The sequence below is a fragment of the Gracilinanus agilis genome, chromosome 2 (assembly GCF_016433145.1).
Source record: "Gracilinanus agilis isolate LMUSP501 chromosome 2, AgileGrace, whole genome shotgun sequence".
Lineage (NCBI taxonomy): Eukaryota > Metazoa > Chordata > Mammalia > Didelphimorphia > Didelphidae > Gracilinanus > Gracilinanus agilis.
This window is the reverse complement of record NC_058131.1, coordinates 446,361,776-446,473,677: the sequence shown is the minus strand read 5'-3', so window position 1 is coordinate 446,473,677 and position 111,902 is coordinate 446,361,776. Positions and strand designations below refer to the sequence as shown.

The 111,902-nt window shown below is 37.3% G+C and overlaps 2 protein-coding genes across 3 annotated transcripts; both read right to left on the bottom strand.

The window, feature by feature from the left end:
• Window positions 1-24,075: 24,075 nt before the first annotated feature.
• PSMA6 (proteasome 20S subunit alpha 6) lies at window positions 24,076-69,021 on the bottom strand. 2 transcript variants are annotated; one of them, XM_044664763.1, is made up of 7 exons: window positions 68,964-69,021; window positions 44,181-44,275; window positions 36,703-36,784; window positions 33,686-33,841; window positions 30,070-30,248; window positions 25,205-25,299; window positions 24,076-24,282 (listed from the first exon to the last, which is right to left on the bottom strand). In XM_044664763.1, the coding sequence occupies exons 1-7, from the start codon at window positions 69,019-69,021 to the stop codon at window positions 24,225-24,227; spliced, it is 723 nt and encodes a 240-aa protein (XP_044520698.1). In that variant the 3' UTR covers window positions 24,076-24,224. The 2 variants fall into 2 exon arrangements, with proteins under 2 accessions (XP_044520698.1, XP_044520697.1); XM_044664762.1 differs by lacking the exon at window positions 68,964-69,021 and adding an exon at window positions 63,661-63,811.
• On the bottom strand, window positions 68,978-87,043 carry LOC123237687 (protein only RNase P catalytic subunit). The gene is made up of 6 exons (XM_044664764.1): window positions 86,935-87,043; window positions 85,126-85,258; window positions 81,333-81,440; window positions 78,356-78,504; window positions 73,710-73,905; window positions 68,978-69,109 (listed from the first exon to the last, which is right to left on the bottom strand). The coding sequence occupies exons 1-6, from the start codon at window positions 86,967-86,969 to the stop codon at window positions 68,978-68,980; spliced, it is 753 nt and encodes a 250-aa protein (XP_044520699.1). The 5' UTR covers window positions 86,970-87,043.
• Between the last annotated feature and the right edge of the window lie 24,859 nt (window positions 87,044-111,902).

Here is a 111,902-nt window from a genome sequence, read left to right as displayed (position 1 = left end):
ATTGGGCAAAATAGTTTTTAATGATTGCCTTAATTTCCCCTTCATTAGAGGTGAGGTCTCCCTTTACATCTTTGATACTGTCAATTTGGTTTTCTTCTTTCCTTTTTTTGTATTAGATTGACCAGTACTTTGTCTATTTTATCTGTTTTTTCAAAGTACCAGCTTCTAGTCTTATTTATTAATTCAATAGTTCTTTTACTTTCGATTTTATTAATTTCTCCCTTGGTTTTTAGTATTTCTAATTTAGTTTTCATCTGGGGATTTTTAATTTGCTCACTTTCTAATTTTTTGAGTTGCATGCCCAATTCATTGATCTCTGCCCTCCTTAATTTGTTAATATATGCACTTAAGGATATAAATTTCCCCCTGAGTACTGCCTTGGCCGCATCCCACAGAGTTTGGTAGGATGTCTCATCATTGTCATTCTCTTCAATGAAATTGTTGATTGTTTCTCTGATTCCTTCTTTGACTAGCTGGTTTTGGAGAATCATATTATTTAATTTCCAATTACTTTTTGATTCCTGTCCAGGTGCCCTTACTAATTATTATTTTCATTGCATTATAATCTGAGAAGGTTACATTTATTATTTCTGCTCTTTTGCATTTGTTTGCAATGATTCTATGCCCTATAACATGGTCAATGTGCCATGTGCAGCTGAAAAGAAGGTGTATTCCTTTTTGTCCCTATTTATTTTTCTCCACATATCAATTAAATCTAATTTTTCCAGAACTGCATTCACCTCTCTTGTCTCTTTCTTATTTATTTTTTGGTTTGATTTATCTAGATCTGAAAGAGGAATATTTAGATCTCCCACTATTATGGTTTTACTATCTATTTCCTTCTTGAGCTCTGCCAGTTTCTCCTTTATGAATTTGGGTGCTATGCCACTTGGTGTATACATATTGAGCAGTGTTATTTCCTCATTGTTTATACTGCCTTTAATCAGGATGTAATGACCTTCCCTGTCTTTTTTAATCATATCTATTTTTACTTTGGCTTTGTCAGAAATCATAATAGCCACTCCTGCCTTCTTTTTCTCATTTGATGCCCAAAAGATTTTGCTCAAGCCCTGAACCATAAACTTGTGTATGTCCACCCGCCTCATATGTGTTTCTTATAGACAACATATGGTAGGATTTTGGTTTCTAACCCACTCTGCTATTTGCTTCCGCTTTATGAGCGAGTTCATCCCATTCACATTCAGAGTTATAATCATCAGTTGTGCATTTGCTGACATTTTCGTATCCTCCCCTATTCCTACCCCCTTTTTCTTATACTATTTCCTTTTAAACCAGTGGTTGCTATTAAGCCGCTATCCCTTATCCCCTCCCTTGATTAACTTCCCTTTCTACCCCCTCCCTTATTTTTCCCCTCTTTTTGTTTTTAAAGGCCTTATGAATTCCCTCCCCTTCTTCTCCCCTCCCTTTTTTTGACCTCCCCACACCCCTGCTCCCCTTGGTTTATCCCTTCTGACTTTCTCAGAAGGGTTAGATAAGAGTTTTATGTCCCAATGGATAGTATAGCTACTCTTCCCTCTCCGAGTTGATTACACTGAGAGTAAGGTTTGATTATTTGTCCCCTCTCCTTCCCATGCCCTCTTTGTGTGTAATAGAATATCCTATTTTTCTTATTCACTCAAGTTTCTCTTGGTGTCCCCTACTATTCACCCCCTCTTTCCCATCCCCCATGTCATCTTAGATTATTTAATGTTCCACTTTCTCCCTGTGAATTATTCTTCTGATTACTATAATAGTGAATACTATAATAGTGAATAGAGTTCACTACATAGAATTATACATAACATTTCTCTACATAGGAATACAGATAATTAGATCTTACTGAGGCCCTTAAAAAGGCAAATTTAAAAATTATGTTTTCTTTCTTTCCCCTCTGTTTCTTATTTACCTTTTCATGTTTCTCTCGATTTTTGTGGTTGGATATCAAACTTTCCATTTAGCCCTGGTCTTTTCTGTGCAAATACTTGGAATTCTTCAATTTTGTTGAATGCCCATACTTTCCCCTGGAAATATATAGTCAATTTTGATGGGTAGTTGATCCGTGGTTGCAGGCCCAGCTCTCTTGCCTTTCTGAATATTGTATTCCAAGCCTTGCGATCTTTTAGTGTGGAGGCTGCCAGATCCTGTGTGATCCTGACTGGTGCTCCTTGATATTTGAATTGTGTCTTTCTGGCTTCTTGTAAGATTTTTTCTTTTGCTTGGAAACTCTTGAATTTGGCAATTATATTTCTGGGCGTTTTCTTATCTGGATCGAGTGAAGAGGGTGTTCTATGGATCTTTTCAATGTCTATATTGCCCTCTTGTTGTAGGACTTCAGGGCAATTTTGCTGAATTATTTCTGTTAGTATGGAGTCCAGGTTTCTATTAATTTCTGGTTTTTCTGGAAGAGCAATTATTCTCAAATTGTCTCTTCTAGACCGGTTTTCTTGGTCTGTCACTCTCTCATTGAGATATTTCATGTTTCCTTCTATTTTTTCACTCTTTTGACTTTGTTTTATTTGTTCTTGTTGTCTTGAGAGATCATTAGCTTCTAATTGCTCAATTCTAGCCTTTAGGGATTGGTTTTCGGCTATAATCTTTCGGTTTTCAGCTATGATCTTTTGGTTTTCGGCTATAATCTTCTGGTTTGGGGCTATAATCTTCTGTTTTTCGGCCATAATCTTCTGTTTTTCGGCCATAATCTTCTGGTATTTCTTTTCAATCTGGTCATTTCTGGTGTTCAATTTGCTTATCAGTTCTTTTGGTTTCTGAGCCTCATTTTCCAATTGCAAGATTCTACCTTTTAAACAGTTATTTTCTTGCCAGATCTCTTCCATTTTCCTCAAAATCTCAGTTTTGAACTCTTCCATAGCTTGTGAGGAGTTTTCCTTATTTGAGGAGGGTCCGGATGCTTGTTTGTTCTCCTCCTCTGTTTGCTCAGTTGTCTGGATTTTCTCTGTGTAAAAGTTGTCGAGTGTTAAAGACTTCTTTTTCTTGTTGTTAATCTTTCTCTTCTGAACTTCCTGAGACTGGGTAGCCATCATTAGCCCAGCAGCTTCTCAGCTTTATCCTCGCACTCAGGGTCTGTCCGCGGTCTTTTGGCTCCTGAGGTCTGAGTTCTGGTTTTTTCCAAGGTAAAGCCCCCTGGTGGACCCCCTTGCTTGATCCTCTGCCAGAGGTTTCTTTACAAGTCTCAGGGCGCTGCTTCCACAGTTGTATACCTGTCTGCACTGGTTCCCCACTCAGGGTTTCAGAGCTTTAGCTTGTGGCTGTGTCTGCCTCCACCCACGGCCTTCACCGCACGTGCCTGCTCTCTGAGCCCGCGCTCTACTCCTGTGCTCAGAGTTTGTGTGCTTTCTTTAGCTTTTTGGGGTCCTAAATCTTGCTGCTCTCAGGAACAGGCCCCAGAGCTGCCAATGACTCGATGGGTGCTCCAAACCTGCTCTATTTCTTTTAAGCTGGCTTCGGCGCTATAGATGTTGTGTGTGGAGGGGGTGGGGGTGTGATGGTTGCTCAGCCCGCTATTTAGTGAGAGCTGTTTCACCCGTTTATAGCATGGAAGTGTCCCGATTCCACGTACCTTCCACGCTGTGCCCTGTTGTGGGGTTTCTCTGTTCGTCTGTACTTGTTTTTCTGTCCCCTTGAGGAGTCTTGTGTGTTTCGGTCAGGAGAGGTTAAGAGCTGCTTTTTACTCTGCTGCCATCTTAATCCGGAACCCAAAGATAGTGTTTTGTGGAAAGAAGAAGGTGACAGCGATGACTCAAATGATGTTTCCACTTTGGAAGATGAGGAAATAGAAGAGGAAGAGCATGATTAACTATTAGAAGGTAGTTTCTTACAAGTATCTATAAAAGTAATACATATTTAATAAAAGTGTTGGCATTAAAACTTCTTTAACTTGTTTTCAGGACCTTGAAAAAACTTTGAATATAAAGTGCCTGCATTATTCATGAGTTAAGAGAAAGTTGTAGTTTAAAAGGAGAAAATAAAATGGGTATTTTCTCTTTCTGATTTACCCTCCAAAAAACTTGGGATGGCACTATATTCAGGGTCATATTATGTTTGGGCTGATACGGTACAATTAATATCATATCGTTTGCCTTTTTGATGGGAGGAAGAGAATTTAGTATTAAATTTTTTCACCTGGGAGGTTTTATTTATTTATTTATTGGTTTGTTACATTAAAATTTCCAGGTAATTCCTTCCCTTCCATCACTCCCTGCACTAAAAAAGGCACCATTATGCAAATATATTAGAAAATATTACTTGCTTACTTCTGTTTATCAGTTCTTTCTCTGAAGGTAGACCATATAGAAGTCATTCTTCAAACAATATTCTTTTTTTTTTTAAACCCTTAACTTCTGTGTATTGGCTCCTTAGTGGAAGAGTGGTAAGGGTGGGCACAATGGGGGTGAAGTGACTTGCCCAGGATCACACAGCTGGGAAGTGTTTGAGGCTGGCTTTGAACCTAGGACCTCCTGTCTCTTGGCCTGGCTCTCAATCCATTGAGCTACCTAGCTGCCCCCAAACAATATTTCTTTTCCTACATGTAATGTTCTCTTGATTCTATTCATTTCATTCTTTATAATTTCACATAGGGTTTTCCAAGTTTTTAAAAATTAATTTATTTGTCATTTCTTATGGCATAGTAGTATTCCATCACAACTATATGCCACAACTTGTTTAGTCATTTCCCAATTAATGGGCATCCCTTCAATTCCCAGTTCTTTTCCACCACAAAGAGAACTGCTATAAATATTTTAGAATATATAAGTTCTTGTTTTTCCATGATTACCTTAGGAAATAAATCTAATAGTGGTATTGCTGGGTCAAAAGTTATACTGTTTTATAAATCTTTGGGCATAATTCCAGATAGCTTGCCAAAATTATTGACTCAGTTCACAAGAACTTATTTTTTAAAAATTAATGGTTTAGGAATTGATCTGTAAAAACAAACCTAGGAACTATATGAACACAATTACAAAATGTTTTCTCTCACAAATAAAATAATATCTAAACGATTGGGAAAACATTAATTGTTCATGGGTAGGAAGAGTCACTATAATAAAAATGACAATTCTACTTATTCACTAACATACCAATAAGTCTGCCCAAAATTTATTTTATGGAGCTAGAAAAAAAATTCATCTGGAAGAACAAAATGTGTCAAGGGAATCAATGAAAAAAAATGTAAAGGAAGGTGGCCTAGCAGTACCAGATATCAGAATATTACAAAGCAACAAAATAGAATGGTGGATCAGTGTAATATGTTAGGTACATAATATCTAGTAATAAATGACTATAGTAATTTCAAAGATTCAAGCTTTTAGGACAAGAACTCATTATTTGACAAAAACTGTTGGGAAAAATAAGAAAATAGTATGGCAGAGACTGGGGATAGTCCAACATCTCACACTGTATTATAAGAAATAAAATTAGGTTTGACTCAATATAAGAGTTATATAAGTGAGATTGTGGTTGCCATTTATAAAATATTAGCCCTTAGGTTAGAAAAGACTGTTAGCAGCTTTTATTTACAACAAGGTAGAGATATAGAAAGTGGGAAATATAGGAAGGAGATAGAGCCTTGTCTAGCCTACCAGCCTAAGTGCTGATCTGGTGAAGTCTGGCTCAGCCCCCAGCAAGGGCTCCCTCAAGTCCTGATCTCCATGTGGAAGTCCCGCTGGCATCTTCTGTAGAAATCCACCAATGCAAGTCTCTTCCTTCATCCCAAGTCACTCACCCAGCAAGCCTCTCCAGCGTAGAAAGCTCCAGTCAAGGAGGAGTCTAGGACAAAGTGACTGCATCCAAGAGGAATCTCACCAGAGCTCACCCTGAAGAGAGTGTCCCCTCAAAGCACCATCTGAGAGAGGGTCTCCTCAGTGAAGAACCAAGGAAGCCAAGAGTGAATCTTGTCCTTCAGTCTCACGTTTTATAATCCTTTTCCCCACATCACTTCCTGTCTCTCTCCCACTTCAAGGGAACCAATCACAAACTCCCAATTTGCCTAGCACTGCCCAACAGGGGTGGGGTAGGGCAGTGCTTGTAGCCTTTGGAGGTATAAACTTTTATCAAAAGGATTCACAAGTTCCTGACTGATTGAGTTAAAAGGGTGGAGCACTCCAAAGTATTAGATTAAGTTAATATAAAGAAATTCCCTTTCATAGAATACCAAGATTAAGTCAAAATAGGTTCATGATTTAGACATAAAGGGTGAATGAATAAAAAGTACCTATCAGATCTTTGGAAAAGGGAGAACTTATGATCAAACAAGAAAGAGCATTATAGGATACAAAACGGATCATTTTGACTATATTAAAGTTTTGTACAAACAAAATTAATGAAAGCAAGATTAGAAGGCAAACAGAAAGTTGGGGGAAGTTTTATAGCAAGTATCTCTGATAAAGGTCTCATCTCTCAAATATGTAGAAAATTGAGTCAAATTTATAAAAATATAAGTCATTCTCCAATTGATATATAGTCAAAAGGCATGAACAGATAGATTTTTTGGTGAAGAAATAAAAGCTATCTATAGTCATATGAAAAAATGTTCTAAATCACTCTTCATTGGAGAAATACAAATGAAAACAATTTTGAGGCACCACCTCATACCCATCAGATTAGCAAATATGACAGGAGATGTGGGAAAATTGGGACAAATAAAATATTGATGGAGTAGTGATCCAACTATTCTGAAGAACAATTTGGAATTATGCTCAAAGGGCTCTACAAATGTGTGTACCCTTAAATCTGAATCCCAAAGAGATCCAAACAGGAAATAGGACCTATTTGTATGAAAATATTTATCGCAGCTCTTTTGGGGATAGCAAACAATTGGAAACTGAGGGGTTGTTTATCAAGTGGGGAATGGCCGAACAAGTTCTGGTTTATGATTATGATGGAATACTATCTTGTTATAAGAATGATGAACAGAATAATTTCAGAAAATTATGGAAAGACATGAACTTATGCAGAGTAAAGTGAGCAAAACCAGAAGAACATTGTACGAAGTGATATAACTATATTTTTTTTAACAACTGTGAATGACCTAGTTAATCTCATCAGTGCAGAGAGCTAAGACAATGCCAGAGACTCATCATGAAAAATGCCCATCTGGTCTCAGGAAAAAAACTAATGGACTCTGAATGCAGACTGAAACTTATTATATTTCATTTTTTTAGCTCTCTTCCAAAAAATGACTAACCTGGAAAAATGTTTAAACATGATTACACATGTAAAATCTATTTCAGATTGCTTACTACCTCAGGAAAGGGTAGAAAGGAGTTTTGGAGGGGGGAAAGGATGGAGAGAATTTGAAACTCAAAATTTTTTTTAAAGAATGTTAAAAATTGTTTTATATATCATTGGCGAAAATTAAAAAAAAATTAAACCAAATGACAAAAAACAAATGAACCTAAAAATAAAAATAATAAATCAGTGCTTTTTTAAAAAGAGAAGGTAGAGAAAGGTATCATTTCTAATAATTGAAGATTCAGTTCATTCTATATTGGATACAGGAAACTCAACTCTACCTGTCTCCTAGAGATACCCATAATGTCTGATTGAACGGCATTTTTAGGAAACTGCTTTTTCGAAAACCCTCTAAAGGCTGAAGCCAAAGGGAGGAAAGATATCATGTCAGATAGGATTTCCCATTACACATCTTTGCATTTCTTTAAAACCAATAAGACTGCAAAGATTTGATATCTGGTGTGTTCCCTAACCCTTTGTTTATCGAATTGTGAAATAAGAGATGTTGCAATTCTTTCCACTAATGTAAACTAGTTCAACAGATTTAAAACAAAAGAATATAAATGGATTTTTCCTTAGAATAATAAGAAGTATATATTTAAAACCATGAGCAAACTTTTTTTGTAATGGGGATAAGTTAGAAGTCTTATAAGATCCGAAGTGAAACAAGGATGCCCGTTATCACCAATATTATGTAATATTATATTCAAAATGCTAGCAATAGCAATAAAAGAAAAAGAAGTTGAAAGAATCAGATAGGAAAAAAGGTAATAAAACTATCTCTTTTAACAGATTATATTATGATTATTTATACATATATAATCCTAAAGATTCAACTAAAAATTAGTAGAATCTATCAATAGTTTTAGCAAAGTAGTAGGATAAACTTACTTTATCATCAGCATTTCTTCTTATCATGAACAATGTCCCACAAGAAGATAAAGTAATTGATAACCCATTTAGACTAAGTGTATCTGCCCAAACAAATCCAGAAATTATATGAACACAATTATAAAACATTTTTATAAAAATAAAGTCAGATTTAAATAACTGGAGATATATTAATTGTTCGTGGGTAGGTAGAGACATCTTACCTACTATCTATCCTATTTAATCTACTTCTTCAATGCCATTCCAATTAAATTACTAAAAAATTATTTTATTGAACCAGAAAAAATTATAAAACTCATTTGGAAAAACAAAAGGTCAAGAATATCAAAGAAATTCATTCTAAAAATTTAAAGGATTTTGCACTCAGTACCTCCCATCTCCAGGTCTGTTTTTTGTGGAAAAAAATGCACAGAAAGGGTTTGGAATGTTGGAGAAAGAGAGGATTGACAATGAAGGCAGTTGCAAGGGGGAGGGGAGAGACTGGAGGGAGTGACAGTTGCTCTCTCTGGAACACTCTTTCCTGGGCCTCAGGACTGGAGGAGCTCTCTCTGCCTTTCAGGATAGAAACTGCCTCTCTTCCTGGGATTTTCCCAACTGTTTTCTCAACTTTGATTCCTATGGATTGTGCCATCAAACAAAAGTATTTGAAGGGGACTGCTTGAACTGTAATGCCTGTCTTTAGGGGCATTAACTCAAAGAGACAGGCTATACCTGCTCTGATGGTCAGAATCGTTTTTCCTCTTGCTGTCTACTGCTAAAGACTTTTTGAACTTAAGAAAGCTAGCATAGATATAGCATAGAATAGGAAGAAAGAAAACCTCCATAAGCCTGTGAGCCCTGGGCTCAGCTCAAATCTGAGAGAGACTTGAAAACCAATCTGTGCTTAAGTTTGAGGGCAATCCCTACTTCCCTCTATCCTGATCCCTTCCCTTTAGGACTTGCTATTAAACCAACTTTAGTTAAATAAACACAGTCAGATAATCTTTTGTAAGGGTGAAGGGGGCGGGAAGGGAGAAGCCATTGGCTCCCTAATCAGTTAGTTGTGGGTTACTCTGAGGGTTAGCTAATCAACACTCTTGAGTAACCACAGTAACACCATCCCAGAGTTTCCCTTTCTGATTTACCCTTGTAAGTAAGTTTTCTTACACTTTCTATCCACTAAGCCACCTGGCTGCCCTTCTGTGAACTTAAAAAAATAAACACTTTCATTACTATTTGAAAAAAAATGTAAAGGAAGTCTAGCAACACCAGATCTTGAATTATATTATATTATATTATAAAGCAGTAATGATAAAAACTAACCAGTACTGGCTAAGAAATAGAAAGGTAGATAAGTGGAACAGGACAGACATACAATAAACAGTTTCGTTTTGTTTTTAGCTTAAGTACCTATTTTATTTTTTAATTAATTTTTTCTGACACATGTAGAAACAATTTTTGACAATTGTTTTCTGACATTTTAGGACTCAGATTTTCTCCCTCTCTACCTTCCTCCCCATTTCAAAGTGGCAAAAAGTCTAATTTAGGTTATTCTAGTGCTTTCATGCAATAAATATATTGCTCATGCCATGACAGACGACGCATATCACATATATAGTAAAAAACAATTTGTGGGAAATAAAGTTGAAGTTGGCATACTTTGATCTGTAATCAGACTCCAACAGGTTCTTTTTGGGTCCCTTGTGGATATGTTGGTACCTTGCTTTGCTGATAGTAGTTAAGTCCTTTACAGTTGATCATTGTATATTTCTATTACTGAACACATTGTTCTCTTTGTGCTGCTTACTTCACTTTGCATTAATTCATATGCCTTTCCAAGTTTTTCTGAACTCGTCCAGTTCATCATTTTTTATGGTACAATAGTATTCATATACAATCATATACCATAAGTTCTCCATCTGATGGACAATCCCTCAGTTGCAACTACAAAAAGGGCTGCTAAAAATATTTTGATATAGGTGGATCCTTTCCCCTAATTTCTGATCTCTGTGGAATAAAGACCCTGTAGTGGTATTGCTGGGTCAAAGGGCATTCAGTTTTTTGTTTTGTTTTGTTTTTTAAACCCTTACCTTCTGTCTTGGAGCCAGTATTGGCTCCAAGTCAAAAGAGTGGTAAGGGCTAGGCAATGGTGGGCAAGTGACTTGCTCAGGGTCACACAGCTGGGAAGTGTCTGAGACGAAATTTGAACCTAGGACCTCCCATCTCTAAGCATGGCTCTCAATCCACTGAGCTACCCAGCTGCCCTCAAAGGGTATTCAGTTTTATAGCCTTTTGAGCATTGCTCTCCAGAATCAGTTCATACTTCCTCTAAAAGTATATTAACATCCTGTCCAACTTTTATCATTTTCCTTTTTGTTCACGTTAGTCAATCTGATAGCTGGGTAGTTACTGCTGCTCCAGAAACTCTTTGCCCATTATGATGGTAACTCCTCGAGCCATCACAAAAAAGTGTAAGGTCAGCTTCTTCCATAAGAATATCAGAAAGATCTTCTCTAGCCTTTTGTACTAGTTCTAATGTATCCTTACAAATGTGAAGGCTATCCCCTTCTAATGGAAGTTCTGGGATAAGAGTTGCTGGATTGATGGATTTACACTTATGGAAGGTTAAATTTTCATTTGTTAACAATGTAGCTTGGTACTGAGAGAGCCACTGAGAAGTAAAAGCCTGCAGATTTGCATTCCTCAGTGTGGTTTCAATTTGGTGCTGGGAATACAATCTGAGCTCCCCTCCCAGAACCAGCTTAGAACTCTTCCTAACCATCAGAGCTGCAGTAGCAATAATCTTCAAACAGGAAACCATTCCCTGGATAACTGGATCTAGAGTAGAACTGTAATATGCCACGGGTCATAAGCTGCTTCTTAAGTACTGTGTGAGCACTGCACAAGCTATTCCCTTATCCTCATGGATAAACAGATGAAAAGTCTTGTTGTGATCTGGAATGCCTAGTGCAGGAGAAGAAAGAATTGCTGCCTTTAGCTTCTCAATGGCATGCTTGTGTTCTTTTGTCAGCTTCAGTGGCTCTTTGATGTCTTTCCTGGTTAACTCTGTTAAAGGCTTTGGTATTAGAGAAAACCCAGGTATCCACTGTCTGCAGAAGCTAGTCATGCCAATTATTGCTCTTAACTGCTTCTTGGTCTTAGGTAAGCTGAGTTTTTTATATCCTCAATTCTCTTTTTTGATATACTTCTAGTTCCACCTTGCAATGTGAACCCTAAAAACTTGATTCTCTCTTTGACCCACTGAACTTTGTTTCTGGATATTCTATGTCCTCTTTTATACAGTTCTTCTACTAGATAAATGATATCTTTTTGACAGATATCTCCTGTTGGTGACATTAGCAGGATGTCATCTACATAATGCACCAATTTGCTTGCAGTGAAAGATATGGATTCAAGATCTTTTTGCAATATTTGACAGAAGATAGATGCAGAATTTTTGAATCTTTGGGGAAGACGACTCCATAATAATGTCTTGTTTTCCCAAGTGAATGCAAACAATCTTTGACTATCTTTGTGGATTGGAATACTAAAATATTCATTGGAAAGATCAATCACTGTGTACCACCTTGAGTTCGGTGTAATCCCTGCTATTATCTGTGATGGACTTGGAATAACTGCATGGATCTCTTCCACATATGCATTTATTGCTCTAAGATCTTGTACCATTCTCCACTGGATGTTACCATTAGCATCTAACTTTGACTTCTTGATTGGTAAGATAGGAGTATTAAATTCTGAAAAACCATGCACCAGTATGCCTTGATCTAATAGGTCTTGGATTATAGGTTTTATTCCAGCCACAGCCTCTTTGCTAAGTTTAAATTGAGGAATTCTAGGTGGTTGCATTCCTCCCTTCATCTTTATCTTCACTGGCTTAGCAGATAGGATCCTACCCACGTCTGATGAACTTCCGGCCCAGACTCCTACAGGTAGAGTATCTGGAATCTTGTATATGCTGTCTTGATCCGGAACTAAAATTGTGTGACCTTCTGCTATCCTATCTAAGCACAGGTTAGGATGATGTTTCAATGACCTTTTAGGCAGATGCAAATACAGTTCCCCATTTGGCTCACAATAAATTGTAGCTGCTAGTTTACATAGGATATCTCTACCTATGAGATTGTTTGGGCACAATGGTAACAATAAGAATTGATGGTCAAATTCTATTGGTCCCAACTTCATCATTTTTGGTTGAAACTTTGGTGCAGTTTGGGGTATGCCTGATGCTCCTTTCACTATGACTGAACCAAGCATCTCATACTCTCTAGGGAGATCCTTTAAACAACTTATATCTGCCCCTGTATCAATGATCCCACTGATACATTCTCCATTAATCTGGATAGTGATCAATGGCTCTTTATTGTCATTGTTGTTATGCAAAGGAAACATCTGTGTTTCTTCTTCCAGTGGCTGGATAATACTGGCTTCAGAATCTAATGCCTCTCTATTAGGAGGTTCATGGTAGTCACAAGAATTCACTTCCTGGAAAATGTCTACCTTCATGAGCAGTCCCTCTGTATCTGATTCTGCCCCTCCCCTTTGCTGCTTGTCTTCAGAGCCTAGAGGACAAAATGGCTTCTCCTGGATCACAGTTTGAAATGTGACAGTTCCTCCCACCATTCCAGGGCATTGTAAGTCTCCAGGGATAGGAATAGATGTATTTTCCTCCCCTCTCACCAAGACTTGAGGTCTCAGCCCTGTGTGTGTGGTAAGTTACAGGCACTCTTGGGTGATACTGCCTGTGGAAACCTCATTTTAAACCTGTTCATCTTTTTTACTCTGTCACTTGCTGGCTGCTTCGAAACCTCACTTGCTACATTGTATCTAGGCTCAAAACTCTCAGCCTCAGAGTTTAGACAGAACTGTATCTCTTTTGCTGTTGTTATGATGCTCTCTGAGCTAGAGGGTTGAGTCTGAAACTTTGTTTCTCTCTTGTCCTCCATTTTGATTCCAGGTGTTCCACTAAGTGATACATGTTTCTCTTTGGCTAAGCACTGCTCTAGGGGTTTGGAAATGTTTCCAAATCATTCCCCCAAGCTACTCCCATTGCTCAACATAGCTAATGATTGGCTACTCGCAACAATGTTATATTGACTTCCTAGCCCAAATTTTAAATCATTTGCCACTAGGTTTCTGTCAAAATCTTTCACTCCTTCCTCAGAAGTATGTGAAACTCCAGTGCTTCCCACAAGAGATTGTTCCTTCCCATAAATATCTCTATGCAAGTCTTTTATGTCATTTTCCAACTGTAAATCAGCAGTGGACTTCCTTCTATTCTCAAATGTGGTGTATTGATTTCCATCAATACTGTCCAGCATTAAAACATCAGCCTCATTCTTGTCTTTGAGCTTTTTGCTCTCTGTATTTGTCTTTTCTCTTTGTTGATGTGTATTATAGATTAACCTTCATTGTGAAACATTCCTTGGCCTTTTCCCTAACTTCAAAAATTTCTCCATTTCACCTAAAAGACGGTTTGTCTGACTTTTTGCAATCATGTTGGCAACAAGCTTGTGATTTTTGTGCTTTGCTTGCCCAATTATTATTATCATATGACTTCTTATATGAATCAGATCTATCCTTGCTGAAATCAATTTGCTTTCTGAACCTACATTCCCTTAGGAAATGGCCTGCTTTGTTGCATAGATAACACCTGGGAATTGACTTATTGGACCTCTTTTGTTTATAATAGTTAGTTTTGGGTTTAGACGCTCTATCTTTGGTAATTTGTAGAGCAAAATTCCGAAACTCCTCTCTATCTTGATCTCGTCTTGCCTCTTTCAATTGCCTTTTTAACTCCTGTATTGTCCTGTCTTTCTCTGAGTCCAGCTCATGTTTAATTTGTTGTTCTTTTTGCCTAGATTCATGAATGTACGTGGTATGTTTCCTGATTTCTTCTAATGACAATTCCTCCCATTGTGGACAACTCTGTCTAAAGTATATTTGTATAGGCACACTTGTTCCTTTTATAATTTGCCTCTTAATATGAGGTAAAGCCTCATCAGCTTGATCTGCTAAACCCTAGTAGATTTTCAGTTTTCCTTCAATCTATCTAGGAATAAACTTGGATGCTCTTCCTCAGATTGCCTCATCTTCTCAAACTTGCTCCAACCATTAGGATGCTTTCCATGAATTTTTACAGCTTCCAAAAGATCAGATCTACATTTAATTAAGTCTCTCATATTAGCCAGTGAGCTTAAATCAATTGTTGAATGGTCCCTAGGCCAGTCCATTAAATTTGCATTAGATCTTGTTTCATCTATGAATCTAGCCTTCTCACTGGGGGTAAAGAATTCATCAAGGACAAATTCAACGAATAGGAAGGATTAAATAAGCTAAAAGTCCTTTTTAATTCTTTAGCTACCTTATATGGTGAAAGGAAGAATTTGGGAAATCTTCTCAGCACCTCCAAATCCTGGGCTGTGAATGCCTTATAGGTCTTCATATTCACTGCCTCTCCATCAGCTCTAAACTGGGTTTGATCAATTATGGGTAGCAAGGTGACTGTAGCTGGTGCCATTGCTCCTTCTTCAGTTTGAGTAGCTGTCCCTGTTTCATTGTCATTGTCAGTCTCAGTTTGTGTACCAGCATTAACCATGTTCTTTTTATGCGTCAGTTTGTCTTTGGGAGAGTACATGCCTTCAATTATTTCAAGTTGAAAATGGTATGCCTATCCAATTCTTGTCCTAACCATATCTTATTATTGGTCTCTATAATCAGCTTCATCTATTCCTTCATTAGTGTGATCAAATCATCCTTGTCTGTTTTGCCTTCTCCAAATAACAGAAAGTATACTTTTTTCATTGCCATTAATGCCTGTATCATGGTAACTAAAGCTACTATCACCACTGGCAAGTAAGACAGAAACTCCACCAGGGTTATGGTTGAGTATTTATATGTATCATAGATGGTAACTAATTTCATCAAGTAATCTGGAATTATACAGAACCACAGTTTCATTACTCCCTGAGTAAATGAGTAAAGGAACATAGCCAAGGTACCCAAAATAAAAGAAACTCTTACTATCCCCATTATCTTTGCTCTTTCTACAGGTTCAAAGCCTGGCTTCACCAAAGACTGTTATAATAAACTACTAGATGTAAGTATGTAGATGTTGTATAGATGGAGAAGATGATATGACACCTCCCTCCTTTATAACATTGCCCAGGCAGGATCCTGCAGGTCAAAGGAAGATATCCCTTCAGGTCCCACCTGGGGTTGATTGATATTGTATAATGGGCTCTTTAGCTTGGTAAGGTTGGTATCTGACTGCGTATCTCCCTTCCCAAAGAAGCTATGAATAACCACTTCAGGAAGGTACTCTAAAAGCTTTGACTGTATTTAAACAAAGAGGGGATAATGGGATTGGATAGAGGTATTGGGAAACCCTAATTAATTTGGTAATGATAAACCCTTAAACTGTAGGCAGGTAATGAATGGTTAGCTTCTCTCTGGTCCAGCCTGGCCACAGCCACACCAGAATAGGCAAACTGCTGCTTGATGTTTCAGCTTCTTCTTTGCTAGATAATATACCTAACCAGTCTTTGGGATAACCACCCCTTTCCACCTTCTTCTCCTGCCCACTTCTTGGATCCCTCTTGGGCCCTGGGAAACCTAGATAACTAAGATGATTGATTTCTAATATCTAGGGGCAGTAGAATCAGAGATGATGGTCTGGGTTCAGGTTGATGATGTTAACAGGAACAAACAGGAGGAGCTTGCAAGGCCGAGCCCGCAAGTCTCCATCCTACAAAAGACCAGGATCCACTGATCTCAGGTCTCAGGGAAAGAAAGCACCCCTGCCAGGGCTGCCAGGGTATTTTATACCCCCCTGGGCCAACTGCTCTCTCTCCTGTTCTCACGGCCCCCTGGGAAAATTCCGATTCCAACGGATCCACCTGTCAATCACCAGTGTGGACTCCTGGCTCCCAGAGATTCAATATAACAGGTGGTATCTCAGGATTGCTTAAATTTTCATTTCTTTAATAAATAATGATTTGGAGCATTTTTTCATTTGACTATAGATATTTTAAATTTCTTCTTCAGAGAACTGCCTGTTTATATCCTTTGATTATTCTTCAATTGAAGAAATAACAAACAGTTATAAAAGATTATATTTACCTTTGTATTTGATAAAAGTAAAGATCCAAGTTTTTGGAATGAGAATTCTTTATTTGGTAGAAATTGTTGGGAAAATTGGAAAGCTGTCTAGCAGAAATATCTTATGACATTTACCAAAATAAGATCAAAATGGATACATGACCCAGGCATAAAGGGGGATATCATATACAAATTAGAAGAATAGGGAACTGTTATAGGTAACTTACAGGTTAGAGGTAGATTTAGGATAAGTAAGCACACAGTCCAAACTGAAAAAGCCGAAGCCTGGCTGAGAGTGAGAACATTCTAACTTAGAATGTTTTGGAGGGGTTTGTACAGTGACTTGGCTGCAGTTGGCAGAGAAGGAGTTTGCCTCGGAGTGTATAGATGTGGCATCTGATCAACCAAGCCTGTGAACAGATCTTGAGATCTCATGAAGAAGAGATTTGGCTTCAAGCAAATCCTAGGTTGAGTGACTGCATTTCTGCTGTTGGTGGACAAGAAGGAAGACTCTTTTACTCCCTAGTCCTATTTAAATTACTTGCTGTGACAGAAGAGTTCCTGGGTCCAAAATTACATCTGGAAGTCACTGTGGACATGTTGTGTGAGATTCCCAATATCCCCTATCTCACTCCAGCTCAGCCATTGCTGGCTGTCTATTATTTAGTGTAGGATAGCCACTCAGAGCCAAAATTCTGTGGCAGTTAGTAACAACCCTGAGAAGTTAGAAATCCACTTCCTCCTATCCCATCCTTAGAAAACCATTAAACTGGACTTGTATAAAACTTCCTTGTTATTCTCTTCCCCCAGCCACCAAGAACCCACAGAGTTTTTAACTCTTTTAACCTTGACTTCAGTGAATGTCAGTTACTGTTTGTTTACCCCAGCTAAGATACATTGTGTTTTTGGTCTTTCTCATTCATTCCCAATTCTCATTCATGTCTCCACTCCCCAGAGTTTCCATTGTTTATTACCCTTTCCCCAAATTGCTGGGCAGTTTTTCTTTTTTCCAGAACACATTACCTATCAGATTAATGGATAGGAGAAGAATTTATGAATAAATAAGAGATAGATATTAAATGGGTGTAAAATGGATATTGAATACATTCAATTGAAAATTTATACAATTAAAATTAATGTAGTCAAGATTAGAAGGAAGTTGGGGAAAATTTTTATAGACAGTTTCAGGGATAGAGTTCCCATATCTAAAATATATAAAGAACTTTGTCAAACCTATTCCTCACTTGATAAATGGTCAAAAGAAATGAGCAGACAGTTTTTGGATGAAGAAATAAATCAAAACTATGCATAACTATATAACCCTCTAAATCTTTGTTATTAGAGAAATTAAGATTAAAATTCTCTGGAGACTATTTTAATTTATAATTATTTATTAAACTATAAAAAGTGGTCTAGAGAAAGAAAAGACATCAGTCTCGTGTGGCAGGCTGTTCCCTTCCAAAAGCCTCCTCCTTCAGCTGGCTGTGTCAGCTTCTCAGTCAGACCTCAAGCACACTCAGGTGCTTTCCTGGGCAACCTGGAGCCCAATGTGCACAGCTCTCCTAGCTATCTCCCCCAGTCAGCTGTGAGGCTATAGGGACACCAACACTGTGCTAGGGACCCCCTCTCCCTGTGGTTCCAAGGCAAAACAGACCTACTTTTTTCCCCTAGTCCCATTTAAGCTACTTGTGATATCATTTTTCTGAGTCTCTATGATTTGGTGGACTCCAACGTTAGTCCAGCTAAGAGATGGGTCTTCTGAACCCCAGGATTCTTGAGGAACAAAAGGCAAGTACTTCTGGACTCCAGAGAGCCACAAGACCTCTGGCATCCCCACAGAGGGTCTCCAACTATCTTAAGTAGTATATTGACAGATAAGCACCAGGCTTTGTTCTTAATTTAATCAAAGGGTGGGATTGAATTGCAATTTAATTCAATCAGAGAGTAGGTTATTTCAAAACTCAATATGAATCCCTCCCTTTTTAAAATTTAAAGTCAAGGGGGCAGCTGGGTAGCTCAGTGGATTGAGAACCAGGCCTATAGTTGGGAGGCCCTAGGTTCAAATCTGGCCTCAGACACTTCCCAGCTGTGTGACCCTGGGAAAGTCACTCGATCCCCCATTGCCTAGCCCTTACCACTCTTCTGCCTTGACAATTTCTTTCCAATACTATGTTTTGGCTCCAAGACGGATGGTAAGGGCTTAAAAAAAACAAATAAATTAAATTACATGCCAATCTTAGAGAACCAATAAAAAGGGTACAGCTAGTTGTTAAATTCTCACAAAATACAAATCAAAACAATTCTGAGATATCATTTTACCACCTATTCAGACAGGCTAAAATGATAAAAGGGCAAAATGACAAATGTTGGAGGGGATGTGGAAAAATGGGGACACCAATACACTATTGGTGGAAATGTGAACTGATCCTGTGGTGGAAACCAGAAATAAAGAGAGAAGGGAATGTTGGGGAATGCAGAAAACCCATAAGTTTCAGAGGATGGCAGGATTCCCCTAAACAGGACTGACCAAAGAAGACCATTCCTGATGACCATCTATAAATGAATAAAGATGCCATTTGTGTTCTATCCTTCTGAGATCTGCATATCTGAAACCAACCCAGGCCTTCCTGCCCCCACCCCCCACCCCCCAGTCACCTGCCCTTGTCAGTCACAATGTTAACTTCAGGCCCCTCAAAAAATTATCCATCCTTGAGGTCACATTACCAACCCCAAATCCTTCTCAAAGTCCCCCTCCCATTGTCACTTGTAAGTCATATCCTCTGCCCCTTTGTTTGCCAAGTATTCAGCTCTCTCGTGAAACTAATAAAAACTCTATTTTTTGTCACTTCAGGCAGGTAGATTCCCACCGAAGAGCTGCATTCCAGCCATCAATCTCTAATAAATATTTTAACTTTATTGGGATGTCTTTGTAACTTTTTAGGTGGAAAATCATTGTGAATCAGAACAGCTCTCACCATAACAGATCCAACCATTTTGGAAAACAATCTATAATTTTTATGCTGAGAGTTATAAAACTGTGTATACCCTTTGACCCAGCAATACTGCTACTGGGTTTATTTCCTAAGTTGATTAGGGAAAAAGGAAAATAACCTATATATTCTAAAATATTTATAGCAGCTCTTTTTGTGGTGACAAAAAATTGTAAACTGAAGGAATATTCGTCAATTGGGGAATGGCTAAACAACTTGTGGCATATGTCTGTGACTGAATACTACTGCACCACAAAAAAAGATGAATAGGTTAATTTTGGGAAAACATGGGAAGACCTACATGAAATTATGAAGCGTAAACTGAGTAGAACCAAAAGAACATTATATACAGCAACAGAAATATTGTTTGAAGAATGATTTGTGTATGTCTACCTCCAGAGAAAGAATTGATAAACAGCTTTATATATACATATATCTTTTGTCAAAAGATACCTTCTCTAATGATGGAAGGGAAGGCAGGAAGTCAATTGGGTATTTTAAAGTAAAAAACAAATACAATTTAAAAATAACAAAGTTCTAAGGAGCATTTTAAGTCATCTAGCCCAAACCCCTCATTTTATAGGTGAGAAGACTGAGATTTATTGATTTGCCTGAGAATTAGGAATAAGTGGTAAAGCCAGGATTCAAATCCAGGTCTTCTGACTCCAAATCTAGCATTCTTTCCACTACACTCTAGTTTGTCCTTCAGGTAATGTAGCAGGAAAATGGTCAGCTGGGGCCAGTTCCAAAATACTGTGCGCACACACACACACACACACACACACACACACACACACACACAAAGGGACTCTTCTTTCTACAACCACATGAAACTTTGAGAAATCCTGTGAATTACAGTCTGGAAGTCAAGAGAGGAGATGCTCAGTACTTACAGTCTAAGAGTCCTAAAAAAGCAAAAGATCTTGTCTACAGAGTTGCCAGACAGTAGGAGGCCCTCTACCTCATCATTAGAAATCTTATAATTAAAACTAATATATTACCTTCCAACTATTTATAATGAAACACATAACTTACCCAGTCCCTATACTCAGTTATAGCAAGAGTGGGCCCAAATGGCTGTCCAGGCCCTTCTTCCCATCCTTCTCCACGGTCTCCTGGATGGTATCACTCTCTTCTCTATGGCTCCACTTATCATGGGTAAATTTCAGGAGAAATTTACACCTGTTTGCCTTGGCTACTACTTCCTAATGTGTGCTGTTACATCCATTATAATGTAAGTTCTTTGAGGGAAGAGGTTATTTTTGCTTTTGTGAATTCTCTGAGAGGCCTATGGTAAGGATTCAATGCATTCAAATCTACACATGGAGGGATAAATATTTGCAACACCTAGCATAAAATAATAAAATTTTCTTTATAACGCAAGTCTGATCATGTCATTTCCCTACTTGATTTATTCCAGTGGATTCCAAGTGGAAAGGGGGTATAGGATCCCTTAGACATCCCAAGTCTCCAGAGGAATCCCAGGTCAGAAAGAGTAGGTGAGGAATTCCTTGATCCTGGACTCTAGGAAAGCTGGTAGTGGAAGAAAGCTGGCCCTGGTGGCAACTGTATAAGCAAAAGATTCTCAGAGATACGTTTCCTTGTTTAGGTGCATTCCCTCTTGTTTTATAAGGGTTTTAGCATGGACGTGTACCTTCTGTTTGCATCTTAAACATCATTCTCTGAGATATGCAACTCACCTTCCTTTATGATCAGGGCCCAATATCATAAACAATTTATACTAGTGCTTCTACTCCAGATATCAAGACCCCTCACATAGGAATGTCACCTAATCCTCCTTGGTTGTCCCCCTACCCACCTTCCTTTCCAGGTTATATAGTCTATTCCTTTAAGGTACAAAAATCCTGGAACCCTTCTCCCCAGAGGAGGTAGACTTCACCTGCACCTGCCTCCTGAACATTCATTCAATAAATTCCTATTTTTAAAGATTCATTGGAGCCTGGTAAGTCTTTAAGTGGGTACCATCCCAAACCAGATAATATCAAGCTCTCCCACAACAGTTACCTCCAGGATCAAATATGAAATGCTTTGGTTGGCATTCAAAGCCCTTCATAACCTAGCCTCCTTCTACTTTTCCAATCTTAGACCTTATTCCTTAATACATACTCTTTGATCCAGTGGCACTGGCCTCCCTCTTGGCTTTTTGATGAACAAGACATTCAATTTTTTGATTTTGTATAATTTCTCTGGTTGTCCACCATACCTGGAATGCTCTCTCCTCTGCTCCACTTATTGATCACTCTGGCTTCAAGACCCAACTAAAATCTCATCTTTTACAAGCAGCTTTTCCCAATCCCTCTTCTAATGCCTTCTTTTATTAATTATTTCCTACTTGTCCTGTACATAGATTGCTTTGCCTACTGCAATATTTGTTTTGTAATATTTAACACTAGCCTGTACCTGTTTTCTTTCTCTTGGTACCCTAAAGTCAATCTTGAATTTTAAAGGTAAAGTTTCATATTGAGTTTGAAAATAGCCCATTCTCCGACTGAGGTTACAGTTCAACTTTGCCCCTTTGATTAAATTAAGAGAGAAGGCCGATACCTTATTCTGTCAACAAACTCCTTAAGGGGAATGGATGCATGTACACTCTGGAGGGACACTTGAGGCTTTATATATAAGGAAACCAAGGCAAACAGGTTTAAATAACTTGTGCAAGATCACACAGCCAATAAATGACTAAGATGATATTTGAATTCATCTTCCTGGCTCTAGGCCCAACATTTGTTCGTAGACTATATGTGTAGTCATGTTGGCTCTTGCCTTGCTTAGGAGCAAAATTAATTATTATTGACCTTTCTTATTGACCATGACCTTTAAGCTGACTTTTTGTGCAGTTAAGTTCTATAGTTGAAGTTGTCAGGAGCAGTGAATAGTTTCTCACTGTGGATTTTTTTTTTTAATCATTATTCTGTCTTATGTGGAATTCAGGGTTTTGCTGGAATAGATGTGAAGGATCAGGTTATCTTGCTTCCTATTTAGGCAATCTTTTTTGCAGAATATCTTCCTCATTGAACATCCATTTAGGGCCTACTATATTTCAGGTGTTGTGCTAGGTGGCTCCCTGGCACCACAAAGCTGCTTGTTCTTATCTCACCTGACTCATGGTATCTAGAAGACCCATCTCAGATCCAGAGTGAGGTCAGCCAAATCAGGCCTTAGAAAAGTGATGTCGCAAGGAGCATAAAATTAGACTGGGCAAAGGAAACAGCTCTTTTAAGTCTTGGAATAGAGAGAAGAGGTGCCTAGGTAAGCATTAGCATGCCAGTAGTGTGGCCATGCAGCTGGTTGGGGGGAGATGGCTAGCCAGTAAAGGTTGCCCAAGAGAGTGCCCCAGAGCGCCTAAGGTCTGGAAGCTCAGCTGGGGGAGGAAGATTGTGAAGGGAACAGCTTGTCACATGTCTAAGTACCTTTTCTTTCTCTGGCCCACTTTTTATTATTTAATAAATAATTATAAATTAAGATACAGTCTCCAGAGAATTTTAATCTTAACAATCTGCATGTTGTCTCCCACACTGGATAGTAAACTCCTTAAGTGCAGCTACTTAAGAGCAAGAACCATCTTTTGACTCTTTGATCTACATACCTGGCAGATAATATTGATATGCAGATTTAAAAATTATGTGCATAATAGATATGTAATTAAATCCATGGCAGCGGAAATGAGATCACCAAGTAGGACCCAGGACAGAACCCTGTGGGCCACCTACAATTACAGGGTTTCAAATGAATGAAGATCTAGAAAAGGAGACTAAGGAGTGGTCAGATAGGCAAGAGAAGCAGGAGAAAATGGTGTTCTGAAAACCTAGAGAACATCAAGAATAGGATAATCAACCATATCAAAGGCTTTAGAGGCTGAAAATGAGGATTGAAAAAAGGCCATCGGATTTGGCACTTATAGGATCATTCATAAATTTGGAGAGCAGTTTCTGTGTAATGATTAGGTCAGAAGCCAGATTGTAAATGGTTAAAAAGAGAGCAAGAGGAGAGAAAGCAGAGGCATAAACTGTTTTTGAAGAGTTTGCTTTAAAGGGCAGAAGAAAAATAATAGTTAGCAGGGATGGAAAGATCAAGAAGGGTCAGGACTGAGGAGACATGGGCATGTTTGCAGGTGATAGGAAATGAGTCAGTACACAAGGAAAGATTGAAAATAAGTGACAGAGGGGCAGCTAGGTGTCCCAGTGGATAGAGCCAGGCCTGGAAAAGGGAAGTCCTGGGTTTAAATCTGACCTCATACTTCCTAGCTGTGTGACCCTCGGCAAGTCACTTTACCACAACTGCTCAGCCCTTACCATTCTTCTGCCTTGGAACCAATACTTAGTATCCATTCTGAGTCAGAAGATAAGGATTAAAATGGGGAGGATAGAATCAACTGCTTGAGCAAGTAGACGGTTTTGGCTTATTAAGGAGGAAGGCCACCTCATCAGCTAAGTGAGGTGAAAGAGATAGTGGTGAAAAGCATATGAGTGACAGAAGGGAGAAGATCAAGTTCATAGCAAATGGCTTCAATTTTTTCTGTAAAATATGATGCAAAGGTAGAGGGACAGGGAGAATCATGGGAAGCTTGAGGAGAGATGAAAACATTTAGAAAAACCACTGTGGAGAAAGGGATAGTGCATTGAAGAGGGAGATTCTAACATTCTAGTAGGAGACTCATATCCAATGAATTCCCAATTTGGGAACAGTAAACTTCTTCAAATCTGCTTTTACTTAAAGGCTGAGTTTTTAGTATAAGATGTAAAAAAAAGAGAAGGAAGGAAGGAAGGAAGGAAGGAAGGAAGGAAGGAAGGAAGGAAAGAAAGAAGGCAAGAAAGGAGGGACACTGTCATTTTCTAAAACTTCTGTTTTATTTATTCAGAGCCAAGTCCACTTCAGTGGGGATATGGTTCCTCTTTCAATCCAGAGCCACTGATGAATGTGTTGGTTTTTTATCAAATCTCCTGGTCAGCACATAGTTGATTTAGGGAGAGTACAGTGTTAATCCCTCTCAGCTAGAGCTACAAGGTGTGTATCAATCTCTGATTCTGAGAGAATCCTAGAAGGCAAAGGGGAAAGAATTAAATGCTTAAGCATTGGTTAAAAAAAAAAACAACACAAAAAAACTATCAAATAATCTAATGTGTTTTCCTAAAGTCTGTTTCTAAAAGAAACACTTAAAAATTTAGTAAAGCTAGGCAATACGACTATAATTTATGACAAGACCTAAAGTGACTAAAAAAAAAAAAAAATAAAGGTAAAACTAGTCACAAGGTAAAAAGTCCCTACAACTGTAAGAGATGAAAAGTAAAAATGTCAACAGCAATGTTTGGGAGGAAAAAGTAATGTTCTATGGCTTTTTGGTAAGAGAATTAAGAATTTTTTCAAATGGCTACTTCATCATTTAAATTTAAAGTATACAGAGAGTATATCAAGTGTTGAATATTGTAAAGAAGATGAATCCTACTATTTATGAAATTAAGACAGCTGGTCTTTAGGGAAAAAAAGCAAAAACTGAGGCAGTGCTTTTTTTGATAGGCATTGAAAAATGAAACATTGCCAATCACTTAAACCTAATTAAAACAAATTATTAACATTTTCAATTTAAGTACCTTAGGATAACATCTTGAGTCACAAAAAGATTACTGATTACTACTTTCTCTTGGCTATTAACTTGAATTCAGTATTTTAAAGTTTGATTTAAAAAAAAAAAAGAGTACTCTATACAGAGTTGCTCAAAAGTGAAAGAAAATTGGAAAAAATGTTTTCAGTAAGTCATCAAGCAGGTTTGGCAGATTTTTTTCAGGCACTGAAGAAAAGCAGTCACATATAATTCAAAGTATCTTCCCTCTCAAATTTTCTGATCCAGCATTAACTGGGTCAAAAAAATAGTTTCTACTGTAGTTTAATCTAACTTTAGAAAAGGAGGATCATTCATATATACTTTCAAGTAAATGAACATGACTGAAAACATAACTCACCTGAACTTAGGGTTTTCAACTGTAACTACTCCAACTTCTAATTCTGAAGGTTTGAAATCAATGGATAGAACAGTAGACAGGCATGTTATTGCTGTCTGCAAGAAAAATATCATATATGTGAGACTATACATTTTAACAGTTCATCATTTTTACATTTTATCTGATTTTATTTTTATAACAACCTTGAGATAAGCAGAGTAGGGCTTATTAACCATTTTACAGATGAAAAAATAATTCATGGTCACTTGTCAAAAGTCAGCGTAGTGGAAGAACTGCAGGAGAGGAAACATATAAGAAAAGCAACTGCTTGAACGCATGGGTCGGGGTGGACATGATTGGGGATGTGGACTTGAAACTACCACACCAATGCATCCACCAACAATTTGGAAATAGGTCTTGATCAAGGACACATGACAAAACCAGTGGAAATGTGCGTTGGCCATGGGTGGGGGGAGTGTGGGGGGTGAAGGGGAAAGTAGGAGCATGAATCATGTAACCATGTTAAAAATGATTATTAATAAATGTTTAAATTTAAAAAAAAAAGTCAGCGTAGTGATGGAACAATATCCTGTGCTTTTCTTTCTGATTTGTCAGGCACTCCTTCTCCCCCAAACAAACAAACAACTAGTATTGGAACCTCATGCCCAAGCATTGAATAAGAAGCAAAAAGGGGAAAGAAGAAGAAAAAAAAGGAGGGAGACCTAGAAAACTCTTTCCAATACTTCACCAAACCCATGTGGCCATGACTCTACTGATTATTAATCCTGGGCTCCTTCCACTACACCTCACTTCCTTCTTTGGTTTTTACCATTGATTTATTAATTATTTTCTATAGATTTCAAAGGTCTTCTCATTTATTCTAAGGTGAAACTCAAATCAAAATCAATTCCCTAATGAAAAAATACTTTCCTGACAAGGCTAGGTTCCTATTAACTCAATTCAAAATAAACTGTTTAACACGACAAATAATTTTCAATGATGTAAAAGTTTCAGTCAAATTCACATATTTAAAAGTTACACATAGAAGAGACTTCATATATCTTCAGATGAGATACTCATCTCTACAGAGCTGGACTGCATTTCTGATATGGCTTCAAAGCTATGTTTAAAAATAATAGCAGTTCACATTTATAAAGTACTTTTTAAAAATAGTAAGCATTTGCCCCCAACAACCCTGGAAGGTAACTGATATATTATGACTATTTTGCTTTATGAAGAGACTAAGGCATAGGGAGGTTAAGAGACTTGCTACAAGTTACATCTAGCAAATACTGATACAGAAACTCAAATTCTGTTCTGACTCTTGATTTTTTCATTCCCTTCTCCCAGGAACAACAGTTTGGGATTCCTCTTACCAAAATTCCTTAAATGAAAGAGCACTATTTTCCTTTCCAAATATCATTACTAATATTTACATTTAGTATTTCTTCTATAACTTATTAATATTATCATACACGGCATATTGGCTTTCATATAGGTCCCATTTTTTTATCATGAGTTCTTTAGGATAGATTTGGATCATGTATTGCTGAGAATAGCTGTTCATTGTATAGTATTCCTGTCATGGTGTTCTCCTAGTTCCACTTATTTTTATTTTCTCTGCATCAGTTCATGTAAGTCTTTCCAAGTTTTCTGAGCTCCTTCTGCTTGTCATTTCTTACAGCACAACAGTGTAACAGTAATGTAACAACCATTACAACCATATACTGTAACTTACTCAGCCATTCCCCAATTAAAGAGTATCCCTTCACTTTCCAAATCTTTGCCCACCTAAAAAAAGAACTGCTTTAAATATTTTTGTACATAAAGGTCCTTCCACAGCCTGATATTCTAATGAGGGAAACAACATGTAAACTACATTGTTCATAAATTATATATATAGTACAAATTGGAAGTACTCAAGTAGAAGACACTTTGGGATCCTTGGAGGGGAGGCGAGGAAAGATATACATGAACTGAGTCTTCAAGGAAGGCAGGAAAATAGCAAGTAAGAAAGTATTGCTGGATTATATATGTAGAGGAAAGCAAAAAAAAACTGGAAAAGTGTGAAGAGCAAGAAATGTCAAATCAAAAATTATTTTATTTTTGTTTCTAGGGGATGGAGAGATGAGGAGACAGAGGAAGCTAGAGGAAGTCAGATCTGTGCTTTAAGAAAAAATTAACTTTGGCAACTGTCAACCCACTCCAGGGTTGACATATGAGACAAGGAGATCAACTAGCAAGTTATGACAATAGTTTATTTCTTGAACTGATGAGAGCTTATATCTATACCTATCTATAGAAGTCAAAAATATGAAGATTGAAAACAGATTGGATAAGTGGAGGGCAAAGTAGGAATTAAGGATGACACCAAAGATGTGAGCCTGAGTGACAGGAAGGATGGTGGTGTATTGCACATTAAAAGGAAAGTCAGGAAAAGGTTGTGGCTTAGGAAGGAGTGGGGTGGAGATGGGGAGACATAACCTGGAAGAACAGAGGTAAGAAATTAATATTTATGAGAAATACTTCAAACTACACTACAAAGCAATAATTATCAAAACAATTGGTACTGGTTTAAAAAGCCAAAAAGTGGAACATACAGAAACAAATTAACCTAGTAGCATTGGATAAAACCAAAGACCACAACAACCCAGAATCACTATCCAATAAAAATTGCCAACTGAAAGAAATAGATTTAGACAGCATCTGCCACATAGCAAGATAAGCTCTAAATGAATACATGACTTGGATAGTCATATTATAAATAAATAAGAAGAGTAAGGATGAAATTTCCTATCTTATCTATGCATAGTTTGAGAGTTCATTACTTAAAAAGAAAAAAGGATCACAGAAAATAAAATGAACAATTTTTTATTACATGAAACTTAAGTCATACACAACCAGGGAAAAATCTTAACAGCAAGTTTCTGTGATAAAGATTTGATTGTGTATGTGTGAGCGCTTGTGTGTGTAATTGATTCAAATTTATAAGAATAAGAGCCACTTGCAAATTGATAAATGGTCAAAGGACATGAACAGGCAGTTTTCTAAGAAAGAATCCAAGCTATCAACAGCTTGTGGTTCAAATCACAAATAATTAGATAAATTCAAATTAAAATAACACTGAGATTCCAACTCATGTACAACTAAAAAGGGTGACACAAAATGTCAAATGTTGGGGAGCTGCAGGGAAAACAAGCACACTAATATATTACTAATGGAACTATGAATTGGCCTGGAAAACAATTTGGAATAATGCCACAAAATTTACTAAAATCTACATATTCTTTTAATTTTATTATACTCTAACTTAAAATAAGTTAAATAATTTTTTTATGTTCATACTATGTGCCAAGCTCTGAGATACAAAGAAAGGGTGGGGTTCTCATATAAAGGAACTTCTAGTTTAATGGAGTGACAACATGCAAACATGTACAAAGAAGATAATATGCAGAATAAACTGGAAATAATCTTGAGAGAAAGCACTATCATTAAGAAAGATTGAGAAAGGCATCTTGCAGAAAGTAAGATTTTAGCTGGAATTGAAGAAAGCCAGGGAAACCAGGAGATAGAGATGAAGAAGATTTTTTAGGCATGAGGGGAAAGCTAGTTAAAGTTGAGTACAATGTTTTGAGTAAAAGCAAGGAGCAATACTGAAGACTGTGGAGTACATGGAGGGGTTAAGAAGGAGCCAGGTTGTTAATTGGCCTTAAAAGTCAAAGAATTTAAGGTTTATTAAAGTGGAGGTGGTGGTGATGACATAGTCAAACCTGTACTTGAAGCAGAGAAACCAACCACTAGGCCTGCTGCAATAGTTTAGATGTGAGACGATAACATAGAATTAAGAGAGTACACAAAAATGTTATATGGGTAGAAATGACTGGACTGATAGCTTATGGGTGTAAAATAGAATAGAGGTAAGGATAATACTTAGGTTTTGAGTCTAGTAGTGCTTGCTTTTTTTTTTTTAAACTCTTACCTTCTGTTCTGAACCAATACTGTGTATTGGTTCTAAGGAGAAGAGTGGTAAGAGCTAGACAATGGAGGTTAAGGATTTGCCCAGGGTCACAAAGCCAGAAAGTATCTGAAGCTTGATTTGAACCCTTTGTCTCTAGGTCTGGCTCTCAATCCACTGAGCCACCTAGGTGCCCCCATGAGACTAATATATTTTTTTACAAAGACTAATGCAGGAATTTGTTATGCTTATCATCCACAGATATTATAATGACCTTACCCCACATCGTGCTTCCCTAACTAGTTGAAACGAAAACAAATTTTAGTTAACGGAAAAAATGAAACTTAAAAAAAAAAATTTTCAATCACATTATAAGAACAAAATCCTGTTTGAACCATTTGACATGATTAATATATACAACTATAGACATTTCAATAACTTTACCTGCTCCTTTTCCATCAACCTAATCTCTTTGGGATTTTGTCTTTCTTTTTTATGTAACTGTATGATAATAATGGAAATATTTCATGTCTCATTTGATCAATTCTATTACTAAGCTTCCAGCTCAATTGCCAACTTCAGTTATGCAGTGGAATATAAAAAACACTATAATCACATATGACAATAAATTCAGGAAAGGTATCATAGAGGCATCATAAAGAACACTAGATTTAGAGTGATTTAGTAGGTTCAAATCCCAACTCAAATACTTACTGTGAAACTATGTGGCCAAGTCACTTAATCACTTAAAGCGTGAGTTTCCTTAACTGTAAAATGACAACTTTCACTACCTACCTAGTAGTATTATTGCAAAGAAAGTGTCTTGAAAAATATAGAGCTCTCTAAAAATGTAAATTACAGTTTTTGTTGATTAAGTTTAAAATATTTTTTAAAATGGTAAAAGAAAAAATTCAAATTTTAATAAACTCACCTCTACAGTTTGTTCAAATGTCCAGTCAAATTTTTTCTTCACTTTCTTTTCAAGAAAACTGGTTGACTCAGTTTGTTTGACTCCAGCTGCAGTGGCCTTAAATCCACAGTAATAGCCTGCAGGATCACATTTGTATACTTGAGGGCCTTGTTCTTCATCAACACCAATCAATATCATACCTGGAGAGGGAAAGAGCTATATCAAATATTTTGTAACTTTAATAGAGCAATTTCTTGAAGCTAATCTAAGGGGTATATTTCATTAATGACCAATTTTAATCTCACTCTGGACAGATTTGGTCTACTAAACAATCAACATAAAAGTACACAGCCAACAACTCCAATATATAAAAGTGGAAAAACTACAAAACAAATAAATTTAGCTTAATTAAGAGATTTCTCAGTGGAAGAAAAAAAGTATTTGCCACTATATTCCTTCAGAAAAAAAAAAAAAGTAGTGGCATTGATCCATTTTGCTTTTATGTCAATGATTTCTAGATAAATCTTTTAACAATAAAAGTTAAAAAAGAACTGCTACACCTATAGTGATAACTATAGTAATATGCATCTGATAGTACATATATGAAACATTTATTACTTCCATCTTTCTTACTTATATGTTTTGTCATTAATCACTATAATTATTCAACATTAGGTTTCCTTTTAGATTTCTTTTCATTTATATCATTATAATCATTGTTTTTAGCTCATCTGATTCTATTGTCTTGCCTCAAGCCAGCTTATAGTTTCTTAGGTTTCTATGAATTCACCTTTTTTTTTGAACTCTGCATCAACAACAGAACTAGCTCCAAACTTTAATGAGAAAATGGAAGATCTCTATTATGAGCTCCCTCTTTTATCTTATTCTATATTTTTTAAACATTTATTCATATTTTTTAGAAAAGTTAACATGGTTACATAATTCATGCTCTTACTTTCCCCTTCATCCCCCGAGCTCCCCGCCACCCATGGCTGATGCGTATTTCCACTGGTTTTAACATGTGTCATTGATCAAGAGCTATTTCCAAATTGTTGATAGTTGCATTGGTGTGGTAGTTTCGAGTCTACATCCCCAATCATGTCCGCCTCAACCCATGTGTTCAAGCAGTTGTTTTTCTTCTGTTTCTACTCCTGTAGTTCTTCCTCTGAATGTGGGTAGCGTTTTTTACTGTAAGTCCCTCAGAATTGTCCTGGGTCATTGCATTGCTGCTAGTACAGAAGTCCATTACATTCTATTTTACCCCTACAATCCTTTATGGATTATTCTTTGTTATATAAATTACTGTGGTTATTGTTATAATTATAATTATTATTGTTATTATTACAACTAACCTTTATATAGCTTTAAGGCTTATGTTACATATGCTGCCTCATTTGATCCTCATAACAATCCTGGGAGGGAGGTGCTATTATTTACCTCATTTTACAGATGAGAAAACGGAAATTAAGTGATGTCCCCAGGGAGCTGGGAATTATCATAGGCAGGACTTGAAATCAAGTCTTCTCTGACTCCAAGTTCAGCATTCCCAGGTAGAGAGGTAGATTTAGTAAGAAGGAGGGGACAGCTAGGTGGCACAGTGAATTGAGAGTCAGACCTAGAGTTGGGAGGACTTGGGTTCAAATATGGCCCCAGATACTTCTTAGCTATGTGACCCTAGGCAAGTATCTAACCCCATTTGTCTAGCTTTTGCCATTCTGATTAAGAGTTGTTATTAAGACAGAAAACCTGAACCTTAGGGATTCAACAAGATTAAACTGTATATGAAAAGATGATACTTTTAACTTTAAAGAACTTTACCACTATTAGGGTAGTTAAGAGGAGTACAGGACAAGAATGTGAATTGAATATAATAGGATAATATCTAAAAAAAAAATTAAAGCTTGAGAAAGAGGAATACACTGGGATTGAAAGGGTAAGGGAGATGTAGAATAGGTCATAATGTAATATATGACCATAATTTTTTAAATTAAATGTTTCTCTAATAATGGCTTCATTTCTTAAATACATAGAGAAATGATCAAGGATATGAACAGGCAGTTTTCAAATGAAGAAATCAAAACTATCTATAGTCATGAGAAAAATGCTCTAAATCACTGATTAGGGAAATACAAATTAAAACAACTCTGAGGTGTGACCACCTCACACATACCAGACTGGCTATCATGACAGAAAGCAAAATGATAAATGTTGAAGGAAATGTGGGAAAACTGAGCCACTAATGCATTCTTAGGAGCACTGTGAACTGATTCAACCATTCTAAAGAGCAAAGGGACATCCTTTGACCCAGCAATACCACTAGTAGGCCTGTAAAATGAGATAAAAAACAAAAAGGAAAAGGGCTTATTAGTACAAAAATATTTATAGCAGCTCTTTTTGTGGGGGTAAAGAATTGGAAAATGAGAGAATACCCATCAGCTCAGAAGTGGCTGAATAAGTAGTGGTATATGATAGTGCTAAATATAAGACAAGTGGAATGATTTCAAAGAAAAATATGAACTGAAGTAAACAGAATCAGAACATGTTCACAAGTGACAGCAATACAGTATGAAGAACAATTTCAAATAACTTAGCTATTTTCAGCAATGCAATTATCAGAAACAATTCCAAAGGACTCATGATGAAAATCTTATCTGCCCCCAGAGAAAGAACTAATGGAGGGGTATGAATTCAGACCAAAACATACTTACTTCATTTTCCTTTTTTAGTTGTTGTTTTTTTTAAGTTTTCTTCCACAAAAAGAAAAATATGGAAAAATGTTTCACATGATTGCATATGTAAAATCTATTAACAGATTATTTACTGTCTTGGAGAGGTGAGGGAAGAAAAGGAGGGAGAGAATCTGGGAATGTTAAAAATTATTTTTACATGTAACTGGGAGGGAAAAGATTATTTTAAAAAAGGACACATTCTGTGAAATGAGAATAAATGCTGCTAAGAAGTTTTCAAGAACCACTTACTTGATTAATCTCAATTGCTTTCCCTTCTCTTTTCTCCCTAATTACCTCATTCATTCTAATTCTTCACTAATCTTCTATTTACCCTTGTGTTGCCTGTCAGATACTTCTTTTACATAGTGGCTAACATAATGCTTCTCAAATCATTCAATTATTTTTCACATGATAGCAATAAAATTTGAAAATGTCATAATCAAAATCTACATTTTCTCTGAAATTATATTTAACATAAATTTCCCTTTTTATCTTAAAACATTTCACAAAGAATGAAAAAATATCAGCAATCTAATTTTTTCTTGTGCTTTTGGTAATAGTCAAATTTTTAGATTAAGATACTTCAATTATATTTTATTTCAAGAAAATTTTGAGATTTATTATATTTCATTACAATTTCTTGTTAACCTGATTTGTATTTACAGGTTCATTGAATCATGAGCCCCAAAATATCACTATAAATGTCATAAAATCTTAGACTCTATAGACTAGAAAATAGACTAAGTGCTGTCCCAAACATCAGCAATCTTAAGAGTCTACCTTCCTAACATATATTTCAATAAAGTATGTTGTTTAAAAGAATTCTTATATGTCTTCTAAAAACTAAAATAAACAAATTCTTTAATGTCAAGGAAGAGGAAAAGTTCAAAATTCTTTAACATACTTACAACAGCCAAGGGGCCTCATTTCAGCATTCTGTGTGTAGACCTGAGAAATATCTGCAATCCTTTTACACAACATATCCACAGGGATCTCATAGCCATACTTGTATTTCCAGTTTGCAGCCTCATAGCGAGCTCTCTGTACCTGGGACCTGCTGTCAGCTAAGAGAAAGACAAAAAAAGACACCACAGTGGCAAAAAAAGAATATTCAAAATCAGATAATACCCACACTTTAAATGATGGGAGAATCTAGATGGCCATCATTTAACCTTAGGCTTAAATATGTGGAGCCCTCACACCAAGGTCTTCCTTCCAAAGCCAGCACTTGTCCCGTTTCCTGCCACACATTCACATATCCCAATCCCACATATCATTGATGTCCCCAGACCGCAAAAGATGATCAGAAAAGAGTAAAGGAGCCCAGGGTGGGGAGGCTGTTGTCACTATGACTAAGGCTCATATTGTAATATGCAGAGGCACAACACTGGAGATATCAAAGCAGTCAGAATAAGTCTTAAGGGTGTGGCCTTGGGCCTGAGGAGAAAAGGAATTGCTTTGGAGTTAAGAAATTAATCTGGAATTATAGCCAGAGCCATGTCAGTGCCAGAAACAGAGGCACAGCTATAATTAGAGCTTCAGCTGATGTCATATCTTCTATTCTAATTAGGTTAGCAGCTTTGAAAAAGCCCTACCCAGACTCAAGAAAGAAAATCCTGCTAGCCTAAGATCTGACCACCCACTCTCTGTTGCTCAGAATCTTTAGACTCTGGGCTTCCACATGTCTCTCCTGCCAAAGGTCATCTAGTTCAGTTTGCTCATTTTATAAGTAATAAAACTGATACCCCAAAAAGGAATGAATGGTCCTATGGCCATGGTTAAGTCTCTATAAGTTTCAGATTCCTCCTCTGTAAGATGGGAACAATATATACACAATATATACAGTACCTACTTCATATGACTGACTATAGGAGGAAATATTTTGCTACTCTGATAAGATGATTTTGGAAAAAGCTAGAAAGATCTGCATGAAATGATATGGAGTAAAATAAACAGAATAGGGAAAACATTGTACACAGTAACAGCAATATTGTACAATGATTAACTGTGAAGACTCAGTTACTCTCAGAAATACATCCTGGACAGTCCTTAAAGACTTATGACAGGGAATGCCATTCACCTCCAGAGAAAAAATTGTTGGTGTCGGATGGATGCAGATCAAAGGATCTTTCACATCAGTGTATTTATGGTTTTATTTTGGAGTTTGGGATTTGTATGAGTGTGTTTTTACAATATAGTAGTTTTGCATGACCATAAAATTTAATTTTTTAAAAATATTTTATACCACACATCACAATATATTCAAAATGGTTAAGATAGGTGAGAAGTGCCTTATTTATAGCAAATAAAAAAAACAATTGAGTTAATGAAGAGGATGATCATCCTTACTTCCAAAAGGCACTGATCAAACTATCTACTTTTCTATCCTCAAGAGTTCCCCATCTCCAATACAATTAATGGAAATACTGTGTGGGATAAAATTTATGCATTATTCCCCAATATACATTGATTAGTATTAGTAGTTATAGATTGGCAACTTCCTATAGAAAAATAGTGATTAGGTGCCCTCCACTAGGAGATATCAATCTCTCCTTTTGAAGAGTAGAAGAAAACCCCTCACCAAACAGCTAAGAGACTGCCCCCCTTCTTCTATTCCCATGGGAAGTTTAGGGGTGACTAATTCCTGTGAGAGAAATCTCAAAACTTACAAGTTTTTGTTTTGAAAGTCTTGACTACATGTCCCAAGAAATGTTGTAATGCTAGGGCCCAAGTAATGTTTCAAAAAGTGTTTCCCTGAATTTGATAAATCCTTGGACAGGCCTAAAACCCTGACTCAACTAAAAAAATGCAAAACTAAGACCTAAATTGTTGCAATCTGATAAATCCTTAGACAGAAAGGAAGATAGAAAAAGGAGGTTGCAGAGGATGAGAAAGTAGAGATAGTATTATACTGGATCCCTACAAAATCTGAGTAAACCTAGGGACCAATGCCCACTTCTGAGACTCCAGTCTGTCTCTGACTCTGTCTCTCTCTTTGATCTATACAAAAGCTAAGCTTAGCAGATCATATGGAATATAAATTTCATTGTATACCAGTATGTAGTTTTCCCCTCTCAAAAATTCAGGAGTTTGACCAAAATTTAGAGATGGGTTATATTCATATTGATTTAGTATTGACCACATCTTGCTATAGTTGTATTTCCCTCCAAAACTAATAATAAAATGGCTTAAATTTCCAAAGGAATGATACGCTTTTAAGTAGAATGAAAGCAATAATTTTTAGGATATAGATCTTCCTTTGTTTCTTGAAAATAAATTCTTTTAAAGTTAATTACAGCAGAACTCCTATATAGTAATAAGGCTGCAGATTCAAGCAAATCAGTGGCCTAGAATGCTGCCACATCTCTTTACTCAATCCCCTACCACCCCAGGACAAAAAAATTCTTTGAGTTTACATAGACTACATCTGATCTCTAAAATCAATTTACAAAATGTTATTTTCTCTCTTTTTGAATTCTTATGTCCTTACCTGAAGTTTACAGAAAATCTCAAATACAGTTCATGTCTAGAATTACCCTTCCTCATCTCAAATACCCCTAACTTTACACCCAAATGCACAAAAAAGTGTTCCTAGCTCCTAAGCATAAACATGTAAGGTAACAAATTATTTCACCCAATAGAAAATACAAACAATGCACAGGAGTCCATAAATAGATTCAAAAGACTAAATCCTCTGAAAACAACTACATAAATGTCAGGTACAATATGAACATTCTAAAAGGTAGTTATCATACTGAAAGTTTTATAAAAGGCAATATTCTACTATAATTAAAATCTTAAAAGTTTGCTGTATATCATCAGGACTCATTGCCAAGAATCTAGCATAATACAGAAGGTAATTATTATTTTTTAAATTCAAAATAAGGAATATAATTTAAGATTTTATCTAAACTGAACAAATTACCTGTCATTCCTGTCATCACACAGCCAATGTTTTCAGTTATTCTGAATAAGTGCGTCACTGTGCTAGAATCCAATAACTTGTCCTAAGGGGAAAATATGAATAAAAGGTATAATTTAAAAAGAAACTGCAAAACAAAAAGCAGACCACTAGTTCATACCATATTATATATTTCTTCACTATGTTAACATTTTTTAAAAAACCCTTACCTTCTATCTTAGAATCAAAACTATGGGGGCAGCTGGGTAGCTCAGTGGAGTGAGAGTCAGGCCTAGAGACAGGAGGTCCTAGGTTCAAACCCGGCCTCAGCCACTTCCCAGCTGTGTGACCCTGGGCAAGTCACTTGACCCCCATTGCCCACCCTTACCACTCTTCCACCTATGAGACAATACACCGAAGTACAAGGGTTAAAAAAAAGAATCAAAACTATGTATAGTACATATAGTACATAGTACATATAAATGTATGGTAAAGAGTGGTAAGGGTAGGCAATAGGAATTAATTGACTTGCGCAGGGTCACATAGCTAGGAAGCGTCTGAGGCCAGATTTGAACCTAAGACCTCCCATCTCTAGACCTGGCTCTCAATTCACTGAGCAACCCAATTTCCCCCATGTTAACATTTTTGAATATTGTGTTTTGCAAATATTAGGCATTCAACTTAAATATGTTTGATTAACTATGGCATATATCCAAATCATTATAAGATTTAGAATAACTTAAAAGCTGACAATGACGTGTTTCATTAATAACTCAAAAGAAAAAATAAATTAGTTTCATAACCTTTCTGATCCTATTTCTGCATCTGTAAAACAATGGTAACAACATTTGTATTTATACCAAAGTTGTAAGAGTCAAATAAAGTAATGTGAAAAGCACTTTATAAATTTTACATAAAAACTAAATAGAGGAAGAATATCTGTTATCCAGATCATGAAATGCAGTTAAACAGGAGAGGAGCAACAAACTAGACTGTCTTCAGGAAATTGCAAATTTATTCTAATGACCCTCTAAAACAAAGGTCCATTTTTAAAAGTTATTTTTTCCATTGATGGTATATGGCTATGATGTGTATGGCTGTGTATGGTTCATAGAAGAACTTTAGTATGGGAAGAAATAAAGTTAAGGATCCTCCAAAGTACAAAAAAGAATAGTAGATGCTATGCAAGCAAGGGGACAAATCATTACAAACAAGGAATTTGCTCTGGGAAGAATTGTGAAAAATACATGAGTAGTGTATAACTAGAAAAAATCTTGAACCCTTAGACTCCATCTCTCAGAATTCTTTCCTGGTCCCCAAATTCCTTTTCCCTTTTCATTTACGTGTGTCTTTACGTTATTGTTTATATAGTTCTGTAGCTCCTGCTCTCTCTCTTTTATGTGTGTGGCTGGGAAAGCTTTTTTACTCTAGCTTTTTATGTTAGTTATTATTAATAAATCTTGTTAAATATAATACTTTGTAGATATTGGATATTAATTTTGAAGCTTACATTTGGAGACCATGAAGAGATAGAATTCAGGATAGAATTTTCAAATGCTTTTTAAGATAGAATAAATAAATTTTGCAAGCCGCATTTTCTCTCCTGCCATTTCTGGCACCCTTTGCTCTCCCAGCCCTGTTGCCTGTGCTCCACCCACTACTGCTGCCATTGCTGCAGCCACCAACCACAAGAGCCTGGGAGCAGTTTCTCCTCCACTGTGTGCTCTCATGAAGAACTGCTCTGCTGCTGCCTCACAGTGCTATCTCTGAATTGAGTCTCCGTGCAGAGGGTGATGTCCCCCCCACTTGTCCCCACCCATGTGGGTTTTTTAAGCCTGTTCTAGCCATATTTTTCAGCAGAGGAACACAGGGTGGAACAGAAAAAAACCACGCTATTCAACTATAGGAATATAGTTAGGGATAGTCTGATTTCTAGGGTTAGTTTAAAGAAGGGTATTTTGAGATAAAACTGGGAAAGGATTCTGTATAAGAAAGGAATTGTGGGTCTACAACTGAAAATAACTGAACTTCAGTTCCTTCTTGGGCTATTATGAATTTGGGGAATTTTGGTACTTTTTTTGAATGTGCATTACCTACTGCATTACTGTTTTATAAAACTGTTACTTTGTGAAAATCATTTGCAACCACACAATGGTTCATAACCAAATTAAAAAGGAAATGGATCTAATTTTTTGGGGAGAAACCTTCCTTGGCTGACACAATGTGTCACTGATTGTAAGCTATAAATTTTTGATTTTTAAAACATTTATTTTTAGTTTTTTTCCTCGTATTTGCAATATAGTATTTGTTTTATTTTTTTTCTCATTTTTTAAAAACTTGAAGCACATGTTACCAGTATTAAAAAGGTTTTTGCTTTTTATAAATTTTGCACTAGGGTAAGTTTTAAAATGTCCATTAACCCTAATGTCAGTGCATCCCAAAAAGCTTTAGATCAGTGGTTTCCAAACTTTTTCGGCCTACCACCTACTTTCCTGAAAAAATATCACTTAGCCCCCTGGACATTAATTTTTTTAAAATTTTAATAGCAATTAATAGGAAAGATAAATGTACCTGTGGCTATCACCACCCCCCTGGATGGCTGTAGCATCCATCAGGGGGTAGTAGTGCCCACTTTGGGAATCACTGCTTTAGACCACAGAAATAATGCCATTGACTGGCTAAAAAAAATTATGGGGGTTTTGCTTAATGATTTTGATTCCAAGAGAAGGGAATACAAAAAAGAGCCACTGTATAATGCCAAAGAAGCACAAAGCTAACCTGCATAGTGCCAATTGAGCACAAAGTGAAAGAGACAAAATCAATGTGATTGATAAAAATTTTTCAGTCAAAAGGATCTGAATTTGTTTGGGGTTAGAGGTTGCGGCTATTTTGACATATGTCAGAGGCAGAACTTCCCTGAACCCTAACAAGCACCTCACTTTTGGCTGCCACCCTGGCTCCCATAATCTAGTCCTTTTTTTTCTGTCTTTCATAGTGTGGCAAACTTTCTGTAGTCCTAGCTACTGATTGGGTAAGTGCATAATAGCATAAATCACTTTAATTAGGCCCTGATTCAAGGACCTCTTATAGGTTTGTTTTTCATTTATTTAGATTTTTCTAGACATAAGACTGATATTTTATATTTCATAAACAAGTTATTTTTTCTCTTTTATTTGGATTGATTTGCTTTTGCAAACTGATTCATATACCTAATAACTCAGTCATGCATCCCTGGATCCCTGTTTTTGTCACCATCCTCCTCAGGGGAATGTAATATTATCCTATAATGCAAAGTTTAAATTCTTTTGAGAGTAATTTTTTCAATAGGAAACTTGCTACCTCCCCAAATCCAGAAAGCGAACTGTTTGAAGAAGGTGCCATGAAGATGCCTGCAGAGATCACACGCTGAACCAAAAGATCCAGAGTGAACTTTGGAATGTGCTAAATTGAATCATTTGGGGGGTAGGGGGGGGTCGGGTGTTGAATGCATTTGTTTTGAATGTAACTCTTTTGCCCCCAAATTGGCTTTTTGTCAATGTAGCAATCATTGGTTTTGCTCTTTTTTTCTTTTATTTCCCCTTTATTCCCAAATTATTGCAATTTAAAAGTTAGTTATAGGAAAACCATCCCACATGTGTTAGTTAAAATCACCTGGGGTTCTATTAGGAAGGATTGAACCTCAATATAGTGTTTGACAAACTTCTGTGGACCTGTGGGGGTCCTTAAAACTACATTTCCCGTGATCCCTAATGGGTTTCCTGTTTTGGATGACGTATTCAAGGTGAGGGACTGTTTTAAATAGGGGGGAAGTGACTTTGAACTTCCTCTTTAGCTACCTGCCGCTTTAGCTACATTCCTCGGGAGTTACCTGAGCTCAAGAAGAGAGGAAGGTAAATGGCGGAGGTGAGGTTGGAATAGTTTTTTCTTACAGGCCCGTGGTCAGTTTATCTCTATCAGCATGGCTTTTATTAAAATACTATTCTTCCTTTTGATCTCGGCCCTCATCATTTTTAATAATAACACACATAATTGACCATATCAACAATCTAACAAACAAAAATTATATGATTATCTCAATAGATGTGGGAAAAGCATTCCTATTGAAAACACTGGAAAGTATAGGAATAGAAGGATCTTTCCTAAAAATAATAAAAAGAATATACCTAAAACCATCAACAAGAATCATATGCAATGGGGATAAATTAGAAGCCTTCCCAATAAGATCAGGAGTGAAACAAGGATGCCCATTATCACCTCTATTGTACTAGAAACACTAGAAGTAGCAATAAAAGAAGAAAAAGAAATTGAAGGTATCAAAATAGGCAATGAGGAGATTAAGCTATCACTTTTTGCAGATGATATGATGGTCTACTTAAAAAATCCTAAAGAATCAACTAAGAGGCTTGTGGAAATAATCAACAACTTTAGCAAAGTTGCAGGATACAAAATAAATACACATAAATCATCAGCATTTCTATATATTTCCAACACATCACAGCAGCAAGAGGTAGAAAGAGAAATACCATTTAAAATCACCCTAGACAATATAAAATACTTAGGAATCTATCTACCAAAACAAACACAGGAATTATACAAACACAACTACAAAATACTTTCCAAACAATTAAAACTAGATCTAAACAATTGGAAAAACACTGATTGCTCATGGGTAGGACGAGCTAACATAATAAAAATGACCATTCTACCCAAATTAATTTACCTATTTAGCGCCATATCTATCAAACTACCAAAAAACTTTTTTACTGAATTAGAAAAAACTATAACAAAGTCCATCTGGAGTAACAAAAGATCAAGAATATCAAGGGAAATAATGGAAAAAAAACGTGAAGGAAGGTGGCCTAGCAGTACCAGATATTAAACTATACTATAAAACCAAGGTCATCAAAACGATATGGTACTGGCTAAGAGACAGAAGGGAAGATCAGTGGAATAGACTTGGGGTAAGTGACATCAGCAAGACAGTGTATGATAAACCCATAGAGCCCAACTTTTGGGACAAAAATCCACTATTTGACAAATGTTTGTTTTAAATTCCAGGAAGTGCTATTGGGAAGTGTCTAGCAGACTCCCTGTGGACACGTGGGGACTATGAAACTACATTTCCCATGATTCCTCTTGTAAAAATGGAGGCAGACAGGAAGTGTGATGATGTAAGAGAGAGTATAAGACTCCTGGAGGGAGGATGGGCAGTTTTTTTTTTTTTAGCTACCTGGTGCAGGAGATACGAAAGGTAAAAATGGCAGAAGTGGCAGTTTAAATACTTACAGGCGCGTGGCCTAATGATTTGTCTCTATCAGCATGGCTTTAATTCAAATACTAATTTCTGTTATTATATCAGTCTTTATCATTTTTAATCGTAACACAAAAACTGCTGGGAAATTTTTAAAACAAAATGGGAGAGATTAGGCTTAGATCAACATCTCACACCCTATACCAAGATAAATTCAGAATGGGTGAATGACTTGACTATAAAGAGGGAAACTATAAATAAGTTAAGTGAACACAGAATAGTATACTTGTCAGATCTCTGGGAAAGGAAAGATTTTAAAACTAAGCAAGAGTTAGAGAAAATTACAAAATATAAAATAAACGATTTTGATTATATCAAACTAAAAAGCTTTTGTACAAACAAAAACAATGCAGCCAAAATCAGAAGGGAAACAACAAATTGGGAAAAAATCTTTATAACAAAAAACTCTGACAGGGGTCTAATTACTCAAATATAAAAGTAGTTAAATCAATTATATAAAAAAATCAAGCCATTCCCCAACTGATAAATGGGCAAGGGACACGAATAGGCAATTTTCAGATAAAGAAATCAAAAGTATGAATAAGCACATGAGAAAGTGTTCTAAATCTCTAATAATTATAAATCAAAACAACTCTGAGGTATCACCTCACACCTAGCAGAATGGCTAAAATGAAAGAAGGGGAGAGTAATGAATGTTGGAGGGGATGTGGTCAAATTGGGACATTAATACATTGCTGGTGGAGTTGTGAACTGATCCAACCATTCTGGATGGCAATTTGGAACTATGCTCAAAGGGCTATAAAAGAATGCCTGCCCTTTGATCCAGCCATACCATTGTTGGGTTTGTACTCCAAAGAGATCATAGATAAATAGACTTGTATGAAAATATTTATAGTCGTGCTTTTTGTGGTGGCAAAAAACTGGAAAATGAGGGGATGCCCTCCAGTGGAGGAATGGCTGAACAAATTGTGGTATATGATGGTGATGGAATACTATTGTGCTCAAAGGAATAATAAATTGGAGGAATTCCATGTGAACTGGAAAGACCTCCAGGAATTGATGCAGAGTGAAAGGAGCAGAGCCAGAAGAACATTGTACACAGAGACCAATACACTGTGGTAAAATAGAATGTAATGGACTTCTGTACTAGCAACAATGCAATGACCCAAGACAATTCTGTGGGATTTATGGAAAAGAACACTACCCACATTCAGAGGAAGAACTGCAGGAGTGGAAACAGAAAAAAAACAACTGCTTGAACACATGGGTTGAGGTGGACACGACTGGGGATGTAGACTTGAAACTACCACACCATGCAACTATCAACAATTTGGAAATAGGTCTTGATCAATGACACGTTAAAATCAGTGGAAATGTGCACCGGCTATGGGGGAGAGGGGAGTTCCGGGGGGTGAAGGGGAAAGTAAGAGCATGAATCATGTAACCATGTTAACTTTTCTAAAAAATAAATTAAAAAAAAAAAAAAAAAAGAGAGAGAGATTAAAAAAAAAAGTTAGTTATGTTTAAAATGATCCCTTTGGGGAGACTAGTCTCCTGAAAGGATCATAGGGGTGGAATGTATAGTTAGAAAAAATCTTGAAACCTTGGACTCCATCTCCTAGAATTCTTTCTTGGTCCCAAAATTCATTTTCCCCTTTAGTTTATGTGTGTCTTTACATTATTGTTTATATAGTTCTGTAACTCCTTCCTCTCTCTCTTTTTCCCTGTGACCACGGCTTGGTTAGCTAGTTTTTTACTTTAGTTTTTATTAATAAGCTTTATAAAATATAATACTTAGTTATTGCATATTAATTTTAATCTTAACAGTAGAAAGAAAAAAAGGATAAGAGACATTCAGCATGCTTCATTGGTATTATTACCATTTCAAAATAACTTGAAGAAGATTCTCCAGTATATTGGCAGAAACCCTTAAGGTGAACTTCTGGGTTTATACAACCAAGAGTCAAACAAGGATGGAGAGGTACAAATAGGCTGAAATCTGCCTTAATGGGGAATTGGGAAGGAATGTTCACAAGCAGGAAATCACACATACACTGGAATATAGTAGAAATTTTTATTATTATTGATCAATTAGAATCACATATTATCAAAGTATTATCAAAGTAGGTATTTTGTTAGCTAACCATGGTTACACATAGAAAGGTACATAAAATCATGGATTTTTGAATGCTTGCAAACTAAAATATCCAAGTAAATGAATTCTACTTACCGGTACTTTCTTCTGTGTAACAATTACTGCACAGTCTTTCCCTCGGACAGCTACTGATGTAAGACCACCCTGGTTAATAGCTTTAAAAGCATATTCTTAAAAAAAAAAAAAAAATGAAAGTGATCAGAAAATTCATCTGATTAGCCCATTCATTTACAAAGCAATATCTTCTTCAAGGCAAGCAGAAACAATTGTCCTTTTTTTTTTTTTTTAATTCTACCTCTCAAATATATTTAAATTCCTTTTCCAAAAGAACAGCTCAAGAATGGGTCTAGAGAAGGAAAGGACCTACTTGCACAAACATATTTTTAGCATCTTTCTTTGTAGTGGGAAAAAACTGGAAACTGTGTGTGTGTGTGTCCATCAACTGGGGAATAAACGAACAATTTCTCTTACATGGTCAAAACAAAATACCAATGTGCCATAAAAAATTATGACTAGGATAAATTTAAAAAAACCTAGAAAGACTTCTATGAACTGATACAAAGTGAAATAAACAGAATCAGGAGAACAGTATATACAGCAACAGAAATACTGTACAATGATCAACTATGAAAGCCTATTATCAGTAAGACAAGGTCCCAAGAACCTCCTGATAAAAAATGCTATCCAAAGCTAAAAAAGGCAACCAACCACAGCACTGGCTCAATGATTGTGGGTTAATAAGAGGAAAAGGTTTATGAGAGGAGGAAGGGTTTATATAGCCTTAAAAAAATATTATACATATATAAATAAAAAAATAAAATAAATATAACACCGCTACTTTGTGGATTTTCACCTATCGCAGGGGTCTCTGGAACATAACTCCTACAATAGGTGAGGGATCACTGTAACAGTTATAAGCACATTTTACTAACAATGATAAGCACACTTGCTTAACCACAAAATGTAGGACTAAAGGCCCTCTTCCACCCTTCGGTCTGCAGAGCAGTAAGTAATCACGGGGAATGTAGGACCATCACTCTTTATTTGCCTAATCATCATGATCAAGCCATGATGTTCCAATAAAATGGTAAGTTCCCTATTTTTGATGTCCCGCCAGCTTTCATCATCTCCCACTATTGTCCAATATGGTATTCCTGGGACCAGAGTCAACAGAGATGACATCTATGCCTTACTTATCCACCCACATAGACCTGGCTCATCTCAGGCCCTTGTCAACCAATGAGATTTTATATTTTACTCTATAATCTGTATTATCTGAGTATCAGGCACAAATAAAACCTGGACCTTGGAGAAAGGGGCACCTCAAATCTTGAGAATGATCTGAGGTCCTATTCATTTAAGGGGTCCCCAGGATCCTTTAGTAAATAATTCTTGGCTAAGAGTTCTTGCCTCAGTTCTTTTTATTTCAGATTATGCAAATTTTTGCCAGACAACTCCTATAGCTAAAAATCTCAAAAAATTTCTCATGGCTCACAAAAGCTCTTCAAAATCAAGCTCAGAGAATTCTGGGAAGATGGCAGTGTAGAGGCACCAAGGCTCCAGACCTCCGTAAAGCCCTTCACCACCAATCAAGGACAAAGGGCTCCGAGGGAACAGAAAACAAAATCTGACAACAGAACAGAGCTGGGGGATCTTCCAGCTGAACCCAACTTAAAAGGTATGGGGGGGATGGGGGGAGAGCCTGAATTCTTGGAACTGTCTGGTGGGAGAGGAAAGAAAGGAGGAGGAAGATCCCAGATCCCCTCTTCCACCGAATGTGCTGAGTCTCCAGCAGATCCTGGATGGGCTGGGTCTGGGGTCTAGTCCAAGGGAGTGCCTCCCTGGCACAGTTGTGCCAAACTCAAACCCCTGATCACGGACAGCAGGGAGGCTGCTGGGGGAGAAACCCAGAGAGGGTGAACATACACTCCATCTTGCTCTGCCTCCCCGCCCCCCCCCCTTCTCTCAAGGTTTTGATCCCAGGGTATTTGGAGCTGTGCAGATCAGCCCTATCAATACAGCAGACAAGAAGTCTTAAGAGGGCAGGGAAGCTCCAACAACCCTCTCCTACAATGAAAGTAGCCGAATTCACTTTTTTACCTTCCACCATCAGCTGGGGAAAAATCTGGCCTCAGGTCCCTCTAACCTAATTAATCAACAAAACAGAGAAGAAGCCCTCCCAGGACTGAATAGCCCAAGCCCAAAGATTAAAAAAAAAAAAAAAAAAAAAAAGGTCAGAGGACGAGGATTGCAGCCAATTACAGGGGAGAAAGAAGAAAAAAATATGAGTAAATAACAGAAAAAAGAAACCACAATTGACAGTTTCTATCCAGAAATTGAACAAAGAGCAAATAGATCAGAAGAAGATAAAGGAGCACCAAGAAAAAACAGAGAAACTTCAGTGAAATGGACACAGGCTTTGGAAGAATTTAAAATTCAATTAACTCAAGAACTCAGAAAACAACAGAGGCTGAAGACAATTAGGAAAAGGAAATACATGATCTAAAACAAGAAAATGATGTCTTAAAAGCTCAAAATGAGTAGCTGAAAAATGAAGCAAAGAAGGTGAAAGATGATCTACAAAGAAAATCAGACCAGAATGAGGATGACAAAAAAAAGCCAGTCTTTAGGAACAATTGACTTCACAAGACAGGAAGAATATATAAAACAAAATTTTAAAAAATGAAAAATTTGAGGGAAATATGAAACATCTCTGACACAACCACAGATCTGGAAAACAGATCCCAAAGAGACAATTTAAGAATTATTGGTCTACCGGAACAGCATGACAAAAGAAAAAGCCTGGACATCATCTGACAGGAAATTATACAAGGAAACTGTCCTGACATTCTTGAACAAGGGGGAAAAATGGAAATTGAAAGAATCAGCAGATCACCTCCTACATTTAATCCACAACTGACAACTTCTAGGAATATTATAGCCAAATTAAAAAACTACCAGACCAAGGAAAAAATATTACAAGCTGCTAAGAAGTCATTCAGATACCAGGGTACCACAGTTAGGTGTCTGGCTTAGGTCTCAGATGAGAGTAGATATAAGTCCCTCCCCCAACCCTGTGGTTTGCCCTTAGTCTGAAAGTATAGAAACCCCTATTCTCATCCTTTACCATAGTTTCCTTAATTAAAAATTGTTATAAACTCTTGCCATTTGCCTGCTAGCTTCCATAGGCAGACAGGACCCAGAGAATAGCAGGACTTAAGTGGGAATCCTCACAGTAGAGTCCAGACTCACTCCAGTGATGTTCCAGCTCCTCCAGGACCACTAGCTGTACTCTTTCAGTCTTCCTTCAGGATCTCTGTAAATCTGAGGTCTCCTAGGGTCAGTAGCAACTTGTCCCAACCACCATGGATCCTTCCCAGAGCGGGAGCAAACCACTTCCTGCTTCCCAATTACATGTGGAATTCTCCAACCCTTTCTGTTAGATCTCCTAAATGATAACTAAGTAATCTTCCTCACAACAGCTAGAAGAAGTATACTTATAGGGAACCGGGACAAACTGTATAGGATGAAATGTCAAAATTATATATATATACATATATATAATTAGAGGTTAAAAAAAAAGTAGATAATATTAAGAGAAATGGGAAAACAGCTTGTAGTAAATGGAGTAAAGTTATATTTCAAAAAGAAGCTCGTGGGGTGAACAGGGGAGAAGACCAATACAATAGAAGGGTAAAGAGGTTGGAGAAAGGAAATACTTAATTCTTAAGTGCACTGAAATTAACTTAAAGAGGGAAGAACAATCAGATTCATTGGGGCAGAGAACTGATTTGTACCCTACAGAAAAGTAGAAGGGTAACAAACGGACTGGTGGGGAGGGAAGCAATATTAGGGAGGGAGGGGGAAGGCCCTAGCTTAAAAAGACCCTAAAGAACAATAAGAGGGGAATAAGAAGGGAGGGGGGAAAAAGGGAAGTACAATAAGGGAGGGGATCTGGGGAACTGATTAAAAACAAAACACTGGTATAGAAGGAAATAGTGAAAGAAGAAAGGAGACAAGGAGAGGGAATCAAAATGTCTGGGAATACACAATTGATAAATATAACTCTGAATGTGAATGGGATGAACTCGTCCACAAAACAAAAGCAAATAGCAGAGTGGATTAGAAACCAAAATCCTACCATATGCTGTCTACAAGAAACACACACGAGACGGGTAGACATACATAGAGTACAAATAAAAGGCTGGAGCAAAATCTATTGGGCTTCAACTGTGAAAAAGAAGGCAGGAGTTGCAATCATGATTTCTGACAAAGCCAAAGTAAAAACAGATCTGGTTAGAAGAGATAGGGAACGTAATTATATCCTGATAAAAGGTAGTATAATCAGCGAAGAAATAGCAGTACTCAAAATGTATGCACCAAATGAAATCGCATCTAAATTTCTAAAGGAGAAACTAGCAGAGCTCAAGGAAGAAATAGACTAGATCTAGATAAATCAAACAAAAAAATAAATATGAAAGAGATAAGAGGTAAATGAAATCTTAGAAAAAATAGAGTTAAGATATATATATATGGAGAAAAATAAATAGGGACAAAAAGCTCTTTTCAGCAGCTTGTGGAACATTCACAAAGATTGACCATGTACTAGGGCATGGAAACAGGGCAAACAAATGCAAAAAAGCAGAAATGATAAATGCAACCTTATCAGATCACAATGTAATAAAAATAGTTATTAGCAAGGATACATGGAGAGGAAAACCAAAAACTAATTGGAAATTAAACAATATGATTCTTCAAAATAAGTTAAAGAACAAATCAGACATAATTAATAATTTCATTGAAGAGAATGACAAGAATGAGACTTCTTACCAAAACCTATGGGATGCAGCCAAAGCAGTACTGAGGTGGAAATTTATATCACTGAGTACATATATGAACAAATTAGGGAGGGCAGAAGTCAATAAATTGGGCATGCAACTTAAAAAACTAGAAACTGAACAAATTAAAAATATCCAGATAAAAACCAAATTAGGAATTTTAAAAATCAAAGAAGAAATTAATAAAATTGAAAGTAAAAGAACAATTGAATTAATAAATAATACTAGAAGCTGGTACTTTGAAAAAACAGATAAAATAGACAAAGTACTGGTCAATCTAATTTAAAAAAGTTAAGAAGAAAACCAAATTAACAGTATCAAAGATGAAAAGGGAGACCTCACTTCTAATGAAGAGGAAATTAAGGCAATCATTAAAAACTATTTTGCCCAATTATATGGCAATAAATATAGCAATCTAAGTGATATGGCTGAATCTTTACAAAAATGTAAATTGTCTAGATTAATGGCAGAAGAAATAGAATAATTAAATAATCCAACATCAGAAAAAGAAATTGAACAAGTCATCAAAGAACTCCCAAGAAAAAATCGTCAGGGTCTGGGGGATTCACAAGTGAATTCTAACAAACATTCAAAGAACAAATGATCCCAATACTATACAAATTATTTGACCTGATAAGCAAAGAAGGAGTTCTACCAAATTTCTTTTATGACACTAAAATGGTACTGATTCCAAAGCCAGGCAGGCCCAAAACAGAGAAAAACTATAAACCAATCTCCCTAATGAACATAGATGCAAAAATCTTAAATAGAATACTAGCAAAAAGACTCTAGCAACTGACCCTATCCATCATGATCAGGTGGGATTTATCCCAGGAATGCAAGGATGGTTCAACATTAAGAAAACCATCCAATCCGATGGAGTTAAGATGGTGGCAGAGTAAAAAGCAGCTGTCTGACCTCTCCTAACCCACGCATATAGGACTCCTCAAGAAGACAAAAACAAATCCAAAGGAAAGAAGGGACCCTACAACAGGGCGCAGCATCAAAGGTACGTGGAATTGGGGCATTTCCATGCTATAAAAGGGTGAAACAGCTCTCATGAAAACACGAGCAGAGCCACCCCCTCCGTCACCTCACACCACCTACAACGCCAAAGCCAGCTCACAAGAGTCAGAGCAAGTTTGGAGCACCCATTAAGTCATTGGCAGCTGACCAGGGCTTGTTCCTGAGAGCAACAAGACTTAAGACCCCCCCCAAGAGGCTAAAGAACTCATGAACTCTGAACACAGACCCTGAGCCCAGGCATAGGCAAAGTGGCTGACACAGGCTTGGACGAAGGGGCTGATTCTGAGTGCAGGAGCTGACCTTGAGTGGGGACCTAGTGCAGAGACGTGCTTGACTGTGGAAGCAGCTCCCTGAGACTGTTAAAGGAGCTTCAGGCAGAAGAACGAGCAAGGAGACCACCAGGAGGCTTGTCCTAGAACAACTAGACTTGAGATCTCAGGAGTCTAAAGAGCGCAGACAGATCCTGGGCGCGAGCATAAAGCTGAGAGGGAACTCGGCTTACAAGGGCAAGCCTGAATCATCAGGAAAACCAGAAGAGAAAGATGAAGAAAAAACCTTTAATACTTGACAACTTTTACACAGAAAAAATCCAGACAACAGAGGAAACGGCAGAGGAGAACAAACAATCCAAACCTTCCCAAAACAATGAAAACGGGTCACAAGGTCTTGAAGAGTTCAAATCTGAGATCATGAGAAAGATGGAAGAGATCTGGCAAGAAAATAACAGTTTAAAAGGCAGAATTTCACAATGGGAAAGTGAGGCAAGTAAATCAAAGACCTGAAATGACCAGATTGAAAAGGAAAACCAAAAGATTGTAGCTGAAAACCAGTCTCTAAAGGCTAGAATTGGGCAATTAGAAAAAGAGGCCCCCAAATCAAAAGAATTAATAAGCAAATTGGAGACCAAAATCAAACAGCTGGGAAACAGGTCAGATCAAACTAAAAAGGAAAATCAAAAGCTTATAGCAGAAAACCAGTCTCTAAAGACAAGAATTGGGCAAGTAGAAGCCAATGATCTATCAAGACAGCAAGAGCAAATAAAACAAAGTCAAAAGACTGATAAAATAGAAGGAAACATGAAATATCTCAATGAGAAATTGACAGATCAAGAAAACAGGTCTAGAAGAGACAATTTGAGAATCATTGGTCTTCCTGAAAAAGCAGAAATTAATAGAAATTTGGACTCTATACTAAAAGTAATTATTCAGCAAAATTGCCCTGAAGTTCTAAAACAAGAGGGCAATATAGACATTGAAAGGATCCACAGATCACCCTCCATACTAGACCCCGAAAAGACAACAACCAGGAATATAATAGCCAAATTCAAGAGCTTCCAAGTAAAAGAAAAAAATTTTACAAGAAGCCAGAAAGGGACAATTCAGATATCAAGGAGCACCAATCAGGAATACACAGGATCTGGCAGCCTCCACACTAAAAGACCGCAAGGCTTGGAATATGATATTCAGAAAGGCAAGAGAACTGGGTTAACAACCAAGGATCACCTACCCATCAAAACTGACTATATTCTTCCAGGGGAAAGTTTGGGCATTCAACAAGATAGAAGATTTCCAAGTATTTGCACAGAAAAGACCAGGACTAAATGGAAAGTTCGATATCCAAACAAAAAAATCAAGAGAAACATGAAAAGGTAATTAAGAAATAGAAGGGAAAGTAAGAAAACTCATATTTTTTAAATTTGCCTCTTTAAGGGCTTCAATAAGATCTAATTATTGAAACTCCTATGCGGAGAAATGTTATGTATAATTCTCTATAGTGAACTCTGTTCACCATTATAGCATTTGCTATTATAATAATTAGAAGAATTATTCATAGGGAGAGGTTGGAATACTAAATGGTCTAAGATGATATGGGTGGGAGGCAAAGAGGGGGGTGAATAGTGGAGGACACCAAGAAAATCTTGAAGGAATAAGAAAAATAGGATATTCTATTACACACAAAGAGGGCATGGGAAGGGGAAGGGATGAATACTATTATAAGAAGGAGAGGAAGAGAGCATTAAGAGGTAATATTTAAACCTTACTCTCAGTGTAATTAACCCTGAGAGGGAAGAGTAGCTATATCCATTGGGATATAAAACTCTATCTAACCCTACTGAGAAAGGCAGAAGGGATAAACCAAGGGGAGCAGGGGAGTGGGGAGGTCAAAAAAGGGAGGGAAGAAGGGGGAAGGAATTCATTAGGCCTTAAAAATAAAAAGAGGGAAAAAATAAGGGAGGGGATAAAAAGGGAAGTAAATCAAGGGAGGGAACAAAGGTTACTGGCTTAAAGCAAACCACTGGTTTAAAAGGAAATAGTGTAAGAAGAAAGGATAGAACTAGGGAAGGATACAAAAATGTCAGCAAATACACAACTGATAATTATAACTCTGAATGTGAATGGGATGAACTCACCCATTAAACAGAACAAAATAGCAAAGTGGATTAGAAACCAAAATCCTAACATATGTTGTCTACAAGAAGCACATATGAGGCAGGTAGACATACACAAGTTTAAAATACAGGGCTTCAGCAAAATCTTTTGGGCTTCAAATGAGAAAAACAAGGCAGGAGTGGCAATCATGATTTCTGATAAAGCCAAATTAAAAATAGATACGATTAAAAAAGACAGGGAAGGTAATTACATCCTGATAAAAGGCAGTATATATGTATACACCAAATGGCACAGCATCCAAATTTGTAAAGGAGAAACTGGTAGAGCTCAAGAAGGAAATAGATAGTAAAACCATACTAGTGGGAGATCTAAATATTCCTCTTTCAGATCTAGATAAATCAAACCAAAAAATAAATAAGAAAGAGGTAAAAGAGGTGAATTAATTATTAGGATAAAAAATGATAAAGGCTGAGATAAATATAAAAATTAGTAATTTAATTAAAGCCATGCTGATAGATAAAGTCATTAGACAACGCCCTTGTAAGAATTCAAAACTGCGGCTCCAGCCATTATTACTTCCCATCTCTTCCTGAGTCTGCTGGCCAAGAGGCCACTCCCCCCTAACCCAGGAGATTTAAACTGTTCTCTGCGTGGAGACGTAGGCTTCCCCACGCCCAATGTAGTTTGATAATTTCCACGTGTCCATTGAAAATATATATACTTTTAGATGGCATCTCCAAAATTTCACTTTTACAATTCCCCGTGAGGTCTGGCAAAAAAAAGTTAGCCCTTTTTCTTCGCTGGACCTGTAAAAATAGACAACTTCTAAAATTTTCAGGAATTTGGGGATAAAAGAAATAGATGAACGAATGGGTAAAATTAGCCGCATTGACAAAAAACCAATTTGGGGGCAGTCCCCTATTGGTATAACAGTGTACAATTAAAATATATACAATTCAATTTCAACTCCCCATAGTTCAATCAACTGCATCCCAAAGTTCAAAATTTGGTCTTCATGGTACAGTGAAGGCTTTTCAGACATCTTCACGGTGTCTTCACCAAACAGGTTCATCATCTGGATTCTGGGGAGATGGCAAGATCCTTATCCTGAAATTATTCTCAAAAGAATTTAAACTTTACATTATAGATTACAAAACATACATTTTCTTCTAAGATTTATACAATTCCCCATGAAATTACTCCTAAAAGAGTTAAATATACGTATATTTTTACATTATCGAATTTTTAAAAACTTAACAGATATCCCCCTAAGGTAAATCTTAAACAAACCTTTTTTTCTAAAAAAAGGGTAACTCAGGTCTGCTAAGGATGAGTGGCGGAGTCATGGGGGTTGTATGAAATCAATTGGCAAAATACAAAGAATAAAATTCAAGAAAAAAGAAGAAAAAATTAACTTGTGAATGAAATGTAAAATGTGCAAAAAATCTGGGGAAAATAAACTTAGACCTTTGAATGAAGGTCTAATTAAAGTGAATTCAGCAGTGTGCAATTACCCATTCAGGGCCAGGACTTAAGGAAAATGTCTCTCTCTGATCTGGCTTATCATCAGCTTTTCAGGGAACTGAGCCAAATAAATAACCAATCTTAGGTGCTTTCTAGGAATCTAAGTCGAGGGGACCCACGTCCTCTAAAGTTTTAGAAAAGACTGGGACTCCAGGACTCAAACCCCAATTTCCAAGCCGTAAAGTATTGGCATAGAACTGCTGCAATTATGCAGATCTTAGTCAGTCAAGTCTCTGACCATGTGCTTTCTTTAGCACTATTAACAGCTCTCATGTTCCCTTTTCGTAGAATCAGACAGAAAGGCATTTAATCACAATCCTATAGGCTCAGGTATTTGCTGTAGAATCAGAAAAAGGATAAATAATAATTATATATGTACTTCCAGTACAAGATGAGAAAAGGGAAAAATCAATTGCTCATTAGAAAAATGTTTTAAAAATCAAAAATATATATATAGATTAGAACTAGAAGGGTTTTGTTACCCAAAATGAGATACTCTGTGAGAGAAAGTGGGCTTTACAAAATAGCAGATTCACAATGCACATTCAAATAGAGTACCATTATTTCCAATAGCACATTTTAAAACAATAAACAGTGATGTTTAAAATTATATATTTGTTACAACTTGTAAACCTTGGCTAAGAGTTTCTCAACAAACTCTGTTATTGCTTCCATAGCAATTCTGATATTTAAAAAGAAACCTTCTGGTCTAAATTATCCTCAGATAAGAATATACAGGAGCACCTTGGCTTCCTGTTTTAAAAAAATCCTGGGTAGGAAATGCTTCTACCCATTTAAGGCAATAATATCTCTTATAATAAAATATATAAAAGCTTTATCCTTTAAGACAACAATTCTTAAGGATTTAAAGTAAAAGTTAAAAATACCTCTTGTAAAATTACAAGGTAATATTCAAAGCATGGAAACTTCAAGGTTCTTTACCAAGACAGAATAAAATTTAAAAACATGTGCTCTTAAAAATACAGTATACATAAGGCAAGTTACAACATAAAAAATGTGTAGGAAATATAATGTGAGTATTAGGGTAACAAGCTGGTCAAAACCTCTTACCAGTTCTAGTAGATTTTTTTTTCATTATTTGGGAGTTACAATAAAATCATAAACAGAATTAATCTAGCAGCCACAAACTTCATTAACTTAAAATGATTCAGTGCAACAGGAAAATCAACGAAATAAGCAAGATTAATTTACAAAACTAATTAGCAAAATACAGTAAGATACAGCCTTTTTAAAACAGAAATAAAACTCATTCAGTTCTGAAGTTTAAAAGTTCACCCCTTGTTCAATTTAAGGTTCTTTTGATTGGTTCTGCTGAGTTTAAGGAGTTTTTTTATAATCAGTCTTTGCTCTCAGTTCAAAGTTCTGAGCAGGTATGGGGTGAATATTTCTTCCCCTGAGTTGTTTTTAATCACAAGCAAGTCTGAATAGGCCATGCAGCCCCATTAAAGGTAAACGCTAGGTCCACATGGTGTTGGGTCATGGGCTCAGGGCTAGAGAAAAACTTAAAGTCAGTTTTGTAGAAAATACCATGGGTAGAGCTTGTGGGGGTGGGGGTTGCCTAAATTAGGTCTTTAGAGAAACACGTGGAGGGCTAGAATGCAGGCCATTACCAAACCAAGAGAGGGGGAAGTGGGGACAATACCAAATCCTAAGGAGCAGTGGTGGAAGTCTCCGAAGCTCTCAGCAAAAGCTACAGGTCATCGCTGATGGGGCTCAGGGTTCTGGAACTAGCAGGATTAGCAGCACCAGCGGCAGGATCAAAGAAGAGGTCTGCTCTGGCGTGGCAGAGATCACAAGGACTGGAACGCTGGCAGGCTCGTAGTCAGGAAGTGATAGGAATGGAGATCAGCGGCAGAGGCACACTGGCTGGGCTCTGGCATTTTAGTTTCAAAGCCAAAAGCCAGAGTCGGCTGGCCTGACCACCCAAGGTGGTTTTGGCTGGACTCGTTGGCGGAGTCCCGCCTGAGGCAAAAACGTGCTGTTGCTTTTAGCAAAAGCATGGCAAGGAAAGCCACTTTCCTTTTTAAGAAAAGTGCTCAAAAAAGCTGAGGCAGACGTCCAAAAGGCAGGTAAGGCTATCTGGAAAATTGAGAATTCGACTTCCAAACTTCGTAGGGTTGCCATAATTATTAGTATAAAAAATGATAAAGGCTGAGATAAATATAAAAATTAGTAATTTAATTAAAGCCATGCTGATAAAGTCATTAGACCACGCGCTTGTAAGAATTCAAAACTGCCGCCTGTGCCATTATTAACTCCCATCTCTTCCTGAGTCTGCTGGCCAAGAGGCCACTCCCCCCTCCAACCCAGGAGATTTAAACTGTTCTCTGTGTGGAGACGCAGGCGTCCCCACACCCAAAGAACCGGAAACGGAAACTTGTTGGACCACGGGAAATGTAGTTTGATAATTTCCACGTGTCCATAGAAAATACATATATATACTTAAAGATGGCATCTCCCAAATTTCAATTTTACAGAAGCCCTAGAAAAATTAGATTTAATAGATATGAGGAGAAAAATAAATAGGGACAAAAAGGAATACACCTTCTTTTCAGCTGCACATGGTACATTCACAAAGATTGACCATGTAATAGGGCATAGGAACATTGCAAACAAATGCAAAAGAGCAGAAATAATAAATGTAGCTTTCTCAGATCATAATGCAATAAAAATAATAATTAGTTAGGACACCTGGACAGGCAAATCAAAAACTAATTGGAAATTAAATAATATGATTCTCCAAAACCAGCTAGTCAAAGAAGAAATCATAGAAACAATCAACAATTTCATTGAAGAGAATGACAATGATGAGACATCCTACCAAACTCTGTGGGATGCAGTCAAGGCAGTACTTGGGAGTAAATTTATATCCTTGAGTGCATATATTAACAAATTAGGGAGGGCAGAGACTAATGAATTGGGCATGCAACTTAAAAATTTAGAAAGCGAGGAAATTAAAAATCCCCAGATGAAAACTAAATTAGAAATGGGGGCAGCTGGGTAGCTCAGTGGAGTGAGAGTCAGGCCTAGAGACAGGAGGTCCTAGGTTCAAACCCGGCCTCAGCCACTTCCCAGCTGTGTGACCCTGGGCAAGTCACTTGGCCCCCATTGCCTACCCTTACCACTCTTCCACCTATAAGTCAATACACAAAAGTTAAGGGTTTAAAATTAAAAAAAAACAAAAACAAAAAAATACAACACCCATTCCTATTGAAAACACTGGAAAGCACAGGAATAGAAGGACCTTTCCTAAAAATAATAAACAGTATATATCTAAAACCATCAACAAGCATCATATACAATGGGGATAAATTAGAAGCATTCCCAATAAGATCAGGAATGAAACAAGTATGCCCATTATCACCTCTATTATTTAACATTGTACTAGAAACACTAGCAGTAGCAATTAGAGAAGAAAAAGAAATTGAAGGTATTAAAATAGGCAATGAGGAGAACAAGTTTCAATCTTTGCAGATGATATGATGGTCTACTTAAAAAATCCTAGAGAATCAACTAAAAAGCTAGTGGAAATAATCAACTTTAGCAAAGTGACAGAATACAAAATAAATGCACATAAAATCATCAGCATCTCCATATATTTCCAACACATCTCAACAGCAAGAGTTAGAAAGAGAAATACCATTTAAAATCACCCTAGACAGTGATGGGCAAATTACAGCCAATGGGCCAGATCTGGCCCCCTGAAATGTTCTATCCAGCTGTGGACATTATTCCTAATCTGAGGAATACAATGAGTAGGATACAGTACAATGAAACTTTGGAAGAATTGCCTTAGAAACAGACTGACAGATGAGCATTTCCTTTCCTTTGGCCCCCTCTTTAAAAAGTTTGCCCATCACTGCCTTAGACAATATAATACAAACATGTATTCAGCACCTTATTGCTGAATCTTTTCATTCTTTATAACTCCATTTGGGCTTTTCTTGGCAAAGATAGAGTGATTTGCCATTTCCTTCTCCAGCTCATTTTACAGATGAGCAAACTGAGACAAACGGGGTTAAGTAACTTGCCTAAAGTTACAAAACTATTAAGTACTTATGGTTAGATTTAAACTCAAGAAGATGAGTGTTCCTTACCCCAGGTCAGGCATTCTATCCACTGTAGCACCTAGCTGCCCTGTCATCAAGGCTTATAAAAATGCAGATAGCCCAGGGAGAGTTTATTCCTTAAGTTTATAGCAGCTACCTGGAATGATCAAACTTTAGTCTGAACTATCAATGAAACTGCGGAACCTTCAAGATTTTTTTTTAATTCTGAAATTTTCCTTGGATCACAATCTCCCGTCTTTTCACCTTTTACTCCTCACTCCTTTCTTACCTGATTTTTGTTCCAGAGAATGTCACTCCATGTTTTCCCAAACTCTCAATAAGGGTCTTATTTTAATCCTTACTCCTTTGTCAGCCACTCTTAAAAATGTCCATTTGTTTGCCCTTGAATGTTTTGCACACTCACCCATTCCAACCTTTCTAGATAGGTTCCCTACTAACCTTTCACTTTAGATGATTCAGACCTGTACCTCTACCATTCTTGTCCCAGGCAACTGTCCTGAGTCCATCAAAAAAGTCCATCAAGGGGCAGCTGGGTAGCTCAGTGGATTGAGAGCCAGGCCTAGAGACAGGAGGTCCTAGGTTCAAATCCGGCCTCAGACACTTCCCAGCTGTGTGACCCTGGGCAAGTCACTTGACCCCCATTGCCTACCCTTGCCAATCTTCCACCTATAAGTCAATACACAGAAGTTAAGGGTTTAAAATTTAAAAAAAAAAAAAAAAAAGTCCATCAAAAATTTTCCATTTATGGGGGCAGCTGGGTGGCTCAGTGGATTGAGAGCCAGGCCTAGAGACGGGAGGTCCTAGGTTCAAATCCGGCCTCAGACACTTCCCAGCTGTGTGACCCTGGGCAAGTCACTTGTCCCCCATTGCCTACCCTTACCAATCTTCCACCTATAAGTCAATACACAGAAGTTAAGGGTTTAAAACAAAACAAAACAAAACAAAAATTTCCATTTAATCTCAACTTGGCTCTATGATGTTTTTATTCTTTTCTTATTGACTACTACACTCCTCTATTCCAAACTTCTCTCCCCAAGGGAGGATATTCCCTCCCCATCAATTTTATTCCCATTCCCTTTACTATTAACAGATAACTCTTGCTTCCTCCCAGATCAAGAGCATCTGAGATAAAAGTTCAAACTCCTCCAATATCTCTTCTCCTTTCTTGCAGCCCCAATGGGTTACCAACCCACTCCTCCCAAACTTGTAAATACATGCAACAGAAATAGAGGTAAAGTAAAAAGAATGAGATAAAATGCCACTCCAAATAGATACAGGCTGCCTAGGCTGGTAAGAGATGGTGTCATGCTAGACTACTACCGTGGAGCCAAATAATCTCACAGCATGCAATCATATAGGCAACTTTAAGTAGGAAGTCACCTTGTCTACTATGAACCCAAAGGTCCCTGGACCACACCTTAAGGACTACTAGTCAAACTCCCTTACTTTATAGATATGTCAGCTTATTCCATATTCTAGTCAGATCAAACTATTCCCGTCTTTGTCTAATTCTGATCTCTTTTATCTCTATTCCTTTGCACATACTTTCTCCCATGCTTGGAATAAGATTTTGCTCTCTGTTACCATTTGCTGACCAATAAATATGTCTTCTTTTTTATGAAACTTTCCCCTCCTCTTCCCTTCTCCCAGGTAAAAGTAATGTTTCTCTCCTCAAATTCTCCATGGCACTTTGCCTGGTTTTTTCTTGTTTATATCCCTATCTACTTTGTATCATACTTAGAGATTTAAGTCATATGTCCTCTCCCTGGATCAGATTATAAACTCCTTGAGGGCAAGAATTGCATTATATAATTTTGTATCAATATTGTATCATATATTTAAAATTTTATCATAATTTAATATAATAAAAGCAAATAAACATTTATTAAGCACCTCCTACATGTGATAAAAAAAGACAACAATTTTTTACTTCATGAAGTTTACATTCTATAAAAGAAAACAATATGCACAGAAAATAGAATGTATAGAACAAAAGATAAATACAATGTTGTTTGTTTTGGCTAAGGGAAAATCAGTAAAGGCATACTGGTTAGGAGATAGCTTTAAGCTAAGTTTTTTGTTTTTTTTTTAAACCCTTGTACTTCGGTGTATTGTCTCATAGGTGGAAGATTGGTAAGGGTGGGCAATGGGGGTCAAGTAACTTGCCCAGGGACACACAGCTGGGAAGTGGCTGAGGCTGGGTTTGAACCTAGGACCTCCTGTCTCTAGGCCTGACTCTCACTCCACTGAGCTACCCAGCTGCCCCTTTAAGCTAAGTTTTGAAGGAAGTCATAGGTTCTAAACAGCAGGATAATGGGAAATGTAATAAGGTTAGGCTGATCAAACTGGCTATCACTACTTTCATTTTCATTTCCACTTTCTCTCATAACTTCTATCAGGAATTTGAATGGCTGGATCAAGTCAGTAAAATAATTCAAAACAAATCTGCCTTGACCTAGAACTTTCTAATTTCTTTCTATCTATGCGTTCTTTTGACTCTTTCCAGCTCTTCAATTAAATCTTTATCATCTCTTAGTTATTTGTGAATGTGTGTGTCCCCCTAATAAAATTGAGAGGCCTTTTAATCTCTCTCCTCTAGTATAGTGTCTAGACTAGTGCTCTCCATGTATTAAGAATTTAATAAATAAATGTAAGTTATGCCAATTCAATCTAATCAAACATAAGAGAAGCAGTAGATTATGCTTTAACGTTGGATTTCACCCAGTGGAATTGTGCATTGGCTAAGGGGAACTGGTGGGGGGGATTTGGGGGAGAGGGAAAGAACATGAAATATGTAGCCACGGGAAAATATTCAAAATGAAAATTAAAATAATAATAATAAAGTTGTTTCAATAAACTGTATACACTACAGCAAAGTACAATGTACACAAATCAGAAGTTTTAGGGTTAAATATTCAAAGCAATAGAAAGTACAAGATGGAAAAAATTATACTCAGAAATGAAAAGTTACAATGTAAATCTATATAAACCAATTATCTCCCTTATGTTCTGTGACATGCATTTTTCTTGTGTTGTTTATTAATGAAGATAAGCAAAAAAGCATAGTTTTTAGAAATTGTAATGTGTTACATTAGTAAACTTAATGAAAATGTAACTGAAAAATGTTTAAAAAAAAATTCAAGCTGACAAGTTAGTTCAAAATAAGTTTTTTCTTTGCTCTGATACAGTAATTTGTTCTTACTCCAAATGTAGATTTAGTCTTCAAATTTTACAAAGAGAATTTATCAGGTCAATTCACCCTAAGTACAATAGTAACAAATCTGCTCTGGAGTCACTTAGGTAGAGGGAAAAAAGCAGTGTTCTGGCAGTCTCAACACTTTACGTGTGTCAACACTAACACACGTAGCCATTTTTTATGACATGCAGCTGCATACATGCCAAGGATAAAACATTTGCTGTAGTATAGTGTAGATATTCTGTGCACTACAGATGACAATTCTACCTATATTAATTTACCATTTTGGTTTATTAAATAGTTATATATTATAATTATACATCTTTGTTATTTAAACTATAAATATTGGGAAATTATGGGTTTTTTCTGGAAGTGACATACCACCTGAGCTATGCTTGTTTTTTTTTGGCGAATTTTGACACACCAAGCTCAAAAGGTTGCCCATCACTGTTTTAGGATCATGTCCTAACTGCAAGTTAATAGCTGTCACCTAAAAAAGTTAACTTCTCTGAATCTTAATTACTCCATTTGTTAAATTAAAGGATTAGATTAGATAAGAGGGGTTCTTAATTTGAAGCAGGATGACTTTGGTTTGGTTTTGTCTTAAATTTTAATAAGTATATTTCAATATAATTGCTTTCCTTTGTAATCATGTTTCATATGTTTAAAAACAATATTCAGAGAAATGGTGGGCCTTACCAGACTAGGAAGGGGGGGAGGTGTTTATGATACTAAAAAGCTTGGACTGGATGATCTATTCTAGAGAGTCCTTTTCAGCTTTGAATCTGGGCACTTCTAAATTTCTAAATTACCCTGGCCAAGCCTTCCTATTATCATTTTCTCCTGGATCAAATCAAGAGCATTATAATAGTAATCAAAACTTGTATACTATTAGGACTCACGAAAAATGTAATACTGGAGAAATAGGATTAGTTTCTCTTTTATTACGAAAATGGCATAGATAGACATAGACAAAATAGACACAGATACGTCTATATCTACCTACCTTACCTTGAACAATTCAAAGTTAATGGAAGGATTAGAGAATTAGAACACAACCATTTGGACTTCTTTCAAGCAATAACTCACAGTGTTGTTGGTTGTCTTTTAATAGGAACTCCGTGGTGTATAGTTGATTAAGCACCGAATTTAAAGGGTCAGAGGCAAGCTCAAGTCTAAGCTCCACCAAAGACTAGCCATTTAATAATGGAAGTTAGCCTAAGGTTCAGTTTGCTAATTTGTAAAATGGGAATAATATTTAATACAGATCTTACAAGACGGTTTTGAAGAAATCCTTTAAAGTTTACAAATATGAACTATTATGGTGGTGTGCAATATTCACCAAGCATGTACTGGGAAAGAAGACCTGGAGAGATCATATTTATTCAAACAAAAAGAGTAAAAGACTGAAATACAGGTTTCCCTAGGACACTTAAGAGATTCTGCTATAAGAGTTCCAAGGGCAGTTAGTCGAAGGAGAGAAAGGAAGGAGGGTATGAGTTATATTAATTAAAGAAATAATTCAAGAATCATTTACTATGTACCTAACATTCAGCAAAATTCTAGGTGCCAACTGAGTTGTTATCCAAGAGCTTACATTTTAATAAGGGAGACAAGGCCTGCACAAAAACGGTTAATATAAAGTAGGCTCGGAAAACTGTATTGGAGAGAACACTTCCGACTAGGAAAGTAAGTGCATTTTTAAGAAAGGGGAGGGGGCAAGCCTAGTGGTACTGTGCCAGGCCTACTATGTTGTCAGGAGGGTCTGGGTTCAAATATGACCTCGGGCGCTTCCTAGCTTAGTGACCCCGGGCAATTCACTTAACCCCGTTTACCTAACTTTTGCCTCTCAGAGCTGTTACTAAGGCAGAAAGTAAGGATAAAAATTATATAATAAAAGGGTTTAGTAGATGATGGAGGGATAAAGGGAACTGCTACAATAACAATAGCTTGTTATAGAGTGTTTTACAAAGCACTTATCTCTTCCCTCAGCAGTTGGAGGGCTTACCTAAAGCCACAAAGGTAGTTAGTGGCTGTTACCACTAGGACTCGAACCTCTCCTGCCTACTAGTCAGGATGCGACTTTAGAAATCATCTAGGTCAAACCTTCCATTTTACAAATAAGAAACCGAGGTTCGAATGGGTTAAGTGAATACTACGGGGCACAGACCAGATTTGCTATCGTCCTACCTCCTCCCAGTTTCTCATCCCGCACTCGAGTTCGGGGATATAATGCCCAAGGACCACGGTCCTGAAGGGGTCAGGCCCTGGGCCTTCCTCCCAGTACGGAAGCATCTTACAGATCAGGGGGCAAAGAAAGACATCGAGTTTAACTTCCGCAGTACTACTCCGAAAGCGTGAGGAAGCCCGGCCCGCGCCTGGGCCTGCCTGAGATCGGGCGCGCCTCCCGGCTGCATGGCTGGCCCCGGCCCCAGTCCGATCATGACGGGGCAGTTCCGCCGGATTAGCGGCGAGGACCAGGACACTCACCTACTTGGTACAGGCGACCTTCTGGGGAGAAGATGGTAATGTGCCGATCAAAGCCGGCACTGGAGCCCCGGGACATCTCGGCACACTCACTTTCACTAATTCGACCCGCACTGGTACAGCCGCACCCTCAAAGACCGACCTGTAACACCCGGAAGTCTCAGAGTACTTCCGGGGAACTGAACATTAGGCCACAGACACCGCCTCTAAACTAGGGTTTAAAAACAGGGCTTCCGTATGAGCATGCGCAGTGATATGCTGACTTCTCGGTGTTGGAAGTGGAGCAGTAACCAAAGAAACTCACTCCTCGGCAAGGAGAAGAAAAGGGGGAGGAGATTAATATATATATTTTTAACATTCACTTTAAAAAGTTTTGTGTTTCAAATTATTTCCCCCATTCCAGCCCCTCCCCTACCCATTGAGAAAGCAACCAACACGATATCGAATTTATATGGGGAAGTCATTTAAAACATTTCCGTATTAGCTATGTTGCAAAAAAAAAGGCAAGAAAAATAAAGAGGGCTCCCTAAACTAGGTAACAAAGACCCATAAGGGGTCTGTGTATAGATTTCAGAGAGCCTATTAACTTAAAAGTTTTTGGATAGCTTTATTTCAAAAGAATTGGTTTCCTTTTTAATCCCATGTATTTTGTTTTAGGCATTTAAAAACATTCTTTTTAAAGGGGGTCAATAGGTTGCACTAGATTACCAGAGGGGTCCATAATACATAAAAAAGTTAAGAAATCTTGCACTATTCCAAATGTAGACGATCTACCCCCAGGATCCCTGTTAGTCTTATTTAATGAGCCTTGACAATAACAAAATTCTGAAGGGTTGCAGGTTTCTCCTTCCCTTATTAGAATGTAAGCATTTTATCATCACTCAACCCCTTTCATTTGCTCAAATGAATTTGCCTTTCTAGGTTTCCCTTGACTCCTGTATTATTTCTAGACTCCTACTGTTATATTCATAATCTGGGAAGTAATGGATGCCACCTTGACTGACAGGGATGGCACTTGGAAGACTGAATTTTCCCAGATGCCGTGAGCCAGGGGAAAATGTGGGTTGGTCCCATGGTATAAATACCCCTGACAGCCACTTTGAGGGAAGTTTCTCTCTGGAGGTCTCTGGACAGGAGTCTTTGGACTCAGTGGGAGGTTGAAGGGTGGCATTTTTGGACTATGACTTAAAGGGAAATTTCCATTTTGATGTTTCTTTCAAGAGGTAACAGATGCTCTGAGGGATTTATGGTAAAGAACGCTACCCACATTCAGAGGAAGATCTGCAGGAGAGGAAACATAGAAGATAAACAATTGCTTGAACGCATGGGCTGAAGAGGACATGATTGGGGATGTGGACTCGAAACTACCACACCAATGCAACTAACAACAATATGGAAATAGGCCCTGAACAAGGACACATATTACAACCAGTGGAAATGTGCATCGGCCATGGGGGGGGGGGGGTGAAGGGGAAAGTAGGGGCATAAAGTATGTAAACAGGTTAAAAATGAATATTAATAAATGTTTAATAATAATAAAAAAGAGGTAACAGATGAATTCTCTTTTTCTCCTTACTTTCTAGTTGAAACAGATCTGAACAATTTTCATTTGTTTCATATCATACCTGTACCAGTTATTTTGGTAGTCATGGTTTCAGGGGAGACTGATGATTTTTAAATAATCTCTCCCCACCCATGTATATTGCTTTTCCTTCTCTTTATTTTATATTTTTTTCAAAAAAAAATTTTTAACTTAAATACTCCACCCCCCCAAAAAGGAGCATTTCCATACACACAGAAGAAAACAAAGAGGATTCCATATGAAACTTTAGATATCCAGTTTTTTAATTATAAATTATACCTTTTACTTTCAAAATTGTTGGCTTGACTGTTTCCCTTTAAAGTTCCTTATGTTATCTTTTGAGAATTTTTGTTCTCTTCCTTATGTTATCTTTTGAGAATTTTTGTTCTCAAAATAAAAAAATGTTATGGGGCAGAGCTAGGCGACTCAGTGGATAGAAGGCCAGACCTGGAAATAGTAGGTCTTGAATTCACATTTGGCCTCAGACACTTCCATAACTTTGTGGCCCTGGGCAAGTCACTTAACTCCAATTGTCCTGCCCTTACGGCTCTTTTGCCTTGGAACCAATACTTAGTATTGATTCTAAAACAAAAGGTCATTAAATTTTTTATTTTTATTCTTATTTTTTAAATCTGTACCTTCTATCTTGGAGCCAATACTATTGGCTCCAAGGCAGAAGAATGGTAAGGGCTAGGCAATGGGGGTTAAGTGATTTGCCCGGGTCACACCTAGGAAGTGTCTGAGGCTAGATTTGAACCTAGGACCTCCCATCTCTATACCTGGCTCTCAATCCACTGAGCTACCCAGCTGCCCCCTAAAATTTTTATTTTTAAAAAATAAAATTGAAGTGAGGTAAACTAAGTCATTGTCCAGAAAACCTGGAATAGAAATAGAAATCAGAAATGAGCTTTCTGTGAAGGTCAGTCAGCTTAAAATAAAACAGTCAGGATCCATGAGAAAGTAACTCCCTATAACTGCCTCACAGTCCAGGATAAGATACATGATAGAAAGTCCTGCTACTAACCAAAATAGCTTCCAAACAATAAAAGTTTGTGCTTCAAGGTTATGTCTCAGTAACGAACATTATTTTCTTTGTATCTTGAACCCTATAAAAACTGCATTGTAATTTCAGTTTGGGGCAGCTCTCATTAGAAAAGTTGCCCTGGCCAGCTAGGTACATTTATTAATCAATAAATTAATAAATAAAAATTGGTTCCACTAATTTGAACTTCTGGGTGTCTAGACTCGCTATTTGAGGTAACTCACTTTAAAATAAGTATAATGTTCTTTTTTTCATCACTATGGCTAACTCTCTGACACCCCTCTCTTGTTTCATTAAAAGCTGAGAGAAAGAGAAAAAAAAATTCCCATAACAAATAACACAGATCCACATAATGGTTATCATGATTTAGCACAGGTCCTTTGGTGGAGTGGTATCAAACTCAATTAGAAAAAAGGAACCACTATACCTTTTGTAAGGATCTATGTGGGCTGCATATTAACTTTAAAAATTACATATAAATATTATCTATACTTTATTATATTTAGAGTTTTTAATTCTTTAATAACATGATGATTAAAAATTCCTAGAGGGGCAGCTGGGTAGCTCAGTGGAGTGAGAGTCAGGCCTAGAGACAGGAGGTCCTAGGTTCAAACCTGGCCTCAGCCACTTCCCAGCTGTGTGACCCTGGGCAAGTCACTTGACCCCCATTGCCCACCCTTACCAATCTTCCACCTATGAGACAATACACCGAAATAAAAGGGTTTAAAAAAAAATGTAAAAAAAAAAATTCCTAGAGACTGGCTTCTGCATAAGAAAATTTCTTGATTAGGCCAGCAATAACCAATAAAATCATTGATCAGCGATTTCTCTTGTTGATCAAAGAAGGTCCCTGACTAGACAATTTTTGAAGCTTATTATTCAGCCCTTATGAGTGAGAAATCCCTTAGCCCAGTAATGGAACCTATGGCAGAGGTGATACAAAGAGCTCTCTATGTGGGCACTTGGCCACCTTCCCTTCATTACTAGAAAGGCAGAGGGACTTGGGCAGAGCTGCTCCCTCTCCAGTGTTCCTGAGGACATTTTTTTCGTGGGTCACAGGTGGCAGAGCTGGAGGGGAGCAGCGTTGTTAGGCCACTTCCCTCCCCCTCTCTACACTCACTGATGACATTCCTCACTTCACCCACCTCACCACCCAGCAGTCCTATGGGAGTGCTTTCTCTCTCCCCTGTGTGGGGTAAGACAGGGGAAGCTAGCACAGCACTAGGTCTGGGAGGTGGAGTTGGGGCTATGTTATTGGAAATTTGGGGATCTTTGAACTACATTTCCCATGAGCCCTCTGGCTTCCTGTCATTATATGCTGACACAGACAGGGAAATAAAATTGAGGGGTCTGGTATGGCTAATTCTCTTTCCTTCCTATGGTGGCTTGGAGCTGGGAATGGGCTGTTTGAACAGTCTAAGCTAGCATGGCACATGGCTTTATTTTCTAGAGATTACTAATAAGTCTTATAAAAAACATAATATTTTAAAAGTTATCATTATATATTAATTTTATTTTTTACAATGATGGTGACCCAAAGTTGGAGAAAGAATTCTCAAATTTTAAGATAGCCTAGGTAAGATAAATTTTGCAAAGCCATGTTTCTTCTGCCATGGCTTTTCAACCTCTCCCCACCCAAGAACTCTGAGGGAACTCCAAACTCTCTAAGGAGCTGCTGCCCTGCTCCTGCCATTTTTGTGTTTTTGTTTTTTCTCTTTTTCCCATTTTCCCCAGCCACCCAGCTGCTTTCGTTTGAGTGGCTTTTCCAGGAGCTCTTGGCCAAAAGGGAAAAGCCACTTCTCTTGCCTATCCAAGCTTAAGGCTTCTGGCAGTGAACTCAAGTGCCAGAGGAAGATGCTTACCATCAAAGAATAATAAAACAAATAAAACACCACTACTTTGTAGATTTTCATCTATCGCAGGGATCTCTGGAACATAACTCCTGCGATAGGTGAAGGATTACTGTATAGTCTTCTTTCAATAGTCAACAGTACTTATCTAAACCCACAAACTATCATGATTTGTGAAGAAGAATTACTGGAAACTTTCCCAATAAGTTAAGTAAGGATGCGTCCTTTCTCTACCAACACAAAGTACAAGAAATTCCAGCTACAAGACAAGAGGAAGAAATGAAAGGAATAGGCAAAGAGGATAGGCAGTTATTCCTACTTGCAGATGACATAACTGTCTGTATAGAAAATACCAGCAAATCAATAATATGGTAATCAAAATAATTATAGCTTCAGTAAAATAGCAGTACAAAAAGTTAATTCATAGAAATCATCAGCATTAAATAATGGAAAACAAATTAATGTAGAAATATTCACTATTTATTGTTGGGCAACACTAATACAATAATCGTCAAATCTATAAAATCTTAAGGGCAATGACAGATGAACATATTAGGGGCATCCTTAATAAATATAAGAGAAGGGACGTCATAGGGGAAAATGTAACCTGAAATGATATCTCATTTAATTTTAAAACTGCTTATTAAAATTGTAAATTTGTCTGAATAAGCAGCAGTAATACAATGACTTCTCTATAACATGTATGGAGCTCTAGTCTTATCTATCCTCCTATATGAGAACCACTTTGTTCTACAGCATCTAAAATGGTAAACAGACATTTAGCGAAGGATCAGAAATCTAGAGCAGAAAGGGTACTTGGAGGCCAACTAACCCAGATTAGAAGCCTTAGTTTTGTTGTTGAAGACAAAGCCATTTAGTTGGTACTTCATAAGAATATCTTTCCACTATGTTTTCATCATATGGTATGTGCCATGAATCTCCTGTTGTTTGTACCACCGTGTCATAGATGAGAACAGGCTGTTGAATGAGAAACATAAGATTTATGTTAATTTTGACATAATATATAGGTAGTAACACTGCCCTTAAAGAATGACAGAACTGTCTTTTGAATTTCTAGTACATTCTTCATTGTTCTTTAAGTTCAGTGCCTGGCCCACAACCTTTTTCATCATTATAACTCTTGCTCTCAAAGCAGGAACTTCAAGATACATATGATAATCTTTCAAATACTCTAAATTCCAGCTCCTCAATCTACTCAATTCTTATGCCTATTCTTTCTCAAGCTACAGAAAAAGAGGCTATATCATTGATATCCACATCTCATAAAACCCACAACATACCCCAATTCTATGTGTATGATTTCCAAAATTCCATTTTCTCCACTTACATAAGCACAGGGTTTTCACTGTCTCGCACCTATACTACTGAAATAGTGGTTGATCTCCTTGTCTTAAGTCTCTCCCCAATCCAAACTATTCTTTACTCAGCTGCTAAACTGATTTTCCTAAAACACAGGTCAGATTTATCATTCCTACTGCCTTCCCCCACCCAACAACATCCAGTGGTTCCTTGTTAGTAGAATATAAATCTTTTCTGGTGTTTAAAAGTCTTTCATGACCTGGTTCTTTTCTATCTTTCCAGTCGTCTAATATCTTATTTCTCTCTAAGTACTCTGTAATATAATTTTACTGGCTTACTTGCAGTTGCTCACACATCTTTTGACTCTGTGCCATTTCATAGATTGTTCCCCATTCCTGGAATGCACTCCCTCCTCATCTCTATCTCTTAGCTTCTTCCAAGTTGTGGTTCAAATCTCACCTTCTATAAGAGATCTTCCTTCCCCTGTGTCCCTTCCCCCATTTAATACCTTTCTTTCACTCTATATTAATCTTGTATGTATATAGTAGTTTGCATACTGCTTCCCACATTAGAATGTGAACTCCTTGAGGGTAGGGCCTTTTTTCACCTTTTTCTGTATATTCTGGGCACAGCTTATTGGCTGGCACATAGCATTCAGTAAATACCTGCTGACTGACTGAGATAGAAGATACCATTTAGAGCAAGTAGACCTGTACAGAAATCTCCTCTAACAAAAGTAGCTTTTGCCTGAAGACCTAAAATGAGGGACAACTGACCACCTTTTCAAGGCAGCATATTCCATTTTTGCATAGAGTTCTATTAAAAAAAATTTTTTTAAAGTGTGAACTTCTTTTGAATTTGTCATATAAAAAGTTGAACACAAAAAATTATATATGAAGTCATGAATCTATTACATACTACTTACTTTTTGTATGTGTGTGTAGCTTAGGCTTTATTTTAGAAATAAAAGTCAAAATTTCTCCTACTTGAAAACAAAAAATGAACACAGTGTTACTTTAAAAACTGTCTTGTTGGGGGGCAGCTGGGTAGCTCAGTGGATTGAGAGCCAGGCCCAGAGACGGGAGGTCCTAGGTTCAAATCCGGCCTCAGACACTTCCTAGTTGTGTGACCCTGGGCAAGTCACTTGACCCCCATTGCCCACCCTTACCACTCTTCCACCAAGGAGCCAATACACAGAAGTTAAGGGTTTAAAAAAAAAACTGTCTTGCTTGTCTGTTTCTTTCTAACGTGTTAATAGGTCCTTCTCTTTTTCTTTTCTTGTTAGCTTCACTTTTCATCCATTCTAATACCCTCCAATTAAGAAGAAAAAAAGTCTAACCCAAATCTCTTGCAATAAATAAGTATAGTCAAACAGAAAAAAATCCACATTGTTGCCATGCCTCTAAATGTTTGTCTCCTTATGTACCATTAGTTTGCCACCTCATGTGGGTAACATGGAAGCATTATAGCTCCTCTGAAAACATTGTTGGGGATTGCTGTGAAAAGAGTTCTTAAATCTTTCTTCCAAAGTTGCTTTTTTTTTTTTTAAAGACTGTTGCCATGATATAAAAATATAAAATAAAATGCTCAATTCATTCTATGTCTTGCTTCCAAGGATTCCCCAAAATTATCTCTTTTCTCTATTATATTCCTTTCCATATGACTGAAGAACCATACAGTTATTCCCCAATTGAGGGATACTTGTTTAATTTTCAGCTCTTTTTATCTTTTTTTCCTTCCTTTTCATTCCCCCTTTGGAATTGGTTTGTTTTGATTATGACTAATCCCTTCTCTGTATTATCATGTTTCTATAATATATGTGTGTGTGTGTGTGTGTGTACGTGCCTATTTGATTTTTTCAAATTCCTGTGATCAGATGGAAGGGAGAACCCTTGAGAAAAGTGACCGCAGAGGGACTGAGTGATGTTAGAAAATTATCGAAGACCATGCCGCAAAGATTAAGTGACAATTATTTTGTTTGATGAAATAAAATGTTAACTTTACTTTAGCCTTGAGTTGTATAAAAGTGTTTTGTCATATAGTAAAATTTTCTTTGTTCAAGATTCTGATAAATCTCACTTCCTTTCTATATTAGTGTATTCAGGAGTATGTAGGTAAATGTTTTACTATCAGCTCTGACAGGGTTAGGGTGGGATGGGGAAGAGGGAAGAATACACAACATACTTTAAGTTCAATCTGCATTATTAACATTCTCTTAATCACTTTCTTAAGTCTAAACAATCAACAAAACAATAAATCAAGCCTCAAATGGTAGCATTTGCTAATTTCTGAAGTGTAAATGTTTTAAGTTTCTGAAATACAATGAAAATTTAATAATTGGTTCCCAAGTTGGTTTGAGCTGGCTCTAGCATACCCCAGTGTATTTCCTACTCATGCCTCCAGCCTTAGTTCCTCAACTGAGGTTTTGTGCCAGGGCCAGAAACTCTGTTTCCTATTAAACTTCTGGGTGAGATGGATGGTCTTGCTTGGTCTCATTCTGGGTTCTACCTCTGTGGATCTTTGAGGTTCAGAGTGCTATCTGAACCTCAGGATCTTCTATGACACCTTAGAAATACAAGGACCTAGATCTGGGGGCCCCCAATCTGAGCACTGGCTCATCTGCACTTCTCCCTGCTTCTCTTGGACTCTGTCTCTCTCAAACCTTTCTAACTTTATCCTGGGGCTTTCTTGGGTGAGGCTGATTTTGATATCTCCAAATATAGTTGAAGATTACATCTATCTCTTGCTAGTCTTATCTTGTGCTTGGATATTTTGCACCTATTTGCCTGAGTGGGGGCTACTTTTCTGATAGGCCTCTTTTTCTATTGCTCATGGGCTTGTGGTTGGCTTTTGGTGCAGTTCTGAAGTTCTGATTTAATCAATCAAGTGAAACTGCTCTCTCCAAAGTAACCAGTGATTTTTTCCCCCGTAAAAACTCTTACCTACTGTCTTAAAATCAATACTGTGTATTGGTTCCAAGGTAGAAGAGTGGTAAGGGCTAGTGACTTGCCTAGGGTCACACAGCTGGAAAGTGTCTGAGGCCAGATTTGAACCCAGGATCTCTAGACCTGGCTCTCAATCCACTGAGCCACCTAGCTGCACCCTCTAGTGATTTTTTAATTGCCAAATCAATGGTCTTTTCTCAGTCCTCATCCTTCTTGATCACTGTAGTCTTTGACAGTGTTTACTGTCTTCTTGATGATCTTTCTAGGTTTCTGTATCACTACTCTCTTCTGATTTGTCTCCTACCTAACTACTCCCACTCAGTCTCTTTTGCTGGATCTTCATTTCCTTCAGATCATGACAGATAACCATGGTAGTCTCCCAAGGCTCTGTCTTGGGCCCTATTTTCTTCTCCCTTTATATTATTTTGTTTGGTATCATCAGTTCCCATGCTTTCAATTGCCATCTACACTGATGGATCCCAGATCTTGGTTGCTCTCTTCTGGATATTCTCCAGCTTATTAATGCTATTTCTAAAATCTGAAATTCAAAACCAAATGAGAGATTCCAAATTTAGTTAAGCCATGGCCAAGTCTTATCTTTCTAGATCAGAACAAAATTAAAAAAAAATTTTAACCCTTATTTTTTTAGAATTGATACTAAGTATCAGTTCTAAGGCAGAAAAGTGAGAAGGACTAGTCAATTGGGGTTAAGTAACTTGCCTATGTTCACACAAAGAGTAAGTTTTTGAGGCCACATTTGAACCCAGGACCTCTTATCTCCAAGACTCGCTCTAGGCTCTAGTCCACTAAGCCATCTAGCTGCCCCTAGAATAACTTTAATGTAGCCCAAGATTACATTTTCTTTTTTTAATTTGCTAATGCACATCTGGCATAACTAAAGGAGAACTAATCAGAAGTCATAGAGGTATATATGGATTGAGCAAGGAAAAGAAGTGTGAAGAATCTTAAAAGAGTTTTGATTCTATAGTAAATAATAATTTATTCTAAGAAAATAACGAAAATAATAAAAGATGAAAAAAGACCTGTCTTAGAAGGTACATTTCATTAAGACATAGATTCTTTCAGTGGTATCAATGAATAATGAAAATTTTTAATTAGTTAAAAATAACCTGAGAAATTTCACTCAGAACAAAAATAAAACAATTACAACTCCATTCTGGAAGTGTGGAAGGGAGGGGAGGGAATCCTTGTCAAAACTTAAGTTTGGACTTTCTAAAATACTGTTTTCTAAGTCTTACATTCTTAACCATTATCCTACCCTGCTGATTCAGTACAGAGAGGTGAGAATATACCTGAAAGATGATCTTTTCCCCTGGGTAATAGTTGAGAAGCACAAGTTGATGTCCCTGCTGCCACTTAAAGAATAGATGACGAGTATTGTCATCAGGGAGACAGGCTTTGTGGTCTCGCAACAGATCTCTGGTGAGAAATCGGCAGTGGTTCCCTGAGTGGAGGGTGGCATATAACAGGAAGGCATCATCTTCTGAGCTAAATCAACCAAAAAGAGAGAAAGCTCTGAAGAATAGAGGCATTATAATAGAAGACATTTGTCTTCTTTATGCTTTATATTCCTTTACTGCTCATTAAGAAGTGTTCTAAATTTTTGAAACCAGGAACAAATAATCCTCATCACTCACATGCAGGTCTTTATAATATAAATAGTAATATTTCAAAGAAATTACAAAAGACTGATCTGACTTGTTGAAGGTCTATAATTTAGGGTTCTATTTATTCAGTTAAACTGTTTAAAATTGTTTAAAATCCTAACTTTCTGCTCCTAAAAGCTAATTTGGTACCAAAGGATATTTTTTCTATTCATAACTCTAAATGAAGCATTTCTTCCCTTCCAAACTCAAGTATTATGCACAATACTTTCTTTAGGAAACCCCAAATGGAAGACATCCTCAAGTTGAAATTTGCATTTTCACAGCAGTTTCTAGGGTGCAATTCAGATCAGAAACTTCCTATATTAGGAATGTTTCTCCTCTGTAGCTCCAGACACAGCTATGATTTTTTTCTGTTAATCTTGCCACTAATGTAAGCATACTCATTACATTTCTACACATTTGGTAGGAATGTTGGCAACTAGCTGGGTCCTGAACAATTCTGATTACAAAATGTGATAAAATCATACTAAGCTAATCTATTTTAAATATCCATATTACCAAAAGAAGAAAAGGAAAAAAAAAATAAGACTTTCTCTAGAATAAAAAACTGTCAAGGGGCTCCCATTTTCTCTCTTTTAGAATTTCATCAGCATCCATAAGTTCAATTATCAGCTTTATGAAAATGAGTCCCAAAATTATATATCTAGCTCTAGTTTCTCGTAGACTATAGTCTTTTATCAACAACTGATTATTTGATATCTCCACAGGTTTCTCAAACTTTCACATGTCCAAAATGGAACTAATTATTTTCCCCTCTAAACCTATCCTTCCTCCAAACTTTGCTATTTTTCTCTGGGGTGCCACAAAATTTTAGTCAAGATTTTCTTATATTTCCATCTTCAAAGTCATTCTTGATTCTTCCCTCTCCCTCAACTCCCATAACCAAGAAACTGTCAAATATTATCTGTATTGTCCTTGTTTACCTGCCTCCTACCATCATCCTGCCTACCCAGTTGCTAACTGCTGTTTAACATACAATCATTTTTTGAGCAAGTCCCCTTCTTTAACTTACATGCCTTAATTTAAAAGCCACCTTTTGCCTAGATTAATGCAAAAGCTTCTTAACTGGTTTCCTTTTGTGTGAATTAAATATCTAGGGGACCTCCAACTCAGTCCAATTCCAGAAAGACTCAACATAGGAATCACAGAATCACATATTTGGGCTGCCAGAAGGACTGGAGAAAGTCCCAGTAGGCCTATTGAAGGATCTCAGGGAGGGGTTTAGGAAAGTTTTGAAAAGCTATCTTGGAAAGCTAGCAAGCTCTCTTGGATTCTGTCCCTCTATTAGGTCCTGGTTTCTGCCGGCTTGGCAGCTCTTACCTTGCAATCTCTGGTAAGTGGTGTGGAAGGGACAGGCCTGGGTGGGAATCTGGGATCGGATCTTACTTTAAATTAGAAAGACTGGAAACCTTATTTCTCTCTTTCTCTTTACTAATAAATACTTATAAATTTAGCATAAAGTCTTCAAAATTAATTTTTATCCATAACACCTTTCTTTGGTAGAATAACACTTTGATTCATTTTTCCATACTCCTACCAAAGTGATTTTTCTAAAGGGCAGATCTGACTATGTTACATATTGTCTACCCTAGCCCTGTCCCACAATAAACTCTAGTGGTTCTTTACTGCCTTTAGAACTGGTCAACAGACACTTATTAAAGATCTACTATATGTGAGGCATCATGCTAAGCAAAGGCAAAAGACTGTTCCTATCCTCGGGATGCTCACAATCTAATAGAGGAGGCAAGTAAACAAATATGTACAAATAAGCTATATGCAGAATAAATAGGAAATAGTTAATAGAGGGAGGGTGCCAGAATTAAGAAAACTTGGGAATGACTTCCTAAAAAAGGTGAGATTTTAGATGGCATTTTTGAAGGAAGCTACAGAAGCAGGGGGCAGAAACAGAGAACTCTTGAGGCATATGGCCAGAGAAAATGTTCAGAGTTGAGAAATGAAGTATCTAGTTTGAGGAATAGTCAAGAGACCAGTGTCACTGGATTGAAGAATACCTGGCAGTGTGTAAGGTACAAGACTAGAAAAGTAGGGTGGGAGAGAGTTAGGTTATCAAGGATTTTGCACACCAAAAAAGATTTTATATTTTCTCCTAGAGAAGACAGAGTGGCTGGAGTTTAAGTAGGAGGGTGACATTATTTAATCTGTGCTTTAAGAAAATCACTTTGGCAACCGGAATGGAGGATGTAATGGGAGTAGGGGAAAACTTATGGCAGAATCAATAAACTACTCTTTTTGGTATAGTCTTTTGCCTTTTTTTGCCTTCCTAGATCTTAGCACAGTGCCTAATACATAGTAGGTGCTTAATAAATGTTTATTTATTATTGATGGATTAGACCTATCCTATATTTCTCATTTTATTACATATTATTTTGTAAGTGTCCTATAACTCAGTCATATCGGCCTTCTTGCTATTACCCATGATCCTGTTTATACTTTTGCACTGTCTCTTATAACTGGAATGCTCTTTGTTCTCATCTTTGCCTTTTGGAATCCTTCAAGATTCCGTTCAAATCTTTGCCTTTTGGAATCCTTAAAGAATCCTTCTGAATGATGACTTTCCTGGTTCCCTTCAGTTGCTAATGCTTTCCCTTCTAATGTTACCCTGTACACTGTATGTGTTCTGTGTATACTTATATTTGTATGCTGTCTCCTCTGTTAGAATATAAGTTTTTTGAAGGCAGGAACCTGTTTTGCTTTTGTTCACAGCATAGTGCCTGGCACATGATAAGTGCTTAGTACATGATTGCTGTTCAACTGATTTTACCTCCCCATATCTGTTACTTTCTCAGTGTCACATGACCACAACTCATATTTTTCAATAGCCCCACAATTGGATTTCAGGTTTCTGATCTATTTTCTCTTCAATTTTTATCCTCCATTTAACTACTAGAATAATCTTCTTAGGGCACAAGTCTCTGACCATGTGACTTCTTTGTTTAAGAACTTTCAGAGATTCCCTATTTCTAATAGCATCAAATATAAACTCCGGAGTTTGGAATTTAAAGCCATTTAGAATCTAGTTTCAGTCTGTTTTTCCCAGTCTGTGCATTATTCTCCTTCATTTACAATATGTTCTAGCCAATCTGAAATACTAGTTATTTTCCAAATGGGAATTCTACTTTCTGCCTCTGTGACTTTGAAGAGCCTCTCCTCCATGCCTAGAATGTCCTTTACCACTTAGAAGTCCAAGCTCTCTTCAAAGTTGAGAACATAGGCTATTTCCTCTAGGAAGCCTTTCCCCATTCTACAAGTGTTCTCCCACCTCAGATTATTGTATGTGTGTTTATATGTACATGTGTATATCCCCCATCCCTGATGTTTACATGTTGTATGTCTTCCTGGGTGAGAGGAATTGTTTTTTGCTTTGCCTTTATGTTCCTAGTACCAAGTACAGTGCATCGCATATGGTAATTGTATATATAATCAATGTTTATTGAACTGAATTGGAAATCAGAAATAACTGAAAAATGGAATATAAGTTAAATACAATAAGTGAATTTTAACTTTAGTCAGCAATAAACATATAGCCCATATAATCCAATGAAATCCATTTCCAATTAGTTTTCCTCTTGATAACACTCTGAATTTATGTTATCATTTCCATCACATGTAAACATCTGAAAGATGCTTAATCTTAAAGAAGACTGAGTTGCTTGTCTGATATATGGAGCACCAGGTGAATTCAGGTACCTAAATTAAAGGCTTCAGAACTAAAAGGAATCTTAGAAACAATTTAGTCAAGAACCCTCTAATTTTGAGGACAAGGAAATTTGAGGCAACTCAGTCTTCTTTAGGAATCTTTCAAATGCTGACAAATGTGATGGTAAACTCCATGTGGTATTAAGCTTGGATATGTATTCTTGCTTGAAATGATTTATGACCTTTTAGTTATTGCACAACTAACAAAATGTTTGCTTTCCCAGTGATGGAATATTGTAACAAAACATTACTGGTATCTACTCATCCACAAACTAGCAGTATTTGCCTGTTGCCCTAGACCTTTTAGAGATGGAGTGCCACCCCCACTCCCCAGACTGAGTGCTGCCCCCTGCCCCCACATCTCCTTCCCCACCCCCACACCTCGGATAGGGGAGGGAGGAAGCGCTCTCATTGGGCTGCTGGTAAGGAATGTCCTCAGGCACATGGAGAGGGGGAGCTCCACCCTGAGTCCCTCTGGCTTTCTAGTAATGAACTCTAGTGGAGGAAGGCAGGCATGCCCATAGAGGTTTGCCACCACTGCTCTAGATACTCACACATTGTCAGCAAAGAAGCAGTAGGCCATGTTCTGAACAGCTGCCATTTCACTCTTTTGCCACCTGGAACTTCCATTTAGCATGTGCTTACGACCTAGGACAAGTACTTGGAGGTTCTCCTTTGCTAACTGAGAGACTACATCAAGAAGCTGAAAGGTACAAAGTTGATATGGAGGAAAGTCACAGGAAGAATCTTTATGGTGAGGAGCATTTCTTGTGACTGAGTAGCTCCTTGCATAAGACATTTCATTCTCAATTCTGGGTATTCCAACTGGTTGCTCCCAGACCTGGAATTCTCTCACTCATTTCTGCCTCTTATTTTTCCTGGCTTCCTTCAAATCTAAGAAAAAAATTAAACCTTATACAAGAAGCCTTTTATGATCCTCCCTTAGTACTAGTGCTGTCCTCTAAGATTATCTAATTTAACTGGGGGAAGTGGGGTATGGGACTTGTACAGGATAAGAAGGGCCACCACTTTTTCAGATGCTACAGGAAAAGAGGAAGGAGAACATTTTATCACTAAGAGGTTTTTTTAAAAAACACCCTTACCTTCTGTCTTAGAATTGATACTAAGTATCTGTTCCAAGGCAGAAGAGCAGTAACAGCTAGGCAACTGGGTTTAAGTGACTTGCCCAGGGAGACACAATGGGGAACTCTCTGAGGCCATATTTGAACCCAGGTATTCCTGACTCCAGGCCTGACTCTCTATCCCCTAAGCCACCTACACAAGAGGTTTTGAGATGAAGAGAAAAGAGGGAGTGTAGAGAAAAGAGGGAGTGTTAATATTTATAGTCACAATTTCCCCACTAAGTAAGAAGCAAGGCTCTAGTTGAGAGTCAAGAAGGAAGGAATTTGGGGGGGATTGAAGAAGAAAGAGAAGATTTAGAATAGCTGCTATGAGCAGTGAGCTATAAAATCATTTGGGGAGGAATAAAAAGACTAACTTGCTGTAGTAAAAGCCCAGTCAGCATGGTTGTGATAATTACTACAGTTTCATTTAAAGGATGAATAGCAGCAAAGGAAGTTGATCATGGGAGTAATCCAGGTTTGAGGTCTGACAAAATAAGAGCAGTGAGGGGTCAAGGGATATATGGGAGTCAATAACAGAGGGCACTGTAGAGTTGAAATGGCTAACATGCTGAAGTTGGAAGGTGAAGGGAACAAGCACTGACTAAGTGCCTACTATGTCAGGTACTGTGCAAAGGGCTGTACGAATATTACCTCACTTGATCCTCACAAAAACCCTGTGAGGCAGATGAAATTACTGAGTTGGAGAAGGAGAAAATTGAAATTGGAATAGGAGCAGAAGCCTGATAAAGTATTGAGGGGTTGAAGGAATGGATGGGATGAAAATACAAGCAGAAACACAAGTCTTCTCCTCAGGGAATTTACATTCTAATAACACATAAGAGGAAGCTAAAAAATGGAGAGAGGATAGCAGCTATCTGTGCCCCCTTTCTAAAGACTTGGAAGGCACAGTTAACAGCAATATTGTGGAACTGATGGCTTAGCCACTCTCAGCAATACAATGATCCAGGACAATTCTGAGGGACTTATGACAAAGAATGCTATCTACCTCCAGGGAAAGAACTATTAGAATAGGAATGCAGATGAAAAACATGATTTTTCACTTATACATTTGGTTACATGTTATAGAGTTTTGGTTTTATAAGATTAGTCACTTAGAAAAATGAATGATATGTAAATATGTTTTGCATGATAATACATTTATAACCCAGATTGAATTGCTTGCCAGCTATGGGAGGGGGGAGGAAGACAATTTGGATCATATAACTTTGGAAAACTTATATGGAAATTTATTATGTGTAATTTGTAAAAAAAAAAATAAAGACTTAGAAGTGTCAAGACCTTTGGTCTCTAAATCTCTATAATGTCTACAACAATCATTCAGGGGAATAATTTATGTGGAGAAGGGGCCATCCATTCATCTACATCAACTACCAATGGATTGCCAATGCTATAGCGAGCCAACCTAGATGAAAATCCTAAGGGAGAGACAAGATAATGCATGTAATCAAATGACCATCTCAGTTACCAACTCCTCTTAGACTAGGTTAGAGAAAGTCCAGGACCATGGGCCTAAAGGCTCTGAGAATAGAAGTGCTCCTCCTAGACCAGTGACTCTCTGCTTCTAGTCATGCCTCCCTAGCCAAACTCCAGGAAATTAATTCTTGTAGAGATTTGACTTGGCAACTGCTTCTACTGCTATTGCAGGTATAGCACTGAAGACCTGAAAAAAGAAATTTGTGCCATCAAAGTTCTTGGCATTGTCAAAGAGCTCAACATCAGAAATAGGTATGGTTTTATGACTAGGAATAACAATAAAGATGAATTACCATCTCCTTTTACTGCTGTGAGGTCCATAGTCCCTTTTCATGAGATTTGCAGCTGAAACCTCCTAAGTTTGTTGTCTTTCCCCACTAGAATGTGAGTTCCTTGGAAGAAGGTACTATCTTGCTTTCTATTTATATTACTAGCACCTAGCCTTATGCTTTGTTGAGAGTTAAGTGCTTAACAAAGATTTTTTCATTCATTCATTCATGAATTATGCTTGGCTCATAATTCCCACAGGATTCTCTGAAACTTAATGGCATATAGAAACTACAAGACCAAGGTATATTTTGGCATTGGCTGAGACCCCAAAATATGCCTATGGTGAATTCTGGCCATCCTATGAATATTGTAAAATATCAATAATTACTTTTCTGTAGCTCCTATAATTTATTCACTATACTGATGAAAAGAATATTATATAACCTGCATGAGCTGTTTGGTTATTGTGCCACAGAGAAACATTTTTTAAGGAAGCTAAAATGTGGCATTGTGGATAAGAGTTGTGGAAATCCTAGAAGAAATGACAGTATTAAAGTATGAGAAACATCTATAAAATTACATCGCAGGTTACAATATAAAAGCAATTCTACATATATGAAATAAAAGAAAAAACTTTACTCACAGTTTGAGATTCACGAACTTTAGGAAACATTTTGGTAACATTGAGTCCATCAATCACAATATCAAAAGGAGGGCAACTTTTAATAAAGTTTTTAAACCTGTTAATTTCCTAAAAATTAGACAGTTATTGTATTAACAAGAACTTAACTGTATTCTTATTAAATATGCTAAGTAATTTCTCATCATTATTTTTGTGATTAAAAATTTAAAAAATTTTTTTTAACTTCTGTCTTCTAATGCAGAAGAGCATTAAGGCTTACGTAAATGGGGCTGGGTGATTTACCCAGGGTAGAACACCACCAGGATGTACCTGAGGCCAAATGTGAACCCAGTTTCCCCCAGACTCCAGACCTGGTATTTTATCTATTGTGCTAACTAGCTGCCCAGATTAAAAAAAAAGTTTTAAACAAAACACATTCAACTAATGTATATACTATACACACACCTTCTCACAGGGAGGATAAAAGAGTACAATGGCTGTAATTTCTTTTCTTTCTTTTTTTTTTTAACAATGGCTGTACTGACATCCATAGAGTAAACCTGCCCTAGACTATCAAGCTGATGTTCCACGTAAGATATATCCATCAGATTCAACAAATCTATCCTGTATTCCAAGGTCACCTCAGTGGTGCAGCCAAATTTGGAAACCAGTACTCTATTAAATAATTCTGAATATTCTTTGAGGGTAACACTTAACCACTTGTTGGAATTTGTTTACTAATTTGATGTCTTCACTAGTCTTTTATATTAATTAGGTTGACTTGTGAGAATTGTCTAAGATCATAATTATTACTGCCTGCTTCTCTGACTTTAGATAAAGCATAATAGATTTTGCCTCCTTATTTTAACTCTGTGAATCATTATGTTTCAGTTTTTTTGGGGGTAAAAAATATAGTTGAATTATGCTTTTTAATCCATTGTGATAATGTCTTTCATTTTATGGTTGAGTTCATTCCACTGATATTCACAGTAATTATATAGGGAGCTGTTCTTTCCATCATCTCTTACATTTTCTCCCTTTGTTTCCCATTCCCTCTTTATAAAGAAAAGAGAAAAGTAGTAAAATTTGCTTCTGCTCCCCAACCTTCTTCTCTATCTCTTGCCCTGAATCCAGTAACAGTTTTTTATCCTTTCTTTCATTTTTTAAAAATCTTTCATTGAGATTCACTCTCCGTAATTGGAGTTTGTTTCGCTAAGGTCTAATCTCTCCCTTAATCTACTCTCCCTTAAGTTTCCCCTTCTCCCTTTTCTCCTTCCCTTCTTATTTTCCTGTCAAATGAACCGTATTTCTGTACCCATTTCTCGGTGTTTATGTATTCTTATGTATTGTTCAGATGAGAGCTTCAAGGGGTCAACCACTGCTCCAATGCCTTCATTGTTTGTATAGTTTTCTACTTGCACACAGTGATTTTGTGAGATAATTTGTTCCTTTCCCTTTCCTCCTCATAGTGTTTTACTTTCCATTTTCCTTTAAAGATTATCAAAACAAAAACCACTCCTAGGTCCCCTATCTTATTACACTCCTTATAAGTACCTTCATTATAAGAGTTCCAAAGTGACACATTTAGCATCTCCCTTATTAGAATACAAAGTGTATTCTTGTTGAGTCCCTTATGACTGTTCTCATGTTTATATTTTAGTTTCTCTTAACTCCTAGGTTTGTATTTCATACTTTCTACTCAGCTCCAGACTTTTCATCAGGAATGCTTGGAAACCCTCCATTTTGTTAAAGGCTCATCCTTATCCCTTCTTCTTTCCTCCTAGGATTATACTTATTTTTTCTAGGTAATTTATTGGCTATAAGACTTGTTCTTTTGCCTTCTGAAATATTATATTGCATTCTAACCCTTTTCTGCATTAGAGTGGTGCAATCTTGTGGCTCCTTTGTCTTTGAATTGCCTCTTTATGACTGCTTTCAGTATTTTGATTATGGGAATAATTTTGGGGGGAGTTTTCATGTTTCTTTCAAAAGGTTATCAGAAGATTCTCTTTAATTTTTTTCTTTGGTTCTAGGAGGTTCAGGCAGTTTTCTTTTATGATTTCTTGAAATGAGATGTCTAGGCTCTTTTTTTCTTTTAAATTTATGGCTTTTAGGTAGTCCAATGACTCAAAGGGGCTAACCTCTATGCCCTTATGCTGGAAAAGTTTGGGCTTAAGCTTATGTCCTCTTGGGTTCTTCTGATGCTTTCTAGGGAGTATTATGTTGTTCTAGAATCTTGGGGATGGCTCAGATTGGGGATCTGTAAGCTCTCAGTGTGATTAATATAGTTTGAGCTCTGAAAATTTCTGAATGTGGTTTGGACCCCGAGTAAGATACCAGGGGGTCTCACTTGTGTTTAGAGTTCCAGGATACCTAATTCTTGACACAAAAATCTGTTAATACTATATTCTCTCCTAAAATGGTGGCATGAAACAACAGATGTTTGGTCTTTGAAGTCAGGAACATTTGGGTACAAAGATCTCCCTCTGAAACATATTAGCTCTGTGACCAGGGTGAAGTCATTCAATTTCTTAGTGCCTCATGAAACTCTCTGAGACCAAAAGTTGCCAACCTGCATTAATGAAGGGACTTTCCACATGGGAAACTCCCCACACATGTCCAGACCAAAAAAAAATTATAAGACACTACAATTTTTAAAGATCAAAATTATGTATAACTCAAAGGGCAACAGAGTTGAATAACAGGGAGACAAGCTATCAGATGTTATTAACAATGACATGTAAGAAGTGTAGTAGGGGGCATCTGGGTAGCTCAGTGGATTGAGAGTCAGGCCTAGAGACGAGAGGTCGTAGGTTCAAATCTGGCCTCAGACACTTCCTAGGTGTGTGACCCTGGGCAAGTCACTTGACCCCCATTGTCCACCCTTACCACTCTTCCACCTAGGAGCCAACACACAGAAGTTAAGGGTTTAAAAAAAAAGTGTAGTAAAACATATCACTGAATAAATATATGTGATCATAAATAGAGATGGTCATATAGAAAGAGTGAGAAATAACAGCCTAAGCATTATACTAATACCCACAAAATGTTAGAAGGCCTAATTTTTAAATACTTTGGTAGACAGGCAGGCCAGGTAGTACAATGGATGGAATGCTGGGCCTAGAGTCAAGAAGATCTAAGTTCAAATCTGTCCTTAGATACTAAGTTGTGTGACTTGGGCAAGCTACTTATCTTTGCCTCACTTTTCTCAACTGCAAAATAAAGAGAATAACAGCACCTACTTCCCAGGATTGTTGTGAGGATCAAATGAGACAAACAGTAAAGCACTTAGTATAGTTCCTGGCACATAATTAAGAACTTTATAAATGTTAGTTACTATTATTTTTATTGGAAAGAAGTGTAGGAAGCCATTCGCTATGGTTAATAAAACAAAATCTTTTCCCTTTCAAATTCTCACTTTAAATTTAGAAAAAAGTCAATTAGTAAGCCCAAGTTCTTTCTCTTCACAAATAAAAAAAAGAATATTTCTCTTTTAACTTCATCTCCAAGGACCAATTTAAAGTCATGAAAGCAATACAGACTTTAAAACATTAACCTGACCTATTTTTAACATGAACAAAATCTGCTTTAAAATGGCATCTTTAGATTTCCTAATTTCAATAACTGAAAGACAATGATTATTAAAAAGATGATATGATACATTTTTCTAAAAACATTCAAGACAAGAACAGAAAGCTATCTTTCCACTAAAAATATACTTGTGCCCATAGGTAGGAGGACTAAAATAGGCAACTGTTATCTTTCACCAGTTTATGTAACTAACTCTTTTAAAAAAGCAACTGAATTGGCTCACTTTGGGCGTTGTTTTCCTGTATTGGTCACCTCCAACAAGGACATCCTTCAGGACTCTCTGCTTAAGAAGTTCATATTCTTCTGAGTTCAAGTGAATAGACTCTAACATTCTGCCACAAGCTAAACATTTTCCACTGCAATAAAATTTTTATTTTGTTAGTATAATAATTCCACAAAAGGAGAAAAATAACAAAATATTCTACAATATTATGCAAATCAATGTGACCACGTTAGCTACCAGATTAGGTATTTGAAGCCATCCATAACAGGCAAACAGCATACACATAATTGTTTTCTTTTGAAATGATTACTGGAACTTGCAACTAGTGGAAAATTACAACTAAATCCTCAGAAAAAAACCACATAATTTCAGAGTTGCACATTTGAAGTTATTTCAAATTACAAAGCTGGTTTATGCATTACTCTATTTCTAAATGTTGAATGTTATTTTAACATATCATACAAACCTCAGTGAATTCCTAAATTAATCTTTGAAAAAAGTTAAAAGAATTTTAAGTAGAAGGAACTAACTAGTGAAATTAATCATAACATAACCTTATACTTTGGTACTCTTCCACTTGACAAATGATAGGGCAGATGTTTACTTTCAAAATTGATACTGAGGGGCAGCTAGGTGGCATAGTAGATAGAACCAGGCCTAGACATCCTGGGTTAAAATCCAGAATCAAGACACTTCTTGCTGTATGACCCTGGACAAGCCACTTAACTCCAATTACCTAGTCCCTAACCACTCTTTTGCCTTGGAACCAATACTTAGTATTGATTCTAAGACTGAAGGTAAGGGGTAAAAAAAAAAAATCAGTACTGACATAGTCCAATGTTTTTGGGATCCTTTTTGTTGCTATTTAGGGCTGTTTTCATTTAGTATGTAGTAGTAATTGTATATACTGTTCTTTTAGATCTGCCTGGTTTACTCTATCATTTTTCATAAGTCTTCCCATATTTATCTGAATTCTACATATTCATTGTTCCTTAATGATGAATTTCTTTGGGAACTCCGTAGTCACTAAGCACAGTTTCTTTTTTTTTTCCCCCCTTTGCTTTACAAAATACAGTGTTGAAGGGGATAGCTGAGTAGCTTCAGAGGATTGAAAGCCAGGCCTAGAAATGGGAGGTCTTAGGTTCAAATCTGGCCTCAGACCCTTAATAGCTGTGTTTGCATAGCTCTTACCACTTTTCTGCCTTGAAGCCAATACATAGTATTGATTCTAAGGTGGAAGGTAAGGGTTTAAAAAAATACAGTGTTAATATGAACGTTTTCCTGTTTTTCAATAACCTCCTTAGGACATAAAATCAGTATCAGGATGGTTAGATTAGAGGGCATGAACAATTTCATAACTCTGCTTAGTGATTTCAAATTGTTTTCCAATTTAGCTAGTTTAACACACAGCTTCATTAGTAGGTAATGTGCATTTTGGAATGACTAAACCCTAGGAGACTACATCTCCCAAGACTCTCTACCTTAGCTTCCTCAGACATATCCCACCACTTCCTTTGTGGGAGTTTTCTGAAAAGGTATAAAAAAAGATGAGAGGTTTTGAGCGCCTTTTTCCTGCAACAGAAGAGAGAGCTTTTTTCTCCTGAGAGCCTTTTGCCCCAGAGAGCATTGGTCCCAACATAGCTGCTGTAGATCTAACTTTTGCTTTCCCAAACCTTTCTTTCCTAAACCCTAAATAAACTCAGCTAAATATCCCTAGAGTCTAGCCTGATTTTGTTCTGCCCTGAAGCCCACCTCTTAAAGAGCTCTGGTTAATTTCCCTACAGGATTTGGGGGGACCCGGCTACCTACCTTCCTCCCATCCTTCCTTTTTTTATCCACAACATTCACCAGCATATACTTGTTTTCTGAAAAGTTTCTTCATTTACCCTGTTTCCTAATATAATGAGTGAGAGACAGTTTCAGAGTTAACATTTACATTTATGTATTTATATACATTGATAACTTTTAGGTTTACCAATAGTTTATAATTTTTAGTTTAGTTTATGTCCCAGATCTGCTAATTTTTATTTTACCATCTTGGATAAGAGAACTTACTTCTTTAGGATCAGATCTTCTCCTCAACTAAAAATAAAGGAGTGTTGAGTGGGAAAGCAGGGAAAGCAGGAAGTGTCAGGCAGAGGCAGGGAGAGAATTCCAGAACTCTGGAGTCAGTGACTCTCTGAGGAGACAGTTAAGTTGCTGGACTTGCTCTCTAGAAATCTTGTCTGTGGATTTATCTTTCACTTGTCAGGAAGAGGTTGAATTTGGGTTAAGCTACACAGTTGGACTGCACTAGTAAGATCCTTACTCCCCTTACTTTTGGTTTAATACCTGCTGCTGTGCTTCAACTGGACTCCTGCCAGACCCTGAGGACAAGAGTTGTGAGATCTCCCTGCTGATCCACTGGACCTGTATACCTTCCAGTTTTCCCTATTCTTAATTACTACAAAAGTGGAGGGGTGGGTGTTCTGGTTAGGACATAATACAGATAGCTGGGGATTTTGAGGTAGAGATCAGACAACTATTGGAAACCTGTTGGATCTTGGTGGGAGGAATTTAGTTTAACCCCACTTAGGTCATCCCATTCCCTTCCCTTCCCTATCCCAGTTTATAATAAACCTTGTTTAACAACTTAGTGTTAATTGGCCAGTTTCTCTGAATCCTTCCCAAATCTAAAGAACTTCTGAAAACTGGCCCAAAGGACTATTACATCAAGAACCTAGAAAACCACCTAAACCCCTCTAACCATTATACAACCTACTAATATTTATTATTTACCTATTTCAGTGGTCAGACTATATCAACTCTAAGGTTCCTCATAGTTCTAATCATGTCTCTGTTCATATCATGTGTCCACATAAGATATCAAATAGAAAATAACTGTTAATCTTATAGACTTGTAGAGATTTTGATATAAAATTTTATTAAAGAAATTTTCTGCCAGTATTTTCTCAGATGATAACTTCTTACAGATTTCTGACAGATTTTTTAAAACAATAAAACAAGTCTTTTATAAAATTCTCCCATAAAGCATGTCTAACTCATCTGCTATCCATACTTGCTAGAGCTATAACCTTCCATTCTCCTATAAATTTTTAATTGTAAATTTTTTATTTTTACTTAGTGTGTGGGATGAAATTGTGCATTATTTCCCAATATACATTGATTAATATTAGTAATCATAGATTGGCAACTTTCTATAGAAAAATAGTGAAGTTAGATGCCCTCCACTAGGAGATATCAATCTCTCCTTTTGAAGAGTAGAAGAAACCCCCTCCCCAAGCAGCTTCATATATATATATTTACAAATATATAATATTTTATATTTATAAATTTATATTATTATTTCACTATATTAAAATTAGTTTTATTATAGTAAAATTATAAATATATAAATACATAAAGACATATTTACATATATATAATATATTTATAAATATATTAATATAGGTCTATGATATTCTTTTCAAGTGTGGCTAAAGAGCACCCCCCTTCACTACCATGGGAAGAAGTTTAGGGGTGACGTAAGTACTATGAGAGAAATCTCAAAACTTACAAGTTATAATCTTAAATACATGTCCTAAGCGATGTTATAACCCGAAATATGTTTCAAAGAGTGTTTCAGCCTCAATTGTTGCAATCTGATAAATCCATGGACAGGCCTAAAAACCTGACTCAACTAAAAATTGCAAATTTAAGGAATATTCCTATACACTTGGAAACACTCAGAAGCGTTGGGAAAAATTAAAGAGGATAGAAGAAGGAGAGAAGAATAAGATATAGATGATGGGAAAGTGGAGATAGCATTGTCTTGGATCCCTATAAAATCTGAGTAAACCTAGGCATCTGGGCCCACTACTGAGACCTTAGACTGTGGAGCCTCTCTCTCTCTCTCTCCTCCACTCCCTACCCCTTGTGAGGATACTGCCTATGCCCAGGTACTATTGTCTTACCCTTGGCCCTGCTCCCCTACCGTGAAGATGCTGTCTAGGCCTAAGCAGTGTTCTCTATGACTCGTGCGCCCCAGCCTCTGAATAAAGCCATGTGAATTCTGCCAGCATCAAATCTCCTGTCCACTCATTAGAGTGTTTCATGGGGGAATGAGCCCCCCCCCCCCAGAATTTCACTCCACACACCCAGTATTCATTTGGATTTTATAACAGAATGTGGTATATGACGCTGATCAAAACATATTTTATACCAGGCTTAGATAGTTTTTCTTTAGTGCTACGTTTAAAGTTTTATGAAGTTGATGAATGAAAAAGCATTTATTAGGTACTTAAATGCCAAGCACTGACAATACAAACCTAAATAATAAAATTTAATTAAAAAAAAAACCACCAACATCTATAGAAGAGTACTTGCCAGGAAGGAATGTTTAGAATAGGAAGTCAATGGGAATAGTTATAGGAGTCAAAGGAAAATTAATTCACATTTTCAGGAATGGAAGTGTAGATTTTACTAATGTTCTGAGAGTTAGAGTAGAAGAGGAAAGGCAACAAGAGATAATCATACAAGAATGGAAACCTGGCATGGAGATAGCAAGAAAGTGGGGCTACAGGTTCTTAAGTCTTTGAAAATTGTTTTTATTTATAATATTCTCACTGTATAAATTGCTTTCCTAGCTCTATACTTTCCCCCTGCATCAATTCATATATATTCCCCAGGTTTTTTTAAATTTAAATTTTGAATATTTTCCCGCAGTTACAAGTTTCATGTTCTTTTCCTCTCCCCCAACCCCCCCCCATAGCCGACATACAATTCCATTGGGTTTTACATGTATCATTGATTAATTACATGTTATTGATAGTTGGACTAGAGTTATCATTTAATGTCTATATCCTCAACCATGCCCACATCAACCCATGTATTCAAGCAGTTGTTTTTCTTCTGTGTTTCCACTCCTGCAGTTCTTCCTCTGAATGTGGGTAGCATTCTTTTCCATAAATCCCTCAGAATTGTCCTGGGTCATTGCATTGCTGCCAGTACAGAAGTCCATTACATTCGATTTTACCACAGTGTATCAGTCTCTGTGTACAATGTTCTCCTGGATCTGCTCCTTTCACTCTGCATCAATTCCTGGAGGTCATTCCAGTTCACATGGAATTCCTCCAGTTCATTATTCTTTTGAGCACAATAGTATTCCATCACCAACAGATACTACAATTTGTTCAGCCATTCCCCAATCGAAGGACATTCCCTCATTTTTCAATTTTTTGCCACCACAAAGAGTGTGGTTACAAATATTTTTGTACAAGTCTTTTTCCTTATTATCTCTTTGGGGTATAAACCAAGCAGTGCTATTGATGGATCAAAAGGCAGATAGTCTTTTAAAGCCCTTTGGGCATAGTTAAAAAATGATTGGATCAATTTACAACTCCACCAGCAATGCCTTAATGTCCCAATTTTGCCACATCCCTCCAACATTCACCACTTTCCTTTGCTGTCATTTTAGCTAATCTGCTAGGTACGAGGTGGTACCTCAGAATTGTTTTGATTCCCCAGGTTTTTCTGAGTCAAGTCTATTTTACTTTTTGCAAGTGCACAATAATATTCCATCCTTCATATATCAAACTTTGTTCCTTTTCCAATTGATTAGCATCTTCCACTTGTCAGTTCCTTGCTACCATGAAAAACACTGCCATAATTATTTTGATCCTTTCCTTTTATCTTTGATCTCTTTGAGGTCTGTAACCTGAGTAGTGATATTTTGGGGCAAAAGGATATATATACATATATTTTTGTGTATAAGATATATATGGTTATTTGGGGGGTGTAGTTGCAAATTGTTTTCAAGAATGGCTGGAACAATTTAGAGCTCCAACAAAAGTCCATTAGATGCCTGGCTTCTCACATATCTCCAAAAATTGTCATTTAGATTTTCAAATTGTAAGAGAGAGATTATAGATATTTTATAGATATATATTTAAGGTGTGGCCGCCAGGAATCAATAGTTCAGATTGATTCCATAATTAAAATAGACCCAAGTCAGGATCAGGTTTAAGGTAGTTTATTTACAATTAAGAAGGTAGAAGGTAGGGAAATAGAGAGAGGGAGAGGCTACCCCAGGCCTACCTGAGGCTGGGGGGAGAGAGGATTGGAAGGCTAATTAAACTAGGCTACAAGCCGCAAGGCCTTAGCAATCAGAGAGGCAAGAAGCCTACTTAAGGTAGTCTGGAAACACCAAGGTAGGCCAAGGAAGTCAGCCTAACTTACCCACATGACAATTCAAAGTGGAAGCAGCCTGAGGTCTCAGTTGAGATCCTTCAGCACCAAGTTCAAAGCTGGAACTGCCCCAACAGGAAGTAACCAACATACTTGAAGAGAAAGTGTCTCTCTTCACTTCCTGTGGGTCCACCTCTAATTCAAGTGGACAAATGGCAGCCTCTACACTGATTTGGACTGCCCAAAGGAACAGTCCCTTGTTCTTGATTTGTTACTTATTGTCACTTGTGGGTAACTCATCTCCCCTCCCCACTAAGGGAGGTGGGGATGACATCATCTTCTGGTGGTTAGAGTTTTGACTATGAATGGACTAGAGCTAATTCCATTTACACAAAATGAAAAAATCTTGGCCAGTCCAAGGAACTTGAGTTCTTTTAATTTGCATTTCTCTTTATTAGTGGTCTGCAGTGTTTTTTTTCATATGGTTGTTGATAGCTTGGGTTTCTTCCCTTGAAATTTCCTGTTTATAGCTTTTGGCTATCTCAGCTATGGAATGACCCTTATTCTTATAAATCTGAATTAATTCCTTATGTATCTTGGGTTAACAGATGTTATCAGGGAAACTTACTGTGAAGATATCCCCACCTGCTCCCAGAAGGTATTTCAATTCTATTTTTGACTTACACTGACTTTGTTGGTTCAATTTATGTAATAAAAAATCAAAATAACCCTCATTTAGGCAAAAATTCTTCCTTATTTATAGCTATAAAGCAATATCTCCTTTTTCAACTAACTTATTTAAGATGGATCCTTTTTATTTTTAAGACGTATCAAATTGGAGTTTATTGAAGTATATAGCAGATATTAAACTATACTATAAAGCCATGGTCATCAAAGTGATATGGTACTAGCTAAGAGACAGAAGGGAGGACCAGTGGGATAGACTTGGGGTAAGTGATGTCAGCAAGACAGTGTATGATAAACCCAAAAAGCCCAACTTTTGGGACATGAATCCACTATTTGACAAAAACTGTTGGGAAAATTAGAAAACAATATGGGAGAGATTAGGTTTAGATCAACATCTCACACACTATACCAAGATAAATTCAGAATGCATGAGTGACTTGAATATAAAGAAGGAAACTATAAGAAAATGAGGTGAACACAGAATAATATAGCTCTCAGATCTCTGGGAAAGGAAAGATTTTAAAACCAAGCAAGAGTTAGAAAAAATTACAAAATGTAAAATAAATAATTTTGATTATATTAAATTAAAAAGGTTTTGTGCAAACAAAAACAATGCAACCAAAATCAGAAGGGAAACAACAAACTGGGGAAAAAAATCTTTATAACAAAAAACTCTGACAGAAGTCTAATTACTCATATATACAAGGAACTAAAATAATTGTATAAAAAATCAAGCAATTCCCCAATTGATAAATGGGCAAGGGACATGAATAGGCAATTTTCTGATAAAGAAATCAAAACTATCAATAAGCACATGAGAAAGTGTTCTAAATCTCTAATAATTAGAGAAATGCAAATCAAAACAACTCTGAGGTATCACCTCACACCTAGCAGATTGGCTAAAATGAAAGAAGGGGAGAGTAATGAATGTTGGAGGGGATGTGGCAAAATTGGGACATTAATGCATTGCTGGTGGAGTTGTGAATTGATCCTGTTAGGGTCCTTTTTTGGGTGAGCCAAAGGAAACAAGACAGACGATGCAAAATACACAGAGAGTAGAGCTTTATTAAGCTACACACGTACATACGCGGGGGGAAGAGACCGAAAGGAGTGGTCTCCCCCCCTGAGTAAATTCCCCAAACTCTTTATATAGTTCACAGTAAGACTTAGAGCAAAGGTGGTTATCACTCTAAGGGCATGGTCTATAGGCTTGAGCAGGGGCCCCTTGGGTGGGTTGTATACAAGGTCTTATCTAGGATGCACACTTCAGCTTGCAAGGGGTCTTATCTAACATACACACAGGCCTGTAGGTTTGGGCAAGGGTCAGTTTGGCCATCCACATTCCACACTTTTTTTTTTTTTTTTGGTCTAGGGGTCAGGGGGAATCGCCTCGTGCTGGCGCTGAAGAACCTGTATGGTATTTAGGCGGTCCTTCACAAATCTAACTAGGGCATTTAGGATGTAGGGAAAAGTACAAGAGGTCTGAGAAGAGAAACTTTTTCACTATGGGGGTACAATGTTCTATGCTGTCTCTGGGGTACAATGTCCCACAAGGTCCCATGCCGTCTCCCCTCCCCTCCTCCAAATGCTTAGAGAGTCCCTGATAAGTCCAGCTCTGAGAGGGGGAGCAAGAGGAGGAGCTGTGGGCACAGGGTCTTCAGGGGCACCTCTGCAGCGAATGCCAGGGTCCTGAAGGCTTGGAGACCAGAGACTGTTTCCCCAGACTGACAGACAGGTCACAAGGGGGGAGCATCCATCCCTAAGGCAGAAGGATAGAACCTAGGACTGGGGCAAAAACTAGAACACCAGATACAAAAGGAAAAAATTAGCACATTAGAAACTGATATTAAACATTAACATTTGGGTATCTTAGCCAATAGATTTTATCCCCCCAAATTATTCTCTGACAGGAACTGAACCTTTTAGGAAATTCGATCCCTAAGTTGTTTGCAGAATTGGCATGTGATGTTTTTGTTAAAAAAATATCCTTTTGCAAAGCTTCCATTAATCACCTACTCCTCAAAGTGTGTTCCCTAACAATTTGATAATTTTAAATTATTAACCCAATAGGTTGTTTGGGGAGATGGAAACAATAATTTCACAACTTGCATTAAGTGCTGATTATGGGAACTTGCTCCAAAAGGGAAGGCAGATAGAAAAGCATTTCCTCACGTCCCAAGGGACACATAGTGAGGGGCTCTATGTACAGGCCAAAGCTGTCACTGGCTCATGCCATCCTTGTGTCACTCAAGCATTAGTAGCCTGGATGGTCAGAAGAGGTCCAGTCCAGGTTGAGTCCTAGAATTGCCTCTCTAACCATCACAGAACATTCTCTGTCTTTTGCAATATGTCATCATTGGATCTCAGAAGCCTTCTCCTTCCTTAAAGACAAGTCTTTTCCATTACAGCTCAGAGAAATTCTGCTAAGCAGCAGTCTTGAAACAGTTTCCATACCCTCAAACAAGCCTTTCACATCCCTACCAGGCTGATCAATCAGTTATTCTTACATATTTTGGCAATAACTAACATATCACACTCCAGTCACAAAACCTGAATTAAGGAACAGGAGTGCTGGATTGAGTAGTTCCACAGTAAATATAAATCAGGGTTGTATCGTCTCCTGTACCTGGGCCATCTGAAAGACTAAGACAAGCCATACAGGAATCTCTTCAGTATAACTTTTCAAGAGTTCCAGAATCATTTGTGATTTTTCCCAACACCATATACACTAATTTTAGAAATTATCCCTAGATTAAGGATCCAATTATAAGAGTAGAACATCTATTTATTGTCTTTCACCTCCATATCTGTTCTCTTCCATCTCTCCTCCTCTCTCTCTTCCCCTCAAACCCTCTGCTTAAAAGGCAGAACGCGACTTCCATTTACCTGTCACAAATCTGCATACTCAGGACATTTAATACCTCTTCACTTTCCTTTAGCTCTCTGTTACCATCACAAAAATAAACATACCATTTGGTATCCCTTCAAATGCTAATCAATAACTCCCAAGAATTGAGACACGATACCTTTAGCATAGTGCTCATTATAAGATTCAGTTCATAGTACAAATTGGTAAACTGAGGTAACCACTAAGTATTGAACAAAACCGATGGTACAGTCAGGTTTACAATAAGCTTTTGCTTACATTCAAACAATACTTAAAGCACATGTTTTAGCAACAATTTACATAAAAGTCACATTTAGAGGAATATCATAAAGCATGTAATATTACAGGGTCTATTTTCAATTACAAGATTTGAAACCTTTTAAGCACTATAAACCTTAAAGCAAGCCTTTTGGCAAACAGGCTGCTTATAATACAACCCCAAAAAACATTTTTGATCAATTTAAACACTTAACCCTATTATATTTTTTTAAAACCTCTTATGATGGAAAGATAAATAAGGAGGAAAACAATCTTCTTGAGACTAACCTGGGCATTGTGCAGAGATGGCAGGGATCCTGCACCCCTTAGCTCAGGCAAGCTGTGAATAAGGAACCTCCCCTTAACTCAGACAGGCTGTGAACAGGGAAATTCCCTTTCCCCTGTAACAAAAGAGATACAACTCTGGCCACATCTTGATAGCCTAAGCCCAGAGGATCTCAGACTGACCCCCCACTCACTAAATGCCTGAGTGCAAGGAGTCATGTCCACACTCTTTGAGAGAGATACTTTTAAGCTAAGCTTGGAGTTCTCTCATCCCTGAGAAGGGCCTCCTTCCCGAACCCAGGGGTTCACCATTTGCACCCTTATAACAACTGTACTGCCAAAAAAACAAAAACTATTTTACAAAATATCCATGACTTTTCTATCAACTTTTACTTGCTTGAACATCTCCTTAAACCCTCTGAAGTATACAATTAAAATATACTCATCTTTAAACTCTTTAAGATCTTACTTATGTACTGTGCTGCTATATCAGTTCCTAAATATCAAAGTGGAACAATTAAAAGTATTTCTCTCTTTTCCTTCCTGTTTGCAAGGAAGAGTTAAATAGCTTGATTTAGGTTTTTATGACTTAACAACCTTGCCTCTTATCTCTCTTTACTAAGTGAGATCACTTGCAATTTAAAATTTAGCAAGTACCAAAATCTTCATAATAAATTATTTTCAAAAAACTTTAGTTTGAATTCCACAACTCCCAAACAACTTTAAGTCCTTTAGTAACCTTTCAGTATGTAAACAACTGAATTTCAAAGTATTTGCTCTTATTCCTTTTAAACCTCTGTTTAAAAACAAGATAGAACCTCCAGTTTAGTTTCTTTTTACCTCAAAGCATTGCTGCATAACTGATTGAATTCCATCAATATTATTCTGATTTACCATTTGTTCTAGAATTCACACCTATTATTTCTTTATCAATTACTCTTATTTCCTCTGGCTTCTCCTCCTTTACCATTATTGTAAAAAGAGGAAAGGTACTATATTTAATTGCATGTAATCCTATTAGCTTCCTGGGCCGGTCAAATTTTCTCTTGTCAATTTCATACAGTTTGCACATCATACAACCTTAATCTATTCAGGTAGAAAAACTTAATTCTCTTTATAGTCCAAATGCATACATATTTTGTATTTCATTCATCATTACTTTCTAGCAATTTGAGTCTAAATACATGTTAATCTCTAGATCACAATTTCCTAAAAACAGTTCATACAACACTATTTAGAAATTCCACCTTTTCCAAATTTTAGTACTTGTATTATTAAAACCCATGCATAGATTAACCACTTTAAAAACTTCTTGTGTGTCATATGATTACTTGTTAGTTCTGACAGCACATACATTAAAAGAACATCTCATTTTGAAAAATCCCAAGTTTAAATTCTAGAATAAGTTCTCAATAATAACATTCAACTTTATCTGAATAACTTTTACATTTACAAAGTAAAAACCAAGGCTTAACAAACTTCTAACCATGATTTTTTGTGTTCAATAAATATTTCACATTTGACTGACAACAGTTACCACAAAAATAAAATTACATTGTACCATATCAACATTATTAGCCATCCCCAACCATTAAAGTCAAATCTTAAGTGAAAATGCTTCCAATTGTGGAGTAAAAATCTTCCTTTTCTGCTCTGAATCTTTCTTTTTTTCACTCCTTTGGGGGCCCATCCAAAGGGAGAAAGAGGAAAAATCATTGAACAGATATTTGCTCTTGTCCTCTGCTGAGGATCTCTGACTGTGGGAAGTTCAATCTTTCAACTCCCCCTCTTTTTGTAATGTCCAATTTAAGAATACATAGAGACAAGACTGTGACAAAGACAACAATAAACAAAAACGTACAACCTTATGACAAGCATGCTTTAAAAGGAAAAAAATCAGTTCTTTAGGATCCATGGTTAAAAAAGAAATGTTTGCTGTGAGAAAGCTCATTAAAACAGCACACTGTCCCCTTCAACTGAGGGTACTCAGGTACAGCAATCAGCCATCTGATTGGCTGAACTGACTTCCTTGTCCCCTAACTCTCCTGAGAAAGGGGGATTTTGATGTTTCCAATTATATAAATCAGAGGAGGTGAACGGCCAGTATTGATGAACCATTAGCCCACTGGGGACCATGGGTCCCACGGTCCGGACAGGGAGGGCCACTGTGGAGGAAGGGAACTGGCCTACTTCGGGAGCAAGAGGGCTGCGGCCCCTTGTCCGCTGGGCTGGGGGAGGTGAAGATAAAACAGGGGGAACTGCCCGGGCAGGAAGTACTGCCTGGTGAGGGAGGGTATATGGGAGCTGGGGGGTTGTAAGGGGGAGATAAGGGAAGGTCCAGCAAAGATTCCTCTGGGGCTGGGAGGACTGGTGGTGCTGAGGGGTTGGGCTGTCCCTTGCTTTCAGATGTGTCACAGGCTGCTTTGTCTAGGGCAAGGGCGAGGACTTGAGCCATGGGGGAGGGAGAGAAGAATAACAGAGGAAAGAAACATAAGAGACCGCATAGTGTCAAGAAAAATTCTGTGGGGAGCAACCTCCAGTTGAGCCTTCTGAAGGGAACGGGAGCCCCAAAAGGCCAGGGCCAGCCAGGCCAGAGGTCCCTCATCCACCCAGGACTGAGTAAGGCGTCCCTCAGTCAGCCCTTGGTGTCTAATCTTACAAACCCACAATTTCTCCAGAGGACTTGAACCTCTTTCTACTTCAGCGGTTTCAGCGCTTTTCCGCCCGCAGGATTCGATCCTGCGCACTACAGGACTCGCACCTGTAGTCTCACGAGGCTTCCACCCGCAGAAAAACTCCTGCGCACTCCCGGCCGGCAGGTGGGGTAACCCTAAAGGACTCGAATCTTTTTACCCCCAAGACTCTTTGGCCAGGGAGCAAAGGAAGCAACTCGTGATTCACAGGACTCGAACCCGTGACACAGCTAAATTTGGCCGGAACTGAACCTGAGCAGGAAGTGGGGAAGGGGAGGAGGGGAGAGAGAGGAGGGGTAGGGAAAAGGTATAGGCACTCGCTTCCCCGATTTCTCAGCCGTTTTCCTCTCGGAGAAACGGAGACGTGATAATTTCGGGTCCGGACTCAGAAACAGGTCAAGGAAAACAGCCAATGTCAACCACCCCCTCTTGGGTTAGGTATTCACCTCTTGCCAGAGATGGACCAAGGTGCGTAGGCATAGGCGGCCGTATAATCCCCGGCCAGGCGGACGCCCTGCTACCCATATGCACAGCGTGGGCTGTTTTTCCTTGCCATCAAGGCACACAGTCACTCAGCAGACACACATCCAGTCACACAGGTAATCCTCACCTCTAGATACCGGTTCCGGGATTTCAGCCAATCGAGTTCCCAGGCTCACTCAGGGTGGCTTCCACTCTCTGTCTGCTGTTCCTAGGGCACATTCCCAAGAGGACGAGCCCCCATATGTTAGGGTCCTTTTTTGGGTGAGCCAAAGGAAACAAGACAGACAATGCAAAATACACAGAGAGTAGAGCTTTATTAAGCTACACACGTACATATGCGGGGGAAGAGACCGAAAGGAGTGGTCTCCCCCACTGAGTAAATTCCCCAAACTCTTTATATAGTTCACAGTAAGAGAGCAAAGGTGGTTATCACTCTAAGGGCATGGTCTATAGGCTTGAGCAGGGGCCCCTTGGGTGGGTTGTATACAAGGTCTTATCTAGGATATACACTTCAGCTTGCAAGGGGTCTTATCTAACATACACACAGGCCTGTAGGTTTGGGCAAGGGTCAGTTTGGCCATCCACAATCCAACCATTCTGGCTAGCAATTTGGAACTATGCCCAAAGAGCTCTAAAAGACTGCCTGCCCTTTGATCCAGCCATACCATTGCTGGGTTTGTACCCCAAAGAGATCATAGATAAACAGACTTGTACAAAAATATTTATAGCCGTGCTTTTTGTGGTGGCAAAAAACTGGAAAATGAGGGTATGCCCTTCATTTGGGGAATGGCTGAACAAATTGTGGTATCTGTTGGTGATGGAATACTATTGTGCTCAAAGGAATAATGAACTGGAGGAATTCCATGTGAACTGGAATGCCCTCCAGGAATTAATGCTGAGCAAAAGAAGCAGAACCAGGAGAACACTGTGACATGGGCATTGTGCAGAGATGGGGGGAACCCTGTACCCCTTAAGTCAGGCAGGCTGTGAATAGGGAAATTCCCTTCCCCCTTCCTGCCCCAGTGACTCCCCAGGGAAAAACCATAATCCTTGGACATCCTTTAAAATGAGATATACAAAAGAGATACACCTCCAGGTCACACCTTGATAGCCTAAGCCCTGAGGATCTCAGACAGACCCCTCACCCACTGAATGAATGCCTGAGTGCAAAAAGTCAGGTCCACTCTCTTGTAAAGGATACAAAAATCCCTGAACTGGGGCATCAGGGGAGCAGCCCCCAATAGTTGCTCCACTCATGCTGCCCTGCCATGTATTGGAGGGCAACCCCCCAGGGTTGTTCCACTCATGCTGTCTTGCTGGCCATTAATCTTATCTTACTAATAAATCTTTCTTTTTACTTTTAAGCTAAGTTTAGAGTCCTCTCATTCTTGAGAAAGGTTTCCTTCCAGAACCCAGGGGTTCACCATTTGCACTCCTATAACAATTGTTCACAGAGACTGATACACTGGCACAATTGAACATAATGGACTTCTCTACCAGTAGCAATGCAATGATCCAGGACAATTCTGAGGGACTTATGAGAAAGAACACTATCCACATCTAGAGGAAGAATTGTGGAGTAGAAACACAGAAGAAAAACAACTGCTTGATCACATGGTGAAGTGGAACTTCTGTAGCCTTTGTAGTTAGCGATTTTTGACTGTTTCCCCAAGTATGTAGGATTTTTGGCTGTCTCCCCAAGCATGTAGGGTGCTTTCATCTAATTTTGGTTAGTCTAGGGGACTTTCATCTAGTTTCAGTTGTGGCTATTTACTCTATTCCATTTCATTGGTTTGATGGGGATATGATTGGGGATGTAGACTCTAAATGATCACTCTATTGCAAATATTAATAATATGGAAATAGGTCTCGATCAATGATATACATGTAAAACCCAGTGGAACTGCTTGTGGGCTATGGGAGGGGGAAGAAAGAAGGGAGGGAAAGAACATGAATCATGTAACCATAGAAAAACACCCCAAATTAATTAATTAAATAAATGAAGTAAAATTCCTCCCCCCTCCCCCTGCTTTTTCCTTTCCTTCTAATCTTAATTGCATTTGTTATTCAAAATTTAATGTAATCAAAATTATTCACTTTACATTTTGTAATGTTCTCTATCTCTTCTTGGTCCCAAGTTCATCCCTTATCCACAGATCATAAAGGAATCAGACATAACAAATCCTGAGATTTATGGTCTTTATGGTCAAAGCTGATTCCAATGAACAAGGGTTCAGGGTCAGTGATAGCAAGATATGGTTGCAAAGGCAATTTTCTTGTTGTGGCTATATATTTAATAATTCACAAGATTGATTTATACTGAAACTTCCTGTTTTAGAGTCCCTGGCTTCCCTCCACAGGTCATAAGAATCCATTCATGTTAATGTTTACTGCTGACCAGTAACAGACCGAGAGGTAAACCATTCCATACTATATCAACTTGCTTATAGTATCATCCTTTATGTTTGGATCAACATTAGCTATTTATGATGATTTTGAGGAAGATATTCCTTATGGAGAGTTCTACTATTCACTATTACTTAACAGTATTCATTGTACTGGGGGCCTTTCATTTTGCTTATCTCTGTTTTTCTGTCCTTCTTCCTATGAGGGTTTTTTTCCTTTCCTCCTCCTTTTAATTTTTTTAATCACAGCTTTATAAAAAAGCTGATAAACAGGGGCATTTGTTGTTTTCTGGTGCTGCTGGAGAAACTGAGTTCATTCAAATGTATTCACCTCTATTACCTTGCACAGAAGTTCACAACTTACTCCCAAGATTTCCACAAAATTTCAATTTCCATTCTCTTAGGTTTTGAAAAAATAAAATTTAACTCAACAACTAGGAAAAAATAAAAAAGTTCCCTTACCTCTTATGAATAGTGACAGATTCTCCTTTCCATTTTCTCTCAGGAATACTGTAAAAGGATTGCCAAAAGAGAGTCAGATGTATATTTAGCCATAAAATAATAAGCTTTATTTTGAATTAAAGTTCATTGACAAAAAAATATCCTAAACTTATGACATATGAGCATAGTGCAAAGAACACTGGATTTGGAATCAAATAACTTAAATCCCAATTCTAATACTTACTACTCTCTATGACCATGATACCAAGACACAATCTATCTGGGCCTATTTCCTGAATTTGTGGTGTGGGAATCCATGGCTTCTAAGGCTCTTTCAAACTAAATCTCTGATTGTATTAGAAAAGTTTCAATGGCACTTTAAATGGTCAGAATACAAAAACCAAAAACCTGCTCTAATGTCTCTGTACTATAACTTGAATAGCTAGAGGGTGGATTATACCCTGATTCTGACCCATTCTTCTCATTGCCTCAGGCTAGTAGGTAGAGTTGGAATGAGGAAATTTTTTTTTTTAATCTAACATTTTTAATGCTTACTAGTTATGTGACCATGGACAAGTTAGTTTCCTTGTCTGGAAAATGGAAAAAGTAATACCAGTAATGGTGTCTCTTTATAGGAAAAAAAGGACTGGCCTTGGGAGTTAGAAAGACTTGGATTCAAGTCCTGTCTGTAAGAATAAGGGATAGGAAAAAACACAAAGGCTGTCTCTAAGACGGGGAGAAGAGAATTTAGCCACAAACCCTAGGAAAAAGATTCTAGAATGGGGAGCTCTGCAGAAGGGGGTTTGGGGAGTTTACTGGGAAAAACTGTCACTCCTGCCTTGCCTTCTCTCTGAGTTGGAAGGAAGGTCTATCTATCAACTCCTGGGAACTAACTAGTTTTGTGGAAAGACTAGGAGGTTCTTGGGTCTGGAGAAATACCTGGGAAGAGATCTATGTTTCCCTGAAGTGCGGTGAACAATGTGGCCATGGCAATTTGGCTAAGGTAAACCAAAGGGTTTTACATTGAGGACTTTGAGTTTTACCTAGGAAACCAACCTCAGGCTTGGGAAAGGACTCAGTCCATCTGTGAGTCCTGTTCTCCTCAGACTTTTAGAGACAATCTGGGATATTTAATTTAGCAAGGTAGTCAGATGGTTTGTGGTCTAGATAGAACAGGGAGCTGTTAAGGAGGGCTTGAGAAGGCTAGAAGAGCATCCCTGTGAGGGAAGCATAGAAAAGTAGGTGGAGATTAAGTTAAGAGATAGGGACTCTGTGGAGTTTATTTATCAGTTTCCATAACCTTCATGAACTAAATAAACTTGTTTTTCTATAGTCTCAATGGTTTTGTGCTTCATTGGCCCTGGGAGGTCCCTAGTTGGGTTTCTTCATCACCAACCCATCTAGGTCCTTCCCAATGAATATATCTCCTTCAGGAGATACATTTTTTTTTCATGTCTCTGACACAAGTCAACTATGTGGCAATGATTAAATACCCAAATTTACCAGTTCTTTAAGTAATTTCTCTAAGATTTCAGCTTACTAATATAGTATAGAGTTTCCAAACTGAAATCTCAGTCCCCAGATATATAATCATAATATTCTTCATGAGCCATCTAAGTCTCAGAACAAAAGATTCATGTCCTCTACAGTTAGAAGCAGGATGAAACAATTTCAAGCTTTTTTGACAAGAAGACTAGAGCTGGGAACAATATCTGATATACAAATACACAAACATAAAACATGTCCATAGAAAACTAGATAAGTAAATTTACTTGAGCAATTAGAAGCAGCTATATGTTTCAGTACAATAAAAGGGATGAAACAGATGCCTTCTCAGAATCTTATTATTCTTGAAGGGCACTGAAGGAAGTTAAATTAAAAAAAAACAACAGAGGGTGTATGGTTGGACAAATTCCATTTTGAGGGCTTAAAGAGGAGAAAAAAGGAAGCGTAAAAGGAATACACTAGTAGAAGAGGTAGACTTGCTATCTCTAATAATTGGAGCACTTGAGAATATAGAGATTGGAGCAGGGAAAGTGAGCATCAGATAAACTTTGGTCTTATTTGAAACTGACAAAGGAAGGCTGAATATGTGCATAGAGGCAGCTTGGGTACTAGGATACAGGCAAGAGGTTAATATCAAGGAGGACAATACCATAGATCAAGCAAGTTTGAAAGCACAAGCATATAAGAGAATGCTCATCAACTAAGGAATAGCTGAACAAATGGTTTTATGCGAATAGAGTACTAATGGAATAATAACGAAAAAGAAGTACAGAGGACCCTGGGTAGTATGAAATGATTCAGAGTGAAATAAGCAGAACTAGAACCAGAAGAACAGTTTTTATAAGGACAACAATATTTATGATTTAAGAACTTTGATGCAAATGATGAACTATGTTTCAGAGAATCTAAAATGACATATTCTACACCTCCACATAAAGGTTTGAAAATTCAAGGTGCAGAAAGAGACATTTTTGTACATGGCAACTGTAAGGCCTCATTTTGCTATCCAATTGAAGAAATTGTGGGAATTGAGTGAACCATTCTGACTCCATCCTATGACTCAATTCTGGATCTTGCTTAGTTCCCTTTTTATTTAATTATGGGTCTAGTTCCATTTCTGTATTGTGAGAAATTTTTCTTCAATTATAGGTATTGTGAGAAAATATTATTACATTGTTTGAACCTACCCCTGCATGGCTGAGGTGGGCCACCTTTATGTATTGCTTAAGGACCTAGATTAGTGATGGCAAAACTTTTAGGGATGGAGTGCCAGGCTCTGCCTCCATCCCATCCACCAGACCCAGTGCCGTGCCAGCCTTGCCCCCCCATTACCCCACATAGGGGAGGGAGAAAGCGCTCCCATAGGGCTGCTGGGTGGAGGGACAGGTGAAGTGAGGAATGTCCTCAGTGAGTGTAGAGAGGGGGAGGAAGTGGCCCAAACACTCCACTCCGCTCTAGCTCTGCTGCCTGTGAGCTATGTGCTCTCCCACTGGACTGCTGTGCAGAGGGACAGGTGATGTGAAAAAATGTCAGGCAAGGTGGAGAGGGGGAGGGGAGCAACTCCACCTGAGTTCCTTTGCCTTTCTAGTAATGAACTCTGGGGGGAGGATGTGTGTGTGGGAAGGGTGGTCACATGCCCACAGAATGTTGTGTGTGCCATCTTTGGCACCTGTGTTATTGATTCATCACCACTGGCCTAGATTGTATTAGCCAGAAACTCAGATCTAAAACTGATGCAAAGAGTTTTCTCATAATTATACATCTCAAACAACCCATATCTGAAGGTGGCAGAATGGTTTTTTTAGTTCCTTTGATTGAATACCAATACTTGGAATTGCATTTGTTCACTCTCCCCCTCCTAAATCAGAAATCTTTCCTCTAATTAAAAATCAGATTGCCTAATTTTATGTCCTGGTTAACTTTTAATTAATTGGCCTTATTAGACTAATTGTTTTTAATGCATAAAATCTGTCAACCTCTGTATTTAGGGACCAGTACTAAAGCTGAGGAGGCCTGGTCCCAATTTGGGGTATGTATGTGATTCTAATACTGATGCCTCCCTCTAAGAAGAGCCACTAAAATATTTTTTAATATGACAGAAGGAGTTCAGAAGGAAAAACAAACAAGCAAGACTTTTGAATATAACTTGTAGAATATATAATAAGGAAGCAATAGGAAATGGAGATTCATGATTTTATATGTAATCTTTTTTGTTTGGTTATATATTAAGAAAAAAAAGGAAAGACAAATAATGGCAGAAAGAACTGTTAAGTACAAACCAATAAAAATGACAATACTACCTAAATTAATTTATAAATTTGCTACCCAAACCAGTCATGGGTATAAATATATATGATACACAATAATATATGTATGTATAATATAAAACCAGAAAAAATAAAATTCATCTGGAAGAAAAAAGAATATCAAGGGAAATAATGGAAAAAGGGAGAAATATAATAAGCAGAAAAGTAATGTAATAAATATAATAGGATCTCAAAAGAAATATTTTAAAGTTTTAAAATTTTATTTATTTTTACTTTTCCATGGTAACACCCTCACTTTCTCTCTCCTCCCTTCCATAGCTAATGAGCAATTCAACTAGGTTTTACATGTAACACTGAACAAGATCTATTTCCATATTATTAATATTTGCAATGGAGTGATCATTTAGAGTTAAAGGATTTTTTAAATTCTGAAATTCATATGTAAAAATTTCCATGTTCAAGCTAGAACAAATAAAGAAGATTGTTTAGTAATGCTTTAAAAGCTTGCTTTTAGGAAAAATAGACCTCTTCTCTATCCCTTCTCTGCCCAATTTCAAAAATGAAAGAAAACCAAAACCCTTGTATCAGATGTACAGTCAAGGAAAACAAACATTCCTCTTATTGAGGCATAAAAATTTATGATTCATTATGCACTATGTGAGTCCATCACCTTGATTCCAGAAAATAGTGTATTTTATCACTGCGGTTGGCATTGTATTAATGAGAATTACGAGTTTTTCAAAATTGTTTTTCTTTATAATGTTGATACTATAAAAACTCTTCTATGGGTTATGTTCACTTTACAACATTTCACCAAAGTCTTGCCAGGTTTGTATAAAACTCCCATATTTTTTAAAGGTGTAATGATATTCCCTTACATTTTCATACCATAATATTTGTTTTTATTTTCCAGAGATGGAACCTTCCAATAATCCTTCTCTTTGTATCTAATTCTTTAGTAAAATAAAAACGGCTGCTATCTTTTTTAACATATGCAGTCTTTCCCCCTTTCTCTGATCTCTCTGAGGTAAAGTTTGAGAATTGTTTGGTCAAGACCGCAGTTTGATAACTTTTTGGACATAATTCCAAAAGGCTTTCTAAAATTGCTTGGACCAATTCACAGATCAAACAGTATTGCCCTAGTAATCCAAAGTCCCTCCCCAATAATTATCATTTCTACAATGAATCAAGTCAAATCAAGTCAAATAGCATTTATTAAGTACCTACTATGGGCCAAGTGGCATACCAAGCACTAGAGATATGAAGAATGACAAAAAATTGATCTTTGCCCTTGAGGAGGGCATAATCTAATGGAAGAGACAACATATAAATAAACATGTACAAATAAGCTATATGAAGAATAAATAAATAATCAACAGAGGGAAGAATCTGGAATTACAGGAAGATGGGAAGAGCTCCTCCTTATAAAAGGTATGATTTCATTTTTTTTTTTTAAACCCTTACCTTCTGTCTTGGAGACAATACTGTGTGAAGCCTATTGGCTCCAAGACAGAAGAGTGGTAAGGGTAGGCAGTGGGGGTCAAGTGACTTGCCCAGGGTCACACAGATGGGAAGTGTCTGAGATCATATTTGAACCTAGGACCTCTAGTCTCTAGGCCTGGGTCTCAAGCCACTGAGCTTCCCAGCTGCCCCCTAAAAGGTATGATTTTAGCTAAAATTTGAAGGAAGTCAAGAGAAGGAGATGAGAAAGGAAAATATTCCAGGCATCAGGGACATTCAAAGAAAAATGCCTGGAAATGAGAGATAGATTATGTTTCAAGGAATAGCAAGGAAGCCAGTGTCCTTTTAGCATATAGTAAGTAGGTGCTATATAAATGCTTATTTCATTTTCTTCTTCCACTTCTTTCCATATTTATAAAACTTTCACTAGACCCTACTATCCCTAAGCAATTATTATCCTATTATCTTTCTTGCCTTTGTCAGACAAACTCCTTGAAAAAGTTGTATTCACATGCTATCTCCATTTCCTTACCTCTCATATTTCATGTTCTCAAAGTTTCCAATGATTTATCTGCTTTCCAAATCTGATGGGTTTTTTCTGAGTCCTAAACTTTATCAGCCTATCTGTTTTATTTGACACTAATGACTGCCTTCTCTTTTTGAAGGCTTTCTTCTTTTGGGGTTTTTGTCACTACTCTCTTATCTGACTAATCACACTTTGCTGGTTCATCATCCAAATAATGGCACCTAACTATAGGTCTTCCACTAGATTTTTGTTCTGGGCCTTTTCCCCTTCTTCCTCTATGTTCTTTTAGTATTTAGTTCATATGGGTATAACTATCATGGTTTTTTTGCAAATGACTCTACTCTTAAATTCATTCTTGCATCACATATTAGAGTCCCCATAGATAACTTAAATTTATTCCCCCTTCCTGTCAAAGATACCACCATTTTAGGCAGCTGGGTAGCTCAGTGGAGTGAGAGTCAGGCCTAGAGACAGGAGGTCCTAGGTTCAAACCCGGCCTCAGCCACTTCCCAGCTGTGTGACCCTAGGCAAGTCACTTGACCCCCATTGCCCACCCTTACCAATCTTCCACCTATGAGACAATACACCTAAGTACAAGGGTTTAAAAAAAAAAAAAAAGATACCACCATTTTTCTAGTCTCCTAGGTTCATGCCCTGGTCATTATGTTTGACTCTCCATTCTCTCACTCCATATATTCAATCAAACCTTGCCAGTTCACCCTTCATAACATTTCTCTAATTTGGTACTTTCTCTCTACTCACATAGCTACCACCTCAATTGAGGTCCTATCTGGCCCCACCTAAATTATTTTAATAGCTTCCTAAATGATTTTCCTTCTTCATTTCTCTCACCACTTCAGTGTATACTAAATGTTGTTGTCAATTTTCCTTAAAGATCTAACAAATGTATCCTTTTGAGATCACAATGCAATAAAAATTACATTCAATAAATGTGGGAAGCCGTTCTATGTATTAAAACCTTTGGAGAAATAGGATCAAATTTAGGGCCTGTTATCTGGATTCCCTACGTGACCAATCCAGGCTGAGGCAGTCTTTGTGTTTGGTCCTGGTCACCTGAGCCCCAAAAAAGGCTCTGGTACCAGCAGGTAGGTTAATTCAAAATCAACTTGATCCCTCCAAGAGGCTATTAGGAGTCATTTAGAGAAACAGAGTCTGTAACAGATATTTTATCTAGATCCCATTACAAAATCATCGGCAAGTAAAACTGTGTGTATGATTTTTCTGCACTGCATGTCAGGAATGAAGACAGAATGGGCCATCTAAGATAAAAATCTGAGGCTCCTCTTTTGACTCAGTTTTGATCCCCACCTTTCTTAGAACTCCTATTGGAAAACTTTGAAGCGGCAGACCAGCAGCTACTGAGTTAATGATTCCTCTCCTTGATAATTAAGAAGCCTGGACCCTGACAAACATTACTTAAGATAAGTCTGCATACTTAGATAAGTATGGCGCTTTTAGTCTTGACTTTATTTGTCCAGGTGCCTATAATCCTGGAAGATAGAACTCAATAAGTGAGCATCTCCATAAAAATATTTCCTCTCCCAGAATTATCCCTACTAATTGATGGTTGGAATTTGGCCATTGTCTTGGTACTTATACGTTTACTCTTTAGACTTTAATGGGTTATGTATGATCTGTTACCCCTTCATAGCTGTGTTCTTTGTTTGAAACCAGTATATAATAAACTCCCAAGCCCACAGACTTTGGGACAGCATGGGCTAACCACTAGTCTAGTTGTTCTCATTTTCTTTCTCCTGCTTTAACCATCCTATGCCACCACGCCGCTCTGGACCCCAAAAAATCATATAGAGGGATGGCCCCCTATAAATAAAGTGCTGTGGAAAGAGTAAAAATTAATTGGAAACTAAATAATCTAAACTAATGAGTGGGCCAAAGAACAAATCATAGAAACAATACTTTCATGAAAGAGAATGACAACAATGAGACATCAACATATCAAAATTTATGAGTTGTAACCAAAGCAGTACTTTCCCAAAGGAAAAAAGCCACTTGCTTCCACAGAAAAAGAACTGTGAGTTTTAATCCAAACCAAAGTAAACTTTTTTCACTTTCTTAATTTTTTTCTATTTGAATTATGGAAAAATGTGCACATAAAATTTATGAGATTGCTTTTACCATCTCAATTGGAGTAGGGGAGAGGGAGAAGGAGGGAGTGTGATCAATGTGATATAGAGCCAGACCTGGAGACAGGAGGTCCTGAGTTCAAATGTGACCCCAGATACTTCCTGGCTGTGTGATCCTGGACAAGGCACTTAACCCCAAACTGCCCAGCCCTTACCACTCTTTTGCCTTAAAACTGAAACCAGTTCTAAGACAGAAAATAGGTATTTAAGGGGAAAAAAAACAAACACAAAACACTTTTCATACAAATAAAGTCAAATTGAAACAGCTGGAAAAATATTAATTGCTCATTGGTCAGCAGAGCCAATATAATAAAAAAATGACAACCCTACCTAAGTAAATTTACTTAGTCAGTATCATGCCAAATTACCAAAAAATTATTTTAGAGAGCTAGAAAAAATAACAAAATTCATCTGGAAGAACAAAAGATCAAGCATATTGAGGGACATGAAGGGGGAAGAAAGTAAAGAAAAATGGCCTAGCCATGTCAGATCTCAAACTGTATTAAAAAGTGGTCATCATCAAAACAATCTGGTATTGGCTAAGAAACAGAGTGGTAGATCAGTGGGAGAAATTAGGTACACAATATACATTAGTAATAGTAATTTATGTTTTGATGTATTTGATGAAACCAAAGATTCAAGCTTTTGGGCTAAGAACTCACTATTTGATAAAAATTGCTGGAAAAACTAGAAAACAGCATGGTAGAAACTAGGTATACATCAACATCTCACAATGTATATACCAAGATACAGTCAAAATGGTACACACTGACATAAAGTGACAAAGACATAAAGGGAGATACCATTAGCAAATTAGGGGAGCATGGGATTGTTTACCTGTTTAGATATATGGATAAGGGAAGATTTCATGACCAAAGAAGATAGAGAGTATTATAAAATATAAAATGGATAATTTTGATTATAATAAAAGGTTTCATACGAACAAACAAAACCAACGTGACTAAGATTAGGAGGAAAGCAGAAAGTTGGGGGGAAATTACTATAGCAAGTATCTCTGATAAAGGTCTCACTTCTCCAATATATAGAGAACTAATTCAAATTAGACAAAAGATATGAAGTGGCAGTTTTCAGAATAAGAAAACAAAGCTAACTATAGAAATATGAAAACAATTCTCTACTAATGATTAAAGAAATGCAAATTAAGACAATTCTGAGGTATAATCTCACACCTATCAAATTGGCTCATATGACAGAAAAGGAAAATGATAAATACTAGAGGGGATGTAGGAAAATTGGAACACTATTGGGGGAGTTGTGAACTGATTCAACCATTCTGGAGAGCAATTTGAAATTATGCTCAAAGGTTTCTAAAACTGTGCATACCTTCTGATCCAGAAATACCATGACAAGGTCTATATCTGAAAATTTAAAAAAAGAGACAGAACTTATTTCACAAAAAATGTCTATAGCAGCTCTTTTTATGGTTACAAAGAATTGGAAACTGAGGGGATGTTCTCAATTGGGAAATGGCAGAACAAGTTGTGGTATATGATTGTGATGGAATATTATTGTGCTATGATGAACAGGATGACCAGAGATATCTGGAAAGACTAACATGAACTTATGTGAAGTGAAGCGAGCAGAACCAGGAGAAAATTGTATATGATAATAGCACTACTGTACAACAATCAATTGTGAATGACTCAGCTATTTTCAGCAATATAATGATCCAAGAAAATTCCAAAGGAATCATGATGAAAAATGTTATCCAACTCCAGAGAAAGAGGTGGAAACTGAATGTAGACAGAAGCACACTATTTTTCACTTGGACTTCTTTGTGTGTGTGTGTGTGTGTTTTTGTTGGCATATGTCTTCTTCTACAACATTAGTAATATAGAAATATGTTTTGCATGATTTCCATAGGAGAGGGAAAGAATTTGGAACTCAAAATTTTGGGAAAGAATTTGAAAAACTGTTTTTACCTGTAATTGGGGAAAAATAAAACATTACATAAAATATAAAAAAAGAAAGACAAAAGATCTAACCATCCTACTTAACCTCCATTAGTGGCTTCCTATTGCCTCCAGAAACAAATATAAACACCTCTGTTTAGCATTTAAAACCTTAACAGGACCTGGCCACAACCTATCTTTACAGACTCATTGGACATTATTCTCTCTTCTGTACTCTGCAGGTAAAATGTCCTCCTTTTTCTTCTTCAAATATAGTGTTTCATCTCCTACCTCCTGTGCCTTTGTTCTGGCCACCCCCAATGTCTAGAATGTATAATACTCAAGTTTACCCCCTACCCACTCTCCACTGCACCCTGAAGATTATCAAAAGCAACAACAAAAAAAGATATCAAATGAGAAAGAGAGCCATGCAAAGATGGAAAAATCAAGAAAAAGTATTTAGCGACATAGACAATGGCTTGCTATCCTAGCCACTGAATTTTTTTTTAAACCCTTACCTTTTGTCTAAGACAGAAGAGCCAAGGACTAAGCAAATAAGGTTAAGTGATTTGCCCTGGGTCACATAGCTAGGAAGTGTCTGAAGTAAGATTTGAACCCACGTCCTCCCTACTCCA

What these genes read in the sequence shown, in the direction of transcription:
- LOC123237687 (XM_044664764.1), bottom strand. Translation starts at nt 86,969, where the DNA reads ATGTTGTGGATAAAAAAAGGAAGGATGGGAGGAAG. An exon ending in ACAGGAAAACAACGCCCAAA is followed by an intron (nt 81,441 to 85,125) that starts GTGAGCCAATTC and finishes TCTAATTTTTAG; the next exon opens with GAAATTAACAGGTTTAAAAA. An exon ending in AAGTTCGTGAATCTCAAACT is followed by an intron (nt 78,505 to 81,332) that starts GTGAGTAAAGTT and finishes TGTACCTTTCAG; the next exon opens with CTTCTTGATGTAGTCTCTCA.
- PSMA6 (XM_044664762.1), bottom strand. Translation starts at nt 63,736, where the DNA reads ATGTCCCGGGGCTCCAGTGCCGGCTTTGATCGGCACATTACCATCTTC. An exon ending in TTACACAGAAGAAAGTACCG is followed by an intron (nt 36,785 to 44,180) that starts GTAAGTAGAATT and finishes TTTTCCCCTTAG; the next exon opens with GACAAGTTATTGGATTCTAG. An exon ending in GTTGAAAACCCTAAGTTCAG is followed by an intron (nt 24,283 to 25,204) that starts GTGAGTTATGTT and finishes TTTGCCTTCTAG; the next exon opens with GATTCTCTCAGAATCAGAGA.